This window comes from Amblyomma americanum, chromosome 3, assembly GCF_052857255.1.
Source record: "Amblyomma americanum isolate KBUSLIRL-KWMA chromosome 3, ASM5285725v1, whole genome shotgun sequence".
NCBI lineage: Eukaryota > Metazoa > Arthropoda > Arachnida > Ixodida > Ixodidae > Amblyomma > Amblyomma americanum.
In genome coordinates, this window is record NC_135499.1 from 171,873,242 (window position 1) to 171,995,225 (window position 121,984).

The 121,984-nt window shown below is 53.7% G+C and overlaps 1 protein-coding gene and 1 pseudogene across 2 annotated transcripts; both read right to left on the bottom strand.

Moving 5' to 3' along the window:
- Positions 1–21,340: 21,340 nt before the first annotated feature.
- On the bottom strand, positions 21,341–35,996 carry LOC144125418 (polypeptide N-acetylgalactosaminyltransferase 1-like; annotated as a pseudogene). The gene is made up of 3 exons (XR_013313381.1): positions 34,969–35,996; positions 30,800–31,073; positions 21,341–21,798 (listed from the first exon to the last, which is right to left on the bottom strand). The product of XR_013313381.1 is annotated as a polypeptide N-acetylgalactosaminyltransferase 1-like (transcript).
- Positions 35,997–49,357: 13,361 nt separating this feature from the next.
- Positions 49,358–121,281, bottom strand: LOC144125419 (apoptosis regulator Bcl-2-like). The gene is made up of 2 exons (XM_077658789.1): positions 120,658–121,281; positions 49,358–52,721 (listed from the first exon to the last, which is right to left on the bottom strand). The coding sequence occupies exons 1-2, from the start codon at positions 121,087–121,089 to the stop codon at positions 52,575–52,577; spliced, it is 579 nt and encodes a 192-aa protein (XP_077514915.1). The 5' UTR covers positions 121,090–121,281; the 3' UTR covers positions 49,358–52,574.
- Positions 121,282–121,984: the final 703 nt, after the last annotated feature.

A 121,984-nucleotide genomic window follows, 5' to 3' on the forward strand; every position in this document is an offset into this window, starting at 1 on the left:
AGACAAGCACCTGAAATGCAAACGACCGCGCTCCATTGGGAAACAAGTTAACACACGCTAACACAACCGCAAGAACAACTGTCCGATAGCACACAGCCACTGCCACGCAAGCTCTCCTTGCCACGCTGACAAAGCTTTTCTTTATCGGACGCGGTTCCTGATGCGCAGCGATTGTAAGAAAACAGAAGATCAACCTGGTGATAAATGAATTCATGATGACGCACAAAAACGGTCCCGTCGTGCAGCCATACCAGAAGTGGCGCGCGCACACACAAAAAAACACGTCTGCAGATGCGCCCATCTGGGCTCTCAAAATCGACGTTGTTTTAACTTACGATGACTATAATTTGTTTTTTACTCTGAGCGACGAAGCAGTCGATAACGCCGGCGGCTGTCTAAGCTGAGCGCCGAGGTTCTCTGGCGAGGAAAGTTCGCACACGCGTTTCGAATTGGGCGCTGTAGTCATTGCGACACGTCACCAGCGGACGCTTCGCTTACGCCATTCTTCCGGCGCTCCTCGTGCGCTCAGTTTCGGTCGCGTGCGGAAAAAAGCGACGGATTTCTTCGCACTGCAGGGCTCTAGAAACTGGGTTTTTCTTCGTATCGTCTTGTTCACGGCATAAAACTCCAAATAGGGACTAATCACCCAGCTACTATAATTTTAAAGTTAATTAGTGGTTTTCGTTAATTATTTGAAGAATTAGAGGTGTTTTCCAGCTTATTGTGTCCGCCGGGGAAGAGAGCGTGATCGTACACCTATTTCTTGCTATATTGAAGCCAATGTTTTCAGGAATTTTTGAAACTTCGCTGAAGCACCTGGTATATTACAAAGCCTTAGCTGACTGCGTACATACAATTAATGTTTGTCAAAGTGTTTTATTTCTAGGTTTATTTTCAATAATAATAGAGAAGCGGATCTGTTCTTGTTTCAATGCACTGCGTCTACATATAGCAACCAACGAGTTAACTAAGGTGCGCTAAGTGCACAGTAAGTTTCAAACACTGAATTGTTCCCTTCGTCTATCTCGAGCACAATTCCCCGCCCGGTCCTTCCGTCACCACAGGTCAAAGGCTTCATAACGAGAAAGGTTAGCCAAATTTTTGCACAGATGTCCAGACCTATCTGCAATAGAATATAGAACGCTGCAGCCATGATGACGTCATATACAGTTTCGCTACATTTATAGCTCAGAAATGCTTTCTTTTCATAAAAAAAACAACAACGGCATTGAAGGGAGCGCCTTCGGAGCGTTGTTGGCGGCATTCGACGACGCACGGTTAGTTGTGGTCGGAGGCAGTGGATATTTAAAATCTCTATACTTGACGTCATCGCCGAACTTCTACGCAGTCCTTCGATGCTGTGAGAAGGAGCCTGAAATTTAATCTTTTATTACGTCATCATTTTAAACGCTAGCGCAAGAAAACTTTGCATGCTTTACCTACAATCGTATAAGTTTGAATCCTGGAATATTGTGAAATTTTCAAAAAGTGATACAGCTGTCCTCTAACGTCAAGTATTCTACACTCCTAAAATGCTGTCTTCTTCTTTGAAGCAAAATGAAATTTCTTTGCCGACAAGTTAATGTGGCGTGATGAACAGGACATATATCACCTGTTGCTCCTCGCTAATTCTGGAGCCCACAAACCTGTAGCAAGCCGATTTTTATATTACCTTTTTTTCAATTTCTGTGTGTGTTTTTTTTTCCTTCTCGCTGGAAACAGGCACCGTGTCCTTGCTGAAATGGTGCCATTATATCGTCCACCCAGGCACGCGGCTCACAAAAGCAAGAGCGGAAAGTTGGGGGCGGAGGTGGACTGCCAACGCCTCTGTGTTTCGAAATTGATCACCGGAAGAGCCGTTAGAAAGCCGCCCGCCGAGTCAAGAAAAAAAAAAAGCAAGAAGGACATGCGAACCAGTGAGCCATACTAAGGATCAGGTTTCACACAAAGAAGCCGCGGACACCGGCTTTGGAAACAATTTTCGCATGCTTCCCTTCTTTTATTTTTTTGGTATGTCGTCTTTCTCTCGCTGTCTTTGCGCGGCAGTGACATCGGTGCTACCATTTCTGCGCTCTCTATTTATTCTATTTTTTATAAAGTTTACTCTCTCTCTCTCTTTCAGTTTTCTTCCCGAGCAATCTGCACGGTATTTTCCAAGGCGTCATGCATCCCGGGTTCGCGTGTCCACTCTTTCGACACCAACGCCGCGTCGCTCAGTTGAGCGGAACATAGGCTCACAAAAAATGACTAATAATAATCATAAAACGGCGTTTCGTAGAACGCGGTGCCTCAGCCGGCTGCAGCAGGTGTCAGCCTCTCTCTCTATCTCTCTATACAAGGTCGCCCCATAATGGTGCACCGGGTGCGGGCATTTCTGTTCTCCCCTTCCAGCTTTAAAACAGGACGCGAGGTGGTGGGCGCAGCAATCCGCCGGTCACGCGAACAGGTGCGGATATGGGGCTCTTTAACGAGTCACGACGTGGCGACGACCAAGTCGATTGTTGCGCACAAAGAAGCCGAAGAAGAAGGAGGCGTGCGCCGGCCGTTTCCACGCCGTTATGCGTAGTATACGTGCCTATAGGCGCTGCACCGCTTCTGTAGCCGCCATGCAGACGCGTGCTCGGGCTGTCCTTCGAGGGTGCGAGGCCTGCCGGAAATGTTCTCTCCAAGATTACACGTTAGCTAGGGCAACTCGTGTATATTGCTGAGTAGTTTGTGCGGGAGAAAACGTCCGAAGGAAGGGTAACTAGAGCGTACGATGCCAAGAGTGATTGGAGCTCGGTGCGTGGCTAGGATAGTTACGGCCAGCGGCGTAGAGCGACTCAGAGTGACTAACCGCCGCCCTCCGTAGGTGTGTAAGTTCACCCCATGTGTAAACAACGCTGGAGTACTGCCTTGTTTTTAGGAGAGGGACGACAAATCATAAATTGTGAATTGGTGGGTTTAAAGTCCCCGAAGTGATGCATAGGCTATGAGGAACGCTGTAGTGGAGGGCTCCGGATTAGTTTAGACCGACTGGTGTTCTTTACCGCGTGCGATGACATCGCACAGCACACGGGCGCCTTTCGCGTTCCGCCTCCATCGAAACGAGGCCGCCGCGGCCGAGACTGAACCTGAACCTGAGTACACCGGCTCAGTAGCCGAGCGCCCTAACTACTGAGCCATGTCGGCGGTTTCAGGAGAGGGATGATAAACGCACTGCCGAAGTTCAAACTGAGCGCTTAGAATTTTTTTTTACCTTGCATTGTATTTTTCTGATGTGTTGTACCAGTTCTAAACCAATCTGAGGTAAGTTCATGATGTACCGTGCTGCTATCACTGTCTTGAAAGAGTAGTCTGTGTTTGTACTGCTCATGGTTTTTCGTAATTCGAGGGACGGTTTTAGGGGCCACGTCAAACTGCTTAAATCAGCTCTCGATCGGCCCTGAAAACCTTCTCACTTGTTCTGGAAAATAAAAGTGAAAATGGTGATCATGTGTTTTTAATGGCGCGAGGACAGCTTCGGCCGAAGAGTACCATGGCGCAAGGTATTTTTCGTCAACACTCAAGGTGGGGCCAGAGCCCTATTTTCGAATCACTTCACACCAGAGAAGCAGAGCACAAGACCAGGGGAAAGCTTGGACGTATTGGGAACCGCAGCATAACCGGCGGGGCTGGGGATCGAACCCCGCACCTCCAGTATACGAGGTGTATGTTCAAACCACTAGGCCACCGCTGAGGCGCTGAATAAAAGTGAAGTGAAGCTGTGTGGCAAGCATGCCATAACCTCGTGGTCTGGTGGATATGCTCACTTTATTTTCTATTTTGAGAGGAAATCCTGCTGATGGTAGGAACCCCGGCAGAAGTTTCGGGACCCGAGAGGCATCAGAAGGTTGTTCTACGTTCTGCTTGGACAGAGAGACGTAAATTGGGAGGTGCTGTGCGTACTATTCATACATCGAAAGTGCAACTGAATTGAGCACTCCGTGGCTGGCCGCGTGACTGAGAGGAAATTCAGAAATGAACTTCCTACTTGTCTGGTATTCATTGCGTCAGTGTTAGTAAGGGCTGGTAGGGGAAAGGATGTTCTCCCCTTCTAAACTTCGCTTCTGTTTTTGACGATATCGCTACACGATAACTTCAGTTTTTATATTGCCTGTTTACTTCTAGTTTCCACTGTTTATCAAATCGACGTAATTTGCTTTGCGCGTGCTATATGAGAAGCAACACCTCCGAAATCACCGAAGCTATCGAGACACCTCGTGATGCAGGACTCAGTGGTTCGGCCTCTCGACAGCGGCCCATTTATCCGGCTTTTAACGGCAATTTCGCCCGCCTTCTGTCCCAGCAAAGTGACGAGGCATGCCAATAAAGATTTTTTTACTACTACTACTAGACAGCAGAAAGTTTTGACGCCTGTGTGGAAGCATTGCGGCAATTTCTTCGAGTACAACTGTACTGCATCGCGAGTTGCAGCTTACGCTAGCAACAGCGTATTTACAGGCGGAGTTGGCTTGCGTCTCTGTACGCACCCTCCACGTGACATGACAGCTCAAACATGAAATAGAAGACAAGCGCACGCCATCGCGTCGCCGGCGGTTTCCGGCAAACAGTCCATGAGGCGAAGATAACGCGGTCAGAGTACTTCATGACGCTGATAGAGCCTCGGGGAATGCCCACTTTGATTGTCGTTGTTAGCAGTGACCCCGTAAAAGTTTATTCACACAGGCAGACGCGCAGCGACATGTCCTGGAAGATCCTCATTTCGCCCTCTCTACATTCCTAACTCCTTCTTCCCACCCCGAGAGCGCGGTTCTCGAAAGGCTCCGCCAACGTGCAACGCATCGGTGAATATCAATTAGAGAATTCCCTCAATCGTCGCGCGTCGCTCGCTCTGTCTTCGGAGCAGTCGCTTTACGCTTGGGCTAGTGCGTTAATTCAGATGGGTCTATTTAAGGCTCTCGTCGCACGAACGAACGAGATAAACCAGAAAGCGGTTCAATAAACTGCGCCTTTTAACCTCAGTTGCAGAAAAAAAGAACAGAGAGAAACGTGCTGGAGGATGCCGCGTCCACTGCGCAGAATTCTGTCAAACCAGTTTTGTCGGATCGTCGGCTGATTCTCACTTCACCCACAGAAATTCCCTCAATACAAGAGTAGGCCTAGACATCGTCATTGGGGAGCGTGAAATTAACCCAGTTTTCAAAAGTATCTTCTCTACTTCACCTTGGTTTTGGTTTCCTGGTATGTATTAGTAGATTTGCGGTGCAAAGTTGTCATGTCAGGTATAGGCAGAAGGGGACAGGACGAAATGTTTGAAATCGCCTCTGGCCTCAGTTTTAGCTTTGGCAAGCCCAGTTCTGAGTGACCTACTGCATGCCTCAAGTGCAAATTTGCAAGGAGTGAGAGAATCTGATACAGTATTTTCACTATTACTATAATAGCTTTAAATTACCATACAAGTTAGGTCACCACTGATACAACAAGCCCAAGGTCCACGAAAGACGCTCTTGCAACTTTTCTTTTTTTAACTGAGACTATCAGGGCATTGTCTCAGGATAGACAGCCTATCAGAGGATCCAAGAAAAGGATGGCACACTTAATAACAGCGCCAATAGAACCACAGAAGGCGTCCAGCGCTCATAGAAATTTTTATCTTCTATTTTACTTTACCATTTCTCTTTTCAGCACAATTTCTTTCGCTTTCTTCAGAGGCACTACGTAATGGTGATGGAATGACGTCACGACTCTGTAGACCAAAGAGAAATTGTATAGTCATGTCATTATTGTTGTATTGTGTGATCGTTCTGAGGTGTTTGAATTACTCGCGCGAGGTCTTGTGGTTGTGACGTCACAACCCTTTCGATCAATCCGGATTTTCTCGACGTAGCACCGACGCCATCAACTATAACGCCGACTTTTCCGCTGAACGGGACCCTTAACTCCATCGCGTTAAATGTCCGAAGCCTACGGCATGTGGCTGGGAATGGAGTATTATACACATAGATGCGATGCGGGTTACGCAAATATTCGAAGGAAAAAACATGTTCACTGCCGTGGGCAGATTGGACGTCAGCAGAATGTGATATATTTTTTTTTTTGCAGAGATTAAACACTTGCGCGGATGTAATTATCACACCGGAAGTGCTGTGACCATTCCTCGAAAGTGACAACGAACTGCTATTATTCCATCTTCTTCTGTTGTTATTCCTGTATTTTTGTGCACGCATTAAATTCTAGCCTTCGTATTTAATGTCTCTCCGGAACAACATGATGAGACCATAGAACAGAAGGAGCTAGGTTTATAGGTTACGGAATAATAACGTTAATCGTTGGTCAATATTAACTGATTTACCACTGAGCTGCACTTGGAGGGACAGAAGAGTGCCATGCGCCAATGGTGCCGTGGGCAGATAGCTTTACTCTTCGCGTTTCTTTTTGCCCGTTTTCGATGTACACGAAAGCGCGCGAAACTCCAGTAGCGGCCGAGATCGCAGCCGATCGCGTGCGCTGATAGCGATTGCAGATACATTCGCACTGAGTGCGGCGTCACGTGTGTGTGTGACCTACACACTAAACAATTTCTCACCCTTAAGGGTGTAAATCAGCTGTACCCAGACGAACACCCTTTTCCAATTGTTCGGTGCTAAGAAAGCGTGCCGAGATCAGCACCCTTAAGGAAGGGTGCACTTAATTATACTTTAGAGGACGTAATGGTTGCACCCTCATTAAAGGGTACTATTTCTCCATAACAACCCTACGAACGCATGTTGAAAGTGTGCTCCACACTGATCCACCCATGAAACAAAAGCCTTGGACTGATGCGCGCCCTCTAAACTTTCATGCTACATGTGCACCCTTCCTGAAGGGTGCTGATCTCTGCACCCTTTTTAGCCCCCAAAAGGATGTTCGTCTGGGTACAGCTCATTTGCACCCTTAAGGGTGAGAATTTGTTTAGCGTGTAACGTCTGAACTATCTGTCAGCGTGAGGGGAACAGAGAGAAGGAAATAGGCTGCAAATAGAGGAAGGGTGCGAATGGCCGCAGGTATAAAGCTATAGATATCCCACTGGCATGTCAACCAGGGCCAGCCGTCTACAAGTTACTACAAAGTAATGCATAAAATTATAGATTAGCGCAAAAATTACAAAACGCTGCTAAAGGAAGCACTTCTGCTTTGTGTTGTGTACGAGACTATCATTCAGCACGAAAAGAAAAAACAACACAAAATCAAGCCACATCATAAGACCCGCTGTATTGCCACAGAATGCCACGTACGCCAATCGAAATGAAAGGGATTTGTTTCGTCCCGGAACAGACGTTCATCGCAACGCTGTACGAGCACATACGGTCAATCTGTGCCTGATGCCGTGGAGGCTCCGCAGAAGAGACGGGCACATTATAGGTCCGGGCTCGCTGCGGAAGGGCGATTTGTTGAGTGGCGACCATAGTAATTTCCTCGTCGGCGCCATGAAAGGCAGGATGGCCCCCAACCCTCATTCAAATGGGCGAGCCGCGTAGCACTGAGTTGCTCGCGTGTATGCAATCTCGCGGCACGCGAAATAAAGGCCTGTAATGGGGCGCCCGGCCGTTCGATCTTCCCTCCGGCCGCGTGTATACCTTCTGGATGCAGCTTCGATTATGATAGCGATTGTTTTTCGATGTCCCCTTCTTAAAGCCCAAGGGCTTGCCTGTATATATACCGAAACGGTGGAATGCTTATGGTGGCCATTTGCCTTCAACGCTGTCCTGTGTACTTGGATGCGGATGAATACCGCTCTGGCTGAACAATCTGCCAACAAGTGAAGTTGGCGGAGAAGCGTTAAGTACATGGAAGCAAAGTACAAGAATTTTTCGGCGCGTTGCTCACAGATTCTGCGCTGTGCATCAGGAATTTTAGCGATCTTTTGTAGTGCCGCTCGAACTTCGCCTGTAGTCTCCAGTTCGCAATGTCTGTTCATTTCAGATTGGGTGTATCTGCATCCCAATCTTCGGAAACGAAGTGCACATTTCCCCAAAAAACTTAAGGGGACATTTAAGCTCCGCTTTATGATTATGACGCGGTAGTGTTAATGGGTTAAGCCCGTATATGCGGATTTGATCATTCTCTATATCTTGCATTCATAGAGCGCTGGGAGTCCTCATACCGCTCCTGGCGCAGTGGTGTAGCGGTTAAGCAATGCTGCACTGCCCTGCAATGGCAGGTACTGCCACCAGTGGGGCTTGTGCGACACAGGTTGCTGACATCCCGAGTAACCTCTCGTAGCCAATCATTAATTTAATTGCAACCTGCCCCGGTGGTCAGTTTTCGCACAATCCAGTGGGCAGGTTGTGTTGATGTCACAAGGTCACGTGACCTATAGGTGGCCTACCTAGGATACTAGAGCGGCCGGTTGCTCCGGCTGCGAGGCTTGAAAGGTCGCTGACGCCGACACCGGACAATTTCTTCCGACAAAGGCGTACTAACTCTCTTGCGTTAAAATTACCTCTTAACATTGTTATATAGTAAGAAATCTCCGTACCAGAGGGCGCTGGGCATGCATTCTAATATTCGAATAGCGAGGAGTCGACCTCGTGCTTCGGTCATAGCGATAGATTTCTCTGCGCAGACGAAAACTGCCGCTAGCAACAAGGCGTTTACTCGGCCATGGGCACTCCGCGAAGTACCCCAACCCCTCTTTTCCCGCTTCCTTGTCTCATTCTCGATCGGCAATCACGCACGAGCCGTAAAACGCGAAATAATGAGGCGCGATCGCCGGCCAATGAGCCAGGACAAATGGGCGCCTACGGCGCCACCTAGGGCGACATATCATTCCGCGCTATACGTACACCGACTGCGCACAAGCGAGCGACTGAAACGAGATCACGAAACCCCACTGAGCCCCGCGGGACGTCTTGAGTACAGCGTGAGAAACGAAAGAGGTACGCTATCTCAAGCCGAAGCGACCCAGCTTACAAGCACTGTCTGCGCAGGCGTTGTCGGCCAGGGACACCGCGATCAGCGTGTGAAAGAAAATAAATACTAGGAAGCGCTGGTCTTTCCCGGAACAACAAACATCGTCACTGACAGGGATAAAGACGCCAAGCACGCGATACTGACCGGACTGGCGACTCGTCGAAGACGGTTAGCGTCACACGGACGAGCAAAAGAGTGCCGCGGAGAGAATCAACGCGCACGCATCCGGGCTACCCACGCAGTGTCCATTTAATTAACGCACGCGCATGCGATGCCGACATGGGGACGCCCACGGAGCCGCCCTCTGTCTGCGTGCATGGCGATCGGTTTTGGTCTGCGAAAGGCTGTTCGTGACAGGGACGAGAGACTACAGATAGCAGACAACTCTGAACCAACGCAAGCCTGTATATTCTAGAAGTGCCAAAAGAGTGGACATGTCTACTTCTTTCTGTTATCTGGAGTCCCGGATGAGGAGTTGTCTCACGGCTGCCTGACGACAGCTGACCCATCTTTCCTGTTGCGCACTCTATAGGCTGAAACTGCACCTACCATTACATAAGTAATTGCAGCGCGAAGGTAACGCATTAAAGCGTTACGAGATGGCGCCACCAGCGCTTGTTTTTTTTTTTTCTCTCTCTGAGCTAGAGAACGCGATGCCCATTCGGACATGACCACTTTGTGGTCACTTCCAGTATCCCGGGCACAGACCGCCATTTGGGCTTTCAAAGTTCATTTAAAGAACGAAAATGCCGTGTAGTGCGCGCTTTCAGCTGCTGGGCACGGCTTCGCTGCTGTTTTGGGCGGGCCGCGATATGCACGGAAGTTGGCGAGGACCGCTTATTTGCCAACGAAGCGGCCGAAACGGCGGGCAATTCGTGCCCACGCGAAGTGGCAGAGAGGCGCGTGATTTCCGACGCTGATATGCTTGGTGACCGTTGCTCGTCGACGCCTAAAACACCACTACGTCCTGAGGAAGGTGCAGTCTTTGCCAAAAGTAACCAGGCTAGACGGTTTGTTTCTCAGTCGTATATTGAGGCTATTATGACAGCCCTCAAGCTCTAAATCTCTGTATGGCAAGGAGGACCCTTGTACTCACCTTCCGAGAACTTTTTGATCTTTAGGGAAGCCGTAAGGGCTCTACTATTCAAATGAAAAGCAAACCATGCAGCCTGGTTACTTTTGACAAAGGCTGTACTGTTTCATTTCAAGCGTAGGCAGCCATTCTTGGGCGGCGCTTGTGCTAGGTCCTCCGATTAGAAGAACGAAAGGCAAAATATTAAGAAGAAAGCGATGAAAATGACCGTCTTGCGATATAGGGTGCCTAGATGCCTCGAGGACCCTATTGCGATATGATGAGCCCTGCCCACCATCTACGCAGTCACGGTGGTTAGGCGAGCCAGCCTTCTTTCTGCATGGAGGACGTGTTTTCCACGTTTCGCGAACCACATACAATGCAGACGCCAGAAGATTTTCGTCTCGGATGCCGAGCAAGCAACTGATACGACGCGTTTCCATTCATCTGCGACGTTTTGTATCGCACCCTATTATCATCTTCCAGAGAAAGAGTGTCAAAGACTGACGAAATGCCAGGTTATCGCGTCCTCTTCTGCGATATGGAGAGGTTCGAGCACTTGAAAGAAACAAGCTCTTTAGTTATCTTCCCACTTCACGTATTATTGCACGTGTCGATCCTGAGCAAGTTCAATTCAGTCTTTTCTTTCCTTACTACAAAGAAGCAAATTGGACTGAAGGATGTAGAAAAAAAATTGACAAAGTTCCTTCGAAGAAATGAAATAACAATTCAGTTCACTTGCTTTAAAAGAGGTACGCTCCAAAGCGACTGCGCAGCAGATTTTGATGGACATTTTCTTAAAATTCTTCTTAGCACAGTGAGACAAACCAGACTGGCATCACACCGGAATTGATCATATCGCGTATGGAGCCGGCTTGCACAAATGTTCACGCACACCTTGATACGGGTTGATTTTCTACATCCAAATTTGGTTTTATCTCGGAGCGGGCGCGACAAAAACTACAGAACGCCGCAGAGAGGCAACACCATCAGGGCCTTCAATATTAATATGTCTTCCCCGACACGACATCCAAAATTTGACGGGGTGCTCAATCGCCTCGCCTCATCCGCCCTATAGATCTCTCGCGGAAAACGCATCACATGAGCTGCACAAGCGTAGGGTTTATAGAACCTCAGGCTCCAGCTTGGATGTAGAGCTTTCCCCCATAGATCGCGCCTTTCCTTCCCTGGTGGCGGCTATACAGGATTCGCTGGGATCCACTTCCCACGAAAGTTGATTTTCGCGCGTCGACCGCGTCTGACTCCTGTCATCGAACGGGAAAGAAAGAAGAAAAAGGAAATGGACAGAGAGAGAGAGAGGCAGAAAGAACGAATCAGTCACTCCCAGTTTCCGCGCCTCACGCGTCCACACACTCACGCGACAGCTATATATAAATAGGAGCGAGCCGTGGCGTGCTCCGAATTGGACCGACGATGCGATTCTGACGTGCCGTGTCGCGTCAACGCCTGCACGCGCCGTCGCCCGCTGTCGCTCGAGAATGAAGAGCAAAGGGGAGCAGTTCTCTCCTTTCTTCCTCCCCCATCCCAACCGACCTTAAACCGTTCCCTTCAGCGTCATCCCATGCGCGCGGAAAGTCCGAGCCGCCCGCACTCTGTCTGCCACGCGACTAGGCTTGCATGCATACGTGCATGCATGCAAACGCACGCTCCCGCACACGCACGCACGCACCAACGCACGCACACCCGCACCTCGGCGAACGACGTCAACCCTGCGCATCGATCAAAAAGCGCGCGCAGGAGGCACTGCCGCCTCCACTCCTCCTGTTCGTCCTCCTCTCCCCTCTTCCCCTTTCCGCGCGGGAGGAAAAAGTGTCAATCTGCGCTAAAAAGGGAAGCGGGACCGGGATTCAGGAAACGAACGCACGCGCGCGCACAGCTGACAAAGTGCGGAGCAAAGAAAGTTGTCAGCTTTGTTCATTTCACCGTTGGTCTCAGTGCCGCTCCTCTATTCCTTATTTCTTCGACCTTTTTCCCTTCTTTTTTTTCTCAATCTTTCTCTCTCTTTCCTCTGTTCCGCGAGGCGTTTCAGTCGGCTGACAGTTGCACGTGCATAAAGGGACGTGGAGGAAGGAAAGGCGGCGAATAGGCGAGAGGCCAAATTTGGAAAATAGGAGGCGGAGATTGCCTATCGTCTCTATTATTTTTTTTTTTTTCTTTATCCGCTGTGCGTCTGGGTTCGGGTACGAAAATGCTGACACCTCGAATTCGCTGCCGCTGACTGCACTGCACGGCTGCCACCCGCGGTTCCGAACGCTGAATGCGCACTTATTCTTTCTTTTTATCTTTTCTTTGGCAAGCCTTCGCTGCTGTTTTGCCATTCGTGGTTGGTTTTCTACGTCGCTGTAACCAGATGGCGCCCGCGAGATTGTGTTTTGAAAGATCCGAAAATGTAAGAGCGCCATCATCCGGGCGCCGGGCGTGTTTTCGTACCGAAGTGCTGCCAACCTCAATGCAGTTTTGGTTTTCCCCTCATGTTTATATTCATAACATTCTGCACATATGTGAGCGCACTCGTTGCAGCCCACATGCTTGAAATTCTTATAGCGTTTATCAGTAGCCGGAGGGACGATGAACAGGGTTGGTCAAAAGTTTCCAGGCCCCAGGGGATCTGCTTTCGAGCCATGTGGCTGGGCATTTACCTCGTCCTCGAAGTTGAATATATCTGTATACTGGGTAGGAGAACCATCACTCTCGCCTTTCACAACCTTGTTAGATTCATAGCGCTGTTAAGGGCCTGACTATAACGCCTCAAAGCAAACCCTGTGGCCTCGGAACTTTTGAACACCCCTGTACGTATGGTATACAGGTTAAACGCAATGGAAGCCACGGCGTAGCAAATAAACATTTGCCTTTGTTTCCTCCTGTGCATCCCCAACGACTGCCAGAGGATGGAAAGCCAACTATGGGATCTTAGTCCATAGCTGTTTCGCACCTTTCATGCTTCTGTTTCCGTCCGCTTAATTTATTTAGGGCTCGCAAGGAGATCGCATTTGAAACCAAAGCCAACTAGACGGAAAAATTAAGAGTTCGTTATGTCGACTGAAAAAATCTGGCGAGCAAAGAAGAAGGCTTCATAGTGTGTACTGTTTTTGGCTTTGGTGTTTTTTGTATTGTCTCAATTTGTCAAGTTGAGGATTCAGTGCTATGCATCCCAGTGCTGTAAAAGCCTGATAAAGTTTACTTTAAGCATCATAATCATTATAAAACAAATAACGAGGTAAGAAGGCGCGTGTTGGGCCACGCGCGATCTTGAGAAGACTACGTCACCCCGAATAGTTGCTTCATGAAAGGTTTCGAAACCATCGCACTGTACCGAGCGCCTGATGGCGATCGAAGCGCCCTGGAAGAGATGGGAGCAGCTGGCCGTCCAGATGACGACGCCAGCTGCTCAGAAGCAATGGGGCTGTATTTTTCCTTCCTCCTCGGGCTGTATACTTTCCTGAACGCTGTCGCCGCAGTCGATGCGGCCGCAACGACGAAGCCTTGGACTTGGTCGTTGTCGGCACCACGACAGTCGGCTTTATACTCCATAGAATAAACATTTAGCAGCCGCGGTGGTTCAGTGATTATGGCGCTCGGCTGCTGAACCGAAAAACACGGGCTTGATCAAGGCCGCAGCGGTCGAATTTCGATGGAGGCGAAATTCTACCCGTGTACTGTGCGATGTCAGTGCACGTTAAAGAACCGCGGGTGGTCGACATTTCCAGAGCCCTTCACTACGGCGCCCCTCATAGCCTGAGTCGCTTCGGACGTTAAACCCCCAGAAATCAAAACAAATCATAAATCAATTCAATAAACATCTGTGTTCTGTGGGGCTGTAGCGACGTTAGCCGCTGTCTTCTAAAAACAATATCAAAACCATTTTTCGCTGCGCAGCTGATGCTTCGTTAGAAGTTATTTCTAGCCCTCAGCCGGTCTTATCGCCACCTTCGTATACCACGCCGTTGAAGTGTTACGAGCACGCGAACTGAATGCCGTGTATGACCCGTACGATACGAACTGTTCCAGCGTCATTACATTTTTTTTTTTCACTTCTTTGCTCAGCAGGTTTTAGATGACCGCGGTATTACGCCTCTCCCCTGTTGGGAATGGGGCAGCGTCGCCATCTGTGCTTCTGTCTTGGTGTCGTGCCCGAGGAAGCAGAGATGCGAGGTTGCGGGGGAAGGAACAGCTTGATGTACAAATTTAGGTATCGCGCATTTAGGACGAGGCAGATCTAATAGGGGTCGATGGTGCCCTGCTCAATTAATGCAAATAGAGAAAATATTCCCCAGGTCCCCATATTGACCTTAGGTTCGATCATCAATTAAGTAACCACGGTCGAGAGTCAGGTGGCCCACCCTATACCTAGGCCGGGTCAAAGGGCACTTTGCCACGGGTTTGTTTACGTGAACCGTGCAAGCGGCGCTCTTTGGAGGTGGCATCCGAACACATGGGAGCAGGCTGTGCATTGCGCCTGTTGTACTACTAGTTATACGTTTGCTCCACGGGAAACGAATTCGGTTAGGCGTCTCGTTGAACCCGTAACCAGCCTGGAATAGCTTTTCCCAGCTTAGCTCTCACCGCAAAGGGCGAATTTCAGCTTCCTGAGAAAGCAGAAGACTTGCTATGCCTCCTGGCGAAACAGCCTAGGCCTTCAACAGGCGCACTGCTACATCAAATGGTGATGGAAATGCGTTATATGCGTTTTTGATTCATTTTAAATTCATTGGCATACGTGTGCAGTTTTACGGTCTCAGACCTTTCATAAATCAGAGTAATTTGTTGGCATTTAAATTCCACTGAGAAGTAAATTTTTTTTTCTCAGTGAATATACGAAAGTTGTAATGAAAGTTATGCGAAAGTTCGTACATACCTTTTTTATTAACTGACAGACAGTCGTGCAAATTCTACATGCTTGTAGAGCAACTCATTCTCCATATCAAGCTACTATATAATGTAGTCTCCATTACAATCGATACATTTGGGCCACCGTCAATTCGTCTACCCGCTGACGATTCATGTCTGTGGTCACAGTTGATGTTCTCCCACTGCATGGTTTGCCTTCAAAGCTGATATTCCTTGTTTTAACTTCTTCAGTAGTCTTCTGTGGATGTCGTACAGCCTGATTCCTTCCTTTGTCAAAAACTCCGTGACAGCTTGTTGCTCCTCCTTGGTATCCATAAGCTACACGCAGTTTAATCAGATGCGTTACTTACCCGCAAAAGATAGATAGCTTACCTGCAAAAAACGAACTGTTATTACAAAAGAAGAGTTACTCTACAAATGCGTAAAATTTGAACGACGTACACCGGGTAATAAAGACGTTAGGTCAACGTTTGTGTTATTTTCAGTACAACCCTCATGTCATCGGTCGCATAATTACCTGGAGCAGAAGTGACGTCACCACATCGGAAGCGATACCAGGGGTCACAAAATGACAACTATACGTTTTGGTGCATCTTCACTGCGTCCGTGTCGCCACCTCTATAGAAACTTTCGGAGAAACACATGTTACCACAAGCTGGATGCCCCAAGAGATGCCTGGTTGTGTGCAGACTTTCGTATAGGGGTCTGCAAACACAACCAACGAAGGGATGACACAAAACTCGACGTAAAGGCAGCATCGGCTTCCAATGCTATTGCATTGGCAATACATAATGTAATTAGGTGTCCCTGTGAGGTTTTTTTTTTTTTTACAGTTCTGCAAATTATGAGCAAGGGTTGACGAAATGTTGGACCAACTTGGAGGTTGTAAACTTTAATCGTATATTTTCAGTGCCTGGAAGTTACAGGATTGATTAAGTGTTTTTAGCCATCGGAGGGGCTAGAGGCCCGGTCAGGTTTCGATTATAATTAATCATTGTTTTTTTGGGGGGGAAAGGAAATGGCGCAGTATCTGTCTCATATATCGTTGGACGCCTGAACCGCGCCGTAAGGGAAGGGATAAGGGAGGGAGTGAAAGAAGAAAGGAAGAAAGAGGTGCCGTAGTGGAGGGCTCCGGAATAATTTCGACCACCTGGGGATCTTTAACGTGCACTGACATCGCTTAGCACACGGGCGGCTTAGCGTTTTTCCTCCATAAAAACGCAGCCGCCGCGGTCGGGTTCGTTTCGATCGACAGCGCGCCGACGAGTTTGATGCCCGCAGTGCCGGTCGTAGACAGCACGCACATGCATGCTCAGGACTCGAGGCACCTGCATCCAGCGGAAAACGCGGTGGCGCGTGCATGTTTTTTTGCGCTACGCATATGCCTTTTTACAGGCACGAGGAAACTCCGGCGTCTATTGCTGTTGCTGAATGTTCGTCAAAGGCGTGCTGCAGCTGCGAAATGTGCGGCTGCCGCCAAAGCGGCGCCGCCGCAATCGCGAGGTTGTCGGGTGTGCAGAACTCTAGCCCGTGCATTCTCTTCGTGTGCGGTATAGAACAGCGCAACCAAAACACGTTACCTGCGGTGAATGCCATTCAAATAAATAGGCGTGTACTGGTTCTATGCCCTGTAGTTAAGGACTGCGCAAACACCTTCAACTCGTGTTTGTTCCCTTCCACTACCATAGCACAGCTGGTTATCCCACCCCACGATCTGTACCCGCCTGTAACAGCTAGGCGCTGCACAAAAGTGCACCCGACATAAAGCCCTCCAATTCTAAACTGGCCCGGACTCACCACTTTCTTTTGCAGCCTCGGACAAAAGCTCGCCGCACCTATAGACTTCATTGAAATGCTTTGCATTTTATGGCGACGTTGACACGCGCACATTAAGTTAGGTTTAAGGCTTGATTAGGTTAATTTCAAGATTATGTTAGGTTTCAAAGTGAGGTATTAGCCGGTCCCGCGCGTTGGCGGAGCAGCTGTGCAAGGCCTCCGCCGCTGGCGCTCAGTCAAAGGACAAAGGTTGACGCTTCACACGTACCCCGGGTTTTTCAGCTTTACTGTAGTGAGGTAGTGCTCTCGCGCCAGAAATGCTCGCGCGAAGTGCTTTTTTGCTACGCCGCAGTGCAGTGCCAAAGTCGACCGCTGGCCGTCTTGGAGAAAACTCGATTCGCTACACCGCAGGTGTCACGGAATCGTTCGGAACGTCTCAGGAATCCACAAAGAGGCTAAAAAAATGAGTGGATTCCCTCGGCATCTGTGAAAATGGAGGTTGCAGACGGACACTTGTCAGTGGTCCAGGGTGACGGAGCAGCTCGTCATCTCTCTCTGAAGTAAGATAAGATGAATGGGCATCGTGTTTTCACACAAAGCTGTCGCTAGCATTTACAGAGTCAAGCGTTGGTAATGTGGAATCGCGAGAACACCGCCGTGGTTGATAGTGGTGTGTGTGAACTGGCATCTGCACGTGATCAGGTTTTTCCTTATATTTGCTGCGCTGCCAGTGAATAAAGTTAGATGAAGTTTAGCGCTAGTCCTGTGTGCCTCTTTCTTGTGTTCGCCTTGGTTGCGCTACAGTTATGTTGTTACAAAATGCACCACCTAGCCCAACAAAAAGTTATTCTAAACCGCCGTGGCAGAGCAGGGTTGGTGGGAAACGTGGACGCCACGCTCGCCATGACCGCCCCGCGTTGACATCTTTCGCGCGAATCTCAAAAATACTCCCTGATACGGCTGACGAAAAAAAAAAAATAACGAATACGAAACGGAAGTAAAGTTATTTTGCAACGTACTGAACAGCTTCGTTTGTCCAGAAGAGGCCCGGTTTTCACAGAAGGGGCCGTTTCTCGCCATTGTTCAAATTGAATTATTTGAATTATGTGAATGAGCCGCCCTCGACGTTTCCTCTGTGTTAGTTAATACCTTCGTAAAAATGAGCCTGCATGGTTCCGGCGTTTTCTCTGCTTTCTTTCGGTCTCCTAATGTTTTACGCCTATTTTCTTTCCCTGCACTGTTCTTGGCCTCTATCCTTACACCTTTTGTGAACAGCCTCCAAGTATCGGTGTCCACTGGCAGGATAAGCCGCTTAAATACTTACCCCTGTTCAGGGATAACGGTAAACGGTTATTCACAGCTCGGGAGGAACTGCCAAATGCATTCCGCCGCGTTCATATGTGCCTGTTTCTTTCTCTCTCTCAGATTTGTCTTTCATTCGATGACATATCTGCCCGTAAATTCACCGATACTGCTTCAAAGTTACCACGCTTTTGATGCGAAAACGCTACGCGATCTGGAGGCACCTCCAGCATACTTTTATTCTCAGCTACTAATCCATGCTTTTATAGGTAAGCTGGGAACCGAAAACGGTAAGATCTCTGACGTCTCAGGCGACTTTTGCGTGTGATTCGTTCGCAAGCAGATGAAGCTTCGTTGTGCTAGATGGACAGTTGGTAGGTAGAGGTAAAGAAGAAAACCTCGCCCGCCCCACTAATGTATCGCCGGTGTGCTACGAGGCAGCCTGACTCCCATCGGTGACGTCAGATATCAGCTGTGATTTAGTGCCCTTTTGCCTGCCGCAAGCGAACTAAGCTAGATCGCGGTGCCGACCATTACAACAATGCACTGCGCGAGTGCTCGGTGGGTGCGTCTATGTCACATGAGGATGCAGCGGTCGACTGTATAAGCTTCCATCGGCATCTTAACGAATCACGTCGTTGACGGGAATCGTAGTTATAGCATTCGAACGTACAAGGAAATATAGTTCGATGAGTGAGTGAATAAACAGGTTCACGGCTTGTGAATATACATGTCATTTTAGCCTGGAATCATAGCCTTGTACCAGTACCTGACATCGGAGCCTGGCACCTCAGCCTGTCATTTTAGACAGAGCAGGTATACGCTGTCATGCCACTTTTTTCACATTTCAGCAACTTTGTAAATTCCACAACGCTTAAAAGTTTTCTGAAGACCGAGTTTTAGGATTCGCGGTCCACGCGCGTACAGCATGCTCGCCCATGCTCTTTTGGGAATAGCGGGCGCCGGACAAAAGCGCGCCGGACAAAAACTCACCTTTTCTGAGCTGAACGAGACAAAAGCTCACCGCCTTCTTTCAAGACTCCGGGCAGAAGCGCATCTCACCGATGCTTATATATCTACAACATGAGTTTGTGAGAGTTTATCATGTAGGCATGGTTTTTTTTAGTTAGGTTGGGTTTTAGAAGAAGGCATTAAAAATTGATGATCAACAACCATCAACTGAGCGAGCTCATGATTTTTCCGTACATTTTCTTAGTCAAATTAGGTTAGGTCTAAGGTTAGTTAACATTATATTAGGTTACGTTTCAAATTCGCGCGTTAGCAACGAACGGTTAATAATTTACAATTAACTTCATTAGTTCACAGCAGTTTACCGTAGGCACGGTTATCCGGTCAGGCTATATTTGACGTAGAGGCATTGACACTATAATGGCTGACAATTAACAAATTGTTGCGTTAGTTCCTGACAGTTTACCGTGAGTTTGGTTAGGGTTAGCTTATGCCTAAGGTTAGGTCAGATTAGGTCTAGAGTAATGTTCGGTTTTAAGTACAGACATTAACGGTTCCTATACGCTTCAGCGCAGCGAGCTCTCTCTGCGAGATTCGCAGACAGCCGCTCGCGGACAGAGCACTCCTCGTCCGGCAGCGTCCATCCAGCCTGCTCGGAGTCAGCTGCTCCGAAGCAGCGCCCATAGCGACCACGCGTCGCCCCACTTGTGTCGGCGGCGGCACCTTTGGCGATTATCGAGCGGAAGAGGGCGTCCTCTGCCTCGCGCCACGATAACGGGACCACGATGGATGTCTTTTGTGCGTGCCGCGATGCCCGCCCAGAGCCCCATGGCGCCAGAGCAACGGCACAGCCGGCCAGATAAACGCGCGCACGCGCTGTGCAGAGCGCGTGGCACGACGGGCCTCCCCTTCCCGTCGCATTCGCGGAGCTGCAGGACAGGCGCCGCTGAGTCGCGATCGCCTTCTCTTCCCGTACACTGCCATCACGTCAGCGCGTCCAATTAGCAACATACGCCGCGGCCGGCGATGCTGCTGCTGTTCCCGCCGCGTTGTCGTACACGCGTGCCTGTCAGTAGCAGTCGCGTCGGGGGTAGCTGACATCGGCAGGAGGCCTCCTCTTATTAGCCACGCCAGACTCGCCGACATTCCGCCAGCACCGCTGCGTGCTATACGTGCGGAGACTACCGAGTTGGAGGTGATTTGCACCAACGCCGGTTCTGTATTTCCTGAAGTGTCCGAAACACATGCATGTGGTCCCGCTAAATGGGTTACCCAAGAAAGCGTGCAAGGGGAACGTTTTGAGGGATTGCAGCATAAAAGGCGCCTATGGCGCGCATTTCGTGGTACTAGCCGTCACAAAAACTGGCGCTACTCTATTCGTTGACAGCACATTAAAATTCGCATGGCGAGTAACTAGAGCGCAACAATTATTCTAGAGCCCTATATATATCATCTCGACAAAAGGAAACGGCTGTGGCTTGGTAGTGTAGCACGGTTGAGGTATATAGCGGTCTTTGGCAATTATAATGGCTGCAAAATTGAACCAACCTACATCACCCATATTTAGGACCGAATGCTGCACCATGGGCGCCACCGGTCCGCTTGAATCGTGCAGTGTATAATATTAAAAAAAATGACAAAACTACTCACAATTCGCAGGAGCTTCGGACACCAGTTCACTGGTTGTCATTTTATTTAGGTCAGTTGCGCATACGAGATTATAGGACGTTTGCGGACATAAGAGGCGGTCAGTGGGAGAGGCGTTTGCCCTGGAGTGGGCTTAGTTAGGCTGGTGCTGATTATGATGATGATAATGATTATAATTGTGAAAAGTAGCTTCAAAACAACGAAACGATCCGGCTCAGAGCTGCTGCTTTTGCCAGTGCACAACATAGCCAACAATATACAGCGAAGCCAAAAAATACTGTAGCTCAAGGTGTCAAATTGCACAGAAAAGCTAGCTCGCATGAGTGATTATTATCGTTTGTTCTTCACGCAATGTACAAGTAAGGGGGAAGGAATACTCTTGGCAACCGACCCCACTTCCACTCCGCGCCCACCTAAGAAATTTAAAGCTCTTACGTTTCAGTGCTTAGCAGAATTAACGATGGTAACTTAACGGAGGCTTGGGACCAGCTTCACCCTTCTACGAACTAACGAATAAATTTACTAAAACAACTGCTAGTGAATATGGACTGATGTCAAGATCAGCAGCAAACGGTAAATGCCAGTCACTAAGTTCCATACCACACGTACTGTTCATCCGCTCCAGATAAACGCTAAGATTGCCCTCATTCGAACATTAATCACAGGCAATAGCTGAGACAGAGTACACTGGCATTGCTTTTAATTTCAGATAAACGCTAAGATTGCCCTCATTCGAACATTAATCACAGGCAATAGCTGAGACTGAGTACATTGGCATTGCTTTTAATTTTGCCGTTCATAAACAATCAGGCAAGCAACGTGGCGCCACAAGAGCAGACCTAATGACTCGCGGCATCCAGACAGCAACAGCTGGAATAAAAGCCACAACTGCGGCTCGGGTAGCAGCAGGGCCCAGAGGCCGACCGCTCAGGCCTCGTGCATATCGAACTCTATAGAGGCGGCTCGGTTTGCGGCGGCACCGATGGTATCTCCCCCGGGTAGACGTTCCGCAGGTACCAGCGGAAGTCGTAGCAGCGCAGGTCCTCGCGCAGCTTCTTGCGCTCGCTCAGGTCTCCCGCGTCAAGCTCCTGGAAGATGGGCTTGTTCTGGTAGAAGATGTGCCGGTACTCGTCCATCCAGACCTCGGCCGCGCGCTTGGTGTTGCGGGCGTGGCTGTCCCTCTCGTTGGGGATCGTGTAGGGACGCTGGGACCGGAACACGTGACCCACCTTGGTAGACAGAGAAGAGGAAGAGGAGGTTACGAGGAAGGGAAAGGCGCGTGGTAACTGTCTCTGCGTCATTGGGCACTTGAACCGCGGCATGAAAGAAGGGATGGAAGCAATGAAAAGAAAGGAGGGGAAGGAGGCAGAGAGAGAAAGGAATGTAGGTGCATATACAAGCATTGCCTAGGGCGTGCGTGGGTGCGTCCAGCTCATTTCTGCTAGCGGTACCCTGCATGGTGTCATCATTGCAGCACTGTTACGTCCGCACTTCGAAAGCCAGCGGAACAGCCGGTTGCCCATGCTAAAAAAAAAAAAATGTCCCCTTTTCAGAAGCGGCTCGAATTCAAGTATGAATTAATTCTCAGGATGACCGACCTGTACTTTTTGATCTCGTCATAATCGCACGGTAGTGTGGCAAGCTTCTTCAACGTCAAAGGGCCGCCTCACGTGTCACAGTGAAAAGGTGCGTTTAAAAAAAAAAGTGCTTAAGACAACGAATTATTGCGACGCGTTTTCACTGTAGCTGCCTTGGAAACGTAATAATAGAAGGAAGGACTTTGTCCTAATCTCTTATTCTGTTCTATACTTTCGCCACAGCTCCAAGCGCCGCTCTTGTCTGCGCTTTCAGTGCCATAGAATATTCGACGCGGCGTAATGGAACAGATCTTGCATTAAAGCAACGCCACAAGCAGCATCTTAGGCGAGCTACTTAATAGAGATTTAATACGGTAGACGCTTAGAATAGCATCGTCTCACCCCAGGTGGGCTAGTGTTTGCACATCAGCACTGTACATGCTTTTGCAATAAATTAACATTTAGGTTGTCGTCTTGCAAAAACCACCCGGTTTCTCCCTAACGAAATTCTCTGATTGGTCGAGAGTATAGTGACGTCATTAGAACCGCCAAATTTGAAAATATGAGTACTAGAATTCACGCTTGAATACCTTGGACTGAATTATCATACTGAATTATAACAACCAGACCCAGCCTTCCACCTTAATCCACCCACTAATATCATGTTAATCCGCGCACCAATCTCCACTAAACCATACAATTACATCCACTAATCTATCTTAATCTACCCATTAATCCACTCATCAATTTTCTGCGGTAAGCCTACTTCAAAATTTGGGGGGTCCTTTGGAATATTTGGGGGTGGGCCAACTTCCAAATACTGTCGCATTTTATTGTTGAGTTTGGTTAAGAAGGCCGCAAGTTTTTTCATTCCGTTCTTTCCTGCGCTTGCTACAGCACTAAAAATTGCTCACCCGTCTTTGAGCAGAATCTCACAAAGCTTGTCTTTCGCGGACGAGATTTTCGCTGCTGTTTATCTGATAAAGAAACGGCCCCAGCTCTTTTACGCGTACTCAGATGTCACCCGGCCGCGTTTTCCAGACTTTGAACGCTCGCTGAACTTGTCGCTAGGAGCCGCGAAACGAAAACCTCCCGTCGACCGCTTGCGGCGGCAGCTGTGCAGACATGCAGTCGGCGAGTGCACGCTGCAAGGGGAGATACGCAGGTGCTTTCCAGTCTTCTTGGCGCCGGCCTGGCAGCCCCCACACACGGCAGGAAAGTCGACACTGCACTTCGCGTTGCTTTCACTGCGTGGCGTCAGACCTACAGCTCTGCCAGGCAACAAGATCGCGAAGGCGTCAGAAAATGGCCTGCTTTGGCAGGTCAGAATGCCGTCAGTATTTGTTTCCCCTTTGCGCAGTAAAGGCTGTATTGTGTTGTACATGTGTATTGTATTGCATTGCATTGTATTGTATAGTATTGTATTGTATTGGCAGGCCTGAGTCACCGCAACTGGCAATGACATGACAATGAGTGGATTGACAGTATCTCTGAATAAATAAATAAATAAATAAATAAATAAATAAATAAATAAATAAATAAATAAATAAATAAATAAATCAGCAGCCATGAAGGCCGAGTAATTTACTTAACTGTGCGGCGATTGCGCTCACGGATGTGTCTAAAAGCCGGAATCGAAAACACTCCACATAATATCGTTGCCTTGCATAACCAATTCGGACGAAAAAAAAAAAGCGCTAAGGTCGAACGGGAGCTGTTACATCATCAGCCTTACTACACCCACTGCAGGGCAAAGGCCTCTCCCATGTCTCTCCAATTAACCCTATCCTTTGCCAGCTGCATCCACCCTTTGCCTGCAAACTTCTTAATCTCATCCGCCCATCTAACCTTCTGCCGCCCCCTGCTACGCTTACTTTCTCTTGGAACCCACTCCGTTACCCTTAAAGACCAGCGGTTATCTTGCCTTCGCATTACATGCCCTGCCCAAGCCCATTTCTTTCTCTTGATTTCAACTAGGATGTCATTAACCCGTGTTTGTTCCCTCACCCACTCTGCCCGCTTCCGATCTCTTAACGTTACACCTATCATTTTTCTTTCCATGGCTCGCTGCGTTGTCCTTAACTTAAGCTGAACTCTTTTCGTTAGCCTCCACGTTTCTGCCCCGTAGGTGAGTACCGGTAAGATTATGCTGTTGTACACTTTCCTCTTGAGGGAAATTGGTAAACTGCCACTCATGATCTGCGAGAATTTGCCATATGCGCTCCACCCCATTCTTATCCTTCTAGTTATCTCCCTCTCATGATCCGGATCAGCTGTCACTACCTGCCCTAAGTAGACGTATTCCGGCACAGTTTCTAGGCTCTCGCTGCCAATTGTGAACTGTTGTTCCCTTGCTAAGCTGTTGAACATTACCTTGGTTTTCTGCATGTTAATTTTTAGACCCATTGATCTGCTCTGCCTGTCTAACTCGTTGATCATGATTTGCAGTTCACCTCCTGAGTGACTCAGCAAGGCAATGTCATCAGCAAATCTCAGATTATTTAGGATTATATATATATATATATATATATTAGCAGACAAGTTAAAGGAAATGAGGGGCCCGTTTGACAAATTTATGAAGGGAGCCAACAGTCACCGAAACCAAGGTGCATAGGGGAACGTTAATTTTTTTAATGTGTTATGCTTATCAGTGGGATAATAATACTTAGATTAATAAATCACTTAAAGAAAATTACTTATAAAGCAGCAGAAAAAACAACCATGCCGCCGGTGGGATCCGAACCCACGACCTCCGAATATCGCGTCCGGTGCTCTTACCAACTGAGCTACGGCGACGGCTGTCCAATCTGCTGCTCTCGTGGGTATTTATGTTTACTGGGTGTTAGCGAGCCTTGAGAGTGTTCACCAGCGCCACCCTCGACCATAGCGGCGGACGTAGCACGTCCTGTAATACCGCGAGCGTGACGTAGAACGTCATCTAACGGCGAGGGCGGAAACTGTGCGAGAGCCCTCTTATGCTACCTATGGCATCAAGACTGCCAGAACCGAGACCCTCTCTAAGCTATTAGCAGACAAGTTAAAGGAAATGAGGGGCCCGTTTGACAAATTTATGAAGGGAGCCAACAGTCACCGAAACCAAGGTGCATAGGGGAACGTTAATTTTTTTAATGTGTTATGCTTATCAGTGGGATAATAATACTTAGATTAATAAATCACTTAAAGAAAATTACTTATAAAGCAGCAGAAAAAACAACCATGCCGCCGGTGGGATCCGAACCCACGACCTCCGAATATCGCGTCCGGTGCTCTTACCAACTGAGCTACGGCGACGGCTGTCCAATCTGCTGCTCTCGTGGGTATTTATGTTTACTGGGTGTTAGCGAGCCTTGAGAGTGTTCACCAGCGCCACCCTCGACCATAGCGGCGGACGTAGCACGTCCTGTAATACCGCGAGCGTGACGTAGAACGTCATCTAACGGCGAGGGCGGAAACTGTGCGAGAGCCCTCTTATGCTACCTATGGCATCAAGACTGCCAGAACCGAGACCCTCTCTAAGCTATTAGCAGACAAGTTAAAGGAAATGAGGGGCCCGTTTGACAAATTTATGAAGGGAGCCAACAGTCACCGAAACCAAGGTGCATAGGGGAACGTTAATTTTTTTAATGTGTTATGCTTATCAGTGGGATAATAATACTTAGATTAATAAATCACTTAAAGAAAATTACTTATAAAGCAGCAGAAAAAACAACCATGCCGCCGGTGGGATCCGAACCCACGACCTCCGAATATCGCGTCCGGTGCTCTTACCAACTGAGCTACGGCGACGGCTGTCCAATCTGCTGCTCTCGTGGGTATTTATGTTTACTGGGTGTTAGCGAGCCTTGAGAGTGTTCACCAGCGCCACCCTCGACCATAGCGGCGGACGTAGCACGTCCTGTAATACCGCGAGCGTGACGTAGAACGTCATCTAACGGCGAGGGCGGAAACTGTGCGAGAGCCCTCTTATGCTACCTATGGCATCAAGACTGCCAGAACCGAGACCCTCTCTAAGCTATTAGCAGACAAGTTAAAGGAAATGAGGGGCCCGTTTGACAAATTTATGAAGGGAGCCAACAGTCACCGAAACCAAGGTGCATAGGGGAACGTTAATTTTTTTAATGTGTTATGCTTATCAGTGGGATAATAATACTTAGATTAATAAATCACTTAAAGAAAATTACTTATAAAGCAGCAGAAAAAACAACCATGCCGCCGGTGGGATCCGAACCCACGACCTCCGAATATCGCGTCCGGTGCTCTTACCAACTGAGCTACGGCGACGGCTGTCCAATCTGCTGCTCTCGTGGGTATTTATGTTTACTGGGTGTTAGCGAGCCTTGAGAGTGTTCACCAGCGCCACCCTCGACCATAGCGGCGGACGTAGCACGTCCTGTAATACCGCGAGCGTGACGTAGAACGTCATCTAACGGCGAGGGCGGAAACTGTGCGAGAGCCCTCTTATGCTACCTATGGCATCAAGACTGCCAGAACCGAGACCCTCTCTAAGCTATTAGCAGACAAGTTAAAGGAAATGAGGGGCCCGTTTGACAAATTTATGAAGGGAGCCAACAGTCACCGAAACCAAGGTGCATAGGGGAACGTTAATTTTTTTAATGTGTTATGACGTTCTACGTCACGCTCGCGGTATTACAGGACGTGCTACGTCCGCCGCTATGGTCGAGGGTGGCGCTGGTGAACACTCTCAAGGCTCGCTAACACCCAGTAAACATAAATACCCACGAGAGCAGCAGATTGGACAGCCGTCGCCGTAGCTCAGTTGGTAAGAGCACCGGACGCGATATTCGGAGGTCGTGGGTTCGGATCCCACCGGCGGCATGGTTGTTTTTTCTGCTGCTTTATAAAGTAATTTTCCTTTAAGTGATTTATTAATCTAAGTATTATTATCCCACTGATAAGCATAACACATTAAAAAAAAATTAACGTTCCCCTATGCACCTTGGTTTCGGTGACTGTTGGCTCCCTTCATAAATTTGTCAAACGGGCCCCTCATTCCTTTAACTTGTCTGCTAATAGCTTAGAGAGGGTCTCGGTTCCTGGCAGTCTTGATGCCATAGGTAGCATAAGAGGGCTCTCGCACAGTTTCCGCCCTCGCCGTTAGATGACGTTCTACGTCACGCTCGCGGTATTACAGGACGTGCTACGTCCGCCGCTATGGTCGAGGGTGGCGCTGGTGAACACTCTCAAGGCTCGCTAACACCCAGTAAACATAAATACCCACGAGAGCAGCAGATTGGACAGCCGTCGCCGTAGCTCAGTTGGTAAGAGCACCGGACGCGATATTCGGAGGTCGTGGGTTCGGATCCCACCGGCGGCATGGTTGTTTTTTCTGCTGCTTTATAAGTAATTTTCTTTAAGTGATTTATTAATCTAAGTATTATTATCCCACTGATAAGCATAACACATTAAAAAATTAACGTTCCCCTATGCACCTTGGTTTCGGTGACTGTTGGCTCCCTTCATAAATTTGTCAAACGGGCCCCTCATTTCCTTTAACTTGTCTGCTAATAGCTTAGAGAGGGTCTCGGTTCTGGCAGTCTTGATGCCATAGGTAGCATAAGAGGGCTCTCGCACAGTTTCCGCCCTCGCCGTTAGATGACGTTCTACGTCACGCTCGCGGTATTACAGGACGTGCGTACGTCCGCCGCTATGGTCGAGGGTGGCGCTGGGTGAACACTCTCAAGGCTCGCTAACACCCAGTAAACATAAATACCCACGAGAGCAGCAGATTGGACAGCCGTCGCCGTAGCTCAGTTGGTAAGAGCACCGGACGCGATATTCGGAGGTCGTGGGTTCGGATCCCACCGGCGGCATGGTTGTTTTTTCTGCTGCTTTATAAGTAATTTTCTTTAAGTGATTTATTAATCTAAGTATTATTATCCCACTGATAAGCATAACACATTAAAAAAAATTAACGTTCCCCTATGCACCTTGGTTTCGGTGACTGTTGGCTCCCTTCATAAATTTGTCAAACGGGCCCCTCATTTCCTTTAACTTGTCTGCTAATAGCTTAGAGAGGGTCTCGGTTCTGGCAGTCTTGATGCCATAGGTAGCATAAGAGGGCTCTCGCACAGTTTCCGCCCTCGCCGTTAGATGACGTTCTACGTCACGCTCGCGGTATTACAGGACGTGCTACGTCCGCCGCTATGGTCGAGGGTGGCGCTGGTGAACACTCTCAAGGCTCGCTAACACCCAGTAAACATAAATACCCACGAGAGCAGCAGATTGGGACAGCCGTCGCCGTAGCTCAGTTGGTAAGAGCACCGGACGCGATATTCGGAGGTCGTGGGTTCGGATCCCACCGGCGGCATGGTTGTTTTTTCTGCTGCTTTATAAGTAATTTTCTTTAAGTGATTTATTAATCTAAGTATTATTATCCCACTGATAAGCATAACACATTAAAAAAATTAACGTTCCCTATGCACCTTGGTTTCGGTGACTGTTGGCTCCCTTCATAAATTTGTCAAACGGGCCCCTCATTTCCTTTAACTTGTCTGCTAATAGCTTAGAGAGGGTCTCGGTTCTGGCAGTCTTGATGCCATAGGTAGCATAAGAGGGCTCTCGCACAGTTTCCGCCCTCGCCGTTAGATGACGTTCTACGTCACGCTCGCGGTATTACAGGACGTGCTACGTCCGCCGCTATGGTCGAGGGTGGCGCTGGTGAACACTCTCAAGGCTCGCTAACACCCAGTAAACATAAATACCCACGAGAGCAGCAGATTGGACAGCCGTCGCCGTAGCTCAGTTGGTAAGAGCACCGGACGCGATATTCGGAGGTCGTGGGTTCGGATCCCACCGGCGGCATGGTTGTTTTTTCTGCTGCTTTATAAGTAATTTTCTTTAAGTGATTTATTAATCTAAGTATTATTATCCCACTGATAAGCATAACACATTAAAAAAATTAACGTATCCCCTATGCACCTTGGTTTCGGTGACTGTTGGCTCCCTTCATAAATATATATATATATATATATATATATATATATATATATATATATATATATATATATATATATATATATATATATATATATATATATATATATATTGTTATATTTGTCTATTTGTTATATTTGTCTATTTGTTATATTTGTCTTCATTTCTGGTAGAGTACACGTGACGTCATTATGCTGTCACTAGTGAGGCCACTGCCGTCAGATAATTCATCACGGCGCGTTGTAGTGACGTCATGCTCGACGTCACTGCATGCTCACCAGTCAGAGTGGTGCGAAGTTACACCAACGGAGCCGAACCGGGAAACGTTTTCTTAACAGCTATCGCTAAAGAACAGCATGCATCGACAGGCTGCACAAGCAGGCAGGATGGTTTCGTCATCAGTACAACGCAGAGGCCAGTTGGTGAATCATTTCAAAGAAAACTTTGCGCAAAACAAGCAGGAGAGAAAAAAAACAATTGTTATGTCCTCTTCGTTCTGCGCAACGTTTAACTTGAAATTCATCATCAGAGCAGTGTTTAATCAGTTCCCAGTTATTGCGCATCTTTCGCTCTCAGAGGCTCTAAAACTCGCCGAAACAGAGCGTGCACGGTGTTCTTTCCTTTGGCTTTCTTGCTGCTGAAACCTGGCCTGAAGATTGCCTCCTTGAGGAAAATGCGAGCCGTTGTACGGCCCGCACTAGGACCCTTGGGGACACCGCCGAAGATGCGGTACCAAACTCAAGAACGAACCTAGCCACAAGCGAGGACGTGTACGTATCCTCTCAATACTTTCTCCCTTCGCTCAGTCGTACGGGCTTTCGCCGAGGCTCGTGTGGCGTAACGACTTTGCAAATCTTTTGGTTTTGTGACGACACGATTGGCGGGGCTGCGTCCTTGGGCCAGAATTGCAATTATTACCAGGAATACGGGACAGCGCCGAACCAGTGCCAAGTTCAGTGGCCCATGTAGAACTTCAGTGGCAGCCACTCAGTCATTGTCTTTCTTTATTATAAGCCACGGACGATGTCAACGCGCCATTTTTTTGAATGTTGAAAGCCATGCGCCACATGGTGGCAGCCAAGGAAACTAGAAGCGCTAGTCCCGAATTCCCGGTAATGACCATATCGTAGACTCATTCAAGCAACGAACCGCTCATGGCTGGGGTCCCGTGACCCGGCACAGTCTGCCGCATATTCGGCACAGGTAAGCAGTTTATGCGGTTAAGTGACTCTGCAGGCGAAGAGGGCACATTAACACAGCGTAACCGTGCACAGTAACGACTACCACGTAGATAGCGCCTCACGAAATAATTCACTACCCTAAAGATAAAACACGCTGCTTCAAGTAACGTGCTCCAAAGAGACTTCTGCTGCAACTCCTCGAGTTCAGATGCCCCGCCTGTATACTTTCGCATCAAAGCTTAGTTAACGGCAAAGGCTACACTCTAAAAAGAAAGGAGTGAAAAGGGAATAACTCTCCTCTGGCGCACTCCCTTATGAAAAAGAGGATGTGCAAGAGGACAGCTTACTCCTTTTTGCTCCCATTTGGGAGATTTTTTTATGGTGTAAAATAGCGAAACTCCCTTTTCTGCCCTTTTTACCCTCTTTCCATCGGTGTTACAACAATGCAGCCATGCAGGTGTCGCCACCATCGGCGCACGAAGTGACGGACAAAACGGGACGAGGATCGGCAGACTCGCCTGTGAACAGGGCACCACCACCAGGCGTCCCCCCGCACATCCAGGTGCGGAAGGAGAGCTCGAGGTTCTCGCCGCCCCAGCCGTTCATGCCGGGGTCGTAGCCGCCCATCTGGAAGAAGTAGCGCCTGTCCACGGCGAACAGGCCGCCCGCGATGGTCGGGCTGCGCACGGGCTTCGTCGGGTCCGAGTCGCGCCAGCCGTACGGGGGCACGATCCAGTCGAAGTCGCCGTCCCACCGGAAGCTGCCCACCTGGAGGAAGAACATGCCTCCGCCCTGGGGAGGGACGGGCGACCACGAAACATGCTAGCAACTCGCACGATGTTTCCGGTGCTCTCAACTATATATAAGTTTGCTTGACCGTATAATTAATAAGCTGCTTGGACGCTTATTTTAATACGTCCTCGAATTTGCATGCTGTCGATACGAGAAAAGTCATCTGGGCTTTGACAGTACAGCTATGAACGTGGTTTTCGTGGCAGAAGTTGTTGACCGTAGGCCACTTTAGCCGGAGAGGGCGCTTTTTGCATTCGCAGCCTTTTCCAATTCGGCCCGGCTAGCGATGCGCTATTGATCAGTTTGTGTTGGGTATACTCAATGCAACAGCAATTCTGTTTCAAAAAGGACAAAGCTGCGGGTCCGCCATGAAGTGCACTCCTCCTTTCTTTCTTTTTTTTTTCTGGGGGGGGGGGGGGGGGGGGTTGGAAAGTGCGTCTTCGATTGGCTGCAGCATATTCGCTCGCGTCTGTAGCGGGTTTAAATACCAGTGTTTCTCGCGTCGACGCTATTTAAAAAGCTAGCTTCGCTTGGCAGTCACAGCGGAGTCGCGCCAGCAGGGGGCAGATATAGAGACGCGACCGCGTCTTTGAAAAAATGCACATAAACCTGAAAGCGCGTCGCAGAGAAGCAAGTGAGGTGTTGGGAGCCCCAAAGTGGCAGTGGTGGTGAAAATGCTTAGTGTACGTTTCGGGAGAGTGATTGACATGGTTGGGTCCCCTGGTCCGAGACTCCCTTGGCTGTAGCTGCTACCCCTGCTTTCTCGCGTAGTTGCTCCTGATTCCCGAGGTTCGATACGAATTAGCCGCCTCTCAACCAGCTAATAGCTCAGGCGTTGGCTGGGCTATTAGCTAAATTTACGGATTTTCTTGGCAGGCCCACGTCATGTGATATAAGTCCGCCTCCTCTCCGCAGAAATGGCATTCTTTACTGAAAGATGCTGATTCCATGGCCTGCAATCTAGATAATGATTAAAGGTCTGTGTTTTTAGCCTCCTGAGATGAACTTTGTTTTTTTCTGACGCCCCTAGCCATAGACGGATACCGTCTAATTTAAGACTCTGTGGTGTTGCAGTATGTCAGCGTAAGTTATGGACATGTTGGAGTGTTCTATAACTCATCGGGAGGAAAATGAGGAACCCGAGAGGAAAGTTCTCGGGCGACAGTGTGTGCACACTAATTCCTCACCACCCCTTGATATGACCAGGTATACAAATCAGGGAGTCCGGTTTCTGCTATGTATACTCTGCGTTTTAGAGGATACGCGCCACCAGCGGGGTAATCCTCCCTTCAGGGAAGTTTAGGTGTGCCACTTGCGACTCGGTGATTGTCAGGGTGTTGTGAGGTTGCGTGGATCGCCGCTAAGGCAATAGACGTTTTTAGCATACCGGAGACGTATACCGGTATTATCGGGACCATTTATAAAATTATGCACCGATCTGTAATTCTTATTGCCGCGTAGCTGTACTGCACATCGTTGCTTTTCTCACGCTTATAGTTACTGCTGCACATGCTGGCTCACGGCTTTAATACGGAGAAGATATGGCACTCTTCAAAGGACACATCACACATGAGAAGCACGTCATTAGGCGACGTAAGGTAGTAGTTGTACCAGCCGGAGGCTGTTAACTAACCTGGACGTCTAAATAAAGGAGCAGGACGTTGACGTGCTAATAATAGACAACTCCAGACAAGAACTGTAATCGCGGTAGAAGCAAAACGTGCGCAGAACTGGTTGCGCTGATCGTTACTTGCGGTGCGTGCGGGTGCCGTGGGAAAGGCTGGCGCGGAGCGGCGCAAGAGGCCAAGGTAGCGCATTCCTTTCCCGCCGCAAGCTGCGACCCCCCACGCTTTAATGCATTCGGATTCAAGGCAGCCGGCGCCGCGAGGCGAATAAAGGATGATGAAAGGAAAGAAAAAAAAGTAAAGGAAATCAAAACAGTCGTCGCCGTTTTAGCTCTTGACGACAGCCGATTGTTACGACTCTCCCACTCCGCCCGTGGAGGAAACGAGGAAACAAGAAAAATTGTAGACGCTGCTGAATCATACCGCGCGCGCGCGGCCTAGCCCCTCCCCCCCCCCCTCTTTTTTACGGCACCTGGCCTCGAGGTCGTCTCAACTCGGCTTTGGAAAAGCTGCGACCGTCCGCGGCCGAGAATATACAATGAGAAGAAAACAACGGGCGAACAGCACAAAGCAGCGGACGGCACGCCTACAGGGGACAGTGCCAAGGCCACAACGTATAACTCTTCGGCGACGGTCGGGGGCTACTCGCCACAGCAGAGAGACTTCGCTCCGGAAGCGGACCGTGCGCAAGCGGCTACTTTGTAGACTTGGGTACACTCGCACGGGACACTCGCTCTAGCGCCACCTGCATGCGTGGCGCTCCACCTGCGCTCTTCGAAGGCCGTTACGAGTCCCCCCCCCCCCCCCCCCTTCCCTTCTCACACTACTCGTGCCGGCCGGCCGGCGGCGGACACGTAATCAGGGAGGAGTAGTTTCTCCGAATGCCGACGACGCCGCGGAGGCGCGAAGGAAGGGAAGGGGGCGAGAGAGCGCGAAGTTTGTCGATCAAGGCTCTTTCATTGATGAAGTGACGGCCCCTTGGCTGGGGCCCAGTTGTTTACGCAAGGGAGTCTCTCTCTTGACGGAGGAATGGCCGGCTTTTTTTTTTTTCCCCGTCTCCGCATTCTTCGCGTATCGATGAAGCCTGCATCCACGCTGTATGCGTTAGTGATATATCGAATCCAGCAAATTTGTGTAGTTTTGCTCCCAGGGTCCTCGTAGCTAAGCGGCACTTCGCCCGCTGACGCGGCCGCTAAGAAATGCCCGTCGCGAGCGTTGCTATGCGTGCACGAGGGGGAAGTGCTGGCGTTGAGCAGCGCAGCGCTAGCGCCGCTTTCCTCCCCGTTGGAAAGGCTGCCTCTCACTTAAGGACGCTGACGCATTCCTGAGTCCCGACTGTGTGACTCAGCGTGAGAAGGACATCGTACTTACGCTAGCGTGGCAGCAGTGCCAAATAGCCGAGAACAGCGAATAAAGAAGTGGTATAAATCTCAGCCGCCAGCAACATTGGGCTAACAAGTCGTGTTGCGCACGGCGTCGATATAAAGATCATTAAGAAAACTGTGGATGGCGCAGGTAACGGACAGAAATACCTGATCTGGGAAGGTTTCATTGATAGCGAGTGGTGTAAGACCGGAGCTAGCGGAAATGCCCTCGCATGAATTTGGCCAGTGTGCAAGTTTTCACGGGAAATAAGTTGTGCAAATGTCTAATTACAGTGGTTTTAATAATAATAACACACACACACGCGCGCGCGCACACACACACACATCAAAGAAAGCTCACTGTACCAGACAGTGAAATCACTTCCTTCACCTAGCGCATCGAGGAATAGGTAACAGTTGAGCGCGAGGCAGCGTACGACCGCGCATAGCTCTCAAGCATATTTGCAAGCGTTTCCTGTAAGAGCTGCCAACAAGAGGAAACGTTTGCTTATACCTGTGATTTAGTAAAATATCACCGTAAGTTGGCTGATGTACGCCATAATAGGTTTACGCAATGTGTCAGGCCAGTCTTCGTTGTGTTTGCTAAACTCGGCAAGTGCAGGATCTCTTGCACACATGTTAGAGCCCTTGCCGGCTCCAACATGCTCAGCTGTCAGCTGGCGACTAAGCTGGAAAACACTAGAATATATACCCCTCTGTTCCGACACCATCGTAATTAATGCTGGACTATACGTTATGTCCCATAATTCTGCCCGACGGGACATGAGCAATGTGTGTTGGTACGTGCAGTGAATTCATATCTTTTTATATTTGCAGAGGCATCGTGCCTCGCCGTGCAGTGGCGCTGCGATTTCCTGGCAAGCCCTACACGCTTACGTTGCGTACCTCGTGGCGGAACGACTTCTCGTTGATGATGGTGATGACGGGGCTCGCTATGGTAGTGGGATCGTCGTTCACGACATTCACGAGGGGCTCCAGCCACCCGTCATGCACTTCGCAGTGCGAGTCCAGGAAGACAACCACGTCGCCGAGTGCCGCCTTGGCGCCCGCCAGCCGAGCCCTGATCAGGCCCTCGCGCTGCGACAGCCTCAGCAGGCGGACGAAGCCCGGCCGGAAGTGACGCCTGAGGAAGCGGTAAAGCTGCGCCTTCACTTCGGGCAGGTCGCTGAAGTCGTCCACGAGCACGATCTCGCGCAAGACGTTCACGGGACTCCGGTTGACCACGCTGTAGATGGTCCGTAGCAGCGCCGACAGGATCTCGTTGTAGAAGGTGATGACCACGCTCACGGAAGGCAGGTCTTTCGGGTACGTCAGGTTCAGGCACTGCGGAGGCCGGTTGTCCTGGAGTGTGCGGTTGAGCGGTATCCGGTCGCTCACGAACACGTTGAAGCCAGCCTTGCTGAACTCCCTGTCCGCCTTTATTTTCTCCGGACCTGAGAGGTAGACGCCGCGGCCGTCGCGTCCCCAGTCCTGGCGAATCCGGGCCATGAACGCCTCCTCTTCGGCGTCCTCGCCCGAGGTGTCCTTCGCGCCGTCGATGACCGGGTCGGGCGTCGATAGGGCGTCGTAGTAGGAAACCGCGGTCCCCTCGGTGCTGGGCATGAACTTCCAGGCGTTGTTGGCCGACTTCTGGCCCGGCCGGCGAGAGCGCTTGATGCTCTTCCTGGAGGCGGCGGCGGCGGCCTGGGACTTGTTGTGGTGGTGCCACGCGTCCTTCCAGATGATGAACAGAGTGAAGGCGATCATGAAGGCAATGGATAACTTGAGCACGATGCGGGAACGACGCCGTCGATTCGTGAGGCACATGGCGAATTTTGGATGGCCTTCCCTCTTCTTCTTTCCTTTGTCTCCGCCGAACGCGCCTGGTGTATATGAGCAATGGGCGAATCTCACCGCAGTGAAAGAAAAGGATCTGATCGTTACTTGAAAAACGATCAATTTATTTTAAACTTCTTTGTTTCCTTGGTTTTCATTCCAATCTTCTCAAAATCTCTCAAAATTCGTTATCTGTTTTCTCAGATTTTTCAGTTTTACTTATGAGCCGCTTGAGATAAGCTTGGATGACTTTTTCTCCTCTTTGGATCTGCACCAAGCCGTGGCCAGTCCCCCATCGTGGGTACGTGCCGTCGCTTTCTGAGACAACAACAAAATCACTGCTATAAATAAGGAAATAAAGTACTAGAAAAGAGCGCGAAGAGAAAATTGTGAAAGAGGATAAATTTGTGAGAGAAAAGAAAATTTCGAAGGAATAAAGTGATGCCATTACAACTGGAAAACTATAAGTGTTGTTAACTGAGCTAGTTGGTTAATACTTAACGATGGTCGCAGCAGAATTGTTAAAACGAGGACAAAGAAAGGAGCGAACACGTCTGTTTGTTCGTGCCTGTGTTTGTCCTCCTCCTACCACCACTGCCGCAACCACCGTGAACTGGAAAACTATAGGCGTCGTAACCTCATCGCAAGCAGCAACGTTCGTAAAACAGTTGGTCATGGTCGCCCTGCTGCACGAATACCTCAAAGCTGGACCATAAGTAAACTAAAATATATTTTTTTCTCCCTTAATTGAATTCTCCTTGTCATGTGACTCCTGACTCCTCTGTACTCAAAAGCACGTTTGACGAGCAGTGATTGAGGCTGTGTAAAAAGAATTCCTCTGAGCCAGTGGGCGGCTTTGACCCCTTGCGAATCACATAGCGGCAAGTATATAAGACATCAGCCATTTTTTAAAGAAGAATCTTTTAACTGTCATCATCATCATCATCTTCACTACGCCCACTGCAGGCAAAGGACTCTTCCATATCTCTCCAATTAACCCTGCCCTGTGCCAGCTGCGGCCACCGTATCTCCGCAAACTTCTTAACCTCGTCCGCCCACCTAACTTTCTTCCGCCCCCTGCTAAGCCTGCCTTCTCTTGGAATCCGCTCCGTTACCCTTAAGGACCAGCGGTTATCTTGCCTTCGCATCACATGCCCTGCCCAAGCCCATTTCTTCCTCTTGATTTCGACTAGGATATCATTCAACTGCGCTTGTTCCCTGGCCCACTCTGCCCGCTTTCGGTCTCTTATCGTTAGACCTATCGCTTTCCATAACTCGCTGCCAGGAAAACCTTTACGAAGGCCTGCCTGGTCATTTGGTTGATTGAAGTTCAAGGTCGTCCTAATTATATTTCCGATTACCTTAGTAAATACCTTATAGGCGACGGACAGTCAGCTGATAGGTCTGTAATTTTTCAAGGCCTTTCGCGTCCCCTTTCTTATGGATTAAGATCACGTTGGCTTTCTTCCAAGATTCCGGTGCGCTCTAGGTCATAAGGCATTGCCTATACAGAGTGGCCAGTTTTGTAGCGAAAGCTACATTGGCCACGAACTCGCAGTTTTGCCGTGCTCGCATTCCCACCGTGATCGCACCGCCCCACGTGACCAACCACGTGACTGGTCACGTGACCAACCGCGTGACGAACCACGTGACGCCAGACAAACAGACTAACCTGGACTTGCAATCAAGATTAACCAAGGCTAACCATGCAATGCCTTGGCTTTCGCTACATATATCCTGGCATATCTTGGCTAAGCCACTGCCACTTTTTCCTAGCACAATCTTCTCACCGTACTTGGAACAGATATGCTGCCACCTGATCCTCACCAGCTGCTTTCCCCTTTCGCATTGCTTCCAAGGCTTTTTTTGCTTCCTCTTTCTTTACTGGAGGGACGTCCAATTGCTGTGCAGTACTGCATTTCTCATTAACGTCGTAATTACATTGGCTGCTGCATCGATTTCTCTTAACGATAATACATCTTAATAATGGATCATGCCACCGGAGGCAGTTTAAGGTACTATTACACCTTCACAATAGTTTGTGTTGCAGAATGTGGAGAGTCATAAATGCTGGTACTTTACCGGTAATTCTGCGTTCTTTCCTTGGCTCTCTACCTACTAGGTGGGAAGAAAAGAACGTTTCTGTTTCAAATTTTTGTTTCTTGCGATCTCGAAATTAGAAATTCCGCGCTTTCCTTGGTCATCTCGTGACTCGTGCATCCGATGGTGGCGCACATTCGGACACGGAGAGAGGCATTAATGAATCCTCGAGACAGTGCAAGTATTTTATAAATTACAGGCAATTAAACACACAAGGACGCGTATACAGATGGGCGATGGTAGCTACGAACGCAAGCTGAGGTGTCTCAGGTTTCTCCGGAAAGAGTTCATGTCTATCGCACGCAGTGTCTACACAGATAACAGAGTAAAGTGCACGGCGTGAGGTTTTCTGACAAACTCTTGAATATAATTCTCATACGAGCGCAGAACTTTGACTGTTGGGCTTAAATTCTAGTGACATGTATGTATCTTGTATGGCATATGGTGGTGGGGGATAGCGGAGCTACAGTGAAATTCCACATCTCCATTGCGAATGAACCATGCAGCAAGGAACGTTGCTGGCCTTTTTTTTTAATGCTTTCTTCTAAAACTACCCTTGAAATCATGAATAATTGTATGTTTCCGTGCTAAGTCTAACTCATTGTTCAGCACACACAGAGAGAGAAAGAAATGGAAATGCGAACAGCCAGCGCCAGATCTTTTATATAATGCAGGAAACCAAAATTAATAACAGTGCCTTGCTTTCCGAGGTACATCTTTCCTTTATTCTTCCTGCTTTCTTTTCCCTCTTCGCGGCACTGAATGATGGCCCGAACGACCAAGGCACGTTTCCTCAGCACAACGCTCTGGGCCGCACGCGGCCACGCTGCCGAGGGAGGGCCATTCATGAATCGGCGTGGCGCCGACCAGCTGCAGCGCAGAGGGGAAGGGGGGAAAGCCAACGAAAGGAAGCCGCGGCTACGCCCCAAAAAAAGACGCGTCGGACGGCAACATCCCAAAAATAGAACTCGCACTCGGCGACCCCAAACAGAGAGCTGGCTGCACGGGCTGCGCGGGGCGTCGCTTCCTAGGCCGCCAGATAAAGCCCGAACGTCGCGTCCCCGTTCACAGATAGTATAATGTAGCCTACAGGCAGCCTCGGGGTTCGTGATTGTACCATACCGTATCGGGGCTAATTTATACGAAGCTAATTTATGAAGGCGATGCGCAAGGCTTCGCTGCCACTCAGCTGTTTTTCCACATGCGACAAGATAGAAGAGGCACAAGTTATTTAGTGATCCGAAGAAGAAAAGTGGCAGGAAGTACATGACTGGTTGTGAACTTGTGACAATTGCTCGACTCTCCAGGAAGGAAAAAAAATGCAGCTACACACGCGAAGCATTAGGCGGAAGTTATGCAGATAAGCATTCCTACCGATTTCTCCCACAAGAGACCACGTTGTTGTTGTTGTCGTCATCGTTGTTGTTGTCGCCTTAGTGACATGGAACGTACCCACGACGGGGGATTGGCCAGGGTTCAGTGAGGAGAGCCAAAAGAAGAGGGTAAACTGGTGCCAAGCTCATGTATTCAATCGAGGCAAGCTTCTTCTCCATCTTCTCTTCTTCCAAGCTCATTTGGAAAACATGAATAACCTGACCTCCTATCTATATGTGGTCATACATGCAGTGTACGCTACATCTCTATGCAGGTGTTGTGGAGCGTTGATACATGGGTGACCCTTATTGTTATCCAAGTGAGCATACACGTGGCCATCTCTTACGAAAGTCTGTCTGGTTGGGTTTGTAACACAGAATTCCACTATGGCACCAACCGAGGGTTGAAAAGCAAACTCCACGTTTCCCAAGAAGGGACCGAGTTGGAACGTTGGGAGTTCCCTTATCAACCCTTGATTAAAGGGACTGAGTTCGTCCTCAAGAGTTGGGATTTTCCTTTGAACCCTTGTTTGGCACCAGAGTGTATAATACTAGGTGAGCTTACAGATATAGACCGTTTTTCAGGAGAGTTCTTCTGGCGGACGCAAAAGAGGGATCGCTGAAATCTGGCGAGCAAAGTGTAAAGAGCATTTCTGCACTTAAAAAGCCGAATATAACGCGACGTGAAACGAAAGGCAATTACCAAGCATTGAGCTGCCAGCCGCATTAGGTCCATTCTGCGACGACGCCGCGTACCCGCGAAGCTCCCTGCGAAAAGCAACGTTAGCACTCCGCGCTCTTTCGGGTATTCAAGACGGATCGGACAGTCTACCCTCGGGAGACCGGGGAAGTCGGTCGGTCTTCATTCGGGAATATACCCTCACTTCCCTAGCTGCCCGAGAGTGGCTTATGCAACTTGTCACACGCGGCGAAATTACAAGGGCCTCCTCGCTGCGATCAATCAAGTCGAGAGGGCAGCAGCTCGCGATCACGCCGGGATGATGAACCGCCTGCGGTCCCGCTTTCGGCAAGTCCTTTCTTACGGAAGATTAATAGACGTCATTAAGGAGCAGCACAAACACAATCAGAAAAGGGAATCGAGGCGACGGAACTCTATCCCTTCTCCACCCTTGCTTCCCAGAAAACCGCACTTCGCACGTCGTGTGTATACAGAAACCCTTTCCCTGGGAAGAGAGGCAGCCCGCACAATGGACCCGGCCCCGGTCGGGACCCTTCCGAAGACCGCGGTTGGCCGGGAAGCCGGAAGCGGCGGCTGTGCGCACCGCGGTCCGGGCTCGCCCGTCCCGCATCCGGTGTCCGTTCTTCTCTTTTCAGGGAAAAAGGGTTTGTCCAGCGGCGGCGCGGCCCGCAAACTCGGTCGCGTGGGCCGCCGCTGCTCAACCGTCGCCGCCTGCGTTCAGCCGCGTATACCTCCAGCTTCGCCCACGGCCTCTGATTCTGCTCTCGCTGGAGCGCACTTCCCGCGAGAGCCTGCACAGGGATCCGAGAGTGTCCGGTCTCCCTTTGGGGAGGGCCGCACGGGACAGCTAACGCTCCCTTTTCCCACATGCCTTGTGTGGAAAAGTTTTCCCACATGTCGCCGCCGAGGATATTGGGCGGTGGAAAACAAGCAGAGGAGAGAGGCTCCATTGAGGCGGCGTGAGCGCGCACGACAGCTGCCAAGAGTCGGAGGAGCGCGCAATGAGAAATCACTTTGTCCGCCGCGCGGCACGCAAATGGCAGAAGAATGGGGAAACAGTCCGAGATCTCTCTCTCATCCTCTTTCATTCACGCTCGGCCCCTCGTTGACAAATGAATTCGCGGTCCAAGTGGCTCGCAACGAAGCCAAAAAGGCGCCCCGCACTTGCGGACACCCCCCCTAGTTCCTCCGTCTGCCCTTTTCGACGGAGTGGTCATGCGCTGCGACACTTGCGATTCAGCCGTGGGTTTTTACTCGCTGGTGCGTTGTCTCTGAAGCGGTGGCCACGGACAGAGGGAGCGAGAGAGAGAGAGACAGAGGCCCTCATCAGGCCTAAATAGCGGGCGGAACCCTTTCCCCCTGCTCCTTGCAGGTCCTTGCGTCAGGCAGGTGAGGCGGCGACCATTGTGTCCGACCGTTGGGCACCTCTTGCTGGCTCGCTGCGAAGGGTTACAAGTGAGAGAGAGGCGGCCCGGGGGGATTGCGTGAGCACAATGGCCGGTCTCGTCGGAAAGAGAAAAGCCTCGTAGGGGCTGATCACGGCCCCGGCACGCACGCCCGGACGTGCCCGCCAAGCACATCCTGCAGGTCTGTTGCCTTCTGGCGGAATGACGGCTCCGCCATATATCACCCGGCGGCGGGATTCGGCAAGGGTTGAGTGAACTGTGTCTCGCGCCCCCTGCGGCTACGGAATGCACTTCTGTGCGACCAGACACGGGGCGTTTCTCACAAGCGGAAGAGCGTTTCTTTGCAGGATTTTGACACGTCGCGCGCAGGATGCGCTGTGCGCCACACGTAGCAGCAGAAGTTTACGGGACTCGACTGCGCGGGAAAAGATTTTTTCGGCGCAGTCACTCAATCCAGTTGCTTGAAAGGGGCCACGGTACGAGGGTATATACGCGCATGTTCTGTCCTCTGGTAACGATACCAAGTGACTGGATTTCGAGACAGAGCTACAATAAATTTTTTCCCGAGAACACCCGTACCGTAAACTTTTGTCGATGATAGCATGTACACGTGTTCCCACATACTCTACGCGCCGAAGCAATGACATAGCGTGCCTAGAATAACAACGCTGTAAACAAGACGACAGACGAAAGTAAGGGCGGACACATGCGTCTTGTTCCCAGCGCTGTTCTTCTAGGTATCCAGTACCAACTAGCCCGACACGTTGCTCTTGTGCCATAGCGTGCTTGTGCTTTACCAGAGATCGTGGCTTGCTTCACATGGAAAGCTTTGTAGAGTCGAGAAGGCGCCGGCATATATACTCGTGAACGTACCCAAAAGCGCGCTGTTCCAACACTCGAAACAAGTGCGTAGAGTGTACTGTACTTTGTATTCTGTAAAGTAAGGCTGGCTGATTGTCGTTGAAATGTGCCCGATGAATGATGCTTGGACAGAACAGCAGGGATAAGCCAGTGCTGTGGTGAACGGTGCTGAAAACATACTTTAAACGCAACCGTCCTTTTAGAAAACTCCAACAAAGAAAGAGGTCTAACTTACGCCAGACCTGGACTGCGTTCAGTGATTCGTCGCCCGCCTCTGCAAAGCAGAGTCAACCCTGCAAAATCTGATAAACACAATGCTGGCCAGTATTCTTGTATGACCACGAAAGGGATCATCATCATCATAATCGTCAGCCAGACTACGTCCACTGCAGGACAAAGGCCTCTCCCATGTCTCTCCAATTAACCCCGTCCTTTGCCAGCTGCGCCCACCGTATGCCCGCAAAGTTCTTAATCTCATCAGCCCACCTAACCTTCTGCCGCCCCCTGCTACGCTTGCCTTCGCTTGGAATCCACTCCGTTACGCTTAAGGACAATTTGCTAATTCTTTGATGTTAATAAATAGAAACCAATGAAACCACCTAAACCTCGTGGATCGTTGCTTGGAATGCAATAATGCATGCGATAAATAAAAAAATAAATAGATAAAAATTTGTTTTAATTTAACCTTTAGTTTTAAATTGTTTTAAATAACCAACCAGGAACGCTTTATTTTTATTTTTTATTAGTTTTCATTTGTGTTTTATTTTTAATACGCGGTCCTCTTCATACGTTGTGCTGCTTAAATATCAAACGCTGAATTCGCCTTCGAATAAGCACGATACAGCCTTCGCACAACGTGCATGCTCCTCTAGAGATGAACTTCGAGCTCTTAAAAAAAAAAAAAGCAGTGCGAATGTCGCGAGAAATAAAACAACAACAAAGACTCAAACAAAAGCGTGACGCACCGCCAGTCAGTGGCCCGCAGTAATTCTTCAACGACATTTGACGTGACTCACCGGTCACCGAGCTCTGGGGAAGATGAGGCCGGGCACTTTGTTCGAGTGTTACCAGACAAAGGGCGTGTTTGGTCAGCCTGTGTGCGCACGGCACCCAAATGGAAGTTTAACGAGAATGACGCAGCGCGGCTGTGTTTGCGTGTGCTCAGCTTTGCCGCTGCGCAGTTTAGACAGCCGCAGCTTCGTACACACGCAGAGCGAGTTGCCGAAATAAATAAAAATTATATAAAAAGGAACACGTAGTAAGGATGACAAAAATGTCTGACGACCTGCTTGCTATTTGTTCGTGGTCATATACGAAGTGTCATGGATCACGAGACTATGCCACATTGTCATTGCCTATAGGCGTAAAGGGTTTGTCGTTCTTTCAGACAGGCCTTTTTGTCACCCAAGCACTACAGGAAGCCTGCAGGCTGTATTTCTTCACATAATGCAGCTGCAGTGCGCGTACCTCACTGGCATCGCGCCGAATAAAGCCTCAAAACGTGCACTTCCAGCGGGTAAAGCATCCAGATGTGTACAGGGTGTTTCACCTAAGTCTTTACATAATTTTTAAAAATAGGATTTTGCAGTTAGAAGAGCACTTTTTTCGGCATAGCATGGTCAGCGGTGTAGTACACCAGAATACAGCTAAGATGTGCTAACTAGCTGGATGGTTAACTAATATTGAATCGTTAACTTTTTAACTGTTACTGTTAGGCTCCTTAATTATTGAGTGGCGTGTAGCCCGCAGTAACTTATACCCATATCAGTTTTTAGAATTTCGAAAACGCTTTTACCCTCGGCGCTGTGTCCCGACAAATTTCGCTATTTCGACGAGTTACGTGCACTGGAGAGGTTGCTTTGCCTGCAAGCTTCTCGAAAGCGCGTATATTTTGGCTCGATGTAGCCAAAATTTGTTCGGCCACAGCGCCGAGAGTAATCGCATTTTCGAAATTCTAAAACTGATATGGATATTAATTACGGTGGGCTGCACGCCTGTCAGTAATTAAGGAGCCTAATTAATATTTTAAAAGTTCACTATTCAATACTAGTTAACCAGTCTGCTAGAAAGCACGTGCACGTGTACCGATGTACTACACCGCTGACAATGCTATGGCGAAAAAAGCACTCTTCTAATTCAAAAAGCCTATTTTTAAAAATTTTATAAATTATTAGGTGAAACACCCTGTATATGGACTCGGCCACTTCGGTCGAGAGCAGGCGGATTATTACGAAACGAGCCAAAAAGCCGGCCACTGGCACCTTCGCTTTTGCGGCTGTGAGTCAGTCACGACAACCGACGCAGTGCCTGTGACTGTACATGTGACAAGGCCTTTCCATTTTTCTCGTCCCTTTGAGTACACTGACCCGTCCCGCGCTTGGAAACAATTGAGTGCGCTGAGGTCGGTGAGACGAAGACGAATGCTCTACGAAAATAGAAACTAAAATGGGAGAGAAAACGTGAACACGCATGGGCGAGGCCCTGCTTTGTTTGCATCTTGTGTATGCGCAAATGACCCGACCCGTAACGTCGACCCATACAGTCGGGAACGTTAGAAGGGATTTGCGGGACGCGAACAGCAAGCTGCTGTTAGCTTCTGTGTAGCGGTTGATAGCGATGACCGCGTTACATAACTTATTGCAGCAGGGCTGCGGCGGTCCAGGCGACGTGCTGCTGATCGCGAGTTCGATACCATTCCGCGGAGGTCGTATTTATGCAGTAGTGAAATGTCTAAACGGATGCTTGCCGTTACTTCGACGATCGTTAAAGAGCGCTAAGTGGTCGAAAACAATCTATAGCCCTACGTTACAGCGTTCCTCGCAGTTCGGCGCGCAAATATCCACATACACTGCCCTATTCGTATTGTATATCTTATTAGCTCGGAACACACAGTTCAGCACACTTCCAAAGCTAGCTGTTTATTGGGCGAACTTGCACGCTCAAGATACGCATGCACACACACAGGAAAAAGAAACTCGCGACAAGTGCACTCGACTGGCATCGGTATCAGAATGATCGACACTGTCAGTGACCACTCAATTTAAAACACATGAATTGATGTTCTGTACAGAGAACGTACACAAAATAAAAGAATGACTATAGACCGGGCGCTGGCGGTGGTAAACAAATCACGCTGTGTAAAAAACTCATAGGCGACCCTCTGCGGATCGTTTGAATGCTTTAGCAGCCAACGTTCGTTATATCAGAGGTCAACGCACTAAGCTCGTTACATCCGAGGTCCAGACACAAAAGTTAGTTATAACCGATTTTAACACACGAAAGTTTGTTATATCCCAGGTAGAATAATAAGGTTCGTTATTTCCGACATAGTACACTGAGGTATATTAAGCCCGTTCCCATGCCGATGCCCAGGTGGCCGCCTAGGTCCCAGTGGCTGTTGACAGACAGCGGCCGCCATTTGCGCTTGCGTGCATATGCTCAAGATTCTAATGCGAACGCATTGATAGTAAACAAAGCTCGCGGAAATATGCTCGCTGGAAGCACAGGTTAAACAACTGTCAAAGACAACGTTAGCACAATCTTCCTCGCTTCTACGTCGCCGGCATGAAGTCCACACATGTGCGAGAGAAGCGCTCTCGAGATTTACGGCCAGAGCGATAAGCCCACACGAAATACAGCCTCTACATACACAAAGGCGCGCTAATCCGTCGTAACTTGCCCGACATTCAGGTCTTTCATTCTGTCACAGTTGGCTAGTGCTCCTGACAAATGAACGCGGCCAATTCCAGCGAGGTCCGTATAGTAGGCGACCCACAGGCGGCGTTCTTCGAGCCGTTAGCCACCTGAGTTATGGCGCGTACGTTACACCGTCCTGATTTCGCTGCAAGCTCCAGCACTTGCTTGCAAGCGAGCGGTGAGACGAAGCCGGGTGCGGTGGTCATGAACCAGCTAGCTACTACTGAGCGCGAGCAGAACGCCGTTTCCGCGATACACTCATCATCATCATCATCATCAGCCTTACTACACCCACTGCAGGGCAAAGGCCTCTCCCATGTCTCTCCAATTAACCCTATCCTTTGCCAGCTGCATCCACCCTTTGTCTGCAAACTTCTTAATCTCATCCGCCCATCTAACCTTCTGCCGCCCCCTGCTACGCTTACTTTCTCTTGGAACCCACTCCGTTACCCTTAAAGACCAGCGGTTATCTTGCCTTCGGATCACATGCCCTGCCCAAGCCCATTTCTTCTCTTCTTCTGAGCGCACGCAAGAAGGCGGGCTAGAGCAGCCGCGGAGGAGTTGAAAGTGCTACGTGCCGTATTAGCCCGAAATTAAGCTCCATTCTTCCCCACACTGCTCTGCATCCGTCCGTCCGTCCACCCACCTATCCATCGGCAACCGCACGAGTGACAGTCAACCAGATAATGGGGGCCCGTTGTCGACGCATTTTTCCCCTCTCTGGCCCCTCCCACACACCTGGAGTATTGTACTTAGAAGTTGCGTAGGCGCCTTACAGGTAATTTGCAGGTTCTTGAGAGTCCAACGTTCGAAAATACCCACAAGGCGTGCGTGGGATCATGCACTAGAGTTTCATATCGCGCTACGAACTCCTGAAAGGAATATACGCTCACTTTCTCGCTTGTGGTATCCTTTCTTCTATCTTTCGCCCATTTACAATCATGATGGCTGATAGAGCGTGCTTATTACTTGTTCGTTCGTCCCGCCTTCGCGTTGTTTCAATCTTGGTCACGCGTCAACCGGCAAGTCAGCTAACCCTATTGTGGATATCCTGGAGGGGCATGACAGAGTCCCGAATGAGGAGGTAGAGAAATGCAAAGCGAACTTTCGAAGCCAACCGCACGGGTAGGCAGTCTCAAAGGTGCAAAAGTAACGACCAGTCATGCAGCGGTTGTGCGGTAGATTTTTAAGCACGTGGACGTCTGAACGGAGGCCGCGTGAACGGTGGTATGTAGTTGAGTGAATCCTCTGGGACAGAAGTCTGTAGCATATCCTCACTACAAAATCGTTGTCATTACCGTTCCTGCCAGGCGCCGATTGTTCATGCGAACGGTGCACATGCATATTCGTGGGGCCTACATAAGTGGCACACCAGGGACTGCTGTACCAGTACATTTCGATGCCTTCCTACTGGCCATTAGCTGTTGCAAAACTCTACAGCCCGGGTGCCTTAATTCCAGTGCGTCCGGTTAGGGCGGTCGCAACCGTTCTGCGATTTGGAGACAGAATGGCGTAGCTGACACCCTACACGCAGTTATCGTAACAAGCCTTTTCGGTTCGAGGGCACAGCCTCTGCCATTGTCGTCCATACAACGAGAGATCGTCGTCACTCGACATACACGGCAGTGGGCATGCGACACAGCAATGAGAAAGATTGGAGACACAGTGGGTTCACGACTAAGACCAGGAAAACTGCGCGAGATGTGGGACAAGAAATTAACTACAGACAGGAAAACAGTCGGCGCATTGTCGTTACATCTCTGTCCGGTCTTTCAAGCAGGTCTCCTTGCGTTAGGCCACAGTGATCAACTTTTGTCGCCCTGTAGAACACGCGCGAAAGCACCAGAACAGATTATGTGTCGAAAGTGCATTTTTACTGTGCGATTAAAAAAATGCTAGTTGTTTAGCATTGCTAACCACAAGCCATTGTGCGAAAGCAGGTTTATGCAGGTGGGCACCAACACCACGTACCGTCTTTGCCAAAAGTAACCGAGCAGCCGCGACGGCAGCGGGCCCTCAGCCGAGCGGCAGCGCTGCGGTGCGCTGACCGAGTAGACACGTTGTGCGTTGCGTGCGGAGAGGAGGAGGAAACGCCTGAACACTTGATATTTTTCTGTAAAGGGCTGGGCTGATTTATCCAAGGCATTGGGGTTTAAGGACAGTGAAGGGAAAGTAGATTTTAAGCGGGTAGAAGTAACCAAGCGAAGGTTATCTGATTGGTGGCTAAAATTAAGACAAGAGTAAAATTTCATAAGTCATGGCTAGGTGCCTTGAGCCACCGCCCGATTTAAAGGGTTCAGCCGCATCCATCCATCCATCCATCCATCCATCCATCCATCCATCCATCCGTCCGTCCGTCCATCCATCCATCCATCCATCCATCCATCCATCCATCCATCCATCGCTGCTCCCCGGCTGCGGGTGTAGACTGGGTGACGCAAGCCCGCACTGTCGCCCTCCTTCCTTCGGGGATATGAAGTGAGCAGGCGGTATGTGCGGCGAGTAATTTCGCGCCTTTGGAGAGCTGTCATACTGAGTGACGGCGCAGGCTTACGTCAGCCCGTTTACACTCGCAGCCAGGGAGCAGCGGCCAGCGCTGACGATAGCAGCAATGCCGTCCCTCGGCTGAAAGCCCGCTCCGGCCGCCAACGCGGCTGCTCGGTTACTTTTGGCAGACGGCACCTGACAACGCGATAGAAACTTTACTTTCGTGACGCGCACAGATGGATATGAAGATGACGTGCAATGCACATCGCTAGAGTGTGTTGCAGCTTACCACGAGGCGTGATCGGCTGCGGCGATAGCATAGTGCTCTCGTGCAGTGGCCAGCGAAGCTCATCTGCTCGCGCCGCCGCGGACTCAAAACCCAGTCAGGGCATTTTTTTTTCATTTCTCCAGCTTGGTCAAGGTCACCCTCATTCAGTGTCTCGCCATTTCCCGCATCACGTGACTAACTTCTGAGGTTTCACCACACACCCGCATTTTCCAGGTTATGAGGCTTATGCTTTTGCATTGAAAATTACATCTCCCACTTTGTGATTGCACTCAAAAGCACGCCATAGTGGAGAGCTTCGGGATAATACCAACCACCTACAGGGTTTTCAACGCTCACCAATTACCTCAACACACGGCGGGGTCTCGCATTTGATTTCACCAGCATTAAAATACGATCGAACCCCTGCCATCAGGCTGAGCAGTCGAACACCACGCCCACTGTGCCACAGTGGTGGGCGTTTCTAACGCGTCGCCCTGCACTAGACAAAACAGTGCACAGCAAGTGGACACTGCACTCTGGAGTAAAAAATGAAGCATAGCACACATGGTTCTACAGTATAACGTGATTTTTATTTAGTAATTCAATAGTTTCCTCTTTTCAAGTTCCGAAACACAAAATATTTACAGCATACAACACAACAAAAGAACGAATGTGAACAATCAAACTGCTGCTGAACACAGGAACATAGATGGATCACCACAGAGGAAAAAGGAACAACTCAGTAACACTAAAACAGAACGAAAGCCGAGTAGAATAATAAACGCATATTCGAATAACTATGTTTAAAAACTTCCCATTGAATATATAAAAAATCCGGCATGTAACGAGCAAGCGATACCTGCTCGCGCGCAAGCCTCAGGTTACGGTATGCTCAAGGCAAAATGCCTTTACCAATGGACTCATGCGGCTTGCAGAGAAACATTGCTGGGCGGTTCCTTAGAGCCGCGTACATGACTGGTGTACAATGAGCCACAGGAAACTGGGAACGGGGGAAGGAAGGACATTCTACTGAGCACAAAGAGACGAGTGAAAATGACGTCACTTACACCCTTATGCCCGATATAGCATCCACTCCCATTAAAAAACTTATTAATGTACTCCTATAACATTCGCTGAAGTTACCAACGCGCGTCCTGCGCGAGCATAAATTATAAATAGTGGGAGGTCGAGGACACAGCTAGTGTACACAAGCGCGTGTCCGCCCATTTATTTGAATAAACTTAAGGCAAAGGAGGCCCACGACCAACCAACAAAGGTCAAAGCTGCCCGAGTGAATGGCATAAACCGGGCGTCTAGATGAACGAAACACAATGCACATGCTCCAGCAACTAGAAAATTTCACGACAGTCACAGCAGTAATAAAGAAGCACAAGTGGCACACACATGCGAAAGGTGCTTGCGTGTTTCGCATCGTCCGAGCTAGGGTGTTGTTACACCTATGCTCGTATATTGGAGTTGAGTCTGAACACATGGCGTAATGCCGGTGAGGTGGACACCTATCAGGGTTGTCAGGCCCATGCCGATAACACGAAATAATACTCTCTGCAACAGCTCACACGCGTTCGACACCTGGAACATTCATGCGCTCTGAAGTGGACAGTGAAGGTGACCACAGCACTTCATACCATCACTGCCAGTGTGAAACAAATGCTCAGTTCATATTTCTGTTTCACTTGTGAATACAATGCAAGGTGAGAAAAGGGGGAGCGGGTATAGGAGCACGGAAGCGGCGGTGGAAGCCCGGGCCAGAGTTTTAGAGAATGCGAAGTGTTTTCACAGCACGTACATGGGGGTGAGCACATGTTCTATGGGAAAAAAAAAATGGCAGTGAAGGACTGTTCCACTTAAGACATCCAGCGATTGAAATTTGCCATCCAACCACAAGAAGCTGGGGCAACACTGAGTGGGCTCGGCGTTCAGTTACGGCATGTTGCCCTTTAGTGCTGCACTGTCATTGCTGGTGAACACTGCTGAAGAAATCTTGCAAGCCCACAACGAAGACAGCACCCCCTTGGCTGGTGTGCCTTTCTGCCATTTGAAAACAGCCAATGCCTTAGTACAAACCCGTTCCTCGTGTGCTTGTGTCACTTACCATTCAGTAAAAGACTTATGAAACGTGACATGAAGCACCAAAGTGGCATCCTGAAGTACAGCCTGCGATTAAGCCTTTTCAGATTCTCAGACGGCCGAGTGTGATGTGCCAGCGTTAAATTACTGCCCATGAACTTTCAAGAACTGAACGCATTGTTCCGGTAATGCTGAATTTGAATCGCTGAAGTTGCCTGAATTTGAACATCGACAGAAAAGACGCTCAGACAATAGAGTGCAGCAACGCCTAGACTCGAGACTTTCATAACGAAGAATGTGGATATATCTTGCACAAGTAACTTGTAGCCGCCCTCTTATGTAATCGAGGGGTATGGACAGTCTTGGCAGTGATTGACAAAATGACATGTCCACTGATGGCTACACCCATGATGAATAGAAAGAAGAAAGCTAAACAAAGAAACACACAATATCGGCGTAAAAAGTGACATGTGAACTATCTCACGTCACACGCTGTTCTACTCTGCTTTGCAACACAGATGAACAACTATCGAAATGAATTCCGTGCTGCGAGTGTCTTCTCCAGGTATAAAAATTGTTTACAATAAGTTTCGCTATTCGCTAATGGTAGATTGGTTCCATTGTCTATTCTGGCCACGTTAGACTAGCTGGCGTTGCTGGCAGTACACAGTCCGACGTGAGAGGATGAGAGCATTCACACGCAATCATAACGTAAAAAAATAAAAAAAACTGAAAAAACAAAGGGCACACAAGTTTCCACCTTACGCACTATAAAAAAAAAAACATTGGCAATACAAGCTCACACATTCACATAAATCGGGTAAATGTAAACAAAGTTCTTCCACATTTCGATACATTTAGCTCGGCTGTTTCTTCAGGTGGTCGCCCGGCGCAGAATGCGCTCATCGTGTGTTTATACATGGATAGATAGGGAGACTAAACGCGTTCGAAAGTAAAAAAAAAAAATGGAAGCGGCCAACGGAAATAAAGTTTTACCGGCAACAAGACGCACGAGCGCACGTACTGACTTTCACCAACGAAGAGCTCGTCGCACGCAGGCCAGAAAAGTAAAAAAAAAAAGTCTGCGATCGCACCATTCGCCGCTGCCACCACGCATCACATTTTCGTTCGGCGAGTCCCGACGGGCAGCATGACGACGTAGCGCAGTTTCAATATACCGCGTTGCAGGTCGGTCATCGCCGGTGCACGCTGGTGGATCCTCGACGGAGTAGGAGGCTCGCAGTTGGCCGTTCATACACCCCTGTTTCCGCAAGCACCAACCACACACACACACACAGCGGGGGCTCCGTAGGCCTTCCAGCCACCTCAGAGGTCGAGCAACACGAGGTGGCGGTCACGACAGCAGTGGGCAGCACACGAACTCGCAAGTCCGCGCAGACCAGTGCCGCAGTCGTTTCCATAGACAAGGGCCGTTGGCGTCACGTGCAGCACGTGCGAACGAATCCCTACACGATGAACCAGCGTCCCCGCTGGAAACGCCCAGCGCTACTGTCTCCCTACTCTCGTCAGCGGCGTCCCGCACACTGGCCGACCGGATGCCCCTCGTTTCGTTGGTGCAGGTACACGTGAAGTCTGTGTGTGCTAGTAGTTAGTGGTGGTGTCAGCCAGGTAAAAACGCACGCACTGACGATGTGGAGCCGCCGTCGTCGTCCAGTGCAGTGCAGCTCCGCGGGGAACTACGACTTGGACGTGAGGAAGGCGCCGAGCGTGAGGGCACCCAGGGCAGTGACGGCCACCCCGCACACCACGTTCTTGAAGATGGGCCAGGGAGACTCGGCCGCCCCGGTGTCGTCGCGCTCCTCGCTGAACACGACCAGGCCGTCCTGCGAAAAACAAAGAAGAGAAAAGCGGTCAGTTATGTGTCGGCCCCGGAGAGAGGGTCGCGTCGCTCGAGCGTGACAGCACAAGCAGCCTGCGAGCCCTGTTTGAGAATAACTACTGGCGCCCCGGCAACGCCTCGCAGCAAATTGTTGCTCTAGAAGGCCGCGCAAAACTGGCCGGGAGTAGAAAGGGGGGGGGGGGGGGGGGGGAATTCTGGCTAACAGTTACTAAGGCGAACACAAGTACCAGGCAACAAAGGCAGTCCATGAAGGGCTACTGATCCGGCAGTGCGCCGATAATTTTTAGCGAGACGACACTCCGGCGCACAAATTAACAGTGCCGCACTGCATGAAATCAGTCTACAGTTTATCGGGCAATGAAAAAAATAAGAACAAATCGCTACGGGGAGGGCCGGCAGCTACGCGTCCCGCTCTCGTAAAACTTTCAGGAAATCCCGAGCACGCGAAAGCAACAGCGAAACTCACAGCTGGACTGACTGCCGCGCGTCCGCAAACAGGATACAAATCAAAGGAACCTATTCGGCCAGTCTCATGTCCGTATACAGCAAGGGCTAGTAGAAAAGGCCAAGAGAAACTTGGCGTATACGGACGCGGCGCTTACAAGCAAGTAGGTCTTCAAAGAAAAAAATTATAATGGCAAAACTTTAGGTTCCGGATCAAGCCAGAAAACTGAACCTGACTTGGACAGAACAAACCAACTTTCTGACTTGGCTAGAGACCAATTTTCGTTGTACTGTATTATGCCATTGCAACGTGACCACACTAAAAGGCCGAACGGTCAACAACGGACTGGGAAAACCCTCCGACGAATTGCACGCGCCCAGCGCAACACGACGGAAGAGCTGATAACCGTTTTAGGGCAAACGCGGGGGATACGTTACTCCTTACAGACATGAGGCGACCGACTTTAGCGCTGGCCAATGCTGCACCGCACAGCGACACGTAGTACACACGACGCGTTCAGACTCGTTTAGCTGCAAAGAAGCAAAACAAAAAAGCCGGTTCAAATCCGAAGGCATCTCGCGACGGCTCTAGTGGAGAGTTGCAGGCTGCCGCGCCACGCCTGACAAGCGACGAACCAAGCGCTCCAGCAGCGAGGCAACGGTCGTAATTCTCGACGACGCCAGGGAAAACGACCCACACGCGCGCAATAAAAAGAATATTTATATATAAACACCGGCGACTGGACGCGCTCACGGGTAAGTGTTTGAAGAGTCCGCAAAACATCCTACGCACTGCCGTCATCGATTTTACAATAAACGCTTCGACGTTTATCGATCGATTCGTCAGCTCCCTGCTGTATGATTTCCACCGCCGTACAGAGACTCGCAAGGGTTTGCGAGAACACTGGCAGCCGCTGTTCGTCAGACAGTTTCGTGTCACTCACGTGGTATACCGTCTGCTACAACATACAGGGGCGTCAAGATGACGAAGTGCATCACCAATTAGGGCCAGTCAAAGAAGCCGAGATGGCGCAGGATATGGAAAGTGACAGGATAGAACTGAGGAGAGGCAAAAAAAAAGTCTTCTGCGAGTGCACACTGGGGGTCCGAGATTCCAAACTGCCTCCTACTATCCTCACAGTCGACTTCAAACTTGGGACAAGAAGCGGGACCGTTAATCAACCCAACGTAGTAAAGCATCCACGAATAAATAAATACCCATAACAAGCACAGCTGTGGGTTAACGCGGCATGAACCTCGAATTCCCGGGAACAGGAAGACTGGAGAGGAATCCGACAGCTCCCACTTAGCCTCAACAACTCTTTGCTTGCGAACAGTCATCTTCTGTGCAGCTGAAATCAACTGCTGCGTCTTTCTGGTCGCGCTTGTCCCACCTCGACATCTACACTCAAGTCGCGCAGACGGCAAACCGAAGTATGGGACTGACTGCACGCCGCGTCTAAAAGTACGTCAACTTGATTGGCGTCGAAGTAAACCTCGCCGAGATGACGGCGCAAGCATCATGACGCGCCGGTGTCACGTGTCCCACCAGCACTTGCCGGCTGAATCCGTTTTTGACACGCAAGCGGGCAAGATAGCGGCAGCGATCGGAAGAAAACAAGACGCTGACATGCTTCGAGGCGCACGAGGCAAGAAAGTCGATACGTGCATGCAGCGCGGACTCGAGTCTGCACTTTCGCCGACACGAGAGGTCGCACGCCCTCATATGCTCAAGTGAGCACACGCCCGCTATCAAGCAGACTCAACGCTTACAGCGTCGCTTTGCTATCGGGAACGAGGCGCATAGAACGGGAGGCGGCAGCCGAAAGAACGCGCCCGCCTCCGTTGCTCCCCGAAGTAGTACGGCACAATGGCTCAGCAGTCTCGGCCCACCAGAGAGAGCCCGGAGAACAAAAGGAACTGACAGTAAACACAAGAACGAGAACTGACCTTGTGTCAATGGCACATAAGCGCCGAATGGACTACTACCGGCGTCTTCGAAAACCAGAAGCGCTATGGATTGGTGCTAAAAATAAACCAATAAGGGCGCTAAATTTAAAATATATAGAACGCGCTACGGAATTAAAACGAAGTGTCGGCTGTCATTAAGCAGAGGCCACGCAGGGATGCGCGGATTAACAGATGGGCGAAGCATTAAATGCGACCAGACCGGCGTGACCACCCTTTCCCGCACTCGGTCCTCTCAACGTCGCTGACAGGCTAAGGACAAATCCCCCCCCCCCTTCCCCTGTTCACCTCGCCTCTATCCCCCGATGCTGTTTGTTCCTGGCGTCAGCGCTTGACACCACAGGCCACAAAATTAAATAAAAGAACACGTTCGCGGGACAGGCGTGTCCGTCATCACGCGTCAGCCAAGAAAAAGAAAGGACACAAACGACCTCCCCCTCCATTCATTCCCGGCCCCCAGTTTATGCAAATTGCTTCAAACGCGCACGCGCTTCCCTAAACGGGCGTGACGTCTCCCCGCCCCGAGAGCGTATTAGCGCGCGTTTTCGGGAGAGGACCGACACACCACCACGACCGGCGACAGCGCGTCGTCGGGCTTCAACGCGTCTCGCACGAACCGCGCCCAATCGAGACCAGGAAACGGTTCGCACGCACGCACTTGACACGGTCAGGAGTGGCGCTTAAAACATACGGGAAAACGGAGAAACCTGCGGGAAGGGCCGGGCATTATTGAGAAGGGGGAAAAATGGACACATACTACGGTGGTGTGCTATAGTTTGCTTATATAACTTGCGGTCGAGCGGAGCGCAACGGATTCTCTGAGCACAGTTTTGCGCAACAGGCCCCTCACCCCACCCTGTTTTCAAACGGAGAACGCACGCCCCCCTCCCCTCCAAATCTAAGAAAATGAACCGCATCCGGGTGCGTACAAGTAGGAGGGGCCGAGCCGCAGCACAAACGGTTGCGCGTGCGCCCTCCCTGAAAACCCTTTCTTGTCAGCGTCACGGCGGACTGGACGTGACGTGAATGCACGGCAGCAGCGAAGGCGTGCACTGGGTACACAAATGCCGAGTGACAAGAGATCAGGGCGCAAGGTGCGACCTCCGAGACAGTTCCCGCACAACAACGCGACGCGCGAGTGACAGACCGGGGCGTGCCGCTTTCCTCGGCCAGGGGCGAAAACCAGGCGTTGAAACGGCCGCTGCTGCCTCGCTTCCCAGCGCGTATTACAAGACTGTTAGGCAAACAGAGGAGCGCGCGTAAGGACTTCAGGGAACAACAGAGCACGCGGCAGCATCTTCCGCCTGCCACCGGTGTGGTTCCCTCCTCCAAGGAGGGCCCGGTACTCGTTCGCCCCCCCCCCCCCCCCCCCCACTTGAAAAAAAAAACAGGGAGGGGGGGGGGGGGGGGGCGACGACGCCGGCGTTATTAGCGCATTGGGGAGCGTCAGGCCGACGGAGCGGGCACATGTGTGGCAGCTCCGAAACGGGGGAGGGGGGCAGATAGAAGATGTCGCAAAGCTTTGGGGAAGGGGAGTGCGGATGTGAGCGGACCTCCGCCGTGCTGTCGCTCTCTTTATTAATCTCTCGCCGCGTTCGTCTTTCTTTCACCTCCCCTAAACTGCACTGATTTGCATTCTTTTAATTTGTTTCTTGTTGCTCGGCGAGGATTGTTTCGATGCGCCTCGCGTTCCGCCTCGTTTCACACGGGATAGTGTGTCAACGTCACGAGGAGGAGATGCACACAGGCTCGCTTCGAGGTGACGGCGCGACACGGGAGACGACGGGACAACCTCCCCCCCACCCCACTCCCTGCCCTCCTTCATGCGACGAGGCCGTGGAGGAAAGCGCCCGCCCGCATGGCACGCAATAAGACGCCTTACGGCGCTTCTTAGCACGCGGCGTTTAGCAACGTGGGAAAGAAGCAGCGGCTCGCAAAAACATTTGGCCGAACAAGACGTAGGCGCCGCATGGACCAGGCTTTTCGAGAGAGGGAGAAAACGTAGGAAGGCATCGCGGTGCGCACAGCTAGCAAGTGGCACGGGAGAAACGAGCTAAAGAACACAGAAGAGAAAAAAAAAAGACACATGGTCTTTCACGGCGCGCCACGCCTATAGTCGAGAGCAGAGGGAGCGAAGGGTAGGGATAAGACAGAAAGCGCCGGTTCGATAGTCATCACTTTAGAGCGCCGAGTCCACGAGTGATGTCCCCGATCTGCGGATCCTCGCCACCGAGTGCAGAGCCGCAGACGACCAGCGACTATCGGTTCACAGAAGTACACCTGCCAAAACGAAGGCGTCTCAGTTACGGTGCGATGGAAGATCCGCAGGCGGCGACCAATGTTTGGAAAGCATAGCGCGGGGTCACCCGCAACAGTCGTAAAAGGCTGCCACCGTCTGTCGCGAGGAAGACACTTGGCGAAACTAAGAACAAACAGAAAAGGCGTCGCTGGACGAACGAAGCCGAAGCGGCGGTTGGAGCTGAGCCTCGCCGAAAGAAAAGAGGCGCCGGCAAAGAGACCGCAGACAGGCAGAAGAGGGGAGGCGCCGTCGAAGACCACCAGGCGAGCCGACGGAGGAGGTGGGAGAGAGGGAGAAAGACAGGAGCAGCTTGCACAAACCCACACAGATACACAACACGTGCGCAACGCGCGGCGGCGGCGACGGTGGCGCCTCTTTACGACAGCGACAACGTGTCCGCCACACGCTCCGTGAGAACGACCTTGGGGAAATTAACCGCGCCACACACACAAACACAATCGGACTGTGAGGCGGAAGGCGGAATGACGGCGCCGGGCGTGGGATCGCAGGCGCCAGAGGGAGGCTCCTCCCGCGCAGGCAACGAAGACGACCCAGCCCCCCACGTATTCGAGGAGGGGCCCTCCCCGCCGCAGCAGTGCCACGTGCAAACGGCGGCGCAGCTTTGCGCCGGGCGTAGTCAAGTCTGCCTCCTTCGACAGCCATTACAGAGGAGAGACCGCCGCTGAATACACCACGCTCATGGAATATGTGCCCGCAGAAGGCAAACAAAACGCCATTCCACTGCGAGCAGTGTACGAGACAGAATGCGCGCACGTGGATAACACGCAAGTCTGTGCCCCAATGGACGCTCAAGAATCCGCGCAGGCGGATATGCCATAGGCTGGGCTTTAAGGGCGGATTTTTCGCAGCACTCCGCACACAAGAAAGCGGGATGTTTGGACTGGCAACGGCCTCTACGCGGATCTCGGAACCTTGATGGACGCGCACAAAGACGGATCGGAACAAAGTGTTATACGCCTCCCGCGCACCAAGAACAAAGCTTGGTCTCCTCCCTTTCACTCCCGGATGTAGCAATAGAGGGCGTCAGCACCGCACACTCGCAATCCCAGCGTCACCCAGAAACAAAAGGCTTTTGTTTTCGTCCCCCAGGGTGCCCCCATTGCACCAGCGCCGGTTTCACAGTAATGGCGGACAAAATATGTCCGCTCGCGCGGACACTCTACGGAAACCAGTCGTGCCTACCTACCCGCCGCAGTCCGGGCTCTGCCACGAAAACGCGGCACAGTCCCGACGCCAGCGGTAAACGCGCGTCCGCTCCTTCACCTCGCCGCCGACCGCCCCCCAATTTCTCCAGACGCGAGGCGAGAAAACGGCCGGCGCATCACCACCACACGCGAACGGAGGGGTCGCCTGGCGAAAGCGCAGGCAGCAGAAATGAAGACCGCGGCCAGCCGAACGTAAATCACAGCCTCGATCAGAGCGAGGCACGCTACGATAGCCGGAAGGAAGCCTCTCGGGGGGGGAAACGCAAAAAAGATGCCGGCGTTTTGTCTTTCGGGACCGCCACACACAGTTCCCATTACGGGAGGGCTATCCTCCTCCTCCAACACTGCCCTCCCGTTCCTCCTCGCAGCCAACCAGAGAGCGCGGCCACACCGGCTCCGTGCGAGCCCGAGAGATCTATCTCCTCGGTATTGGCGAGCGCCGTCGAAAAGGCGCCGCCTTTTGGCCGTGGGAAGCCCGCTTGACGGACGGCCGCCACTGGGCCGTCATTTTTCACTGCCTTCGGCTCCTCTGGAATGCGCCGGCACGCCGAACCTATCGTCTTGTCCTCTCCACCGAGGGCGCGCTTTTTTCCCTTCCCCGTCCGTCCTTATAGCCGGGCTTCTCTCTCCGCCGCAATCGCGGTTCCAGCAAACGGCAGCGAAGACAGACTCGCTCCTCCGGGACCGCGCTTATCCGCAAATGGCCGTCATCAAACGCGGAGTGAGAAAAATCCCGCTCCTGACAAGCAGACACCGGGAAGACAGCCATCTTGCGACCGACGTTTGGACGGTCAAACGCCACACAGCGGCTGGTTCGGGGAGAGGCTGCTTGGTAGGAACAGGACACGACTGCACTGGGTGTGGGGGTCGTGAGGAGTTTTCCGGGAGGCTCGGGCAACTGGACTTAGATTGCTTTTCGCGTTGGAATTGTACACGATATACATTTTGAACCCAAAGAAAGCGGAAACGAACCTTCTGGGAGGAGGAGGTGCTGAAAACGAGCCTAGTGGAAACTTCCCGTTTACGCAAGCCCTGCTTGCTGCTCATTTCAGGCAGGCAAAACAGCTTTCCGCGCACGCGCGCGCCACAAAGGGGCGCCGATTTCGCGCGCGGCATTCGTGACCGCACTACTAAGAGCCGAGCAAGGAGGGCGGGCAGGGCGCGGGGAGAAACAAATGCGCGCCCCGAATCCAAAACCAAAAGAGCTAAGGACACGATGGGGGGGGGGGGGGGGGGGGGGGGGGGGGATCAACATACAGCGTACAGAGGCGGCGGCGTCATCACAAAAACAGCGTGGAAAAGAAAGAAACGAACTGCGCTCCGCAGATGGGATCGCCCAAGGCCCCCGGATTTCACGCATCGTAGGTCACGGCGTCAGCACGCGCGTGACGACGGTGGGGGCTATCTCGCCGCTGGTACTTCTTCCCCCTGCACTCCCACTGGAGGGCGGACAAGGTTGCCCCGGGAATGCAGACGCCGCACACGCGATGAACAACCCTTCGGCTCCCAGGTGCTTTCTGGAAGGGGGGGGTCCTGCACTCGAGGCACTCCCAAGGAAATGGCGAGGCTTCCCGCGCAGCTGTGGTGCACGGACGACGCCGCGTTCCGAGACACCGAACCTCTGTTTATTGGGAAGTGGAGGCGAATGAGCGGAGAAGCCACTCACACAGTCCACCATCCGCATGCTGTAACCTCCACGGACTGAGCTTGGACCGTGCTCTCAGTAAAAGTGGGCGAATAAAGGGTTCGCCGTAAATGGTTCACACTGTTAGTCGAATCTCGTTATAACCAAGCGGTTTATAACGAAATAATGAATATAACGAAGAAATGACGATTCCCCTTCGAAGCCCGGTCAACACGGGCTATATACAACGAAGATCCGGCTGGAACGAAGTAATCGCAGGGCCCCTTCAACTTCGTTATAACGAGGTTCAACTGTATATTTAAACCTCATTTTTATCTCATGCGGGGACATTCTACACCAAGAGAGATAGAAAACAATTTAACGAAAGGAAAGGCGGAGATGTCGGCCGGCGGTAAGAACCACACGCCGACGCGGCCACAGAAAGCTCGTCACATCGGGACGTTGCATGAATGCCACAGCGTAAGGTGGAATGCTTTCCTCGCGACCACACCTCGGTACGGTGGCAACAACCCGCCAAGGGTGGGCGAGCAGCAGACGCACGCTACGACGACAGCACGCGACGGAGGGACGGATGCTGCCCATCAGCCCCGCGGCGATGACGCAGCCTTTTCCCAGGCTCAACAGCCTCCCAAGGTCACGCCGCCGTTACCCTCCCGTCGAGGCGGGAAGAATAGATGCGCAGCCACCCCGCCCCCACTGTCCTCCGCCCGCCGACCAACCAGCATCGCCTAGAGTAGTGATTCATAGGCCTCGGGGTTAAGTTCCCTTCGCACAACCCCGACCGCCGAGTGCTCCGACCCCCGAAGCGCTCTTAAAGGCCAAACGACACAAACAAGCGGCCACGAGTACGGCAAGAGCACGCCATAACCAGGGTTGAGAATAAAGACAATACACGCTCAGCCAGCACGTCACATGGCAGCGCTGCAAATGACAGCTCGGTCTTATAAAGTCAATAACTTGGATGGCAAGACTGCAAGTTGTCTGTGCGCGCGTGCGTGTGTAAAGAGGGGCGGAGAGGAGGAAACCGTATACAGGTTCACTGTCAAGCCTGGAAAGCACACACCGCCCTCGCATTTTCGCCAAGATGGTGTGCACCAATCGGCGCCAACAACTCATACACAGGCTTGGTCATCTTAGCAGGGGAGAGAAGAGAACTGGTGCCGCCAGTGAATAGTCAGAAGAGATTGCCGAACTTGCGCGCGAGAGACCGAAACGTGCTCTCACAATTCTGTCGTTGAGCGCGGGACGGCGTATTTCAACGGAGGGCGCAGACCCGAGTTCGTTTTCCACCGCCACACAACGCGACCACCGGCAACAAACAGTGCCTCAGCACCACCGCCTCCCTGCGTTCCAAAGTCATATCGACGTACAGAGATTGCTTCTTAAGCAGCTGACCTTTTCGAAAGCTTTGACAACGAAATTGCCCGACACCTGTTTTCCGCATCCGGCAGCGACAGCGTCCACCGCAAACGCGAGAGGGACACGCTCGGGCGCAACTCACGGCACACTTTAGGGGGTGAATCCGGGGCGATCCAGCAAGCTCCGTCGGGACGAGGAAACCGCCTCGAGCCTGGGAGTGTGTACGCAGACCGAGGAAAAAGACCCGGCGGGCGCCACACACGTCGAAGGCGCGGCGCGGTTTCTTGGGGCTTTTCGCCTTTCACGCCAGCGCGCACGGCTTTTGTAGACAACAGGCCCGCGCGGAGACGAGATGGCGACGAAGGGCGCGGCTAAGCCTCGGGGCGGCGGCCTCGGCGGCACGATCCAGGAAGTGGCCGGCTTTATATAAGCGGCTTCCCTTCCTCGCGCTCAGACATAAGCCGGGAGAAAGTTGCAAGCAACGACTCGCGAACCTTAGCGACTTGACGGCGCAGTCTCCTCATCAGGTTTGTGTGTGTACGCTGACAAGCACGATTATACAGAACTCTAAGGGATGAAGGAAACCACAGGACGACGCACTGGGACTGGAAGCGTGGGCAGAAAAAAATGCAAACCTCCTCTAAACGATTCTGTGCCCAGTGCCCGGCCGCGAGAAGAAAAAAGTGTGCGATGAACGCGAGCGCCACCACCGGTCCCTGTAACACAGTCTGTACCAGCCGAAGGCAAGAGCGGCTATGTCTTCGCCCCTCCAATCGAAGCGACCATGGCCGCGTCACATCATCGCTTGAAGAAGACGAACACGCAGTGTCACTGCCTCTGTCCGGGGCCTCTCGGCACGCAAGCACGCACACAGGGCGCACAAGAGTGCTAGCTACTCCACGGGTCACCGAACGGCGTGACAGACGCGTAAACGCGGAACCGACCTCGCTGCCCAGCGACGCACGGGAACAGTTCCGGCCCACACGCCGCGAGGCCTCGCGGCCAATCGAGCAGAACCGCGACGGCCACAGCAGCAGCCGCCGCAAACCGATTCGACCACGGAGCCCGGCGGCACGGGGACGCACACGGGCCCCTCGAGACGCAGGCAGAGGACCAAGCCTCATCGAGCCAGCCGGCATGTCAGACACAAATCCCGTTCGAAGACGTCGGCCCGGCAACGCCCCTTCTCCGTCGGCACAGCGGGCGCAGTGCACGATCGTGGAGATGAGAGGACCGCGCAGGGCACGGCGGAGAGGGAGACGGCCTACTGGAATTGACAGGAACAACGGCCCGCTTCATTCCGTCCGGCGGCGCATCCTGTTTGAGGGGAGCACCGGAGGGGGCAGAGGCACGACCGTGAAAACGGGGGACGCCGCGCGAGAGGGGAAGGCAGAGGACGATGCTGCTGCTGCGGGGCGTGGTGCAGAGAAGTCGGTCTGCAGCGCGGCCCGCGGGTGATTAGGAGGAGACCTCGAGGCCCGAACAGCGGGAGGAGAGCGCCGCCGGCAGCCACGGCGAATCGCACGGTGGCCAGCCACCCCTACGAGGGCAAACGATGCTCCCCCCCCCCCCCCCCCCCCTTCTCACCGCGCACGACCGCAAAGACCCCTACTACACTACGCACACGTTGCGGTTGTAGGTCGCGCGGTGCACTCCGATCAACAAGGCAGGCAATCGACATCGCTGGTCAGTCAGCGGCTATAGCTAGGCGAAAGGGGGCCCGACCGTACCTACACACGAGGCAGCTTCGCCTTCAACGCTACGTCTAGGAACGTTGGAACTTCAGAGGGAACGCCGCATTAACTGCTCGCGAGCAACGGCGACGGCACGGCGGCATTCCAGCGCTCACCGCCAGGGGCACGGGAGGCCCCGGCTTGCCAGGAGTCCCCGAGAGTAACAAAAGGCCGGCCGGCCGCCCTGGCGGCCGGCCGTAGCAAGGGACGCGCCGCCTTCGACGCCTCGTCAGGGATTCGCACGCACACCCTCCTCCTCCTCAGCTGTCACACAGGTAGGAACGGTAATCGATTCCCGAACCACTCGCGGCAGAGTCCGCCCGGCCAGCCGGTTCTATCTGAAGGTTTGTCGTTGCCACACTCTACCTCATCGGGGGGGGACAACAACGTCGGCCATTGCGGCGACGCGGGGCCGAGAGGAGCGTTCGAAACGAACGCCACCAAAGGAAGAGAAGCGCTGTGATGGATTCGACGGGAAGCCGCAGGCCGCGCTAGCCGTGCGCGGCCAACCGCGAAATGAAATTGGCTCCCGCGTTACTGCTGCTCGCCGGCTGAGAACAATCGACGAGAGCTTGTCACGAGCGCCACGAAGCTGCTTGGCTGCAGGCACTAACGCTCGTGGCGTTTTAAAGCGAAAGCTTTAGGGGCCCGCTATGCAGAAATGCCGGTGTCGTCGGCGTTGACCGTGCGTTGGCCGTGAGCGAAAAAGCTATCGCTTTATTGGGTCTTACGGAACAAGCAGCGAACGGAAAAGACAGGGAATAATACGGCCTTGGGGCCACGGAATCGCCGACGTGTGCGACTACGCGAGCACGTAACGTTACAAAATACTGACAGCTGTGCCCGGAAGTTTATACCGGGGCCTCGTGACCGCTCGCCAACAGTGCACGAAGAATTGAAGAGTGCCGAGGATGTCCTATCGTTTCTATGCGTGGCTACGGGGAACGTTGCTTCGACGGGAGACTACAGGCAGCAAGGGACTGCTAGCCTGCATTTTCGGTACACCGATTACAGATAAACGGGCACAGCAACTAAAGGAGATCGCACTTATGAGAGTTACATTTTTCACTCTCGCTGTGAAAGGAGATCCTCGGGAAAAGGACAGGAAGAAGGCTGACCACGGTAATGCTAAGCACCGCGACAACAACCTTCCAGTCACGACACGGGGGCAGCTCCTTTTGAGACCAGCCGACCGCTGCCGTCGGTCCGTGAACCCGCCGGACAAGAGAAGACCGTACGCACAGCAGAGAGAAAGAAGGCTCGCATTCTCCGCGTCGTTCGGGAACCGCACGGCGGCGGCGTTCGACGGCCCGTCAAAAAAGCGATGCGATGCGGCGGCGCCGCCGCCCATGGACCGCATTCCAAGACCGCAGAGAGACGCGACAAGGCGGAGAAGGGAGGGAAAGAGGGGGAGGGGAGAAGTACTGACGCACCGCGAGTGTCGTGCACAAAAATGCAAACGCCCGTCTTGAAGAAGGGCGGGGTGGAAGAGGATGAGGGCACAAGACGACAGGCTGCACTCGGCGGTGGGTGGGGGGAGAGCCTAAAGGCGATCGCCGCCTTGCGAGGTCGCAGAGGCCTTCCCTCCTCATCCTCGCGCCCTCCCGACGAAGACGGAGCGGGGCATAGCAACGGCGATGGCTCGGGGGAGGCCATGGGAAAAAACGACGCCGCCGCCGAATCATCGCGACATGGGAACCCGGCGAGTGCACGCGCGCGATGAGAAACAAAACGACCCGCAAGCGTTACCACCAGACCGCTGCTGCTGCTGCTGCCACCCCGCGCGGACCTGATACGGGACTGCGGAGGAAGCGACAAGGACAGAGCTCCTCCGTATCAGCACCAGCGGGATGAGTGCAGCGGAAGAGAAGCAGAAGCGCATTCTGCGAACCGGTTAACCACAGCAGCAGCAGAGCTCTGTGCGATAGGCAGTTTTAAACACAATGTACTGTAAAATCTCCCCTAGTCTGCACAATAACTCGAGCGCCATTTTTAGAAACTAAGAACCGCACTTGGAAGTGAGACTGAAAATAAAAAGAGACACGCAGCGCGGGAGAGTCTCACACCGCGTCCCATCTCTGCCACGCTATATCTCTTCGCTACGTCACAACAAATTGCCCAAAGTTCCACCTTAGCGAACGGGAGAAGCTGCGGATACCGTCAGTTAAGGAGGAGACTACTCAAAACCGAACCAGTGAAGCTAGCCCGATCTTAATACGGCGAACAAAAATCTCTAGGACACGGAAGTCTACAAGAAATGTCCAGGGTTTCGGAATCGTTCGCATAGTTTCGAATTCGATCAGGCGGTCGCGCACACAAAGACGCAAGTGATTAAGCCGGCACGAAAGCATGGGAAACGGCAAAAGGGAAGCCTTGTACAGAGTACAGCTCTGCGCGCTGTTCGCACGGGAACGCTGCGAAAGCAGTCGTCGACGGCGCAAACGCCTAGCTGGCCCCGGAAGCGAAGGGGCCAACGTGCCTCCCGGGGCTGTCGGATGGAGCGGAGCCGTCGCGACGACGGGTGGCGACACGAAGGCGCCCGTTTAATAAGAGCCCCTCACGCGCCTGGTGACAGCGGAATAACGCCAAAGTGGCCATAAACGCGACAGGCTCGGGGCGCACGAGGGGCGAGAGAGTGAATCAGCGACGGCTTCGATCGCCTGCGTGCGGGTCCCCTCCCCACCACCACGGCTCCGATGCGCTTGCTCTTTCTTGGCAGACTGGAAGCAAGCGAGGTCGACGACCAACAACGTGGCACTAACCGCAGCGCAGACTGAAAAGAACTGACTGAGACTAAAGTTTTCGCGGTGACCACCTGCGAGCCACACAGGCAACTACGACGCGAATTGCTCGTGAGAACATTCACATGAACTGCGAAGGAAAGGGCTCGCTTCTAGTTGCGACAGTCGTTTCGATCCGCCAGGCCTGCCGCAGCACATTATAAACGCCGCCCAATGTCCCCGCCGCACTACTTGCACTGTTTATTGCGAAGAATTTTCTCGTGTGACCTTGGTAAACGGCGAATGCTATCGCTAACTGCATGGCTGTGACGAAGGTTTCGTTAAACCTCTGCGCAGGTAGCAGGCCGATGCACTGCTAGCAAAGGGAGACAGTCCAGCGGCTTTTGAGGGCGCCAAGCGGAGAAGAGAAGAGCGATAAGTCACCGTCTCCAAACCAAACGGGAAATACAGAACCTGAAACGGGGGGCAAATGCTGGCGAAAGCACAAGCCGTTCGCCCAAAACACCGTCTCGACCAATTAACCAAGCTGCGCTCCCGTCATCGCAGCGAAGTACACACAGCGGCACGCTGAAGAGAGCGCCTTCAGGATGCACAGCGATGCGATAGGGAACATACACGGACCGGAGCTGGACAGCATGCGAACCGGGAAGGAGAAACGAGGAGGATAAAACGCTTTTCACGGCCAAGACGCTGAAGACCGCGGGCTCAAGACACCGAGCAAAGGTGACGCGTACATCCGCGCGTCAAACGAAAATGGGCGCGCTCTTTTCGTCAGCACCCCCTCTCCTCCTCCTCCTGTATTCAGCGCCTATTAGCGTTCCAATCCCACTCCTATACACAGCGCCGACGTGTGCACACACAAGTACAAAAACAGGGCCGTCTCCGGTTCCTCTCCGCGAGGGGCAGTTGAGCTAAAGAAGGGCGCGAAACCGGCTAGAGGTCGAGTCAATATAACGTTTCGTCACGAAGAAAAGGCCGCTGGCGAACCGTCCTCCAAGGCGCCTGCTCGCATGCGGGCAAACAAGATATAGCCCGCGAATCAACACGAAAGCCGAGGGCCAGAAGTAAAGAGGAGACAACACAGGTCGCCAGAGAGAAATAAGCGCCGGTGGGAAGAAAAAAAAAAAAAACACCAGAGGACGGCAACGCGCGCCAGCCGTAAGAACCCACCGGCGGCGGCGTTCCCACGCCGCGGAGCTGCGCCGACCAGCCGAGTCTCCTCCTTTCCCCACTCTACTATATCCTCCTCCCTTTTTCCTTTCAACCCCCCTCCCAGTACCTCGGCGACGCCAAAGTGCTCTTCCGCTTCCCTTGCAGCAGCATGACGACGCCGACAGATGCGTCAGAGGCTCTCCTTCGACGTGCTCGCGGGCGCAATTCCACGCAGAGACTTCGCTGCGCGCTGTTTTCTTGCCCTTTCGTTTCCCACGCCTGACGGGACGCGCCGACGTCACTCATCGCCGCGGTGGAAACGGCCGACAAGGCGAGTTCGGAAATGAGAAGCCTCAACGCTGCCGCCACACTGCGTCCGCAGGCGAGGGCCGCCGAGACGAAGCGTGCGCAAGGCTGGCAGGCAGGCAGCGTAGTACACCTGCCGGGGGAGCTCGGCGCTCACTGCGTGTACACAGGATGCAGACGCGACGAGTTTGATCGAAGACGGAAGATGCTTGAAAAATGAAACACGACCGTCGAACGTCTGTCTAGATAAATAATGAAAAGCGCTTGACGGGGGTTCGGAATTATGCTCAAGGCAAGAAGTGCCGAGAGAGATTACGCACACTCAACAACAATAAAACAGACGCAGGGCAAGATTTGTCGTTTGGGCGCCCCCGCACGGTGGGGTGCATTCGATATTTACCAGGCAGTTAACGACGGAGGCCGCAAAGGGCGGAGTCCTAGAACGCAGGCCTTCTCGGTACAGCAGCTTTCTCCATTCGCGCCGATTCCGAAACCCATCTCTCTCTCTACGTCGCAAAATTGCGAACGACTGCACTCGGTGCCGCGAAAAGGCAGCGACACGCCGGGCTCCGCCAAGACGCGCGGCCACAGTGACTGCGGCAGCGCAACAGCACACAACAACTGAGGCGGCTAATCTCCGAGCGGCTACCTCGCAAGCATCGCAGCGTCACGAGACGCGCGGGCATTGCTCACCGGCGACGATGGAAGAAAGCACGCGGGAAGAGAGGGAAGACGCGGCGGAGGGCAGAGTTCGCGCACCCTAGGCGGCGCCGCTTCGCCAGAACAGGGAGAGGCCTCGGCGCCGCCGCCGCGTGCGGTGCAAGCGCACGTGACGCAATCCGGGGAGATCGCGGGCGGTCCCACCGGATAGTGTGAACCAATGCATGTACACGGGCGCGCTAGTCTCTCCCTCGCCTCCGAACGGCGCCGAGGGTTCACATATAACGCTCCGCGAAAAGGTTCACGGTCGCGCGCAGTAGCAGCGCGGCCGACATTCGCGCCTGCGGTTGGTGGCTCTAGCGTGGGTTCCGTTCATCCGACTCGCCTTGTCGCTCGAACATCCAACGAAAACCCATGCGCAATGATGCACAATATACGGAGGCAGTACAGATAAAAAAGCTGCATATTTTTTCTTTTATAACGACGCAGTCCACGGTCGCAACAGTGACCGCCGAAGCTCAAGACGGCGAAACTTCAAGCAGGCTCTTCGTAAAAAAGCAGGGAGCACGGCCGAAGTCACGAACGCCGCCCACTCTACCCGCGTTCCAGGGGGAAGGCAGCACGGCGGCTTCTGAGAACCATTAGGACGCCGACGGCCGACACCAGTAGCGCCCAAAGCGTAAATACAGTCCCAGATAAACACGCCGACTTCCGAAGCGGATCCACACTGGGCTCCGATGGACGGTGATAAGTTGCCAAGAACGGAGCGCCAGCGCCGTGGTCCCCCCCCCCCCCCCCCCGACCGCCCCCCCCGCGCCCCCCCACCCCCCCCCCCCCCCCCCTGCCCAAACGGTTGCGCCTGTATAATGCTTCCTGTGGGCGGCTACCGAGCACAGCGGGCCGGGTTACCGCCCCGTAATGACCGGCTCCACGGCATCGCACCCCAGTACGGCACGCGCCGCAGTGCGCATCTCTGCCGGTTCCGCTAAAAAAAAAAAAAAATTGTGCCAGAAAACACAGGAGGGATAGCGGACGGGGGAGGGGGGGGGGGGCGCAGTTTAGACACGACGAGGTGCTGCTAACGCCTGGCGCACAGGAAAACTGCTCCCGCCCCTCGGAAAAAGAGCTCGACGAAGCGCGACGCGTCTTAATCGTTCCAACGACAAGCTCTCCCAGCACTCCGGCGCGGAGCGAGGTTGTGCACTCCTTGTCTCTGCCATTATGTGCGCACGCTTTTATTTTTCCCGCTATTCCACCGGCTGGAGGTGCAGGAAGCACACGTTGCACGTGCGCCGCTGACGAAAGGTGTTTACGCTCGCAGCGTGCCGCATTCCCGGGACACCGACGAGCGCTTGCAGCGAAAGCGTCGCACACGGGCTCCTAGTCCCGCGCCGAAGGAAATAACGAAATTCGCGAACAGAAGACCGCAGTTCCAATGCCCGTCACGCAATGCCCACTGCTGCGCCTGCCACTACACAAAACGCGCTAACGCAAGGAATGTGGTCATAGAAACAATCAACAGAGAATGCGTTCTCCGCACGGTAAGGTGGACATTCAACTCGCTGGAACCTCAACTGATACACAGAAGGGGGTTTAAATAAAAAAGAAATCGGTACGGACTTCGCTTTCGGCGACAAAACGAAAAACAAAAGGGAGGTAGGGGGTTGCGAGAGGGACACAAGAAAGAGCGGCCGCACCGAATGGTTCACGCCTCCGGGATCATATTGCACGATATCGCGACCCAATCTTCCTCGCGCTTGGCCAAGGAACTCGAAACAACCTTGCTCGAGCCCGGCGCAGCTATAGAAAAGGAGGCAGCTGAAAACCGGGCGGCCACGGCGACAGGAGCAAGGCCGGGAGAAGTGGCTCGCCACCAGCGCCAAGGAAGGCAGCGGCGCTAATGGACGCCCATATCGGGCTCGCTCATCAATGAAGGCCGTCATGCCGACTTCCTCGGAGGAAGGCGCGCCAGTGGGCACCGCGTCACTGTTCGCCGGCGATGGACGCGCACGAGTGCACTGCCTGACGCGCGCGTGCTTGCGAAGGTCGAAAAACAACAGTGCGCCAGCGCCGCCGCTGCGATGTGCCAGAGCCGTTCACTCGAGCCGCAACGCAGACTTCCCTCCGCGAGCGCAGCTGTTCGCGACATTCGCGGCTGCAGCGCGACAAGCTAGCGACGGGCATGGAGTCGCGAAAGAAGTCGCGCGATCTAAAAGAACTCTTTGGGAGAGCGGCCTATACCGTCGCGTCTCCCCCGTCAGCATCGCTCAACTCTGGAACCCTCGTGTTTGCGGCGACGCCTCTTCCCTAGTTCGTCCCGTTCGTGTCCAAAGTTGGCGCACAGCTCGGACTTCGGAGCCCTCGAGTGCGGCAGTCCGAGGATAGGCGGCTCCTCTTCCGCGCGTAGTTCCGCTCACCGCGTGATCCGCAGAGAGAGAGAGAGTCAGATGCGGGGCGCCTCGTGATCGCAACGCAGGAGCGTTGTGTGTCTTATATAGTGCGGCGATGGCGGGCTCGCGTGACGTTTGAGTCATACGAATGCCGACCAGCGAGAGTCGCTCTCCGTTCACAACAGCGCTGCTGCTGCGACTCGCCGAATCTGCAACGGGAAGGATTCAGATGAACGGACGTAGGTAGGGTCACGTCGAGCAGTGGGAAGAAGATCATCCCACGCTGAACCAGGGGCAGATTTACGGGTCCCTCGGTTCTATATCAACCATGTATTACTTGGACTTTCCCCCCCCCCCCCCCCCCTCAACAAAAAAAAAAAGTTCAGCATTATTTTCTGACGCAACACTTATCGCTAGGGGAAATTTAAAGGAGAGGGGGCGGCGGGCTCCTGCGCTTAAGGAGCGAGGTAAAAACAATCATTTGCGCCGTATGATATATGCTTGAACGTTTCTTTCAAGTAAGGTTCCCAGCCGACACAAGGCCATGTGCGTACACAGGAACACGTTTCTACATTTACACACGCAGTTCGATTAACACCGACCGGCAAATTACAACGGCCGTTCGGCATCGGCTATCATCGCGTCGAGGCGTGACGAGAGTTGCAGCCTAGCGAAACGCGCGGCATTTCTTCCGACAGGACGAAATCCTCGCGCAGGCGCTATAAGGAAGGACCGCGCCCAAGCGAGTCGCCGACTTCACTCCGATCCTGCGGCTCACGCGCGCCCCAACGGCGATCGCGACTGCTCTTCGACGAACTCCGCGACCTTCTTCCCCGCTTCGTACGTGTACGGCAGGCGTGTTTTCGTTCGTTTCGCTTATGCGCTTTAAAGGAAACGATTTTAAAACACGGAGAAGAAGCCGACAGAGCCAACTTGCCGATTTCCCCGAGCCGCACATAGACAGGACTCGAATTAAAGCCTGCGCCGTCGGGAACGCGAGTTGCCTCGGCCTGCCAACGTCGACAGCTTCCCGGTCCGTTTCTCATGCGTTCCAGGGCCGAAACGCCCACTTCGGAACGACAGACGAAACATTGAAAAAGCAGCAATAAAACGAAACGTCGCCTCTGGAGACTCGAAGGACGCGGCACGCCGTACGAAAGCCGTAGATCACGATGCCGGCCACAAGGTGTATCTCGGTTAGGCTTCAGCGAGCTTTAAGCGGAAGAAGGTATCCGGCACGATCGCACCACACGGCCACCTCGCACGCCACCCACCGGGAAAGTGCGTCCGAGCACGCGAAGAGGAGAGCGCAGCAAGCGGACGGGCTTCCTCCGCGCACTGCATGGCGAGGAACGAAACGTCGCGGCATTTCTTCGGCCGAGGCAACGTTTTGCAAAAAGCCTCGCCTACTGCGCAGTAGATTGCATGCAAAGGTGAGAACCGTTCACTTGCGGAACAGACGGTAATCGCAAGTAAACAAGAAATGCTGAACGGCGCTCACGGAACAGAAAAACGATCCACGTAGTCTCGCGGTTATGGGGGGTCTGGGAGGTAATGGTCATGAGTAAGCAGTTTTAATGGCTCACACGAAGATTGGTCACTGAGTTCTGCGACCAATGGTGTGCGACCTTGCAATGTGATGACTTCACTTCATGCCGAGGACCACCACGGTAAGCAAAACCCAACGGGAGTTCTCAATTGTGTACACGCACGCCCATACGAGAGAGAACCTTCATGCGCCTTCATATGTTCCTGACAAACACTACCGAAAAACCGCGGGCCGACTGCCAGCGGCCAACTATAGAAGGGCACACGCAGAAAGAAACGCCGTAGCGCAACCTTCGCCGTGACAGCCGCAGCTAGGACGGAGCGGCGGTGATGCACCGTGCTAAACACAGACCGATGCGGAAGGTGGACGTGGCGGCAGCGGATGGCCGGACGTTCACCTTAGCGCGTTTGACAGCGGTCAATCGGGCCGCCATGCATCGACGGCTGGGCGTTACTCGCGCGGCGGTTGTGAACCTTTCGGCCGCGCCTGTATAATCCTCCTCGAGAACTTACACGTCCCCACGCCGTCCGCGCACGTAACAACAGTCACATTCCAGGACAACCCGGAACAACGCAGAACAAACAAAACGGCCAATATAATAGCCGGAAGTCGAAAGCGGATAGCGAAGAACAGCGTCTTTGATTCTCCGCCCTTCGGGCTCTCTGCCACCGGCGTTAGCTAGCTCCTTCCGAGTTCCCCACGCTGGTGCTTCCGGGCTCGCGGCTCAACGGTTTAGACAAGCCACAGCGGAATCCGCAACTTCCCCTCACACTTCGGTCCCGACCACGGGCGAGCGACCGCTGCAGGGGGTGAATCTGGGAGCTGGAGAGGAAAGCCGGCCGATGCCAGCTATAGGCACTGCGCGCAGCCCACTCAAAGGTGGTTATAATGTAAAGGGATATTACTGAGCAGGCCGGCTCGAAGAGGTGGCCGGACGACACACCACGTGCCCGACCCCCTCGCCCAACCGGATCGCCTGGACGCAGCACGTGCAGCAGCAGCAGCAGCCGTGGAATGCGTAAAGGTCGCTGCGTGCCTCCCTGTTCGGGCCGCCGGCGCCCGTTTCCGCGCCGCTCCGATGGGAACCGCGGCGGCGTGTGAGCCCTTCCACAAAGCGCGCCGGAAGGACTGGCCATCTGATCGCGAGAGTGTGCGGACACACACACATTGGTAAAGTTGAAACCGAGCTGCATGGAACCAGTTCGGTGGCGCGATCAAACGAAACAGGGGAAGCCACGAACAGGAGTCACGGAAGTGTGCCTGAACTGCTGCAGCAACACACTGCACCGGGGTGGCTCTTCGCGAATCGAACACGCCGGACGCAATGGCAGTTGTCCGAGAAGTGCAAGAAAAGAAAGTGGTGGCGCTCGCCGGCATCGCAGATCCCGCGCGAGGAAAGACGCGAGAGAGAAAGGCAAACACGCATGCACCGGTCGGAAGAGGCGAGGAAGACCCCGCCAGGATCAAAGAGGAAGCCGAAGATGCCAATTTCCGCCTGGCAGCAGCAGCAGCAGCGGGAGCCCGAAAAGAATTACTTCCACATGCTCCAGCGAGAGAAGACCGCACGGCCACCGTAGGCAGCGCAGAGACAAGCACAACCCCGCCGAAAGCTCGTTTAGAAGTGGTTCGCGCTCTGTATACAGAGCAGGGCCTATAGGTATGGGCCCCGGGAGACCATGCGCCTCGAGCCGAACAAGAGGCGAGGTAAACGCGAGGAGTGATGGAGCTAGAAAACACGCAGCGCGCCCAAACACAGCCGTTGCTCCCGCAGCGAAGGGGGCGATCGGTCCGCACCGGCCAAGATGGACGAAGACGGTCTCCTCTCCCGATGGCCTCATCTGCGCCTCCAATCTCTTCGCGCGGCGCACAAAGAAGCGCTGCTATCCGGGCGATGAACGGCCTCCTGCATGCCGGGGCTGTTGTGGACGCCATCATTTCAGAAGGAGGCCCGGCCAACAGCAACAATGGCCGAAGCGAGGAGCAGCGCCAGTCACGTGCCGCCGCTGCCCGCTCCTCCGCACGGCCCACATCCGGGTCTGCCCGGCGCATCCACCCCGGGCGAGGCCCAGCGCCGGCCGATCTCGTTCTTGACCGCCCGCCTGTATTACTGTACGTATCGCCGCAATCGGCCCTCCTTGCCAAGGTGGCACAGGCGCCTCGGCAGTCTGCCCCGCCCCTTTAGAGACGCCTGGCTCGCAGCAGCAGGCTGCTAATGAGCTCGCCGCCTCGGCAGCTGGCTGTGAGCGAGAACAGCTGGCCTTGCCACAAGCGACATATATTAGCGTGGGCAGAGAAAAAAAAAGGAAGAAAAATGTTGCCCAGCCCGCACCGCCGATGGCACAACGGGCTGCCACCAACGACAGGCACAACATGACCAGAAGCCTCGAAACGAGATACGACGAAAAGTAATCGTAATCCACTGCCCGCTCAACGTATGAGCCAGCCTTTGCCGGGAAATGTACGGCGGTATGTCTTCCCTTTTCCTCCCCACAGCGAAGACCTGAAGAAACCGGGAAAGGATTAGCTCGAGGAGCCGCCAAGGCTAAAAGGAAACTGAAAAATACAAGACCGCGACCTCGCTGGAGCTGCAGGTCAAAGAATGAGCGTGACACGAAGAACTCGCATGCCGTTTACCCCACCCCCGCCCCTTTGCGTTTAACTCCAGAGCTCTAAAACATGCGTTTTTTTTTTTTATGCCAGCTCGAAGAGAAAAGGCCAAGATGTTCTCGGAAAGACACACAGCGGCCGCAAAAGCCGGGAGGAAAACAAGGCGGCTCTCCCCGGGGCACACAAGTGCAATGCAAAGAAGATGCCGCAGGCCGCCACTGCAGCAGCAGAGGTCGAGGGGCCAAGGTTAGAGGAGGCGCACATCCGACGGAGTAGAAGTTGAAATGCTCAGCAACAGCTACTTCGAGTCGGCGGTGCGCTGCTCTGCCCCAGAGCCGAGGCAGACGACCCGGCCGACCGAACGGCGACGAGCGCGAAGCCACGTTCCCACGAGCCGAGCATCCCCGGCGAGAGGAGAGCGAGCGACGAATGTGGGAAGAAGGAACGAAGGACGCCGACGACACACGAACGAACGAACGAGCCAGAGAAAAAGCCACGTGACTCGCCCTCTCGCCTCCACGTGACGCGGCCGCCGCCAAAGAGGAAGGGGAAGGAGAGGGAGAAAGTTCATTGAGGAGGCGAGAAAATTCCTGGAACGCGGCGGCCCCTACAACCTATGTACACTCGCCCGCGAAGCCGCCCAGCAGCGGCGCTCGCAAGAACGCACGCACCACGGAGGAGGAGGAGAACGCGAGGAAAGGAGGACGGCCGAGAATCGGAAAACGAAGGAAGGAACAAGGATGCGAGAAAGAACAGCACGCACGGAGCAGGGCGAACGCCAAGAACAAGAAACGAAAGCACGATGTGTGTGTGCGAGAGGGAACGGAGCTTCAGTTACGTTATTTTCCTCCGGACCCACCCTCTCCACAGCGAGGAAGGAGAGATACCTTTTATGTTTTCCGTCGGCTTTATGCACGCAGGCGCTCTTTCGCTCGTCTCACGCTCTCTCCATCCCGGCACGGAGAAAGAGCACATCGCGCATCCTCTCTCACACAGGCCGCCGTTTACGTCCCGTAGAGGGCCGGCTGCTCGCGCAATGTGGATCTATGTACGTGCACGGAGCGGCGTCCTTCGGTGTAGCAATGCGAAGAGTGAATATGGCAGCTCAACATAGATTGCCATGCCTGACTACCTTTTACCACTTATGGTTCACAGGTCTGCTCTTTACGCCTCAACGCGTTGTTTTGAGTGAGCGAGGGAATACGAGTGAATAAACTCGTGCACAGCAAGGAGAGGTCTACAAAGAGTAGAAAGTTGTGAAACGAAGAACCCAGAAACAATGCTCCACCAAGCACTTCTGGTTTATACGCCGCGTGGAAATCGACACAGGCGGTGTTTTCATGTCTCGAGGTTCTACACAGAGCGGCGGCGGGCTAGAACAAGCACGAACCGCGAAAGCGGCCCGGCTCGAGACCAACTGCGGCGGCAGTGATGAGCGACACTCGAAGGAGACAAAGAGCTCACAGAGCAGGCAGCTCCCTTTCCTCGGGAAATTTAATTAGGAGCCGGGTGAACCATACGTACACAGAGAGAGAAGGCCCCGCCGCTGGCTCGCACGAGAGGAGGGAGCCCACACAACGAGCGCGTCGGGCCCCGAACCCAGCTGAGGCTTCGGAGGCATCGATCGCGGGCGGGAAAGGGGGGGGGGGGGGTGGCAACCGTTTGCCAAGGTTGGCGATATAGTTGGCCTGGTCCGCCCTTCCCTATTCTCTCCTGGCCCCTTCCCTGCGCGTTCCACTTTCACTGGTCTGACACCTACAGCGAAGCCTCGGTTCGCGGCCCCAGCGATGACAGGGTGCTCACGCCCCGAGTGGAGGAGGAGAAGGATGGGGAAGACGAGGACAAGAAGGGGGCCGCTAACCCTTGCTGCAGCCCGCTCCAGCGCCGCTGCTGCTCGTCGGGAAAGCCAGAGAACGAGAGCGGATCGCTCTCTGCGCTTGTTCGCAGATACATCGGGCAGAAAACTGTGCCACGATTGATTGGGGTGCGTCAAGCGTCTTCACGATTTGCTAACCGCGCGGCCAAGGAAACGCTACCGCGCGACTTCACTTCGCCAATCTGCAATATTCTGTTGCCCTCGGCGAAATACTTTCTCACTAGCCTCTCTGATGAGGACGATACCCTTTCCACTAACAGCCACAACGTACTGTCAAAAGTAATCAGGCAACTAGGTTTGTTGCTTAGCCGTGTAGCGAAGCACTCATGGCACCTCTTAATAAGCCCCAAATGAGTGTAGGGTAGGGTGAACCGTTTTCCTCACCTTTCGAGACCTTTTGGTCTTTCTTTAAACGTGCCGTAAGGGCCCTACCAAGCAGCTGAGAAAGCACCTACAGTTGATTGGTTACTGGTTAAGGGCTAAGACAGTACACGTCACTGCACTTGTGCTGCCTTTGCGAAAGAAGCCAACAACTAAAGGAAGAAACGAAGTGCCGTAAACATGCCATCTTCTCCAAACCGATCTTGCGAAAGAAACGCTGCCGAAAGGCGCCGAGGAACGACGACGGCCGGTCCTGTGCCGGGCCTCCTCCAAAATTTCGGCAGGGGCCACAGCGGCGGCGGCGGCAGCCATCGCACGGAGGAGAACGGCGGCGAGAAAGACCCTCCCAGCGGCGGCGAAGGTCGTGGGACCGCACGCTTCCCATTGAGTTCCTGTTCCTGGGCACGATGGAATGCGGCCCTCCTCGCCAGCAGCCGCTTTTTGTTTGTCTTCTCCCTCCATCACAGAGGGACGGGCGGGGTGGGGGGACGGAGCGGGGTCCACCCCCCCGCTGGGGGGCCCCCTTCCTGCGCTCCCCCTCCCTCCGTCAGTAAAAGGGCCGCCGCCGGCTCTACGAGCTGCTCGCTGCCGGCGCACAGTGATGCGGCTCTCCCGCCACCGCCGCCTCTGGTGGGACACGTCTCTCCTCTCGGCTGAGGAATTTGCAGGGCCGTCGAACTGCCGCTGTTGCCGCCAATGGTGCCAACGCCGCTGGCAGGCGGGCGTCTCCCGCGCCCTCGCCCAGGGGGCAGCTGGTGGTGCGCTGCCAAAGGGAGACACGCGCGGTGGTGGTGCACGAGAACTCGCGTTGCCACTCGTTGAGCAACGTTCGCCAAAGCACGCTGCGCGCGTTCACCCGGAGGAAAGCGATGCGCATTCAAATGTCTTTTTTTTTTTCCAAGAGAGAAAGAGCACTCGTTCGAACTTTATGAGACCGAAATTAACAAAAAAACCAGAAACGCGAAAAGATGCAGAGTCAAACTCTTGCGCTCGAAAGGCGACGACATTCGCGGGCACCGAGTTTGTTTTACAGTTTTGGACGAGACGGGCAACGACCACCGCGACACTTAGCGGGGACTACACGGCGATGGTTACGCGCTACGAACTTGGGCAGCCGCTCGAAAAGTAAACTACAACGCGTCCACGCCGCCCGACACCTTCGGGCAAATTCGGGCTGAAGCCTCTCCTCGCACGAGGCCTCGTGAGAGAGCGCACAACGGCCAAAGTCCCAGCGGCATCGAGGCGGCGATGAGAACGAGCTATGGCTGGGATCACTGGAAAAGAAGCACCACCACCTGCATCCGGTGCGAAGGAAGGACACCCGAGACGGGGCAGACCTCCCTGGAAGGTGGGAAAAAGCGACCGTCTCGAGAGGAACGTGACCGAGTGGCCAAACAGCGAGCGCGTGTTTACGAGCGACCACTCAACTCCGGTTCCCGAGAAGCAGCTGCGCAGGCACCGCTGAAGGTCGAGAGACGGTGATCGCCCCAGGGGAGGCCAGTGAGAACAGCGGAGCCATCGAGACACACACAGCCTTCTTTCTGGCAGAGATGTGCAGAACGAATGAGCAGCGCAGAACGGATACTGTTCTCGCGCACACTGCGAGTGCTGCAAGTCCAGTAATTTGCATGCGCGTGACTGAGCTAGCCAGTGAAGGGATGTCGCGCCGAAAGGGAGATATGAAATCTCGCGTTTGCAGAAACAGCGAGACCGCCGAGATGCGTTAACTGCCAAATAAAGAACAAAACGGGGTTATATGAGCACAGAGCGTCTCTCCTATCATTTTTTTTCTTCATGCTGTGGAAAAGCCAAATCCACCAGACGGAACAGTTACCGGAGGGCGGACCAAACCTTTTCACGGCCAACTTTCTTCGCTGGCGCCGGAGAAGAGTCGTAATTTTAGCGGTTTTACTTCCCTTCCTGTTCTTGCCACCTTGTTGAAGACGCATGCAATGATGCACACAGGCTTTTTAAAAAAAAAAACAGACGCAACAGGTGACGTCGGATTTCGCCACCGACGAAACACGCCCGCAGCTGCAGGGATTCGATACCGCGACCTTGGGCCGAGATACGGTTAAATCGAGCGACTAAGGGATAATAACTCCGCCAGGAACTTTTATCTCACAACTTTTATCTCACTGCGACGAATTCGCCGCAGATCTCGTTGCTGAAACGCGAGAGTACCCGACCGGCGAAGAATGCGCCTTCTTGGCCACCACACGGGGGTGGGGTGGAAACGCCAATACGCGAACTTACACCACGGAGCACCGGGACAGGCCAGTCACGACGTTTGTGCCTCACCAAGCTTCCTTACATCGGGCATTCGCGCAAAGAAAGCCAAGGAATGCTGCGTGGATGTTGCGGCTCGAATAATCCTTTCTCCAAAACACATTTGGTTTTGTTCTTTTCCCCGGCACAAGGAGAGATCGCCAGAGGCTACGTGGTGCTTCCCCGCACAGCACCACGCAGCTGGCTTCTTTCTTGCCTGCCCACTACGTGGGGAATGCCGGCTGAGAGAAGGAGGAGCAAAAGGGGGGGGAAAAGACACCGCGAAGGCTTTCGAACGTCCTTCACAAACACCACCGAGCATCGAAGAACGCCTCAAGTTTTCGTTCTTTGCTTCGCTCCGTTTTCTTTCTGCTCCACCCCGTACACAAGTTGCTTCCTCTGTCGCTAGTCCCCCGCCATTACGAGGCAATTCTCAGCGGCGGCGCTCTTTTTGCCCCACGGAGTGCCACAGGCGAGAGCGAGCAGCCTCCTCCTCGAAGTGAAATCTCCCCTGGAATGCGTTCCGAGAATCGCCACCCAGCTGGACTCGTTCTTCTCCGCGACGGTCACGCAGGCACAAAATAAATACACCGCGCACTCACGGCGGGCAGACCAAAGAGGAGGAGAGGGAAAAGAACTGTGCCCTCTCGCCTTTGACTCCCCCCCCCCCCCCCCTCCCAGCTTTTCTCGACTTCAGCCAGCGATCGTCCCGCAAAAAGCCGGTTCGACGGGAAAACACTGCCAGTGAACAAGGCCGGCACGACGAAAGGAATCCGAAGTTTTGCTATTTGCTAGCCGTGGGGGGTTAGGGGGTGGGGGGGGGGGGCACTTTGCGCACTGCGGGATAAAAATCGCCTAATACCGAGTGCAGTTTGCGACAAGATGCGATGCCAGACTCTTCGAACAGAGAAAACTCTCCATACTGTTTGTTGCACGTTTCTCAGGTCGAACGTTTGAGGACAATGACGGCGAAAGATGGTTCCAGAGGTAGCGGTGGACCCACCGGACTACGGAGCCCTCCGACTGCGCCCCGAGCACTGAGAGGCGGCTAAAACATGGACCGAACGGACGAAAAACAGAGCAGGCCGACGGTTCGCCCCTTTCTCTCCCAGAAGCGACGTCTCCTCCAGGGGGGAAGGAGGAATGGCGACAAGTCTCGCTGTTGCATCACGAGCCTGCAACCCGAGACGACAGGAAGCGCGAAGGGAGTGGGGCCCGCCCAAGCAGCCGCTTCCCCGGGTGCACCCGGGTTCAAGTGACGGACTAGGGACAGCAGCGCATCTCACTTCTCGTGGGCACCAGGCGTCACTCCCGTCAGGCGGGGTGCCCAACCGCGCCACCCCAGAGTCCTCCGTCCGTCCGGGGACTCTTCCACCAGCCCAGGCACCCTCGCAAACGGTGCTTCGCGCACATTCGTTCAGAGTACCCCAATCCAACTTCGCCGCAGCCTGGCAGAACTGTGCAATCATGCATGCGACAGAGAGAACTGTTTGCAAAAGTCGTCTGCTGTTATTCTCACGTGGTTTCCCCGTTCGTTGGTGTTGGTAACGAGCAGTTAGTCACATCAGGGATGCCCCCACCATATCCACCTCTCCGCGACCGACAATCGTCCATTAAACCACACAGGTGAAGAGCTTACGAGCAATAAAGTCCTGCAGGCCGCACTCATCGCACATGGTTTCTTAGATTTGAACAACATTCCCGTACCTTCTTGTCTGTTTTTTTCCTTGCATATTATGACCACGAATGAATTTTAATGCCCCACCCCCCATGCAATGCCAAACCAAGGGCCCTTAAGGAATAACAAAACGATGATGTGTTGTGTTGCGTGTTGTATTGGGTTTTATGGCACATAGGCAGCTAAGGCCATCATGCGCGAAGCACAAGGTATAGAATTGCTTTTCTACAGAATGTTTTGGAGTATGAAAAAGAGGCGATGGTGCAGATGACTTAAAAAGATTGTACTGCCTAGTAATAAAAGAAGGGAAGAAACAAAACGATGATGATGATGAGTGTCACATACAGTATGCAGATCATCGGAGACGCAACTTTCGCGGATCACGACCGCAGACTCTAAGAGAGCTCGCTCACCCAATGGATGGCGTCCGCGATTCGGAGACGGGGCACTGCTGCTCCGAGAAGACACGCACGCACGCATCGCGGCAAGTAAAACGCGAAGGTGCACAAATTAATAGCGTGCACCGCGCCGCCTCGCCTCGGGGAAGGAAAAAACGAGGGGCGGGCTTTTCCGTGGACCGACACGGCGGCTTCTTCCGCCGACTTGATCAGCTATTACCGCGGCGGCGCCAAGTGTCGTTAACCAGCTGGAACTAACCTTGACCGACGGGGCCATGAAGTGGGGCTGCGCCGGTGCGGACGCACTCGCCTGACCCCGACGCAGCGAGAGCAGACGCGCGTGCGTTTCCGCGTCTCATCCCCCTTGGCGCTTTTGCCTGGCCGCTCGGGCATAGGGCGGGATGCCCGGATGATACGCAACGCCGCAATGGGCGTATCAAGTACAGCGGAACCTCGGTTAATTCGAACTTCCGGCTAATTCGAAGTGGCGCTTCGGTCTCAACAGACGCACTAAAGCGGCTCCCTCTAATATTCGAACAAATTCTTGGTGCCCTTGGAGCCCGAATTATCTACGGATGACAGTATCTCCTACTTTCCCAGGTAGGCCAAAGCGAAATGGGCATGACAGCAGCAGTAGCAACAAGCGTCGCGGGAGCTCATTGTGTATCAGGCACTCGGGGCTTAAGTAAGGACGTGGGACAGGACTCGGCGAATGCGCCTACAGGATGGTGATGCTTGCCTACACTGCGGCGAAGCTTTTCTGCACGAACTCGCCGATAGCACTGATTTTTACCCGGACGCTGATAACAGATAGTCCGTGATGGCTCACATTCGAGGACGCCCCAAGAGAGGCCAGTGCCAGAATGACATCCGCCCAAGCCGTCGTACAGGTCGCACAGTGAGAAAAAAACAACAACAAAAATTCGCCTCTCCGAAGTTGGGCATGAGCGCAAGTGAAAGGTGTCCGCGCTCCTTTAACCGGTTAGCAATGTGTAGCTTTTGGAAGAAGAGAGATTCCGCCAACATATCGGCCGAAATTTGGGCTGCTCCCGGTTCGCACGCAGCGGAAAGGAAAAGGCCAGTGGGCTCGGCAATGTCGCCGATGCACTGCGACAGGGGGAGAGTGGGGAGGACGTCCTTCCCAGCCTCCTCGCCACGGCGGCCGTCGCGATGCCGGCGGCCCATTCCCGGGCGCTGAGTCAGCAGCCGCCCCGGCATCAGACTTGGAAGAAGACGACGGCGGCTATCTCTCCCTGCAGGCGCAGAGGGGCTCGGGAGGCCCCCGCTCCGCTCGCTTGCCAAACCCACGCGCCTCGGCGGCCGGCGCGCGCCAGCTGTTTCTCCTTCTGTCCGGACGGCACGATAAAGGCCCATTTCCGGCAGTGGCGGAGAGCACAGCGGGCGATTTTGCTGCGCCGCCTTGTAATGCACTACCACACGTCCTGTCCACAAACAAGCGAACCGAAATACGCCGAAGTGCCTGTCGTGTTTTACAAGGCGTCAGCTGTTAGGAGTAGACCCCATTAATCGAGATCTCGCGGTCGCCGTACATTCTTCGTCAAATGAGAAGGTCACATTACAGCTCTTACGCTTGTCACTCCAAAACAGGTGGCGCTAGAACACGCATAACATTACGTGAACATCCATTCGGAATCAGTGCCGCAATGGGAGGCTGGTCCCATTTGAACAATGCATTTTACTTTTATTCATCGAGTGGTCAGTATTGTTTTTCCATGTTCAATTTCCCGCTTAAAACGGGCAACACCCCACCCCATCGTCCCTCCTTAAACCCATCCCTGCATGTTCGCAGGAATGAATCTAACCACACCAGAAACAGGCAGACGCAGGCGTATATGCGACCAAGGACACTGCCAGGAAGCACCTGGACTTCCCCATTCTCCCCTACACGCTTTTGCTCACGCGCATAATAAACACGGGGACAGGACGAACCCCGTGCGCCAGGAGGGCTCCACACCGCAGTGACACAGACCACAAGAGGGACGCACGCAAAGGCAGGGGCCGACCACGAGACACCGGCGAACTGGGTTTTACACCAGGGGGAGAACAGGCACAGCCCCCCTTCTCCACTCAAGCAACTGACTGGCCCGGATTCTCGGAAAGATCTGTCCAGTGACCGGCAAACGAGGGGTTGAAATATAGCAGTGGGGGCAAGCACCCTCGGAAGAGCCACTAGCCAACCCTCCCGAACAGGCGCAGCGGGCAGGCAGCAAAGGCGCACTGCGCTCCTCGGCACCCCGAAGACGGCGGTCGGAAAAAGCAACGCAGCAGCACCGCCCGCGCATTCCACGCTGCCCCTTTCCCCGCTGCGTAGCAAGAACGGAGGGGGAGGAGGAGAGAAGGGGCCTTGCAGGCCAGGTTCTCCGGTCGGAGCAAAGCAAAGCAAGAGTGGCGCTCTCGCTACATCCGCGTTCCTCGCCCCGCAGGGACGGAGGGCGGCCAGCCAGCAACAGCGGCCATGCACGCTCCTCGGGCCATGTGCCGGACTGACTGCGGGAGAAGATGGAAGGCGAGCAACGGCGGCGGGCACGCACACAGCCGCTTGCTGCTGCCGGTGGCCGGGGCTAATCACAGAGTCGGGGCAGCAGTGACGGGTAATGGTCAACGATCGCCCCGGGACCGATCCAAAAGAGGAGCCGACAAATTGGGCGGCGGCGGCGGTCAAGGGGCCAATGTAGGCTGCGCGGCCGGCTCCCGTGGGCCGCGTGCGGGTGTCGGAAGAACCACTCGCCTGCGTCGGGTTATGCAGAGGGGTGGGGGGGGGTGGGGGGGGAAGACGCGAGAACGACCGAAGCCTGGCCAAGCCACGCGCAATCGCTGTGGTTCGCACGCCTGCCGGGGGAGCAAGGGGTGGCGCAGTAGACGCCGGCGCTGTTCACGCCTGACGAGGGTTACGGCCGCGCCTTCTTGAAGCAACGGCTGCATATTTCGATCAAGTGCTCTCGCACACACACACACAAAAGTTGCAGTGTAAGCTTTGAAGCACAGACGCTAGAACGCGTCGCACTTCCACAGCCGGGATACACTGGTTTCCGAATTGCCATCGCTGCACATGCGGACTGGGGGTGAGGTTCGCCTACTGCGCACCCCTCCTTCTCACCACAAAACGGAGTCGGATAAATCGAATTTACGCAACGCGTCAGGACCGCGTGTAACACTACAGTAAACCTAGCGAAAATACGAGGTGTTCGCGAACGACGCGCAGCGCTCGAGCCTGCCGCACGCTACCGTTTCTCCCACAGCACCTCAGCGCGTGTCCGCGCGCCTATCGGGTCAAAAACACGCGCGTCCTCCTCACGTGCATTCGAGCTCGCCGCAGTGAGCGGAAAACCCGAGGAAAACCGCGCCCGCAAAGAACGCCCGCACCGCACCAGGGCGGTTCACGCGCACATGCTTCCACGCAATTTTCTGCCTTATCACGGCATCCCCGAACCGGTGCTGGGCCGGCGGCGATAGAGCACAAGGAGGGGGGTGGGAGGGATACAAGAAGCAGAACCGGAGACTGGGTGAAGCGTGCTTTGTTATTCGCTAGCGCAGACGCTCCTGCCACGCGTTTTTCCGCACCAACGAGGCACAAAGGAGCCGCCGCAGCGTCCAGACAGGCGTCATCGCGTCTGAGAAAACTTCAAAACAAAAGCCGAACGAAGCTGGCCCCGAAGAAGCCGCACCGACGACAAACTAGAGCACGCCGAAGCCAGCACCCTCCCAGAAGAAGGCGCTTTCTCATTTCTTCACAGCCCGCTCTCTCTCGTTACTCCTCAGAGGGAGAGAAAAAAAAAATACGAGCGACAAAGTGCGGGGGAAGCCCCGCCGATGATGCCGCGTGGAAAGCGAAGTGCGCATGCGCAGCAAGGGAGCGCTGTCCTTTTCGCCCCCTAAGCGCGATCCCCCATTCCCTTCCCCGGCCGCACCAGCGCGTCCTCCGCTGCTCCCCATCCTCCCAGGGGCTTCGCAGAGAGGAGAGCGACCAGAATCGATAATGGCACAGCCGGGTGCCTTCTCTCCCCCCCCCCCCCCCCCTCCTTCCGGGCTGCTGCAGCTGAGCGCGAGAAAAAGAAGCCGGTCCGCATAAAGCGGCACGCGTCATGCTGAAAACACCCCGCAAAACGAACTTCGCTTAGTGTGGAACTTGGGGGCCATACCCGAGCCATGCATGCATGGCTCGCTCTCATACCCTTCTCTGCCTCCTGCAGGATTCCGGGAATCGCTTGGATGGGGGGAGGGGGGGGGGAGATGGTGCTGCAGCTATCGTCGCTGAGCATACCATTCGAGATAAGGGCTCTATACGTTCTCGCATTCGCTGCGGAACGCGTGCTCAACGTTTGCAAGAACGCTGGCTGGGCCAGAAAGCGAGGTGAGAACAGCCATGGGGGAGGATGATGCCGCGTGTTTGCGTGGTGCAAGAGGGGGCCGGCACTGCCGCCGTGCCACGAGCCGGCATCATTCGCATGTGGGTAACAGCTAGCATTTCGCCCACACATCAGATTCAAAGTCAGCGAGTGGATACGATTGAAATCGGCAAAACTAAGCCGGCAGTATGCCCCCTCAGTGAAACGGCGCCTGTGAATGCATAGCAGGGATCATTAAGAGAGGGAGTCACACAGTGCGTCCAAGAGGACAGCGTGGACACTAAGCGGCGACGACGACGAACCAGAGTGCGGACTCCGAACCAAAGGGCGTGAAGAACGGAAAAGGGGGAAGGGGGTGCAGTTCCGGGAAAAAAAGGGCGCAGAGAGACGAGGAAGAGGAGGAATGAGCAGTGGAAAGGAGAAGACAGGAAGGGAGAGATGGGGGGAGCATAGGAAACTGAGCGGGCGCACTTTTAAAACCCGTAATCTGGGGCGCGCGCTCCTCCCGGTGGCAGAGGCGGGGGGGAGGGGGCTGACGCCGAGGGCTCGGGCTCGGCCGCCTCGTGTGATGAGGAAGGCCCGGGGTGCGGCCAGGCACGCGCCAACTGAACATTCCCGGGATCGTACATGAGGGAGAGAGAGTGTGTGAGAATGAGCCGCATGCCGCGAGGTTGAAGAACGTCGGACACGGCGCCACCCACGCCGGCTGCGAGCCCCAGTGGGGGGGAAGGAATTCGAATTATCGAAACGCGTGTAACGGACAGGCACGTGAAGCGGAGCGAAATTTGTGCGCAGCTCGCAAGAACGCAGAAAATGAAACCGCGGACCGGAGAGCTACGAAGGCGGCAACGCGGATGAAACAATTAAAATTCCTGAGAAGATAATGCTCCTCCGGTACACAGTCGTATATGTACAACGGAATGCCGCAGAACGCAAGCCCCACACGCTACTCCGAACGCGATGAGAGTAAGTGCCGTACCGGCGAATCCAAGTTTATTCCTACAAACACAGGGCGGAAGAAGCGAAGCTCGATCGAGAGATTAGACCACGGCGCGTATTATACCAACGCGAGCTCATTCCAAAAGACCCAAATTCTCGGTAGCTACGGGCACAGCCGCCTGCCACAGAAATGGTGCGTCCGGACACCCGCGGTGTCACGGACACCCGCCGGGCGAAGGGGCTTCATTTCCCAGTTCCCGTGGCAGGCGTGCTGCGTGGCATATCGGGGTAGGTGACATTATAGCTGCCACCCCCTCTCCCTCATTTCTCTTTGGAACCAGCTACGGAGCGCCTTGGGAATGCCGACAACGCATGCGAGCATCATCCACCCCGAGCGCCAGAGGAGTAGACACAGCGGTGAGCGTTTCGCGGCAGCAATTAGCCCAGATGCCAGGCGAAGGTGACGCTAATGCCTTCGCGGAAGAGCCGGGCCTCGCTCTATGCAGCTCCGCGTAGCGCGGTGAAAAAGGGAGGATGGGGAGCCCTGATGGGATCCGAACTCATTTGGCCGAAAGCGATCCCCCACCCCCCACCGCATCCTCACCGCTCTTCGGCTGCATGCGCTCCAGGAGCACTCCTCCTGCCTGGAGCTCGTTATCGAATTTCCCAAGGTTCATCGCGCATCAGGCGCCTTTTCCGCTGTCCTACACCAGATTATGCCCGGACGGCGGAAATTCGGAGATGGCGAGAGGCGGCGGCTGTTCGCGAGCGCGGATTATACGAATGAGTTCATTGCCGAATTCTTTAATCACTTTCACGATCGACCAGCGGGGATTATTATTTAAAGCCGAGCGCGAGCAGCCATTAAAAAGCTGGAGTTACTCCGCACTGCCGCGAATGATGCAAAAAACACGACGCTACAAAATAAAGCGAGCCTTAACAGAGGTACCAACAGAAGGCCTACGCTATACGCGGGCCATCCTACGACTCGAATAAAGGGGGTTACAACCATTAGGGAGGCAAACTACGAATTCGCAAAGCCGCGTCCACGGGCAAAGCCCTTGTGATTGGTTAGAATCCCTGAAATTTGACATTTGGGATACGGTGACATATGAGAATATGGTCGCCCACAGCCAAGACGCAGACTAATCCCAAACAGGCTTGACGTGCTAACATGCGTGCTTGCTCAATCAAGCCTGAGAACAGGAATACTGCAAATCGAAAAGCACTCTCGACATTCGCAGCAAAACGCGTCTTCCCAGGAACCCTCAGGACGACCAAGGAAAAAAAGACCGCAAAAGGCAAATCCAGTTCAATAGACAGGAGCGGAGCCGCGGTCGGTCCCTCGCCTCGAACGATTTTCCCTCGGGCGCACGGAGCGCGCTCGAATATGATGGATGCGGGGACGCCCGAGCCCAGATTACAGAGCCCGGAGAGCCGCAACAGCGGCCCAAGCACAACGCCGACGGCTTGCCTGCGCTTTGTTTTCGCTTCATTAAAAAGCGCCGACCCGCCCATCACCTCACATTTCGGGAACCGCGTGCCTTTTTTCCTCCCTCTTTTTCCGGCCGTTTAGCGGGGATTTCACGCGCTATACAGTTTCCTTGCTCCGGCGAAAAAGCACGAGCTGCCAGAACTGCGATATTGCGCGGGGAAACTCACGTACAAACACGGAGAAAAATGGAATGAGAAGGAGCTAGGGATTTTAAGGAGCACACGCGCTGCCCCGTTTCCCCAACAAAATGGATGGACGGCGAGCGCCAATACGACAGGCGGTTGCACGGAAGCAGCCGCTGGAGAGGATTCAAGTGTAATGGAACAAATGCAAGGAGCGCGCTATTCCGGCTGGTCAGCGTCCGGGCGCGGTATTACAAGTGGTCATTCTCAGGGCCGAAGACGACACATTACGCACTATGTACGTAAAGCTTCACCACCACGTACACCACGTACAGTAGCTTCCAACGATGGGATGCACATCGCTTCGTTTCGATTGCAGGCCATGCGAAGAACCAAGCACTTCACCGTGCAGGAGCGCGTCAGAGGACGCGCTACAAAAGGCCCGCCGTGACGCCAGACAACCGACACTGATCAACGAGCGGAGAAATGCCGCTGTTACGCAAGCACGCGTCTCGCATTCTCACGGAACAATGTGCTTCGTGAGAACCGCAAGGCGCAAAAGGCGGAATGGAACAATACACACCCTTCCTTGCCTCATCCTCGGAAACAAAGCCTCAGCCAGCCGCTTCGATAAGCGCATCACAACAAAGTCTACAGCGGCGAAAAAAAGGAGCCTCGAAAATGACATTCCGCGCGCTCGCATCTCTTCGTCAAGCTCTTCTCTCTCGACCCACATGTATTGGAGGACGAGCCCGCCGAGCTTCCCATTTCCGTTTCGGTCTGGAGCTTTTTCTTGACGGTTGCGCCGCGGATTCGAGCCCGCTTCGACAACAAGCTCGGTTGAAGAAAAAAGAAAGAAAAAGCTGCCGAGGACGAAAGATGCGTGTAGTAGACGCGTGATGGATTTGCGTCTCTGGGCCGCCTGCGAGGCCTCCCGCATCCAAGTGCGCGCCGGGCCATTTCGGAGGCAAGGAGACGTACCCCCCCCATCCACCCACCCATCCAACGCGCACGCTCCTACCGCCGCAGTTGCAAAATTCGCAGCGCGGTGGACGGGAAACGCATGATGCGCGGCCATTCTTGAGGGATGCGCCTCTCGCGGAGAATTCCCGGCGTGATGGATGGGTCGGGAGCTACGCGCTGCCAACTCGCATACTGCGAGAGAAAAATCTCGGCGCCGTAGGAGGAAAAGAAGCAAATGAATAAAATATGAAGGAGACATAGAAGTGGGGGGCCGGAAAGGAATCAATCGCATCAAGCAGCCGATTTCAGTGCCCACCACGCAACGAAACTTACCTCGCATTGACGCATATCGCATACAGCACGACGGGACTGCCGATGTAAATAGAGGATTTAAAAATAGGGGACATCCTTGCGCTAAATGGCGCGTCCGCGCGAGACAACAAACAGTGCCACCTTTCGAACATGAGCTCTCGAAATCGGAATCTGATGGCCAGATGTATCTTCAGAAAAAAAAAAATTAACAGGAAACTCCAAAATAGGCCTGCACGTCTTTCGGAAACCCTCGCTTGCGCTAGTAAGGACTACACGAGTGAACAAGCGTTGTGCACGGTGCCCAGATGACGCGAGTCGCTTCTGCGCTGCCCGGGCTGGCTATGGCAGTCGTCCCACCGTGCTCGACGACAGGCAAGGGTCGGTCAAGCGCGCACGAGCTGAAGACCGCCTGAAGAGGGGCCCCGTCGGAACCCACCCATCTTGGGGAGAGCTTCCGTTGTTTTAGTTCGATCTCGCAGCGTCGTCACGTGGACGGACGGCCGAAAAGCACGCATGGCAAGCATCTGACGCTCGTAATGACCACCACAACCGCGCGTCGCAGCTGACGCGCAGCAGCACCCCACGCGGAGAGAGAGAGAGCACAGGCTCCCCGAAACCTCCGCGCCGTGACTCACGCCCGACGCGTGCTGGCCGGAATGATACGGGCCCGGAGGGAACGAATCGCGAACGGAAAAAAATGAATAGCAAAGAAGGATGACCACCACCACCATTACAACACCCTCCCCAGGAATAATACGAACAGCCCGCGCGCGCCGCCACACACGCCCACATCCTCCGCAGGTGTTTGTCGCTCGGGAGGGGAGCATACGCCTACATTTCTCCGGGCCCGTGTACGTAGAGAGGATCTCGCAATGCCTCGCGGCGCGATAACGTTAGCAAGCGACGACGTCGACGACGCCGGAGGATACGGCCATCCATCTCTGGGATAGGTATGCAAGCACCTGCTCCATCCGTGCCAAGCGCGGAGACAAAAGGCAGCCCCAACGACGATCGCGTAAGCGTGCGCATTTACCGCCGATTTCTCGATGCGCGCGACCTTCCACCTCGACGGTCCTCCTCCTCCTGCAATCTGCCGAGCTGTACCCACCTCCACGGCGGAAAGGGCTCATTACACCCTCCTCGTCGATGGGCGCACCTTCCCGCAAGACCAGCCGGCGCCCGCGGCTCCGTAGCTGCTTTCTCCGAGACCACGTGCGCATACCGCACAGCGGTCCCACGCGAACCGACAACAGATTAGGCAACAAGTCCCCGCAGGGTGGCCAGGTACGAAAAGGTCGTCCCTCCGTGCATGGCACGGACCTCGGCGATCAAGGTCGCCGGGCGCACGTGATTGAGGAAGGGCGCACGCAAAGTGATTCCCACCACACGTCACCGCCGCACGCGAAACAATGACTCGTGCCGTGTCATTTCACGTAGGTATAATACATACGGTCGTCCCTAATGGCCCAAGCGCCGCTGCACCCTCGCGTCCCGAGTGATTACGGAACGGCAACGGCGAGTACGTCGGTCCAATATCCGACGGCTGGCGCCGGACGAGCCTGATAACACGAAAACCTGGTGGTCAAGGAGTGCACGATGGGAAACAAACAATATTTATGAGCCTTCGTTTAAAAAAAAAAGCGCACGGCAAACGAGAATAAATAACAGTTCCGCTAATTGTGCACCAAGATACGGCGAGGCCAATCATCAGTTCGCAGCGGAAGTATCAAGTTCGCACGCAGAAACACTTTTCCGCATTGGACAATATCTGGCACTCTCTTATTGCTACCGTAACGACGACACCGTACAAAAGTCTGTGCGGTGTTGCTTATAACGAGTCCTACACCCGGTTGTTCGAAGCGAACTTTCCAACGAACGCTGAATGCGCGGAAACGAACGTCGGCCTTCAGGACATTCTCAAAGGCACAAGACGGCTGCAGAAAGTAAACGAAGAACACGGCTGTGCAAAAAGAAAGAAAAAATCGAATGCTTGCTGGACATGCAGCAACACCTACACGCCTTCCACGCAGAGCACGCCCCGGCGTCACCGACCACGCATCCCACACAACAAATTACCAAACACCTCCGCGGTGGTCCAGCGTGAAAACACCGCGGGCGTCTCTTGTTCTTACCTATACGCGTCGGCCGTATCATTGGTATGCAAGGGATGCCGCAGCATAACGAGGCGTCTGTGTCACAAACATGCCGTATCTCCTCGCAGGTTTGCAACCGAGCTTCTGCGATGGCGGTAGCACAGCGCATGACACCATTCCTAAGAGATCGTGCAGCCACCTATCTACAACGCGATAAAGTTACGCAATAAAGAGAAGAGCGTAAAGTATAACGACTACGCGTTTGCATGAACGTCTGGTTCAGGGGGAGAAAAATCGACGTTTGGATGCCGCTGTTTTGCACCCACAACACGGTTCAGATTTTTTTTTCTCTATCTCTCCTAATCAGAGGTAGTTTTGTACTCGAAGCGGCCAATTCGGCAGTGTAGAGCCATACGAGCGAAGCCATTTAAATACCCGCAGAACTAAAATCTGGCTTCTTCAGACCTCTAAGAAGGCTGGGAACCAAGAAAAACAGAATCAGGTATAAGAATCGATTAGATTTTCTACGCATTTCCCAGGCCCAGCTCTCCAATACAGTCCCATCCCAATTAAGCACAACCAACCTTCTTCCAAACCAGCTGCTCTGGAAACCAGAGACGAGGAGGAGGTGACGTATTACGGGCGAGAAAACGCGGCAAGCTGTCCTCAGCGGCCAACTAATGGGTCGTCATTACGGGTCCCCAAGCGCCTAGCGGCCGACGGCGGCTCGGCGCCGGTTCGGCTATTGCTGCTTTTTCGCGCAGAGGCCCTAATGCGCGCGCGAGATGCTCGACACCCCCGCCCAGCCAGCGAGAGAGCGCGCGCGAGCGGAGGCGGATGCCTTGTGCAAACACTTGGGACAAACTGCGCGCTTTCGCAGAGGCTATACCTATAGCAAAAAGAGATCCGGCAAAGCCGACAGCAAAACAGGAAGCTCGTGCGGCGCCCAACTCGGGCGCTTAATAGATGTGTATGTGGCGAGGATTAGGGAGGGGAGAAATGAGCCGGGAGGAGTTAGCTCGCTCTATAGTAACGACGCGACGCGGGTGAGACAAGAGTGATGTGGCGCAGTAAGCAAAGGGGCGCACAGGTTATACATATTCCCGCTCCATGACCTTTAGCCCAACTGTTTGTAGTAGAGCGATAGTTTGGAAAGTGACTGATCGACATCACAAGAAAAGGCACCATTGCGGTCTAATCCCTTGAATTCGCATGAAAAAAAAAAACGCGATGGGGATTGGTTGGCTTGGTTTACGGGGGTTTAACGTCCCAAGGCGACTCAGGCTATGAGGGACGCCGCAGTGGAGGGCTCCGGAAACCGGAGCCTGGGCTCCGGGAACCTGGGGTTCGTTAACGTGCACTGACATCGTACATTACACGGCCCTCTAGAACTTTGCCTCCATCGAAATTGGACCGCCACGGCCGGGATGGGAGTAAGAAGCCAACTTTCCGCGACACCGACTCTAGCCCGGCGGCACTTGACTCCAGCCAGCTGGTTAGCCCATGCGATGTCACGTCGTCTCCACGACACTGCATCTTTCGAGCATCGCGCCCCCAGTGGCTGCAAGGCGCAGCAACGCTCCCCGCACAGGCACCTCGCTCTAGCGTGACAACACGACCGCCGCCATGATGCCGAGTGACACACGCGCGCATAACAGCGGCGGCTCTTTAACCGTTGCGGGGCGCACAATGGCGGGTCCAAGGCCTTCGCTGCAGCGGGCCGGACAATAGGAAGAGGAGGCCGATAACAAAGGGCAACACGGGAAGCGGCATTCCGCGCCGGTGCCTTCGCATGCCGAGTGACGCGCGCGCAAAACGCATGGCGGGAAACGGGGAGACAAAAACGGCGCGCTCCGAAGCCTCGGCCGGAGAGAACGCTTTCGACGCGAACATGAATGAGGGGTACGCCGCCGCTGCTGCTGCCGCTGCTGCATCACACCAGCAAAGTAGCTCAGCAAGTGCCCTCGTTGCGCCCGCTTTGGTACAGAACCATTGTGGAGCTCCAGCCTCGCGTGCACATCTTGGAGCATAATTTGCGAGGTGAGGGGGCCTCTCGAGTCAGGTGCCCGCTTGACGATTCCCGACAGTCCAGTTTTGATCGGACTAACAAATGACTAATCAATCGCGGCGTACCATCGTCTAGGGGTACGCAGCAGCCAATACTGTATAATAAATTGGTCATGAAGTTCGCGGCGTTTTGAGCGGTCTAGGCGAAACAACGGCTGCCACGTGGAAGCAGTTTTCGCCGGGTTTTCCCCGAAATGCCGAGAGAGAGAGGGAGGGGGAGAGAGAACGTCACGCGCCCCAGACACGCCGGAGGGGCGCACGCGAACCGCGCGGTTTCGGGCCGCGGTCGATGATCGCGCGAGCTCCGGTGTTGGCTCGGCTCCCGACCTGGCCGCCGCCGCAGCCACCTCCGTCGCGCGGGAAGTATTTTTGGGCAGGCGGGCGCCGCTCGGCAGCGCGTGTCAACCCCGCCGTCTCTCCCGTCCTGCAAGAATGGCACCGCCGGGAATAACACCACGCCGTAGCGCCGGGCACCCACCGAAGCTCGGGGGAAAAGAAAGCGACCGCGCCAGAAACGCGCCATTCCGCGCGTCACGTGCACAGCTTGACGAAGGCCGACGTTTCGGGGAAAAGAACCGCGCGGTGAGGGGGATTTCGACCAAAATGAAGTTGAAGAGGAGCGACACGCAACCCCGGCCAGCTAGCTGTTTGCGAAACTGCGCCGTTTGCAGACCGACCAAGGGCTCCTCCTGGGAGGGTGGGTGCTCGAGGTCAAAAACTGCGCCAATCGCGCGCCACGCATCAGGCACGCCCGATGGATGGGGAGCGGAGCGCTCTTCCTCGAGACAGCTTGTCACGCCGCGACGCATCGCCACTGGATGCGAGGGTGCGACATGACAGCTCTCGCCCCGGGTTCCCAAGACGCCGGACCATTCGCAGCGCGAGAAAGCCAGCGCACGGCGGCCGCGTTCTCATCGCTTGTGCGACGCAGATGTTTTTTTTTCGGACGCGTACGCCAAACATCGGCCGAATCCCCGATGTGCGTATGAACAGACCGCTGGCACGGCAGCTTGTGACCGAATGCCAGAAGGCTGCGCAACTCGAAACTTGAGAGCAAGAGTGCGCGATGCGTCGTCCTGCCAGAGCCACACGACGGTCCCGCGCTCGCACGCACACACACACAGACCACGTGACAGTGCTTACGCAAGGAGTGAGGTTACATAGTAAAACTGCGCACTCGAGAGAGGAAGAAGCCACGCTGGACGCAGCCGTAATGATAATGAGACCCACAGGTGAGCGACGACGGGAGGAGGAGGAGGAGGAAAAGAGAAACACCTGCCGCCGTCGTCGCCTCCGAGGAAGAGAAAAGGCCCGACCAATCACACGGGCGGCGTGTGGAAACGACGGCCAAAACCGAGGAGGGCGAGTCGAATCGTCGCGCACGACAAAGGCCTACGAGGAGCCCGCCTCGGCTTGGCGAAGAAAAGCACCTGCGCGCGAGCTTGCATAATACGCCGGTGCCTAAGAAGGAGAGAGGGGGGGGGGGGGGGGGGGGGCTCTTTCTGTCAAGGCGACCTTTTGTCTCTTCCCGCCGCCCTCGCAAAGGGGACGCACAAGTCTTCGGGCCAAGCAACGACCACGACGCTTGGCTCAGGGGCTGTCATGCGAGAAAACTGCAGAGGAGGAAAGCGGGCCATACGCTCTCTCCTCCTCCTCCGTCCGCGCGAGCGCAGTGGCCACACGTTCGTTAAGCGCCGGAAGTGGACGTCCGTTGAGGACCCATAATCGCCCCGCAATCGCTGCTCGTGCCCCGTCACCGAGGCCGGCCATTGTGGGAGACGCTGAGGCCGAGGCGCGTGCTGCCGCTGCGACGACAGACACCAGAACGGTGGTACCCTACGACCTTTCTAGAAAGCCCTTTGTCGTTGTTTCCACATGCGCGAGTTGACTCGGAGCGGGCACGCCCACACAAAGACACGGATCGAGGCGGCGAGGTGCTGACGAAATTCCCAGAGGGGCGTAACTCGGCGATCTGAGAACGGTTCGATTAGGCTTGCAGGCGAAATAGTTATCCAGGTGCGAACGGTTTTAGACATGCTGTTCGTGAGCGAAATGGCAGGACGCGTATCTGTGTAGTTGGGAACGGATAGTCTCGTTACTGGTCCGCATTAGACTACGAAACAAACTCCAAATGTTGTGACGAGATATAACGTACAAAGAAACATTGCACAGGACTACAGGGGTATCAGAATCGCTCCGCACAGTGGGCAGGGCAATCAAGAATGCAAGCATCGGAGTGGAAGCGACCGCATACTCTGGACTGTCAAACGAGCAGCGGCCAATAAGTCAATCAACGAAACGGAGTTGCAGAAACCCGAGCACCGTTTGAAACGCAACATGACAGGAATGACTTGACGGAGGGAGCTCCGTAGACTCAAATAGACCCTGTACTCAAAACCGGGACTAAGCACACACAACCGGCGCCGAGGCATTCCTCGTCTGCGCCGATACACGTGAGGGCAACTCGCGAGAGAGCTTATATCGCCAACTCAGATCTGCACCGTCTTCTGGTAAATTTCCAACGATGCCGATCAGCAAACGCGCTTGACGCGTGGCTAGCTCCCGCCAGGAGTGCTTCTCAGGCGCACGTAGTACGCGGTATCTCGCGATCATCGCCCAGCATCCACACACCGCGCCCCTCACCTTCGTGGAACCACAGAGGGGTGCAGCAGCAAAAGCCTCTGCGAGATCAGCTTAAAACGGCAGCAAGCAGACTGCGCGGTAGCAGCCGCGATAACAACGCACCCATGGAGCGGTCCCATCTAGAACGCACTGCACTCCGCCACTTCCAAACCCCGGGTTTTATCATTGCGACCTCATCCGAGTTTCGTTTCCCCAAGGGTATACGAACACCGAATATGGCTCGGGTTCTCGCCGCCCCAAAGCTTGTCGCCTTCATCCGGCCGCGAAATCTTCCACGCACCCCTCGCCCTCTTCCTCAACGTCTCCCCGCCACCCCTCTCCTGCTAACAGCCTAATCTTCTGCGCTCTGTCCCCGCGCAGCTTCTATTTTTCCTCCGCCGTTACGAAGTCGACTTCCGCTGCCGTGGCGTCGGTCGGCTGTTGTCGGTTGCACCTGGCGCCCGGAAGACGCCGCGAGGGAAGAAGGGGCGTATATTTGGAAACATGATGCGCGCTGGAAGAGACTGGCGCCTCTCCGTTTCACCACCCGTGGAACTCGGCAATGAACTCGGGCATATGCGTCTTACCTGAAGGTAAGGTAAGTAAGACGTACGCCGAAATGAACCGACGCTAACGATGCTAGAACGCAACATTAAGACTTATTTCGCAATTAAAAAAACTAGCGACTTTCGGAGGTTCTCAGGTCGGAAAGCAACAGGGGGCGTCGAAGTGCGAATCCTCGGCGGCTCTTGAGAGATCGCGCTCGACGTAGCCCCGGAGAACCTTTTTCAAAGAAACTGCGCGGCCGCTGGAATGCGCGCGACAGGATGAGCGCGCAGCCGGCAAAGAGGCGAACTCGCCGCACGCGGAAGCGCCGCTGCCTCGCGAGACGTCAAGGAACTTGACGCGGCCTGGCCCCAAAGCGACCCCGGTAACAGCAACAACATCAAGAAGAAGAGCGCGAGAAAGGTTTCCAGCGCGCGCATATTTCGCCGAAGAGCCGCTACTCTACCAACACGCGCATCGCGGGAGAGACGGAGAGAAGACGTCCACAACAAAGGAGCCGCATTGAGCAATTCGGAGCTCTTCTCGTAGTGGGAGGTCCGCGCGCGCATACATACGCGCGGGCTTTTACGAGCGGACCGCGCTCGGAAAGACGAAGACAACCAAAAAAAAAAAGGCCATGAAAGACAGTCGACGCGTCTTGGACATAGACAACACGCCTCGTGTTCCTTCCGGAAAAGGATGCTTGTGCAAGCAGAGAGCGGCGTACAGCCGCCGCCGACTTCGAGAGAGGAAAAAAAAAACGGCGCTAATAAATTTCTGGCCGCCCCATAAGCGTCTCGCGTAGGCGCCGCAGTTCCGCGTGACTCAGCTCGTTCGACCCTCGCCGCCGCAGCGGCTGAAGAGGAGTGGGTGTAAATACGCGCCTCCACAGAGAGCGGGCCTGTACAACAGCCCGTATTTCTGGAAGTGACGCAAGGAAGCGCGAGAGCTGAACGAAGAGAGAGATGCGAGGGCGGTTGAGCTCCCTCCGCCCAATCCTCGAGAGAGAGAGAGGAAGAGAACTTCTTCCGCTAACCCCTTTTACTTTTGTTTTTTTTTAAACTTAACTTCCCCCCCCCCCCCCCCCGAAAACAAGCACGGGCTTTCAAAACAAATGCGTCCCCGCGCCACGAGGCAAACCTCGCAAAAGCACGTGCTCCCTCGACGTCGAAAAAAAAAAAAAGGGTGGAAGCGCGAAAGAGGTGTCTCGAGAAGCTCCACGCCCACACAGACCCGGATTGAGCAAGAAGGTTGGCGTCTAGCAACACGCAACCGCTAGAAGGGACACGTACAGGCGAAACGACGGCAGCAGCAAAACAAAACGCGACGGTTCCCAGCTGAATTTCACTCGGTCAAAAATCGAGCGCTCTTTTCCAACGCTTCCTGCAGCACAGAACGCAACAGGCAGGAGCGCTGTATAGTGCAGCCAGCCGGGCGGGAGCTTTGGTATCAACGGCACGCAAAGAACTGCACCAGGGGTGGAATGTGGCGCGTGGGTAGCGGCGCAGTGAACCTCCCGATACGCACGTCAACCCCGGCAGCCCATTCAGGTAAGAAGTCACGACGCGTACATATACTGCACGTAGTCCCGGCGAAAACAAACCGTGACACGACCATACGCAGGGCGATGAGCAGAGCATTTCGCTCCAATGCTGATACAAATCGCTGTAGAACGACTACGACGATTCACGAGTGGCGGCAGGGCAGCGATGCGAGAGACAGTAGAGGCGCAAGGGAAACGGCCGTCGTTCAGTCTCCAAGCACGAACGAGGAGAAAAGAAAGCCAGCACTCGCTATTATTACGACAACCCTCGCCTACTCTCCTCGGGAAAGCTGCACTGCCCCGCTGAGGCTGGCTCTTCCATCCTCGTCGCCACTCAGGGAACGCAAGAATGAATTCGCGAAGGAAAGAAGGGGAGAGGAAAAACAGAGGCTCTGAGCGACTAAGGGAACGGAACAACTGTTTATTCGCATGGCAGAGAAAACTATCTTGAGAGAGCACGCAGCGGACGAAAGCGAGCGTCGTTTCATCACACGCACGCACTCGCTCGCTCCAGTGAGGGACCGGGGGCCAGAAGTGGAGTACAGCGTCGGGCACAAGCAACGCGCGTACAAAGCGAGCAGGGGAGCCTATGGGAAGGAGGGAGGGAGGGGGGGGGGGGGGGGTCGGCGCTGCACTACGGAGGAGCACGCAACGGCGCGGAACGAAGACAATGCCACTGATGCTGCTCGCACTCAGCTTTCTCCCCCCATCTTCCGCGCGTATACGCGCGGGCTCGGTTTCCAGGGCTCTCGGCCTTTCTCGCGCTCTAACTGCCGAGGCACTAATTTCCAACGAGCGTCGGGGAGTACGAAACAATGGGCTCCGAGACGCCGGATGGGAGAGAGAGGTCAGCGGGCAGCTCACGCAAGTGGAGAGAGAGATGAAAGGGAAGAGGCGGAGAGGGCTCACGAGCGGGGCAGCCAGCGTGGCGATTCGGGCTCAACGAATTTTCGACAGGAGGACCACGCGAAGGAGAAGGAAGATGATGTCGTGAGAGGGTGGGGGGGGAGAGCAATAGATGCTGAGATGAGCGATTTCGGGGGCAAGCGAAGCAAGCATGGCGGGGAATAATAGAACAAGAGCGGGGAGTCTTAAACGTCCCCAGCTGATACGGTTCAAGGAGAGGCCAGGGAAAAAGCACTCGCGTCATTTAGGCGACACGATTAAGTTTGGCCCCTTTCCTTCCCTCCCTCCTTCCATAGCGGCGCATCGTCCCCCTCTACGCGCTTCGCGGACCATTCAAGAATGACAATAAGAACGCGCCAGCATCGCTGATTAGGGCCATTATAGAGCGGGAAAGCGAGGGGGGGGGGCGAAGTGGCGCCATGGCACGCGGGGACCCAAAGACAATAGGAAAGACGCTCGGCGAAGGGTAACAAAAAAAACAACACGACCGACACGAAACAAAGCGGACGGGCTAATAATGACGATGGCGCCGTGAACGCAAGATTCACGTCGCGTTCTACGAGCACACCGGGAGGCTACGACGGTGCACGCAACGAACGGCACTGGCCCGCGTCCTTTCAGGCCTCCATTCAAGGGTGGGACGGGACAACACCCTCTAAATACTTTCTTCAGGCCTCTCCAGGCCCTCCTTTCCACACGCGCTACGTCACGCCAAGTGTCCGGTCAGGCTGCTCACCAAGCGCGGCTCCGCTCCGCTCGGTTGTCTCCCTCGATGTGCTCGCGCTTGCCCGGGCAAGCACAGACACGAACGCAGTCTTGCAGTGAGCGTCTAGCTGCTGCTTGAGTCTTTCAGCCTGGCGTTGGGTGCATTTCCGTTCGCTCCTCGCACGGCTGTGTCTGTTTCGTGTGGCCGTTTCTTGTGTGGCGTGCGTACCTGTGCTAGCGCACGAATGGGAAACTGATTGCCTGCCGTGTAGCGAGTGCAACTTCGTGAAACATGGGCCGGTGCTGTGTTCCCGGGTGCCGCGGGAACTACCAGAATGGTCCCAAAGTACGTGTTTATTGCTTCCCAAGAGACGAAGTACGAAGAAAAGCCTGGTTGCGAGCCATTCCACGGAAGGATTTCACACCTACAGAGCATTCGAGGGTAAGACTCTGAAATATTGCTTAATAGGCGCTGGTAATTATCTTAGTTGTGAGCTGTCGCTCCCGGAAAGGCATGCTGTCTTTGTAGGCAATGATATCACTTCTTACACTTATGTATGAATTGTCCAGGAAGCATTTAGTTCTGTGGATGTGCATAAGGCTTGTGTAAAAGCTGTGTAAATATGTAAAAGCTGTTCACTATTCAGACTCTTTTTACTTAGTGTTTTAGGCAATGGAGAGTCATGGCGAATGGCCTTGCTTCATTTTCTCGTGCAGGTGTGTGAACTGCACTTCCACGCAGGCGACTTCATTACGACGTTGTCACACCAAGATGAACTGACAGGGAAAATAATAGAGGTGAAGCGTGACAGGCTACAGTTGAAGATTGATGCTGCGCCTTCTGTTTTTCCAAACTGCCCAAAATACTTGTCCTCAACGCCTGGACGGAGTGAATCGCCAGAGACGAAAAAAGCAAGAAGGGAAAACGCTGCTTTGCAGGAGGCTATGAGGAAGTCACTTCAGTCTAATGAGCTTGAACAGAAAAGAAACAAAGTTTCATCTTACGAGGAGTTCAAATCTAAGTTGCCTGGAATCTGCAACACGAAATTCTGGACCGTTTCTGTCGATGAGCAGTGCGTTAGGTTCCTTCTCATCGAGAATGATCCTTCACCTAATGTGAAATGCGCCTTGGTAGTTCTCCCTGATCTGTCACTTTCTGTTTTCTTGAATGGAGTGAAGCTTCTGTCGCTTCCTTCAGGCAGGATTCTGCCAGCTCAAGTATGCGACACCTCCAGCCTGTCCTTGCTGCTAGAAGAACTCGAGATAGGCTTGCATAATATACCTGAGGTGACGAAAGAGTCGAAACATACTAAAGTATTGCAGTTTGTCGGTTCACTGCTTGCAGACCTCATTGAGGACAGTGATACGACGAAAGAACAGTCTTCTTTGCTGAAATTTCTGGTTGAGCAGATAGAGCTTCTCCTCGCGAAACAGCATGTGTATAGCGCAGAGCTGCTGGTATTCGCCAGTATTTTGAATTCAATTTCTCCTCACGCATATCACTTCACAAGAGCTGCATCAAGAATCATTCTGCCCCATCCTTCCACACTGCGCCGTGTTTGCTCAAATTACAAAGCTGACCCTCTTGTGGAGCAAAATCAACCGCACTGTCTCTCCTACATCCGAGAACGAGTCAAATCAATGAAAGACCACGAGAAGACAGTGACCCTGATGATCGATGAGATCCACATAAAACCATACTTCGACTACAAAGGGGGCACAATAGTAGGATCGTCGGTTCATTCAACGGAACCAGCAACAACAGCCCATGTGTTCATGGTACAATCACTCCTTTCTGCAAACAAGGACGTCATTCACATATTACCTGTGAGCAAACTGAGCGCAGAAATTTTGCACGAGCATGCTAAGAACATAATCATTAATGTTGAGAAAATGGGGCTCAAAATTATCGCTGTGATAACGGACAACAATGCTCTGAACCGCAAGATGATGTCGTTATTTGCTACAAGTCCTCAGGTGAGCATTGTCTATCCCCATCCAGCCGATAACGCTCGCCCTCTTTTCTACGTGGTCGATCCTGTGCATCTCTTGAAGTGCATTAGGAACAATTGGATTAACCAGAAAAACCCTGGAACATGCCTCTATTTCCCTGAAATGGACTTGAGTGGAGCAATGCCCGAAGGGCCTCCTCGTATGAAAGCTGCTTCTTTCGCAGCTGTGCGGCAGCTTTATTCTTCAGAGAAGACGTCGCTTGTGAAGGCTGCTTACAGACTGAACGCAAAAGCCGTGAATCCAACCTCAATGGAGCGGCAAAATGTAAAGCTCGCTCTCGACGTCATTAATCAGTTTGTTTCAAATGCCCTCAGGACACATGGTTCCGCGTTCAAGATTCCTCAAGCTGAGTCGACTGCTCTTTTCATTGACGTTATCCTCACATGGTGGCAAATAGTCAATGTTAAGACCCCTTGCAAAGGCCAGAGGCTAAGGGACAGCATGCAAGACCCTGTAAGGTCTGTTGATGACACACAGTTAGCTTTCCTGAGCGGCGTTGTGGACTGGTTGGACGCTTGGGCAAGAATAAACATCACCAGTGGCTCGCTGACGAAAGAGACTCACAGTGCTTTGCGACTGACATGCTATTCTCTGGTAGAACTCTCGCGCTACTGCTTAGAAGAACTTCACTTCAAGTACGTACTGCTGGGCAAATTTCAGACGGATGCGCTAGAAGACCGGTTCGGCCGTTACCGCCAGCTGGCAGGATCACAGTACCACATTTCCGTGCGTCAGCTCTACGAATGTGAGAAGAAGCTTCGTCTTCAAAAACTTTTGACATTTCCACGCGAGGAAACAGAGTTTGAAGACGTAAGTGAGGATCTTGTCCCATGCAACTTTTCTGTGGCTGTCAGCGACGACGATATTACACACGCCCACTCTGACATGGATGCTATTGTCTACATTGCAGGATACGCTGCTCATGCTGCTTTAAAGAAGCTTTCATGTTCTGATTGCTTCAGCACATTGGTGATTGAAAATCGAGAGATCGAAGCGGAAAATACTGCCATGATAGCTAACCTGTCGAGAGGAGGGCTGAAGTTTCCCCAGCCATGCACAGTTCACATGGTACTGATGACTAAACTAGTTGCAGAGAAGTTGTCTTTTGGAGCAACCGCGGAAGATTTTCTCTCCTGTAGAAATCAACGTGGTGTCGTGATTTCACAGACGATTTCCCTCCTGGACGAACACGACATTGAGACATGTGAAAATGGCCACACTGCACAAACTCTCCTGCGCTTGGTAGTACGCGTTGCAACCAACGTTGTTCTAAACAACTTTTGCAAACTAAGAAATGATGCCATACAAGACAATGCGCAGCAGAAGGCCGCAGCCCGGAAAGCAGCAACGCTTAAGAAGAAGTAAGTTTTATTCCCAAGCAATAAAAATGCTTTGCGCACACTTCATTGCTGGTGTCTCGTCGTTTTTTATTGTAAGGGTCAGATTAGCTGTACAAATACTCAACAGCGCAACATTATTGTGAGTGTCATTATTGCTGTGTGTGAAAGCTTTAAGCAAAACACAATACAGAATAAAACTAACACAATGCGCAGTAGACGGTGTTTTTTTTTTCAATGTTCACGAACTTCTACTTTAACAACTAGATATACGCATGTGCGGTCTGTGCGGATGGATTTTACCGCACGGCAGACATCATGTACGTGATAGAACCTAATAATTAGATGATTAATTGAAATTAACTAATCAATTTTTTATTATAATGACCAATAATGCGAAATTGGCGGCCGTATGCTAAATTGTTTATTATAAAAAACTGTATTAGCAGCTCGAACTTTCTTGACAATAAGGTGTTCTGCAATAAAAAAAATATATAAAGCAGATAAAATGATAGCCTAAGGCGCGCACAAACTAGCGAATTTCTTTTCTGCAGCAACGACAAAAATGAAAATGAAGGAATCACTTATAAGGCAGCTACGTACGGCAGTACCCGAATAGTGCAGACGGGCGCGGCGCGCTGAAATCGCGGAGCGCGGGGCCTGCACGGTCCCTTGGCGTGACGTCACGCGGCCGGTGGAGAGGCCTTAGCATTGAGAGGGTGTTGGACGGGAACACTGCAGTCCACGCCTCAATGAATAAAGCGCCGGTGCGGCGAGCAGTGCCATTCATGCGGGCGCGCCTTGCAATGGGTGCTGGAAAAAAGGAAGCCGCGCTCGGAACACTACGGCGTTGCGCGAAACTTTGACGGGGATTTTTCCGTTTCAATGCGAAACTATAGCCGGGCCGTTACGAAGTGCTTGCAGGGATCAGCTCCGGGTAAACGTCTGCCACCAGGCGTATCGGAATTGACGAATTCCACTCAGAGCAGATCACGCTTTTAGAGTGACAAATACAAAATCAATAACAATTCTCTAGTGCAATTCTTTAAGACCAACAGGGAGAGATACAAGTGCCCTTGAGGCAAGACTTGCCAAAGTGACTGGCCAAGCTCGCATCGTTATCACGCGTCGGCGGGATCGACTGCACACGGCGCGTGTTAGGCAAGGGAGAGAGCGCTACAAAATGAAAGGCGCCAACTAAGGCAGACGTGCAGAAGCTACTAACGAAGGCGACGGCAGCGCAGCGCTAGGGACCTCTACGCCAGTTCGGCTAGCGCCAAAACAAGAAAATGCTCCTCAAAGAGTAAAACTCCGACGAGAAAGAGATATCGAAATATTGAGCAAACTCCTGCGGGACGAGCGTGGAAGGAGGCGTGAATTATAAATGAGAGCACGCGCGCCAGTGGAACGAGATAACGGGCGCAGGCGACGACGGATTCTGCATTTCCTCCCCCTCTAGGTTCATCTCCCGACGCTATAACTGAACGGGGTAGATGAGCGACGCCCGGTAGCGAAACATACAGATCGGGCTGCGAGAGGGCGCTGCGAGCACGGCAGTAGTCGAAGCGTATACAGCGCGAGAGAGGCTGCAGCGGTTGGCCCCGTAATTCGATTTGGCCGCTGCTCCCGCTTTCGGTATTGGTCCGACGACGGAGCTGCGCTGCTCGATAATACAGCAGGCAGTGCACGCGCCCAGCTTTCGCTTGTCGCCCCCGGGGCCGAAAAGACGGAGAGGGAGGGGGGGGGGGGGGGGGGGGGCTAAGACGGCCCGATTAGCACCAAGCCCCGAAATGAATCAGAAGGAGCAGAGAATGAATTGCGTCGTACGTAGGGCTCCACTCCCTTATACAGCGTGCTAAGCAGACGCGTGCAATACGAGTTGGTGCAGCCGCTACGCTAGTCTGTTGTGCCGATAGCGAGAAAGCCCTTCTGAAAGTGAACAGGCGAAATTAGGGGAGGGCAGGGGAAGGAAAAAAAAAAGAGACGAAATGCAGCGGGACGAATGCGATCCGCCAAGGCGAAGATAACCCCAATCACTGAACTTAAAACATAAGGTTCGTGGGTGTAGCATCTCACCATTAAAAAAAAAAAAAGATATGGCAGTAGGGTTGGTGCAGCCTACCAGACGGAAACTGCAGAGAGGACGAGATACGGAGAAGGGTCTTGCGCGCTCGGAGTTGCGCAGTCCGAGGCATCAACTGCGTCCATGGAAACTTCCCAGATGCACAAACTCTAGAGGAAGTGAGTGGTGAACCCTGCTCTCTGAACACTGAATCAGGTGTGGAGTTACACAAATGCACCAAGGCTTTTACTTACAGGCGGGAGCTATGTGAAAAAGAGCGCTGAGCTCGGACTGAGAGACAAGATTTATTGTTGCTTCTGCGCCGACCTAAAGGTCATAAAAAAGAATATCAGTTCAGAAAAAATTAACGAAAAAAAATTGTGTGCGCGGGGGCGAGGGGACGCTTCTCACTCGTACGTGGGAAGGAGACACTTAACCACATGTATGTCACACATGATTGGGAAAACATTTAATACACGTTAACAGTGTTCGATATAATATCAACCTGTGCATACACCTTCGTGAGAGCGTTTAGCCTAAACAACAGCACGGCCAGACTGCCTCATTTTTAGTGAGCTCAAGCTGGCAGAGAACACAAACAGGTCAATGCTACGGCAACGTTGCGGTAAAAAAAAAAAAAAAACAGGGCTGGATATGACAAAACTGCATGAAATACGACCGTATAACTGACAGAGTAGAGGCGAAGAGCAGCGCGCTGTAAAAAGTAGCGCAGCTTTCACAACCAAAACAAAAAAAAAAAACACTACCCAGATGGCGATATCACAAAAGCGCTAAAAGTGTTCCCTCAAAGTATACACCGTCCCTCCTTCGTGCGCGGCAAGTGCCCAAACAACGCAATACCGGCCGCATTGTTAAGCCGAGCCAACCAACGAAGGACACACAACGGGTCGTAGATATACCTGGGGAGTATATGCGCGCCGCGTGATATACACAGGCGAGGGCGGGGAGGGGGGATTCGAGCTTGCATTCACGCCTCAGCGCGGACGCTAATTGGGTCCTAATAACTAATAAGGCGAGATGAACGCCGCCCACCGGTCCGCCGCGGTTGAAACGGTGCCGCCGGCCGTCACTCATCCGGAGAAGCGCCGCAGCGGAGTCGCATCAGTGTCGCCCCGCACTCGTCGCAGTCGGCGCGGCACGATCAAGGAGAACTGAAAGTACAGCCACGCCCCGGCAGGCAGACCGGCTACCGCCAACGCCGCCAGCAGCCTCGGGCCAAAACGCTTCGCGCACTGGCGACGCACAATGGAGGTGTCATCCCCCTGTAGAGTCCAACGCACAAGACACAGCCTGACGGGAACGCCAAAGCTTGTCGCTGTGCCGCTTGATCAGGCTACGACAAGAGCGTCGTCGCAGCCACGCTCTCCGGGTTTCGGGCCGGTCGCATGCAGAAACGCCTACACACTCGAGCAGCCTTCCTGGCGACGGCTAAAGGGAAGGAAGCGGCGCGTGCACCCTACCGTACGCCATTCTCAAAAGATCCCACACCACGGGGAAAGAAACGCGGAGCTCCCATAACGCCACTCGGCCTCCTTGAGGAGGAAGGCTATCCTCACTCAGTGAAGAATCTCATCGCCGGGGCTGCGCTTACAAGTAGACGGCCATTATCTTTTGAAATGGATGCCACACACAGCTTAACGCATGCAGCTACGCACCAGAAAGCCCCCCGCTCCACTTTCCTGATCTCGCAGCCTGATATCGCATATAACTCGTGACAACTCGCTACCGAAAGTGGTTCACAGTGTAGCTGGGAAGAAACTGTCGCTGCACTAGAGCTTCAAGCTAATTGGGGGAGGGCGAAGAACACTGAAAGGTCCGGAAGAAGCCGCTAGCAGAAGCTCGCGGAAAGAAAAGCGCGTCAGCGAACTCATCCAACGCCCGCCACACAACCGCCGAGTGCGCAGGCGCCCGGTACACAAGAGGAACAGCATCAGCAGGCACGGCAGGAGAGCAGCAGCAGCAGCTGGTCGAGCGCGCGTGCAGCGAGCAGGGGCGAAAGAAAAACAGGCCGGCCGAGCGAAAAAGTAGGGAGGAAAAGATGGCGAGGCCCCGAAGAGCGGAGAACGCGGAAGCGGCCGCAGCAGCTGCTGACGCCGCCGCTGGCTCCGTCACGGCGGAGGCCCGCTCGGTCAGCGCTCTTCGGGCGATCCCGCCGGGTGGGCTTCCTCTCCATCACGCACACCACCGCCGCCCACCCGCCACGACGCCGCCCGATGGTGTGTGTGTGTGTCTGTGTCCTCGCAACAGCGACTGACAGCCTCAAGAGCCCCCTGTATAGGTTTTGCTTCGTTGTACTGTCTCGAACACTTCCTCGTCTTCGAACACTGCCGAAAGCCTCAGGCAAACTGGCTGCAGGTAAGAAAAGACAGAGCTGCCAGGGTTAACCAAGAGGCCCGGTTGAACGACGAAGACAGCGACACCAATGAAGAGACGTCGACAGGACTGGCGGTATAGATGTAAATACCAAGTCCATTCGCAGTCGTCTTTTCCGCTGTTTTCGTCGATCAAGCGAACCGATGTTGTAAATGAGCTTGGTAGTTTTGATGTGAACACCCACCCCCTCGCCAGAGCTACTTACAGGAGCCGGATCCAATGCGAGGTTATCGCGGTAATTTCCAGGCAATCGCTGCAACGGCGAGGCGAACCTCACACACGTCGAGAGATGAGTATCAACAGCGGCACATTTATTGCTACTGTATCTTACCGCCGACCTGTTCCCAGTACGACGCCGACCGAGCGAAACTATGGGGCATGAAATACTGTGTTCCCTTCCGAAGATACTATTCGTGTACAGATAGCTGTACGCCAACAGAGGAGAAAACCCAAACCCTGTAGTCTTTTCCGTGCGGTGGACAAAAAAAAACAAAAAAAAAAACTGCGGGGACGACGTGAGCTGTGCGGCTACTGAGCGATAAAGACGAGTCTACATTCGCACTGCATATCCCCCGGTTGTGTTGTCGGTCAACTTCGAGCCTCGACAGGGGGCTCTGCAGCCCTCCTTCCCAGCCACATCTGGGAACAGACGCGAGGAGACGGAACATTCCAATCACGTAGCTACAGCAGCAACCCAAGTAGACAGATCTGGGAATAGGAAAGAGAAGCCGCGACGGCGCCTAATGGCTCCTAAATACGGGCACTTGTGCTCGGAAGCAGATGCACAAAAACGAAAATAAAAATAAAGAATAGGTTCACCGCGGTTCCTTCCGCTCCCGCGTCACCAAAGCTCAATGCATCTTCGTTGTCTTCGTTAAGCCCGCTAGACCGTTAATAGGAGCTGCGCGCATTACGAACTAAAACGAACGTAAAAAAAAAAATCCACTCACGACACAAGCTCCGTGCGGGACTGGGGAGCGCTATAACTGCGCCCTTGACTAACTATCGTCTTTTTGTGTGTGTGTGTGTGTGTGTGCGCCCTAGAAGCAGGATAGCCCACCCCCAAATCTACCCCAGTACCCAAAGAAAGAAAGAAAGACATCAAAGCAGCTATCCACTACGCAGGCGCACGAGAAAACGGGGGAAAAGCAAAAGACAATGAATGCGCTTCCGCGCGGGAGGACCCCCGTATAGCACAGCGCCATATCCCACCACCCTGCGCTGCGCCCTCATTTTCCGGCGTTAGCCCCGGCCACCCCCTTGCCCACATGGCCGCCGTTTCTATTTCCACGCCGGCCGTCACGCCCGTCGGAAGCAGCACGCTTCCTGTTTCCGGTCCGCGCCTGGCGGCGGCGCCCCGTACCATCGCCCCGCACAGACAACCGCCGCCGCTGCACAGGCCTACGCCGCAACTCAAAAGCGCCCGAAACCTGGAACCCTGAGCTGCACAGGTCTCTCTCCTTCTATATACACGCTAGCCTCGCCTATGCGCTGGTCTCTCTCAATAATTTCGCTAACGGGTGGCATGGACATGCATGCTAGCGGATAATTCCACCTTGGAACGGAGCTCATCGCATACTGCAGCTACAACGAATGCCCAATGCCTCGGTTTCTCGCTGGAGAATCCCCCCCCAAGACAATTTACACAAGCCATGCTTTGACTGCACTATAGCCTATAGTCCTATCCGCAGGCGTCCAACAATAAAAAAAAAATCCCGACGCTAACACCTGAGAAGGAAATACATACAAGTGAGGAAAAGACGCGCGCTGCTTGACCCGCAATGACGGCCACGTGTATAGATCAGAGGAACACGGCGAAACACCGAGCACAAAGGTCGAATGATTCAAAACTACGAAAGAAGAGCTGCCGGGCCAGACAACCACTGGGACGCACCACGGAAAACGAAGACCAAAATGACAAAAAGAGAACAACTCTGCGGCGACGGTTATGCAGGAAAAAGTAATGACAACCGCTGAGAGAATGCAAAAAAAAAAGGTGACCAGCCAGCCCTGGCATTCGCAAGAGAAAAAGAACGCCCTGCGGCGCCGGGCGGAAGGAAGAAATCCCCGGGGCTCTTTACGACCGCCCGCATGGCCACCGGTCTCGGACACGAGGTGCCACGTCCGGATAGCCCGCAGGGGGAGGGAGGGTCGACCTGTGCCCCCACTGACGTTATACGACCGGTCACCGGAAGAACTTCGGGAGTAGATGGTCAGGGACCCCGCGGTGCGCTCGACCACCGGTCTTCGAGATGAGGCCCTCCGCCTACGGCTGTGGTCTGCCTGTTGGCTGGGGATCTTTCAGAGGCGCGCTGGAGCGAACGGACGGCTCGCACCGGCGCCCACTGACCGCCATGTTGGTGCACCACGAGGTCCGCGAAGGTGTGCTCGTTCGTCCAACGCGCTTGCACGTTGCCCTCGCCTCTGACGTCATGTGCAAGTAATCTGTAGCGTGCGCAAAGCGCAGCCTGTCCTCCCACCTCCGTCGACGTTTTGGAAGACGGTGGCGCAAGTTGCTGCCATGAGGGCCAGTGCTACGGAGGTAGCAGCAGCAACAGCTGCGAACAAAACACCCAATCTCCCCGGTGTTGCTGGATCGATAAAATGAAATCTTCACGGCTAAGGCGGTTACATCGCCTCACGAAGTGGCGAGGGAGATAATACGAGCGGCATTTTCGGCGAAGAACTGGCGCTGCTTCGCCCGTCGAAGACATCGGTGGTAGCGCTCAACACCAGTGACACGTGGCCTACGTGTGTCCTATCGTCCATGTCGTGCGCGACCGAGAAATTGCGACGCGACGTGCCTCGGCTATAGCGTACTTGCGAGAGAAAACGCCGCTGCACTCCCGTCCATACCTGATCTCTTCCGAATTAAGAACAAAAAAAAAACCACAGCCCGACAGTCGTAAGCCGGCCAGTGGAGTACAAACACAACGACACGCTGTGTACACCAGAGCGAACACGAAAAGATGCTTTGGCGCGTTTACCACGCAGGAAATATAGCGGGACAAATTTCGGAGCATCACATCCGCAATCCATATTCGAGGGGGTTTCACGCGCCGCCCCAGAGGAGAGGCATATGTCCGTCGCCCGCCTCACACCAGCGCGTGTGTGACAAGGGGAGAAAGAAAGAGGACCAAAAGCGACGGCTGAGGAAGAGGAGCGTGGAGGAGGAGACGGGAATTTGCATCGCGAAGCCGGCGAATGCAAATGACGCTCCCACTTAGCCATGCTCATGATTAAACAAGCGACGCACCCCGCCGCCGACGAGCGGCTGCAGACGCTGCCGCAGAGCGGCCGGCCGTTATATCCGCTACGCGAGGGGAGGGGAGATTGGGAAAGGGAGAGCGGGACGGAAAGCAGCACTGCTCGATGCCTGCTGAAAAGGAAAAGCCACGCTTCGCGCACCCTCCTTGCTTTTAGTTTCTCACGCTGCCGCTCGACGAGGAAGGAAGAGAAGGATGCGCCACCAACAGTGGCGAAAAGGAAAAAAAAAGCGAAGAGCTCGTAGACGAAGACAGTGACGACGAGAAGGAAGAAAAAAGGGAAGAACGAGCGAGGCGGTCATTCGTAATAAGGGAAGGAAAAAGGGAAGCCGAAAAAAAAAAGGCGGAGGTTTGGATGCTCAAGCGGAGGAAGACCGCTGCTTCTAAGCAGCGGAAACACGACCCTGGGATGAGGATGCAAATCGCGAGAGGCAGGGCAGGCAGGCCTCCCCGGCGGGGTCGGTCTCGCTGCACACGCGCCTCCAGCCATCTTCAGCAACCCCCTCTCCTCCGCCTTGACTCGCGGTCTCGAAAGGATGCGGAAGAGCAAGGGATGGGAAGTACCGCAGAGGACGCATGCAAAACGAACCGAGGCAATGGACGACGAACGAGAGGCCGCCGTGTCAGCGGAGGATGCGGCAAGGAAGAGCGAAGCAGCACAGCGCACAAGAGGAGCGCGCGTGCACGGCATCGCCACACGAACCCGCGCGGCGATTACGTCCCGGTGATTTACGGACCTCCCCCCTGCCGAGTTTATGGCGGTCGCACGGAGACGTGCTCTCACTCTCCTCGGATCGCTCTCCATCCCTCCTCACCCTCTTCCGTCCTCGCCGTGCCTCCTTCTGCGTGCACACGTCGTGCTTGTCGCAGTGCAGTACTGACGAAACACGCTTCCAGAAGACTGCGCTGCCGCTTGTGTCGGGGCTTCTTCGCAGGGACTGCCATCTGCACAACAGTCAACTCGGAGGAGCCCACAGATGTTAGTAACCATATGCGCGCTAAGCAAAGGGGGCCTACGCGTTGTCGCCACGATCACCCACGACGCTCTCTCCCTCCCTCCGAGCGTGGCGAAGAACTTCGTCACGCTGCCTCGGATCCAATTGTCACGGAGGCTATACATCCCCGACATTCGGGGCAGCACGAACAACTCTATACCTACGTCGTCAGAGACGTCGTTAGGCCAAGACGACGACGCTAGTTTCCATCCACGCCGACAGCGCCAAACAATGGAACCACGGGCTGCGCTCGAGGGTTCTCGGGCCCCTGAGAAAGTTCAGGAGTCGTCCGAAGCACGAACAATGCCCGCTACTCAACGCTCGTCCGACACACGCATACCACGAGGTGCTTACACACGCCCCGGGCCTTACTCGGGGGCGTCGTCGGCCCCAGGGGAATCCTCGGGCGCGTCACCCTGGGAACCCCGCGGCGGCGAATTTCTCAAACCATTAAGGGCGTGAGCACCGGCGAGCGCTTTCCGCGACGAACCGCAGCGCCACAGCAGACAACGGGCACGCCAGAGGGAAGGGCACAGCGCGCGGGGTCTGCAGCTCGGTCTGGCGCCGCAGGAGCCGCCGCGTGAACGATCCGAGGTGCCTGCCTGCCTGCCTCACACGGGCACAGTACTACGCCAGCAGCAGACGGGTTGCGCGCCCATGCAGGCCCGGGTCACGTGGGACGGAATTCTTGGAAGGCGCTGCAGGCACCTATCGCGCGGCAGCCATTGTGTGGCGGAGGACCATGCTCAGCCCGGCGGGGGAGGAGACGCTCATTCTGTATACAACACGCAGGCCAGCCGCGCTGTGAGATATTGCGGTGACCGCGCATACCACAGCCGCAAGGAAACGCGGAGAAAGGCAATACGTGCTATTCTGAGCCGTTGAAGGAGTGGAGCTGGGTCTAGCTTTCATGAACGGAAGATGGAGGGAGCTGTGTACGATGGTGGGTCGTTTCGGCCCGTCAAGGTACCTCCAATATGGAGGGCAACATATCCTCTCGAGCGAAAACAAGTTCCCTTCGTTGTAACTAGCTTTTCTTAGTGGCGGTAATGACCACGGTACTTGTTCCAACCTCAGCACAGAAGTAATACCGACGTTTGAGGTAGTTGGCACAGCCTCTCGGAAAGAAACAGCGCAATAAGACGACGGACGTAGAAAGAACAGGACAGACAGAGGCAACAAAATCCCGGCTTAACGGCAGTTTCGGTCGTCGAATTTCACTCACTCGTTCACTCACAAATTCTAGCTTCCCCACGTTGTAATTACTACAACATGGCATCCAAAACGGCAGGAGAAAAAAAAATCAGCAAGAGACACAATGTCGTGAACTAAAATAAGCTAGAGAGAAACGGCTGCCCTGAACATGCCGTACGGCTATAGCAATAAACACGAATACGCCTGTATGGGAGTAAAGATGGAGTAAGTTGACCTCCAGCGCACTCCCCTTTTACAAAACGGAGTGCATTAGAGGTCAGGTCACTTCCTTTTTACTCCTTTCCGAGTGTACGGTTCTCAACCTATAGCTCCAAGCTGTGATGAGCGCGAAAGCGAACTCGACCGCTCATCGGGACCGGCTGTTGAAAAAGTCCAACGTAAAAAAGAAAAGCCTCGTATTCCACCTCCCTTAGCCTTGTTTTCACCAGTCTGTCTAACAAATGCCGTCCAATACGCAAACAAAGAGCGACCATGCAGAGAAGCAGGACGGGTTGCGTTTCCCACGGTGGAAGTGGCACACGCACATAATCCGATCCAGATTGGCAGCAGGGGGTGGTGTCCCACAGGGCGTGACGGGGACAAACGAGGCGCAGCGAACGGTGCGGACACAGCAGAAGCGAAACCAGATACTTCGCACATGTCAGAAAGCGCAGCACACGCACGACACGAAAGGCGCGTTGCAGCCACGCGGGGACAACACGCACGGCAGTAGAGAAAACCGAAGCCGCGCTAAACCACGCCCGTAAACAGGACACGGATACGAGAAACGCGAGCGACATCACGGAAAATAAAATAGAGAAGCGAGGGAGGAGGAGGTGACAGCTGCGCAAAACGAACGTAGTGTACCCCCTTTGCAGTGCGCTGTTACAGGGAGGAAATGGTACAGGGCATCTGCTGGATACACGGGTGTGCAGCCGGAGAGTCTCCTTACCGAGCTGGCTGGGGATGTCCGTTTCTGTTTTCGCAAAAGCTCGCGCTGACTGTGGGAACGGAAAGTGAATGCGCGCGGAAAACGTGACGCTTCCGAGGCCGAGCTATAAGTTGTCACGCGAGCCGCTTTACTTTCCGCAGCCAGCCGCTCTAAGCGCGGCCAAAGCCAGACAGCCACGATCAGCAAGTGGCTGCAATGAGATGGGATCTGCTCAAATCGCTGCATCAAGGACCTGAAGCTGCTCACTACGCACGGCTGCACCACAGGCTTTCCGAGTTTATGTCCGCGAGCTTAAAGACAGTCCGGCCTGGTGACGAAAGGGGAAGTAAGGAGGATTGGGGACAGCGTTGCATAACGCTTAGCTCAAAGACCAATGCTGCGCATCAATAGCGCTGTGCGCGAATTGAAAGACAGCTCAAGGCATACAGCGTCCGCTCCTTGCACGCCGTTAGGGAGCTTCGCGCAGTGTTTCCAGCGGTAACTGACAGGACAAGGAAAGCTAACCGCGACGGTCACAAGAACACTTCCCTCTTGTTAGCGGGCGCCCGCACAGACACATCGAGATGCTGTCAGGAGAAAAGGGTAGGAAAGTAAAAAAAAAGAAACGAAGGCGGCCCTAAGTGCCGCTGCGGCCAACGCCAACCGGATGTCCAACTGACACCGCCGGCTTTCCGCCAGCTGGCTCTCGCAGTATAAATACCTGCAGAGTCAGCGGGACTACAACGACTGTCCAATGAAACACTCACTGAAAGCCGGATTCCACCGATGAGTCAGGCCTCCAGCGAACACAATTTAGCCTTCCTGCCGCAGGCGGAGAATGCGAGAATGACTGCCCCAGTTGCGAAAAAAAAAAGGGCCAGTGTTAGAGAAGGCGCCTGCCGTAACGCAAGAGGCGACTCAGTCGACTGCCAACAGCAGGCCCGTCAACTTTTGCCGCCTCGACGTCTGCCGCGGCTCGACAGCTCTACATAGAGCGGTATTACGCAAGTTCTGAAATAACGCGTGGTGGGTCGGGAGCTAATGGAACAGTGAAAGAATGTAACGCCTAAGCTGTGAGACGACGGAATCAGCTCGCAATTGCGCTTCCTGGCGTGAAAACGAGAACCACGAACACAGCGACGTGTAGTGCCGTGCATTACGCGCAGCCGGCGCGCCCCAAAGCCCCCGGCAACAAGAAGTGCTGACCGCCTGCAACTTTCGTTCAAAGTAGCACCAAAGCTGCAGCGAAGACTGAACGCACCTGCGATCACGTGAGCCTAGCCTCGCGTCAGCAGCCGCGGCCAGGTTGGGCAGCTCACGACGTGAACAAGCCGAGGGTGAACGACCGTGAGGCTGTGCACCTCCCACGCGAACAGCAGCAGCGGTTCGTACTCATCTTCGAAAGCCGAGCAGCTACAGCTGCGCACGCTTTGCCGCGCGGCCTGTCACGCAGCGGCAGGAGGGCCGCGCACTCAGCTGCGATATCAGGCGCGCGTGCCGGCCGAGAAACTGGAGGACCGCCGCACACGGGCGCAGAAAACAAAAAGATGCCTCGCACATCACAGCCCGGTGACGGAGACACGTGAGCGCGGTAAGCAATGCTGGTTGGTGGGAGCGAGCGCACGGCCCTCGGAAAAATTAAGAGATCACTGCGGCTACCCGCATTGGAAGAATGCGAAAGCGTTGACGCCTCCTCGACACTGGTCGCCTTTAAAATTTGGCGCCATGGTTGTTTTTTTCTCGTTCGCTAGATTGATTGGTTATCGATTAACTCTGATTATACCCTCGTTTCATCCCGGCAACCATTTCGAGTTTTCAGATTTCACACCACGCTTCGTTCCCGCCCACTCACAATATATACCCGTCCATTACCCTTTGCTTCTCATTTTATCTGATTGTTTCTAATTTATCATTCTTTTTTCCACCTCCTGGTTACGTATCCATAACTTATCACTGTTCACGTGACTGCCCATTTAGACTTTTTCAAACTTGTTGCCACGCTTTCGCTCCGTCCATACTTCCGGCTTTTCAAATTTGGCGCCACGCTGTGGCTCCGCCTACTTCCGGCGTTTTCAAATTTCGCGGCACTTTTGCTCTGGCTCCGCCCACTTTCTGGACATTTTCGGGTCTAACTATTCATCAGATCGATTTTTTTTTTTCGGGCAGCATCCACACATCAAACTCTTTGGATTAAAACAACTCGTTTGACGCTACCTCTTCTGAGTTGCCCTCAACTGCTGCCGACGCATTTTGCGGACACGATCTCCGCCGACATAGCCTAGTTAAGCTTTCGCCTTAATAAACCCTCGACCGGACCGCGGACGTCAAGCCGCGTCTAGTTGCCCGATGCATCACAGCTTTCGCTCTCTAGTCAGGTTCAACAGTGGTTAAACCGAAGCAATTTTTTTTTTTTACTTGGCGCGCTGAGAGCGCTCGCGGGCGTTCGGAGAACTACCTTGGGAGCTACAGTCGCAGGTAAACGTTGCCACCATATTACACAGCGCAGCTATGGCGTCTTCTGGGCAATCGATTTATCTAATACCGACCGGCTGGACTCGAAACAGCTCCCGACAGGGGCGCTTCTAACCAGCTATTTACCTTTCGAATAGCCACTGCCAGTACTCTACGCAACCACATAGACATCGAAGAGGTACACAGCACAGGACACGACGCGGTCAACTTTTCTGCTCGTAAGCAAGCAATACGTCGGTGACTAGCGCCAACGGCGTCGCCGGATAATTGTCCTGCTCATTCCCAAAACAGGGGCGCCGGCTAAGGGGCTGGTCTGTGCCGGAGCCAAATAAAACGCGGCAACATCCGGAGTTTAGCTGCCGTCGCAACAGCTTGCGCCCGCAAAACGCGACAGCGCGGCAACACCAGTAGTGAGAGATAGAGGATCAGGCTCGAAGCGATTCACCTTGAAGGCAGCCAGCGGGCCCGTGCAGGCGGGAAACACAAACTGCCCCCCAGCAACGTTGCGCAGGCCAACGCGCAGAGGCAAAAAGAAAAAAAAGATAACGCGCGCGCGCGCTCACTGGCGAATTGGAAACCAGCTGGTAACGGATTCGCGGCGAGATCTGCAGGGATGAAGGGAAGTGGACTCGCAATCTACGGAGCCAACTTCGTTTAGCTGGCCAAAATAAGAAGAGAAAGCATTCGAGAGTCGGGAACCAAGGCCTCCCTCTCTTCCGAGACCACCACCGCCCGGGGCACTTTCGCACGGCCTTCTCCGACTCTTTGCTGCTACGATTACGACGACTGTTTATTCGCATTTAGCAGCAGGCAGCGCGCCAGCGGTTCCGGACACCCGTCAGGTCAGTGGCAGCTTAAACGGCTCGAGCCAACTATAAATGGAACGCGACGCGCGGCCAAATATAAAGACGTCTCGAGTTAGGGCTCTCCCTGTAACGCGTAGTGGATGAGCAGCGGTTTGTGTTGACTACATCCAGACAACTGCTACCCCGCCCCCCCTGAGCATTGGAAGGTGCGGTCTTCATTTATAGGCACTGCCGCCGCGTGCAGTCACAATCGAGCCAAAACGGGGCTTGCCAGGCCTCCGCCAAGGCGACATAAGCCCCAGCATCGGTTCTGCGGGGCCTGGGAGTTCTGAGCGCGCACAATAAAAACGGCCATGCCACTCACGAGAGCTGCTAAACTGACGCAACACTGACAAGAACCTACCACTTACACTTTGCGAAGCGGGCGTTACGCGCACGTTGTAGGGGGAATGGCGGTCATGCAAGCTTCCAGTCGATTCTTTCGTCTTAGTTTCCCGGGCGAAATCTGCAGCTATCGCCCCGTGAATAGCTTCAGGCCATCTCACAAGCTTAGGAAGAGATGAGCTGCAAAAGAGCTACGCCGGCTACGCACTAATACAGTGAAAGGCAGACAGGGGAGGGGGGGGGGGGGGGGATCTCCTCTAAAAGGCAGGTCGAAAAGCACCTTCAGCCCGGGCCATAAAAAGTAGTCTGGGCGTTCCAGAAGCGAGAACCTTTATCCTAAATTGCTTGTGCACGCTGTCAAACATGTGGGTCATACTTTAGCGGTTATAGAAAGTGATCTATACAGAAATAAAGGAGTAGAAACTTATGACCGCTAGAGGAACATCACAAACGAACGGAATTGGAACAGAGGAGGCAACGCAGAAACTGTAGGTTAAATGCCAAGCAGATCTCTGCGGAACAGTCACCCACAGCATCAATTCCAGCCACTTATGACTGCGCGGAAAATAGCAGCGCACGAAAGCGTCGCCGACAAATCCGATAGCGCCAGAATCAGACCGCTAACTTCTTATCGAAATTAAGGAACGGTTGTTTGGTTACCACACACGCAGGGGCTAGAACACAGCCTGCTTATGCGCTTTGTCACCACCGGCCCACTTCGACGGATGCCAAACTTCAAAAACGCCAAGCAAATTTACAACGTTTGTCGACATGACGCAAAAAACAGGGTGGCAAAGCCTCCGAGAAGCGCATAAATGTGCAGCGAGTTCAGCGCTACAACGTCAACGCTAGGCAGACAGTTCCGGCACCCTCGCAGACAACGCTTATCTAAAGGCGATAACGAATAAACGTCAGGACGAAAACAAGACGCGCTAAGCAACTCATCGCATGGCACGCAGACGCACAAGGAGAGCTAGCTGGTAGCTCGGCAGGCAACGAGACACGGCAGCTCCCCAGCAGGCGCGGAATCATTGCAAATAGCACCCGCATTTCGATCGACAACGGACGGCGCGCGGCCGAAGCCGTCCGCAATCAAGCGCCGGTTCGGCCTGTTTAATCGAACGCGCAAGTTAATTGGGTTACCACGCTCCGCTCGTCAGCGGCCTCTACTCCAACGAAGCGGCCGCGGCAGCGTGAACCATTTTCAGGCCGGCCGGCCTCGAAGCTCGCCAGAAAAACAGGCCGCCGCTGCGCAGTAGGCCAGGCGGCGCGCTGCGCACGTATTATTGCTCGCCGACGAACGGCTCCGTGAACGTGCGGGACGGAAAACGCCGCGTTCGTGCCAGCCACAGCTGGGAACGCTGACGGGGAACGCACTTTCAGCTTTCAGCTCGGTGCATACAAGCTCCAGGAGGGACGCCATCCGACGCGTCTCCATGCAGCACGAATCGCACGAAGGGCTTTGATGCCACGTGCGTAGATATAAACAACGAAACCCCGTATACGTTTATCGGGGTCAATCGTCCATGGCTTCTACATGCAGCTGAAATAAAGTCCACAGCGTTTCCGACGCGTCCGGCCATGAATGGCCCAAACGAGGAGTGGTTCTTGCAGGCGTGGATGCCCGCTGCTGCCATGGGAAAAGCAGTGGCCGTCGCAACAGCATTGCGGGAGTTGGACCGGCCGGGAAGGCCGCATCCGCTAGATAGGCTCGGGAACACGCCGGAGGGGATGAGGGGCTTTGCCTGGCGACGCGATAAGCGCTCAGAAAGAGCCGGAAGTGGCTCAGAGGCGACACTCCCATTGACTGGGCAAGGAGATGCTTCTGCGAGCCATGCGCGCGAGGAATGCGCTCGCAGCAGAACGGGCTCGTCGTTTGGCTGACTCGCATTTGGGCCAGCGCTGTTTCAACTAACGCTGCTGCTCCGCGCTTTCGCACAGCCACAATGGCTCGCAAAGGTCGGCGTAGAATTCTTAGCTCAAATCTAGCACGGTGTTCTCCGCTGAGCCGCGGTCCGAACTGCTACGGCGACGCGGTCGCATTGGCTGCCTGAGAGAACAGTATTTCTGGCAACACTCGCTTGCATCTATACAGCAAAGCAGAAACTACGCTGCGCAGCTCGCGAATTTTCTTTGTGTGGTCCGAAGACGATGCGATGCGAGCGTCACCTCTGCTGGTTGCGACGCCGCACTGTACAAATAAAACGTTTCTGAAGCCAACTGAATTTAAACTGAAAAGAAAGCTCGATTGAAATGCACGTTAAGATGGCATCGACTCAGCTGCACACAAGCTGCGAGCGATTCCCTTAGTTCGCAAACGATAGCGGCACTGTGCTTTGCTATAACTGCACCGTACACTTTGAGAGATATTGGGGGTGATGAAGATATTGTAGGCAATTTGAGCAAAAAGAAAAACGCGAATTCAAATAAGCTCAACCAAAAACCTCGCGGAAAATTAGTTCGAACGACGCACCAACGGCTGCACCGCCATTATGCACATTACGAACCTACATTTATATTCTTGTGTACTAACAGTCCTTGGCCTTATATTACCGAAAGTGAAGACAGCGGTACATAACCGCTCACTTGTGTTAGCTGCGGTAGCTAGCGACGAGCCGTTAGCAGCTGAGCGCGGATTTGAAAACGCCGGCTCGCGTTCGTATGCGCACGCATAATGAGGGCGGCTTTTGGCTGAATGTACTCACCCATCCTTGGTGGTCCTTTATCCAGGGAAGAAGCCTCGTACATACGTAAGAGGACAACCAGGATGCGATGCTGTCCACCAGATCTGACCAGTTCTTTTCGACGCAGAGCGCAGACAGCTCCACACTGAAGGCGAAGGCACCCACAATACGTGCCCACGTAATCCCTTCGCTGAAAAGCTCGTTCAGGACGTCCATGTAGGCCGTCTGAGCCACAGAGGGAGTCATGTCGAGTCGGCCGCACATCTGGGTGAACTCCTCGCGATATTTGGTGATGAATTCTTCTCCGAGTGTCCGCAAGGCGAGAGCCACTTTGGATGGCCGCGGCAATGGCGGGCACGTATTCCACTGCAGGCCGCGCCGGTTTAGCTGGTAACGCATGAAGTCATTCACCAATTCGCTCACTTGGGTTTTCTCAGCCTCGCTGACGGCCATGGTGGCGACGCCGGCGGCTATGGGCACAGGAACGAGAAAAAAAACTGCACTCAGCCTTTGGTCGCTCACACTCACACCGGCAACACGACTCGCAGACTGCCGGCTCCCTCAATGCCGGCTTGAAAGCTTTCACGACCGCTGCGTCGCTCAGCCTCTGAGCCACGCCGCCGAGCTGGACGCGCCTCGCCGCCTGCCGGTCGCTCGGCGAAACAATCGATGCTGGCGGTGGCGAGGGAAGCGTCAGCAAGGGTGAGAGAGCGTATCAGAAAATCGGAAGCGGATTTCGGGACAGCAGCGACCCTAGCGGGTTTTTGCTGCTGTGTCACGGCGGTAGCTGCACGTTTTGTCAGCGTTTAGCAGTGCTGACACGAGCTGAGTGTAAATTTGGACGACCTGATAACGCGCACTTGCCTCTACGTCGCAGGACTTGATATATGGTTTACGGGAAAAGGCGAAAGAGCGTTATTTCGATTTCTCCCGTGAACCCCACGATCAGTTTCTGCTCATGCTATTCTTTTTTTGTGGAAGAGTTGCGCACCAGTTTGTTAGCAGATAAATTGGGAAAAATAAAGTGCGTTGCTTTAGTTTCATTGTACATTTTGCTTTAGAGTACGTATATACAGGTTATGAAGGTAAAACTCAAAGCTACTATTTTAAGCGTCAGGCTGCAGCTCATGCGTTAAAGTGTTCTGAACGTTTCTAGCGCGTTCCCGAATTGGTAGCTCGCTTATTTGGTGGCTTCTTGCATCAGGATGGCTTATGTTGTGCCAGTGATATTGTCGAGGGCGCTTTGCTTGGTCTCGGCGAAGGTTTTAAAATCGAAAATCTAGACAGACTGTCTTTAACCGATAGCACAGAGAGAAAACTCGTAACCGGTAAAAAAGGAATAAAAAAA

What these genes read in the sequence shown, in the direction of transcription:
- LOC144125419 (XM_077658789.1), bottom strand. Translation starts at nt 121,089, where the DNA reads ATGGCCGTCAGCGAGGCTGAGAAAACCCAAGTGAGCGAATTGGTGAAT. An exon ending in TAAAGGACCACCAAGGATGG is followed by an intron (nt 52,722 to 120,657) that starts GTGAGTACATTC and finishes TGTTTTTCGCAG; the next exon opens with GACGGCCTGGTCGTGTTCAG.